We start from the raw sequence: 144,179 nt of genomic DNA, 5'->3' as shown, positions 1-144,179 counted from the left end.
ATGAAATTTCTTTATTCACCCTTTAATTTATCTATCTATATATCTATATTTATTCATTTATTCATTCAAGCATAATTGCCTTAATACCGCGGTTTGAAATATGATATTTTTTTCAAAAAGATGAGCAGTTGGATGGTGGCGAAGTAAAAGGGACCAGTATGCACATGAAGTCCAATATAATCGTTTAATCAATATTCTCTGACTCAAATTACCATACATAACAATTTCACCTGACTGCCACTTTTACACAAGCTGTCCGAGCGTACTGGGCAATGGCGACGGCTTCGGTCGCATGTAAACACCTCATAGATGGTAGGAATCGTTCCTCTCTCTATAATTTTTTCTTCTGGTTGGTGCTAGATGTTATTATTCAGTCAAGTGAGCCCCCCCCCCTGAGACCTTTCATTTATCTGAACCAAGTCGCCTGATTTTAATAAAGATAAATGTATGATACAGTAGTTCCAACCTTTTTCACTCCATTCACCCCCTTCATGAATTCTCAACATTTGTGCGACTACCCTTCATTTGTTTCCCAAATCCCACCCCTCCAAAAAGGAAACTAATAATAATAATGATATAATAATAATGATAAAAGATAATGATAATAATAATAATTATAATAATAATAATTATAATAATGACAATAATAATAATAGTAATAACAACAAGAACAACAACATCAACAATAATAATAATAATAATAATAACAATAATAATGATAATGATAAAATGTTGATAAAGAGAAATCCTTTGTATTTTTATAGACTTGACAATCATATTTATCTTATATTTGTTCTTCCAGGACAGAGTGATGAATTTTTTCAGATTCCCAGTGATATACATAAATGTATGATCTGTAAGAGCAGTCAATGGCCCCTTTACTAAAATTTTGTCGTGGACCCCTGGTATAATACGACGATCTTCGTTGTTGTTGTTGTCGTTCCCTAGACTGTCTGTCCGAGCAGTCCCGTCTCCCCAAGGAAGGCCACAGCCGAAACTGGGTTTTCCCACAAATCCTTTATAGAGTGTATGTTGTGTTGTTTGCGTGCATGATTGTGTATAATGCAGTCTTCCATTATGTGTTGTATGGTATGGGGTGAAGTGTTACATCCTGGGCAGCTGTTCACAACACGGTCGTCCAGCCTCTTCTGGTAGCTTAGAAGTGCTGGGTGGTGACCGCATCGCAGTCTGGCCAAGTGGACTCTGTCCTTTCGTGGGAGAGAGGATTCAGAAGGGTGGATATCAGGGGGTCTGGCATGCAGCAGTGTGTTGTCTTTCAGTGTGTTAATGGAGCGGTGAGTGATATGATTATGAATATGTTTCCGGAGGCTGGTATTTGGTGGTTGTGGAGGAAGAGAAGAGAGTATCTGTGCGTAATAAAGGTCTTTGGGTGTAGTTTTAATGTTTCTTGATGTGTGTGGGTGTTCTGCTATGTAGTGTAGCGGGTGTGATGTGTTTGTGGTGGCTGCAGCAAGTGTTTGTGTGCCTCTCATGTCGAGGTGGTCCTTGACTTTGAGGACTTTTGTTTCATGGTGTAAATGGTCTGTAGGTGATGTATTTGTGCAGCCTGTAATTGTTTTTAGGGCTTTGTTTTGTATGATTTGAAGGGTGTTGTGGTGTGTCTCACTGAGATTAGGAGCCCATGCAGGACTCGCATAATACATCACTGAGCGTATGCATTGTTTGTATATTGTTATATTAGTTTCTTTGTTTTGTCCAAATGTTGTTCCAGTGATTGACTTAAGTGCGTTAAGTCTAGGTGTGCATTTGTTTTTTATGTTTGTGAGGTGTTGTTTGAAAGACATGGATGTATCGTATGTTACACCAAGAATTTTCGGTGTGTTTGTGTGTGGTATTAGAGTGTTGTTGATGTAGAGATGAGGTATGTATTTGTGTTCTTTTGTCCAGTTGGTGAGAAGTGTTGCTGTAGATTTGGTTGGAGCTATTTTGAGTCTGTTTGTGATGAACCATGTGTTGAGTGTGTCAAGGTAAGGCTGGATTATTTCTGCAGCTTTGTCTGTGTTACGATGTGTGCATGTGATTGTTATGTCGTCTGCGTAGGAAGAGATTTGTATTTCTGAGGTGTCTGGTGTGGGTAAGTCATGCATGTATAGATTAAATAATGTGGGGGATAGAACTGAGCCCTGTGGTACTCCGTTCTTAATGTTTCTGATGTGCGATGATTGGCCATTATATGACACATGAGCATTCCTGCCTGCCAGATAATTGGCCAGCCATCTTTTGGTGTTATTGTGCATGTCTGTGTTATATATTTTAGTTGTTAGGTTGTGGCGGGGGATAGCTTTACTAATGTCTAATGTTATAAGAAGTGTTCTGTGGTGGGGCCTATCTGAATTGATGCCATCTAAAATTCTTTGTGTGAGGTTTGTCAGAAGAGTGTTTGTGGAGTGTAGTGGCCTAAAACCGTGTTGTGAGTCAGCAAGGGGAATATATGGTATGACAAGTTTAAGTATTAGGCGTTCAATGACTTTAGAGGGGGTGCAGAGAAGTGTGATTGGGCGGTGCGATGTTGGGATTGTTGGGTCTTTGTTCGGTTTTGGAATGGTGATTATTTTACCATGCTTCCAGATGTCGGGTATAGTGTTGTGTGAATAGCTGTAGTTTGCAATGTTTGTGAGTGCGTGTATACCTTGTGGTCCAATGTGTTTTAGGTGGATGTTGCTTATGTTATCAGGGCCACAGGCAGATGAGTGCTTGAGATTATGCATTATGAGTTTTGTCTGACTGTCTATGACTGTCTATGTCTATCTTCGTTTATGAAGATGACATGCAATTGCATATGATGCACGTTATGGGAGATAAACAAGGGCAAGTGATTTGCACTCTTACTACAATGTATGTTTTATTTTTGTCTATTTATTCACACATTATGTATTTATGAATTCATTTATTTATTCATCTATTTACTTACACATTCATCTATGTATTTTTCTGTTGTTATTGTAAGTTATGTATTTTTTTCGTCAAAAGTCCGATCGGTGATGGTCGTCGTCCATGTATATACATTTTTACTCGTGCTAAAGCTGAAAGGTAAAACGTAGTCTGGTTCAGTTATCTGAACACTACGTCCAGGGGGGTTATGGAGACATTAACCCCCTAAATTAACTTATCATACGCCAAATATGTGTTTAGAGAAATATGATAACTAAAGTAATGATGACAATAAATCAAATATCTATTACAGAAATAACCCACCCCAAAATTTCAAGTACTCTATACGGGCCTATTCTTGGTCCACCTTGAACACCCAAAGCCAATGCAATTAATTCTATGTGCTCCGTTGCCAATGATAACGTTTCTTTGTTGTTCGGGCCGAGACAAGCCGTAGAGTTTAAAAATACCATCAGTGACCCGCTACTCAAGGATTTTGTCTCCGCTGACAATGGATGATTTGATTTGATGGAACTTATTTTTTTAGTCTTGTGAGAATTCTAGCTCTATCGAGATATTCATTAGTCTAAATTTCATCTTTTTAACAGCACGAAATCGTCTGTTCTCAGAACAAGGTTCGCATACTGTCACCGTATTGAAAGATTTGATCAGGTTTGCCAAATCTCGTGAGTGAAGCGACACCAAACTCACCAAAAAATGCTCAGAAGCAAGCGATCGTAATAGAATTCCCCAAAATAATAATGCATCGCAAAATGTGGTGAAATTCTCGTTCATAGTTGAAAACCCAGCCGTAAAAGTTATGGCGTATCACAGGTATTGAATGAGTAAATGTGATGCGTCTAACAGACACCCAGATTCACAAAATTTGAATTTGAGCAAAAACTTAACCCATCTGACATTACATGGATTGTCCCTTGAGTAAATATAACCGCCTTGTGACAGCCGCGATAAAAGTAGGATTCAAATATATACGCTAAATGATAAATTAAAATCGTTATTATCATTAGAAAAAATATATTTTCTACCAGCCCGAATTAATTCATTATCAAGCCGCATTTTACTTGAAAATGGAACTTTGAATGCTCGACTTATAATTTTCTAAAATTTATTGCAATATATACTTTATAGTTAATCAGATTTCTGTAAATAATTTGAATCCCTCGAGCACGTAAGGTATCCCAATTGTAAACTCTCTTTATAGTGTTAGGCAGAACTAAACAATAAATTATCCAATAGGAGTTGATGAGTCTTATCATTCTCAGTATATAGATTGTAACGGCATTTTATTTAATTTGATGTTTAAACACCTCGGTTTGAAATATCATGACGTCGGCCATAACGAGATACAAAATTTCACATTTGAAATAGAAAGCACGGATAAAATATATGAATATCTACGGAACTATTGGTATAATCCACTTGCACTCAGGGTTCCCCTAAGTTGCATAAACTCGTTTGTCGTTAGCTACATCAAAATCTTCAAGTGAAAACATGATAAAGTGAGTCCGAATGTTACAAGTAACGAGAGTTTCGTAGACAGGAAGAAGGTAGTATTGCGACCATAATATATATATTCAAGAATAAGTCTTGTTTTTGTATGACTTATTTCTCTTCTACTTCCTTTCCACCCTACTGTACCCCAAGATGTGAGAGATCTGTTGAAAAGAGTATCAGGAAAAAGTCCAACTATCACCATTCATTGATACTGAGTTTTACCACCCCCATATCACTATTTTCTTGAACCAAATTTATCCCCTTCACTCAGTTATAATCTCGCTTAAATTTAGGTTGCGTGCGGGCTATTCTATATCGTTCTGTAATATATTTTCTGTGAGAAAGGTAGAAAAGACACGATGGAAGTTATTGTGCTAATTGGCAACTCTAGTTCATCCACCCACGGCGCTGGCACAACCTCTCCCGCGCACATGTGCTGAGTCACTCGCCATCAGTTGAGTTCGCGCGGGCCATGAATTGACGATTGACCCTTGCTAAGCATTTTCCCGCGTAAATGGTTCTCTTTTAACCAGCGTCGTCCGACTTAATCTTTTAGATCGGTGGGAGTCCGTGCGAGGCATGACCTTTGGTCGAGTTTCTTTGCGACTGTTAACGACAAAATGATTAGTTCAATTCACAGGAAAAATTCAGGACAATAATTCCTAAATAATCGTATTGAATATTAAGATTAATTATGTAAAGGCCAAGATAAGAGAAAATATAATAATGGCTGCAACTTGTCCTATGTTCCTCAAACTACAACCAAATTATATTTACTCAAATTCTCAGGTATTTCATACATCACGAGTGTGAAAAAATCCTTAGTTTGACCTTACTTGAATTTGAAATGCCTAATTCAAGGTGTCAGATTTTTAGAGCCTTAATTTGTACATTAGAATTATCTTTGCACAACTCTGGACTCGGTGTGATTTTGACCGGTTTTATTGGGGTGGATGGCTCCTAATCAAATATAAATACCTCAATTCAATAAACTTCCTTATTTGAAAAATTATATATAGGATTTATGAATCACAGAATGTGAATGTAGTTTGGAAAATGTTGATCGAACTTTTCTAAGCATGATAGGAGATTTGGTTCAGTTATTTTAGTGAAGGGGGATGCTCTGCAGCAAAAACCACTACTACTGATTATTATTTTTGTTTAAAGAAGAAATTCAAGCATGGGAGAGGGTGGTAGATAGGGCGTTAATGGACTATATAGTGGTAACCAGGATAATAGTAGGAAGAGTTGTATGTACATATTCTAAGGGTAATATAAGATTTTTTTGTTGAGACTGGAGGATAGATGGAGAAACAAGAAAATGACAGAAGGTAGGGAGGTGCTTAAAGTAAACCGCTTAAATGAGAAAGAAAAGGAGAAGGAGTACAAGAAGCTGTGAAAGGAATGGGAGGGAGTGAAGGATAGAGTAGAACTAGGAGTGGAGGAGTGGGGATGGTTCAAGGAGGGAGTCAAGGTGTGCAAAGATGGTGTGTGGAACAAGGAGGACGGGTGGAAATAGAAGGAAGGGTGGTGAGGAAGGGTGATGAGGAAACCAATAAGATTATAGAAAAGAAGAAGTGAGCATTCACAAATTGGTTACAAAAGAGGATGAGAGGTACAAAGAAAATATGAGAGGTACAAAGAAAAGAAAAGAGAAGTAAAGCATAAGACAAAGGAGGTAAAGAGGAAAGCAGATGTGAAACGGGGTAAGAGTATGACAGAAAATTTTGAAAGTGATAAAAAGATGCTTCGGAAAGAAATTAAGAGATGAAGAGAAGGCGAATCAAGTAGAGAAGAAAAAGTAAAAGTTGCAGATGAAGAGATGATAATGGAAGAGACGGCAATAAGAGGAATATGAGCAGAGTATTTTAGGGAGTTGCTAAATGCAAAGGAGGATAGGGAGGAAAAGGTAGTTGCAGTGGGTATCGCTAAGAAAATGAGAGTGATGAGTGAGGAAAATTGAGGAGAAATAAAGGAAAGATGAGGTGAAAGCAGTTGTTAAGACGATGAGAGTAGGTAAGTTACCTGGGTTGGATGGGTGTCATGCAGAATGTCTACAAAAGAGAGGTACAGTGATGGTGGACTGGCTGGTGAGGTTATTAAATGTTTGTTTAAGATGGGGTAAAGTGCTGGAGGACTGGAGGAGTACCTCTATAGTTCCACATTACAAGGGAAAAGGGGACAGGTGTGAGTGTAGTAGTTCATGGGGATCAGTTTGTTAAGTCTAGTTGGGAAGACTTATGAGAGTGTTTTGATTGAGAGGTTTGGGAGAAGAAAAGAGAGAGTAATTGGTGAAGAGCAGTGTGGGTTTAGGACAGGTAGGGGTTGCCTGAATCAGATTTTTGTGGCAAGACAGATATGTGAGAAAGCTTTAGAAAAAGTTAAGGATGTTTTCTGAACCCTTATGGATTTGGAAAAGGCTTATGACAGGGTAGACAGGAAGGTACTTTGGGAGGTATTGCAGATATATGGGATAGGATTAAAGCTGTTAAGAACAGTCAAGAGTTTTTTCGAGAATAGTAGAGCTTGTGTTAGAATCAGAAATGGAGAGAGTGAATGGTTTGAGGTAAAGGTAGGACTTCACCGAGGATGTGTTATGTTGCCTTGTCTGTTCAATTTATACATGGATGGAGTGGTGCGAGAGGTAAACACAGGGGTAATGGGTCAGGGATTGGAGTTAGTTAAAGAAAACGGAAAAAATTGGAGTTAAACCAGTTGTTGATTGAGGAAGCTAGTGACTGAGTTTGGGTAGGTATGCGAAAGAAGGATAAACGTGGATAAAAGTAAGGTGATAAGATGTACAAGGGGAGAAAGTGGCAGCAGACTGGAAGTGAGTATTAAGGGAGAGAGACTGGAGGAAGTGGATAGTTTTAGATACTTGGGTGCGAATGTGGCGGGAAAGGGAGGAGTGGAGGTGGAGGTAGAATGTAGACTGAGAGAAGCAAGTAAATGCCTTGGGGGATTAAAAAGTGTAATGAGAAATAGACATTTGGGAATAGATGCTAAGAGGAGATTGTATGAAGGAGTGGTTGTGCCGACAGCATTGTATGGGTCAGAAACATGGAACATAAGGGAGGAGAGGAGGAGTTTGAGATGAGGTGCCTGAAAAGCATGATAGGGGTTACTAGGCTGGATAGAGTGAGAAACGAGGAGGTGAGGAGGAATGCGGTGATGGAAAGGGAGTTGGGAGATAGGGTTGATGAAAGAGTATTGGGATGGTTTGGACACATGGAAAGAATGAGTGAAAAAAATTAGTAAACGAGGTGTGGAAGGCAGAAGTAGGAGTGAACATGAGGGGGCGACTAAGGATGTGGTGGATGGATGGGGTAAAAGAGGCATTGGGAAAGAGGGAAATGTCTGTTGAGGAAGGACGGGAGAAGACAGAAGATAGGGGTGAATGAAGAATGGTTGTGTATGGATGATGCTGTGATGCACGAAAGGGAGTGGGTGGGGGATGGGGGTGAGGAAATATGTGTGGAAAAAAAATTGACGCAGCTCGAAGGGATTTCTCTCCGTCTTCTCTTTTTCTACATGAGGGGACGGAGAGGGGAGGTCGCCGATTTAATCAAGCGGCCTTGCTGTGGATGTGCTGTGTCCTGCAACACTGCTTCTGACCAAGGGCAGTGGGCGTGATGCAGGGATGACCCGTCATCCAGAATGGGAGATAGGGTTGATGAAAGAGTGTTTGGATGGTTTGGACACAAGGAAAGAATGAGTGAAGAAAGATTGGTAAAAGAGGTGTGGAAGGCAGAAGTGGGAGTGAACATGAGGGGACGACCAAGGATGAGATAGATGGATGTGGTAAAAGTGTAGTAGTATGTTACTACATAAAGGTGAACAGTGCATTGTGTGGTAACATACCACTACAAAAGGAGCATTGGGAAAGAGGGGAATGCCAGTAGAGGGAGGACGGGAGAGGACAGAAGATAGTTGTGAATGGAGAATGGTTGTGTATGGATGGTGCTGTGATGCATGAGGGTGAGTGGGTGAATGAAGAAAGATTAGTTAGATAGGTGTGGAAAGCAGAGGTGGAGGGACTGAACACGAGGGGAAGACCAAGGATGAAGTGGACGGATGGAATAAAAGGGGCGTTGAAAAAGATGGGGATGTCTGTTGAGAAAGGAAGGGAGAAGATAGGGGTCAGTGGAGAATGGTTGTGATGGATGATGCTGTGATGCATGAAGAGTGTGGGTGGGTGATGGAGACGGTGAGGGAGTATATGAATGATATTTTGACGCAGCCCAAAGGGATTTCTCCCTGTCTTCTCTTTTTCTATATGAGGGGACGGAGAGGGGGGATGTTCTGTGTCTTGGTAGATTGCTTCTGACAATGGGCTAAATGCAGGGATGACCCGTCATCCAGGAGGAGCCAAGAAAAGAGGGAGGGAGGGGTGGGGTGGTGAATGGGAGTTCAATATGTGGGGATTAAATGAGTGGGAGTGGAATTATGCCTTTAGTCTTTGACTACCTCCCTTGTAAGGGGGAAATACCCCTTGGTATATGTATGTGCATTATTAATTATTATTATCATTATTATTTTCGTGGTTTGAGGGGCTGGTAGCCGCTTGAACTCAACCTTGCCGGAACTGTTCATCAGGGTTCCAACTTTTGGGGATTTTACCTCTATGTTGGGGTTTTTATACATTTATTGACAATCTGGGGATATTTTGGCTCTTGTGGGGAATTCTGGTCGTCTTTAGTGACAATCTAGGGATTTAGAGCTGTTATAGTGCAATTTTATGGGAAAAAACAGGAATATGATTTTTTCATATTGTGGTGACTGACGAAATCTCAAACTACAGTATCTCAGGATTCTCAATTATTTATTGATTTAAATTTAGTCTGTTAATTTGTTATAGAATATAGAACTTGATGAAAATCATTCTATTCTAGCTCAGCTGCTAAAGAACCTCACTTATTTGAATGATTTTAGCATTCTGTTAAGAACATATGTACTGTATACTAATGTGTAAAGTAGTGACATATGCACTAAGTATGATTTCTAATTATTATTATTATTATTATTATTATTATTATTATTATTATTATTATTATATTTGTTAATAGTGCAATTTATGCTGAAAAATATAAGCATGAACTGTTAGTGTTGTTTCATATTTTGTTGAGTGGAGAAATGTCGCTAATCCTCAGGATCTTTAGTTATTTATTTATTTTACTTGATGGAAATCACTCTAGTCTTTCTCAGTTGCTAAGGACTCTCATCTATTTGTTTCATTCTAACATTTTATTAAGAACACGATGGAAATTTAGTCATCAGAAGAAATATTAAAACACTATGTTACTAGTTCATTTTTATTTCGAGAGAAATCATTGCCAAAAAGGGATCATTTTTAGTAGTTACTGTGGTGTATTATCTATATAATGACAAATGATTAACTTCTGAAATACTCAACAACCAAGCTTTTCCTACTATGTAGTTATCTATTAATTTTGTAATGTAAGTACATCTGTGTCAATTTTTGTAAACAAAAAACTTTTTGTCCAGTCTATGGATTTTTCAGCATCCAAGTGAAGTATCCCAGTGGATTGAAAGAGTGCCTGTGTTTATATATATATATATATATATATATATATATATATATATATATATATATATATATATATATGTGTGTGTGTGTGTGTGTGTGTGTGTGTGTGTGTGTGTGTGTGTGTGTGTGTGTGTGTGTGTGTTCAGTCAGTTATTCATTCATTATTTATTTATCAATGTATGTGCAGTTTCTTCCCTACGATTAGGATAGAGATTGCCTGGGAGGAATATATCTTTCTTATGTACGATAGCCCTTATTTCTCTTTGAGGTTATAAGTATTCTCTCTGCTTTGTAGTGAATTGTGATTGTACCTACGCGTCTACAGCCCTACAGCGACGTGCATAAGTTCTAAGCATCTATAACTACTTCAGAAATAAATTCAGTTTTTGAGCCATCTAGAGACAAAACCGGGTCTCATAATATGTTCCATTTCATCTGCCATTATTTCCAATACTACAAGAAAAGAAATAGTTTTCTATTGTTCAATAGCGATATCTCGAAAGATCAAAAAGATATGCATTTGCTCCAAATTTCAGATAAGTTAGAAAAAGAAGGTAAAACGTGTTTATTACATATTTCGTGTGCCACAGAAACTTGGTCTAGCCTTCAAACCTACCTTACTAAAATTATCAATGAACCCATTTTCTACTTAACTCGAATCTTATGCTTATTCTAACCGTTGGCAGGGAGCTTTCAAATGAAGGAAATGCCTATGCAATTGGGAGGGTTGAGCTCACTGTCATGAACCCTTTGGCGTATTATACGACTGACGTTAAGCATACCACTGTTAGGCAATTTTATTGAGCTGAGGGAAATTCTAACAGGATTCAAACTGTCTATAAAGTTTGTCTGAAATCTTGTGATATAATGTGAACGTCATAACATCTTTGGCCAAGGCTTTATTATGGCAGAACACCGTAGACATAATTAGCGTCAAAGTTCTCGAGAGGATAGTATGTAGACTTACTATATTTCTTCTTCTCCGACTGAGTATGAAAGTATTGCAAATATTAACGAAAATATCAGGTGCAGTGTCATCCAGCAAGTTTTTAGCTCATTTCATCATGAAAATTTTACGAAATCTAAAACTCCACAAGAGGACAACAAAATGAACATGAGGCAAGTGCACAAACTGGAAGAAATAAACAGATGAGTCGTGTATAACATGGCAACAGAATCTTGTCAATCAGTGAAATATTTGTGTCAGAAAAAGCGGCTCAATACACGTGTTAGGAAACACTGAAAAAATCATGAAACCAAGCTAAAAAGTAAAATAATACAAAACAATTGCATGCTGAATTTCAGACTTGAATTGCTCCAACATCGTCAAAGATGTAAGATGTCTTGATGCTGGGGGAGATATCTTCGTCACCGTTGGACATTTATTACAAATTAACTTCTTTGTGGCTTCTGGTCGAGCTAATTATGCATAAAGTACAAAACCTTCCTGCAGCCAACGAGAAGTCTTGCAAACCAACACCTGCAGGGTACAACGAATAAAAGTGTAGGTTACCATTAAATATGCAACAGTGAGCTGGTCTTTGGAGGCTTGCTATACGCCATGCATTCGTTACTGGGTAAATATCATAGACTAGCTGAGCATCTTTCAATTTTTGTTGAATCCAAATGCAATATAATCTTAGTCGATGTTAGGGAAACTCGTTTGACTGGTTGAAGAGGATCACCTATTTATTATGATAAATGGTTATTGCTTTAGCAACAGTCCAACATGTTGCACTGAACATGTCATTGTACCGTAGTGAGGGGATTAATTGAATCCCACGCGCTACAGTGACACACAATAATAATTTAGTTCTGGCTGATACATAACCATATTACTTTAGAGATATCACCATAGTGGAGTATTTAGTAACTTCAGTAATATAATAAAAAATCGATGGTGGGGATATATTACTCTGTGCTATTTATATACATCACGGACACTAAGGAGAAACATAAAAATGTCGATATTTGTCCAACATGTTGCACTGAACATGTCATTGTACCGTAGTGAGGGGATTAATTGAATCCCACGCGCTACAGTGACACACAATAACAATTTAATTCTGGCTGATACATAACATTATTACTTTAGAAATATCACCATAGTGGAGTATTTAGTAACTCCAGTAATATGATAAAAAATCGATGGTGGGGATATATTACTCTGTGCTTTTCATGTATACCATGGATACTAAGGAGAAACATAAAAATGTCGATATTTGTCCCTTGAGGCAAAAACCGTGACGTACTGCGAAGAACTATTTCGTCGACATTAACCAGCGCTTCTATCCTTGAGGACATCACTCCGAAGAGGTGAAGTCGTAGAAGTGGTAAAGGGGAAAATACAATAAAATTGTTTTACGTAGACTGCAGAGGAACGACTATCGTCACTATCGTGTTACAGTGGAGGTACATCGTATTTCTTTAATATACTACAAAGGAGCGACTGTTGTATTGTATTATAATGGATATATTGTAACTTCATTTGGTACATCATGCGAATGACCTCGCAGATAGTTTAATCGTTTTACGAAGGTACACGTTTTGTATTTTGCAAATGCCCTCCGGCGCCGCGCTAACAGGGCGAACGAACAGTATAGACCCCATTATTTATTCATTTACTTATTTATTCATCTGTTTATCTAATCATTTATTAATTTGCTTGTGTATTGATTAGTTTATTTATTTAGTTGCACAGCTGACCACGGCGATAACGCAGCAGTAACCAGGTAGTACAGTTTCAGAAAACTTGCGTCACACAAACTTCATCATCACACTATTTCATTTCATTTTCTTTACAAAAATCTGAGTTAACTTATGAACTATGGAAAATTAATAAAAATAAAAGTGATCTACAAGGTGTTATCGTCTCTTGATGTTATATTTTAAGTTATGTCATGCAATTTGTGTGGTCAAATACGCCTGGGAATCTTGGATCATTTCCATATCCTCAGCACTGCAAGGTTTCATTGGTGTCGTCCAGTATCTAAATGTCCACAATCTATTCCTCTGAGTAGCCATGATTCTCCTTCACAATGACAGAAAAGGGTTTTGAGAAATAACTATATATCAAACAGTAACCAGAATTTATTTTCAGATATAACAATGTCATTATTAATACAGATACTAAGCATAGAAAAAAGTAAGTATCGCCATGTTCCCGAGGAATCTCCCCACCCCTTCCGTTTCCATCAGTGCCTATCACCCAGCCACGGGCGACCCTTTGGTCCCCAGCCATCCCAACAAAGGCGGGAGACGTAAAGGAACACCCGTGCCCACATGACTCGGGTAACATAGGATGCACAGGATTGGCAGATAACTTCTGCGGATCACCACATCCTGGAAGCGTGAGCCCACGGCAGTCTGCATCAAGTCGAGAGCTCGTATTCCACGATTGTGATCCCCATTGCTAAATAACCGGCGATGACCTTTACAGTCTCGTCCATGGTACGTTGTTCCTGAAGGTCATGGTAGACGTGGGAAGTGGAGTACGACCACGGATCCTGTTCGGACATCTTATCTCTCGCAGAGAATATAAGTGGAAGTTCCCCTTGAAATAAGCTTCTGTTTAACCATATCTGGACGTGGTCTTCCACTAAAATGATGACTCTTGGACGTCTTATTGCCATAGTCATTCATAGACATTTATTGTGCATAGGTCCACTGGGCCTGTGTTCTCTTTGCGATCAAAGGATTACAAAGGCAGAGCATGCTGAGAGGAGACCTTTTGGTCCATAACTAGGTCGGCTAACTTTTTCGTCTTTTGCAATACAATGAAAAATCTGACATAGACTATCTTGGCCGCTCCATCTGTTGGGAGATCCCTGAGTTGCCTGCAGGTAGATCAATTGTCCATTATTCCCTTCGTCATTTTGTGCATTTTTAGCAAGTGGCCCGTTACTAAGTAACACCTGTTAAGCTCATTTAATTTGGGCGCATATATTATGGGCTGCTGTTAGTGAGTGGTCAGTGAATATACGTGCTTACATCATGATCACCATTCATTTTCTTATTATTATCATCAACATCATTATTACAATTTCTGTTATCATTATTATTACTATTATTATTATTATTACTATTATTATTATTATCATTATTATTATTATTATTATTATTATTACTATATTATCATTATTATTATTATTATTATTATTATTATTATTATTGTTATTACTATTATTATTATTATTATTACAAAAAGAACGTGAAAAGTAGAAGTGGACAGAAGGAAATTGAAGGGAAGAACAAGAACGAGATGAATGGACGGGGTCATCAAATGGAAGAGGAATATCTGTCGAGGAAGGAAGAGAGTTGGCAGAGAGATTGTAAATGAGGCAATGACGCGGTCCGACGCGCAGTGAAAAGGGCGAGCGCATCTACTCTTCCAGCACAAAATCCTTCACTGAAGTAATAAAAATGTCTAACTTTAGTCAGAAAAAAAACATGGAAAGTGTGTATGTGTATAGGATTCCTGGAAGAAGCCAGCATCCCACATGAAAGTTCTACTTTTATCTATGAATTTATTTATCTATTTATTTCTTCATTTATTTATTTAATAGTTTTTCTACAAAATCGTCTAGCCTCCACGTTCTGCGCAATGCAGTACGGTTTTTAATGAGAGAACGGCAAGTGACAACAGTAATGATAATAGTAGTTGTCGTAGTAGTAATAACATCCATGACAGTGAAAGTAATTATAATATTAATAATAAATATATTACTAGTAATGATAATGCTACTACTAAAAATAATGATAATAGTAATAATGATGATAATGATAATAGTAATAATAATAGTAACAATAATAATAATGATAATAATAATAACACCAATAATAATAATAATAATAATAATAATAATAATAATAATAATAATAATAATAATAATAATACGTACATATACCAAGGGGTTTATCCCCCTTACAAGGGAGGTACCCAAAGTGAAAGGCATAATTCCACTCCCTCCCATTTCATCCCTACCCACTCCACTCCCATTCACCACCCCTCCCTCCCTCCCTCTTTTCTTGGCTCCTCCTGGATGACGGGTCATCCCTGCATCTCGCCCATTGCCCTGGGTCGGAAGCAATGCAGCGAGACACAGCATATCCACAGCTAGGCCGCTTCATTTAATCGGCGACCCCCCCCCCTCTCTCTCTCTCTCCGTCCCCTCATGCAGAAAGAGAGAAGACGGAAAGAAATGCCTTTGGACTGCGTCAGAAAATAATTAGCACATAACCACTCTCCAACTCTCCATCCCCCACCCACTCCCTTCCATGCATCGCAGCACAATCCATACACAACCATTCTCCACTCACCCCTTTTCACACTCTTTTCCTTTCCTTCCTCAACAGACACACCCCTCTTCCGCAATGCCCCTTTTACCCTATCAGTCCATAATGATAATAATATTAATAATAACAGCAATAACAATAATAATAATAATAATAATAATAATAATAATAATAATAATGATAATAATAATAATAATAATAATAATAATAATAATAATGATAATAATAATAATAATAATGATAATAATAATAATAATGATAAATACAAAAATGATCATAATAGATCAATTGTGATGCCTACCAGAAAAAATCCCCTTATAAGGAGGGTGCCTGTTTCAAAGGAACACCCACACTACATCCATCCCACACTCATCCAAAATATATTCGTTGTCACCCTTTTCAGCACCTCATGGTCATGGATGAAGGGTCATCCATTGACCACTGCAAGGATCGACAGCTGATTGGCCCCCGCCAGTTCACTATATAAAAGAGAGGGCCTCGTCATTTCCTCATCCAGTTTCAGTCTCCACCCACATCTGTGTTTTGTCCTGCTTCTTACTCGAAAGGATTCTCTTGCTTCTAAAGCCCCCATCACCTCGTCTGGCCATCTCGTTCTTGTCTTCACCATATGTTCCCTCCATCCACTTCATTTTCCAACACTCTTTCACTACTGCCCTTATACCCAAACCATAATTATGATGATAATAATAATAATAATAATAATACATATATACATATACCAAAGGCTTTTTTTCACGTTACAAGGGAGGTAGTCAAAAAACAAAGGCATTAAACTACTACCACCCATTCCATCCCTATCATATTCCACTCTCCTGCACCCTCTTCCCTCACTCTTATCTTGGCACCTGATGATGATGATGATAATAATAATAATAATAATAATAATAATAATAATAATAATAATAATAATAATAATAATAATAATAATAATAATAATAATAATAATAATAATAATAATAATAATAATAATAATAATAATAATAATAATAATAATAATAATAATAATAATAATAATAATAATAATAATAATAATACGCGCAGAAAGTCACTTCTGAATATATGAAGAAATACAAATAAAAGTGAAGAAACCTATTCTCCATTTAAAAGTCAAAGACGGGTGAGAATGCATGGGGTAGGGTGGAGGGGGGGAGGGGGCTAACGTTCCAGAACCTTCCTTCCAGTATTAGGGGTGATCATAACGACTCATGAAAAATGTGGTAGAACTTATTTTTATACTTTCAGTGCAAAATTTTCTGCTGGGTGAATTATCAAAGCTCATCATTCTTACTTTCTATATAATTCAATTCATCATTCCAGTATGATCCCGTTGTGGTATAGAAATATATCCTATCATCCTGTATTTGTTGATACAGGTATTCTTTTCTCTGTATCCATGGATAACATGCAGGAACATTTTTCCATTTGTCTTCTGTTGAATATATTGAATATTGTATATAAGGTTAATCATTTCTGAATATCGACTACGGAAACAAAAAACTTGTAGAGTACGAATTCCTACATCAACAACGACAAAATGATAAGAACAGTATGAATTTGAAACGCTTAATCATAGTCACGATTACCATAAAGCACAAGTGAAAGTGGCGTTTCGCAGGTACGAAGCTACTATTCGAGAGCACCTGCAGAGGGATTTTACTCAGATACCGAGAACTGAGCAAAGTCGAGGCGTCCTTCCTCGCTAAGGGGTCAAGGAACTTCGTGCGCACGCGCAACAAAGCGCGAACTAAGGGCCCCTCTTGTATACAAAGACCGTTATGCTCAAATGTTAATAATGACGGTGATGCAGATAATGATGATAATGGTAACGATAACATTATTAATGATAGAAATATCAGTAAAGCACGACAACGATAATAACATGGTGGCAGTGTGTATATTCCAAAAAACCTTTCCCTCTTTTAAGGGGTTGGCCAAGCTAAATCACCCACACATATAAATACAAATTCCTTTTATCCACCCTTCTCATCTCAGCAACTCTGTAGTAGTGGCAGTAAAAGCAGTATTAGTAGAAATATCAGAGAGACGAAAAAGAACAATGACAACAACAGCATCAACAAATATTGTGATGATAATAACAATAATTGTGTTCAGAAAATTCCCTTTCACCCTCGGCACCTCCCTAGACGTGTGAGGGTCGCCCATCAACTACCACAAGTCTTCACAAACCCATCAGAGGGGAGGGTAGTAATCATTCCCATTATACAAAGGATTACAAAAGTGGAGCATGCCGACAGGAGACCTTTTGGTCCATATCTAGATCGGATGCGAAAAAAAAAATCATGATAATAATAAATGAATAAATAAAAACTATAATAATGTAAATAACAAATAAAATACATAAATAAATGCATAGGTATAGTTAAATAATAAAAATGTAAATAGTAAAAAATAATAAATTGACATACAACTAATAATAAATGAGAATCAAACAGACAAATGATAACAAAACAAAAACAAATAATTATAATATAAAATAAATCATAATCATTACAGCATCTTGCTTAGGTGTTTATCTAAATGATTCTTAAAGCTTCGAACTGAACTACATTGCACTGCCTCTGGAGGAAGTTTATTCCATTCATTAACTACACGGTTGGCGAAGTTGTTTCTACCCACTTCCAAATTGAATCTATTTCCGGACAGTTTGAGACCATTGTTTCTTGTCTGATTCTCATCATTCAGTGTGAAAATTTTGTCACTTTTTATGTCAATTCCCTTTGGAATTTTAAAGGCCTGTATCAAGTCACCTCTGAGTCTACACTTTTTTAGGGAAAACAGATTCATATGTTTTAGTCGATTTTCGTATGATTTTTTTTTTTAATCAGTTTTGTGGCTCGCCGTTGTACTTTTTCCAGTCTGTCAATGTCTTTAATGAGATTCGGTGACCATACGGAAACAGCATATTCCAAATGTGGACAAACTAACGATTTATATAGCTTGTTAATGAGTGATGGACTTTTGAAGTCAAAAGATCGCGCAATCAGTCCTAGAATCTTATATGCTTTCTCAGAGGCTGAAATACCCTGCTTGGATGATTTGAAATCGTTACTGATAATTACGCCGAGATATTTTTCACTATTCACTTTTGTTAACGAATTTCCAAATAACTTGTGATCGTACTTATTGTTATTTTTACCTATGTGCATTACCTTGCATTTATTTATGTTAAATTTCATTAGCCACTTTTCAGACCATTGCTGTAATTTATCTAAATCTTCTTGAATATCTAATTGGTTTAAATGATGATTTGCCATTCCGCACAGTTGTGTATCATCAGCAAATTTGGAAACAGTAGATTTTAGTCCATGGTCTATATCATTTATATATACTATGAATAGAAGTGGCCCAAGAACGGAAACCTGAGTTTTTCCATTTAAAACAACTGTTTTCGATCATTCAACCAATCACTAGTCCAACTCAATAGGCTACCACTTATTCCGTGTGAAGCTAATTTAGTAAGTAGTCTTTCGTGGGGGACGGTATAAAAAGCTTTTGCAAAGTCTAGATATATTAAATCTATATTGTTTCTTTTGTCATAACTCGAGATAACTGTGTTGTAGAATTCGAGTTAGTCACGCAAGAACGTGAAACCATGCTGGCTATCATTTATCAAACGGTTACTTTCTAAATGATGTTCGATAATATCTCTGATGATAGTTTCCATTATTTTTCCTACGATTGAAGTCAAAATTATAGGCCTATAGTTATTTGGTCTCTTTTTATCATCTTTTTTTGAATATGGGAGTAACGTTAGCTAGTTTCCATTCTCTTGGGATATCTCCGGATATGATGTATTTCTTGAAAATAATTTCTAATGGAACAACAATCTCATTTTTCATTTCCTTTAAAATTCTTGGATGTCAACCGTCAGGGCCTGGTGTTTTTCTATACACCTTTTATTTATTTATTTTTTTCTTTTGTTATATTTGCCGTAGTGAGAAAGTTTACCCTAGACTTTTCACAGGTTTCAGTTTGGAGTTCACTTTAAGGTGTTTCGTTTACAAATACCGAGCTAAAATAATTGTTTAAAATATTACACATTCCTTCATTTGAATATTCAAGTTGACCGTCAGCAGATAATAATGGACCAATGTGATTCCTGACAACCTTTTATCTCTAATGTAACTATAGAATTCTTTGGGATTCTCTTTGGATTTATCAGCGATATTCATTTCGCATTGTCGTTTTCGTTTTTTTTTTATCTCTCTGTATTGATACATAACTTTCATAGTCATTAGATGCACCCGAACACATGTATTTCTTATAAGCCTGTCTCTTTTTAGAAATACTTTTTTCAGTTTCTTTGTCGAGCCACTACCATAATGTGGATATATTTACACATACAAATATATATATATATATATATATATATATATATATATATATTTATATATATATATACATATATATATATGTTACAAACAGATCTTACAAGCAAACGGTATAGAATTACACTTCCAGTCACGATCCTGTTATTCATTTTACTACAAGGTGTATATGTGCATGTACGTATGTATGTATAAGTACACGTACATGGAAAAAGGCACAATCTGAAATCTGAACATCCTGATGCAAACCAACAGTCGTTGACTCAGCCCACAGCTCTACTCGTTTCTGAGCAGTGAGACGAGTAATGTTCAGAGGAGAAGGAAAAGGGCAACAGGAAACATGGCGAGGAAAGGGCAGAGAAAAAAAAAGGTGGCAAGGAAGGTTGGGGGTGGAGAAGGGGGCAGGAAACACGACGCGAGCAGGACGTGAACCATGCAGAGCGGGTGGTTAGGGAAGGCGAGAGAGAGAAAAAAAAAACACGATGAGGAAAGATAAGGAAATGGGAATAGAGAAGGAAGTAATTCTGGGTATGAAATATGGAGATCGTAGGGAAAATAATTGAAAACAAAAGTCGGAAAACTTGGGAATCTGATTATGGTGTGAAATTTGAAGACTAAATGAATCGAAGCAAAAGAAGTGATGTACTGTATACGCAAGGAAAGAGGAAAATGTGCGAAGCGTCGAGTTGAAGAACACGGAAGAGAGAACGAGAACAATGAAACTTTGACACGCAAAGTTGTGCCAGAAAACGGCGGGAACATAGAACAAGTGGAGAGAGAGAAAATGGAGAACAGAGAAGAGAGAGAGAGAATCGTAGAAAGGAGGAAGAGGTGGGGAACTCAAGGAGACAACGCAAAGCGACATATCGGACGACGCCAAAGGTGGGAAAAGGGAGTCAATAAGATGGCCTGTAAATGGGACTTGGTGACAGGTAAATATTCCCTGTTCCCCGCGGAAATTGGAGTACTGGGAAGGGGGAAAGTTAGCTAAAAAATATGGGGGGAGGAGAGGAGGAGGAAGAAGAATAGACAGAGACGATGAAAAGAGTGAGTCTGATCTATACGACGAAGAAAAATTGTAAGTCATGAACGTAATTTGTTAAACACGATACTTAATTAAGTCAAGACATCAAAAACGAGTTAACGAGGCCCGATTTTAAAGGATGAATATATCCGTGTAAGAGGGTGATAACATAAAACCAAAACCAAAAAGAAAAAACAAAAGTAAAGGAAAAATGAATAAGGAGGTATTTTAAAAAAAATCATTTTCTTATATAAATCTTTTCCTTCCAAGGATTTATATAAAATTTATATAAGGAAATATTTTTTAAGAATGTCACCGAAAGAGATTTGTATGGAAAGTAAGAATTACCTGAGTCGACGGATACCAAGGTCACTTGGTGGATGTCTGACTGGATGACGCTGTCCTGCGAATGGTTCAGGGTGACGCACTGGGGGAACTTGGATGATGGTGACAGGGAAGAGATGGATGTCAACATATGCACAGTGGACGTGACCGACAAGCTGGGCAAGTTGAACGTAATGGTGATGGATATTGGGATGATGTGATTGTAAGGGTGACTGACAGCGCACACAGGGAGGTACAATTACGAGTAGCTTATGTACAGGTGTTCTACACAGGATGTGTTGGTGGTGTTGGAGAAAGAGAAAAGAGGGAGGAGGAGTAGAAATATAAATAAGAGGTGAGTGGTGCAGCAGAAGGAGGAAGAGGAGGGGTATGAGAACAAGAGAAGGCGGGAAGGAAAGAAGAGGAAGTAGCTGGTGTTGTGAAAGAGAGCAGTAGTGAGTGAGAAGGAAGTGAGAGGAGAATGGGGAAGAGGAAGAGAAAAGCGAAGGAAAAAGAGGGGAGAAGGGATAAGTAAAAGAGAACATGGAAGAGGGAGTGAGTGAGAGAGAGAAAGAAGAGAATATAGGGAGAGAGGAAGTGTTCTTTATTGGAAGAAGAAAAAGAGAAGGGAGAAATGGCGACGAGTCAGGGTGGATGCACTGGCGGGTTGTAGAGGCGACAAGTGGATTTACAGATCAAATGGATGAGTGGATGACGACTGGTGGTGGGTGGATGAAGAGGCCATAAGTGGTGGTGGGTGCAAGGAGAATTGATTATAAGAGTGGAACGGTTCTTGGTGGATTGGGGGAAGTGGAGGGTGGAGTAATCGAAGGGGTGGATGGGTGGATCAATGGATGGCGATGGTGGATGTCAGGGTGATGCTGGTGGATGCATGGCGACATGGGTTGTGCTTTGAGATGCAATTCTCTATGAGCAAGTGATCTGTGGAATGACTGGTCTCGGTATGAACTGATTGGTAGTCGCTCTTTGATGAGGTGAATGGTGTGATGAGAAGTGGCGACTGATGGGATGGGGGTTGTTGCGATAATAGTGACTGGCATCGATGTTGATTTGGCAAATGATTGGGTGGCAGGTGGTATCAGTGGTAGAACTGTTGGATATGGCGGGTGTGGATACGGAGACTGGTATAAATGTGGAAGGCAGGGCGTATAATGACATAGCTATCCCTCTTCCATTCCTACTGCCGCCAGACGATTTAATTCACATGTGTGCGACAGCTACCGAATGCTTACCAGAAACCACACCATCCGCCACTTGCCTCAGGGCTATCCGAATACATTAGGCAAAGGTGCATTATATGCATAAACGGCTACAATGAACAGGGAGATGCCCGATTCTTAATGCACATAAATAGTTGGTGGAATTGGCGTGGATGTGTAAAGATTGCGTGATCATTGGCACTGTTGGTGGATGTGATCAGTTGATTGGATGGTGGATGTATAAATTGATCAGTAGATGATAAGTTGTGATTGTCGTCAAGCTCACTGTCAATCCATATAATAGTGAATGATGAGGCTGGATGTTGCTTGCCAATGTGGTGCAGCAGCAACTGGCTTGCATCGAAGGAGGAGCGGCTGGTGGCCACGGGGGCGTAAAATGGTGGTTGTGAATTACTGACGGGCTGGATGTCGGCATGTGATCTGTGAACACGATACGCATGCAAGGATAGTTCAACTAAGTACGAATCTAATGGGAGATTACCCGTACAACCATATTCTACTGTCGAAGATTTCCAGATACTCCTAAGGAACCCTAAGAACGTCAAGTTGGATGGCAGCCGGAAATCTACGGGAGGTGGAGGTTCCTGCAAACGCGAGGTGTGGTTGCGTGGGGGTTGGGGGGGGAGCGTAAGGAAGTTGCACGGGGAGGGAAAATCCGGATGCACCAAGTACATGGGGCAATTGGAGAAGTCATTTCAAGAAATGTACGTGGCCCCCTCTAATAGCAAACGCTGCACGGGAATCTACCTTGCCGCTGACTTGAGCAATGAGACCTCTAAGGCAACTTGGTTGCCTCTTGCAATCAGCACCGCCTTGCATTTCCGCTTGGTCCACCATTTCTAGTGTCGCTACAATTGCACTCTATTGATACGACTTAATCTTCTGCTTTATCGAAATAATGTAGGAGATACTTGATTTTAGTGTAAAATTAAGGATATACTTATCATGTATAATTTTTATTTATTTCAATTTATGCTTTAGCTGGAGGTCCAAGAAAACCACGCTAAATTGTGTGGCAGTAAGCAGTGATTTGTCTTGGGAGAGCTGTACCTCCGTCTTAACCACCTTGTTCGCTATAGCGAGGCTAACCTGTGGATCAATAAGCTCTCTGGGTTACTGCTCCCTTCATAACTCATTAGGTATGAAATATTAAAAACAGATAAAATGCATTAAAAATAGGCAATAAAGGTATATATTTGAAGATGAAAAATTTAACATTTCATAGAAACAACTTTCCGCGCGCCTAAAGTTTATAAAAAATGGGAACCTGTGACGTCATATGCCGGGCAACATTCTACATTTGACACTGCATAATTGATGTATCAATTTCAGTTCACTCTGCACAGCCTAATGTCCTTTCGGTAGATATGAACAAAGTCCTTGCCTCTCATTTTAGCGGGGTTTTAAGCCGAAATTACGCCTGCCTTTGTTACCAAAAGCGAAAAAATGCTAGCGCGACTTCTCCCTGATACCACATACTGTATAAGGGTATGAACTGTTGATCAATTCATATTAATGGGAAAGATTTTTCTGGGATAGGAGGATCTTGAGATATAAAAGCAATCCAACACTTTAAATAAAGATTATGAACATTTATTGTAGAACTGAATCTTTCTTCAACCGCTTACCGATTGTCGTGTGTTTTCTTTGCTTCTGCCTCATGCTTATTGGTCGAACTTATACTACCTATAGTGCTCTGTGAAGCTGCAGTACGTAGGAAGATGCCTCGTTCAGGACGAGCTGTAAGTTGTTAATTATTGTGGCCACCTAGCAATTAGCTGATATATAAAGTAACTATACAATGCATGGGAAGTGTTCAAACTGCATATGAACTCCATAAATCCCTAGCACGAAGCACTTTCAACGTAAATTTACTTTGAAAAAAACCCGCCCTGTTCCTTGCATAGACGATCGCGATGTAAACAAAACGCGAGGCACAGACCGCGAGATGTGTGCTAATTACACGTTTTCAGGTTTTTTAGCAAATGTTATAACTATCTTAGAATAGTAACTCGTGGAAATGATACTAATGGAATTTTGCTTTATTCGGAACACAATAATATACAATATTATATAGTACGAGGAGAGGAGTAGCGTTAATGGAAGAAAAACTAGCATAATTTAATTTTTTTCCTGCAAGACTTTGCAATGAAAAATCACAGTTTTATTCAATTTAGTTTACATATTATTTGTTTGATGCGTTTTGCGTGTAAGCAGATGGAATTTTGTCCATATTAGCTCAGTGTAGGAGTAGGATCCTAATATTATGTAAAATGAGCACTGTTCATCCCATCTCTAGTCCCCACATGGTAAATATTTACTACTTGTACTGAACTAGCTTGTTTTCATTGCCTTTAAATAATTAAGAGGTAATTTGCAGTCTGTAAGGAACTGATATAGTTCATATGAGCTTAGTTATAAAGCTAGTGGTACATTATTGACATTGAAGCTTGTAAGAGGAAGTGTTGAATTTTGACAGAAACTTAGAATGATAGTTAACTTTGTAATGTGAAATTAACCTCTTAGATAATAGTTCTTCCCCTAGAGCATAAGTGTAGACATGTAAACATATAATAGGTAACTTCTTGTTTGACAATATATATCAAATAATTGCAGCTGAAAGTAAACTGTACAGAATGAAAATCTTTGTATCATGATAAGCCAGTTTTTTTAACTGTATTATGTTTTGTGTATGTAATAAAAATGGACTTCTGGATATTGTATTCCTAGATACATTAGGGAAAATACCAAGTCTAAAGATATAACTACAAATTTGCAGTTCTATTTTTGACCTTGGAATTACTTTTACATTTATTTATTTTTTATTCTGTTATCATCATTATTATTATTTTCAATTCATTCATATCCCTGTTAATATTTACATAGCTCTGTTCCATCACTACATTTGCTGGCCTTTGGTTCATCTTTCATTATTAGCTGAAGGCATAAGTCTTCCTGTGCAAGATTATCATTGTTCCCCTTTTTTTCAACCGAAATATGACAACCACAAATAGACTTGTGGCACTCAGTTTATTACTGTCTTCCTCATAACATGTAACTACTTACCTCAACATTTGTAAACATTTTGGTAGTTATTCACATAGTCCAACACTTTCTGTATATCATGTTAAATTTCAGATTTCCACCACAATTGTTAAAAGGTCTGTATTTGAACAAGACTTAAATATCTTTCATAGTGTTAATATTTATTTTCTACTCACCAGCAAGGATCAAAATATTCTTAGCCACATCTTTATATTTGTTAATGTTCACCTACCGTCAATCTTGATTTGTAGTTTATATGCTTCTCACCAGTTTTGTGGTACATCATTTAAACATTTATGCTATTGGTGTACCTATTCCATTTTTTATATATCTTACTTAGAATATAATGAAAAGACATATCTGCTGCAGTCTTGTTTGTTTACTTTTTATACATTGATTATATTGTCTTATAGATAGGTTTCCATTGATACACAGATCCCTTGTTTTTTCTTATTTCTTTTCTGATTATTATTTTGTTTCAGATTGATTGAATATTAATCAAAATATGTGTATTTTCATTTTGAAGTTTTGATTTTTGTTTTGTTTCTAGTGCTGCTGGGTAGTTATTTTTTTTATATTTATACTGGACATGTGTTATTCACTCAGTGTTTTGGTTTTAAGAGTAGGTTGTATCCATGCAGTTTGTAGTACTGAGACTTCAATCTAAGGTACTTAAAACATTGAAAATGAAATAAGTGTCATACACTTTATTTCTTCCATATAAGTTGTTTCTGCTGTCATTTTGAATCCTGCTACTTCAAGTGTGTGGTGATTTTAGACCAGTCCACTATTTTCAGTGTGGTGAATTTAGATCAGTCCATTTTCATAATTTAACAGTTATAATCTGTCAGACATTTTTAGGTAGCATTGTCTCTCATTTGTGAATGGGCAACATTTTTTTTATTTTGTTGAACAGTTTAGATGATCAGAATGATGATTGGTATTTTTTAGCCAAAATTTTAGATAACAATAATGCTGTTGTTGTAACAGTTTCTGGCTGAAAATTGAGCAGAAACATAAATAATACAATTTATCTTAGCTGTTAAGCATATACAGTACATATCCAATATGAATGAATTCAGGTATGTTAACAAATGTGTGAAACACATTTTGACAGTGTGAATAAATGACTTACTCCAATAGAATTTGAACCGTAGGTTGTGTACTTATGAGGCTACATTGATACCGCTTGGACACTATATACATTAAAGGAAGCTACTAGGTGTTTGACCTGTGATTTAGCCATGCCATCTGAGCTACCAAGCATGTATATATTCTATTTCAACTAATCCAGGGATATCACTTGACAAGTATTAAACTTGTTTCAGATATTTGAATGAATGAATGACAAACCCTTCTGGGATTCAAAGCATATACTGTTTACTCATGAAGCTACAATTATGTTCCTCAGACCTGTAGCCTCCCTACATCCTCATGAGCTGCTCTATTGTTGTGGTTGTGCAAAGGCACCCCTCCCTTCCCCAGGGGTCTAGCAACATGCCTATTCATTCTCCAGTTCGTGCCAGGGTGCGTGACCTCCTTTGGTTTGGAGAGGTAAATTAGTTCGGTGGCTTACTGGACTTTAAGGATTGAGTCAGATATTCCCTGAGCCAAGCAGGATATTGCCTGGGCTGACACCACAGTATGTGGCTGTCCCGGACAGTCTCAAGGTGGTGGGTATTCCTGTGATTCCTGGGACATCAGCCCCACAGAAAAATCTTCCAATGGGATTTAGGCCTTCAGGACATCTGCCCCAAGGCTATTTAATTGACTTCTCAGAAAGATAAAGGAAAGTAATGATGTTGATACTTTCAAGAAGAAATTGAAAACATAACTATTTAATGATTGTTACACCCAAGACATGCAAATTAGTGACTTTCATAAAGTGTAATAAATTACTACAATGATGATATAAAGTGTGACTCCCAGAAAGATGAACTGGGAGTTGAGAATAAACCCACAAAAGTAAAGTAGTACCTTTCCAATCTGGTCACCTTCCAGCACTAGGCAGTACATACATATACCAAGGCTTTTTCCCCCTTACAAGAGAGGTAGCCAAAAAGGAAAAGGCATAAAATCATTCCCACCCATTCCATCCCTGAATACACTCCACACCCCTCCACCCTCCCTCTTATCTTAGCACCTCCTGGATGATGGGTCATCCCTGCACCTTGTCCACTGCCCTGGGTCAGAAGCAGTGTCACAAGACACAGCACATCCATGGCAAGGCCGCTTCATTAAATCAGCACGCCCCCCCTCATGCCTAAAAGGAGAAGACTGGGAGAAATCCCTTCGGGCTGCGTCAAATTTTGCTCACACATACTACCCCCCCCCCCCCCGTCCATTCCACCTCATGCATCACAACATCATCCGTATACAACCATTCTCCATTCACCCCTATCTTCTGTCCTCTCCTCTCCTTCCTCAACAGACATTCCCCTCTTCCCCAAAGCCCCCTTCACCCCATCCATCCACCTCATCCTAGGACGTCCCCTCATGTTCACTCCCTCCACATCTGCCTTTCATACCTCTTTTACTAGTCTTTCTTCACTCATTCTTTCCATGTGTCCAAACCATCCTAATACTCTTTCATCAACCCTATCTCCCAACTCCCTTTCCACCCCCGTTCTCCTCCTCACCTCCTCATTTCTCACTCTATCTAGCCTAGTAACCCCAACCATACTTCTCAGACACCTCATCTCAAACACATTCAAACTCCTTCTCTCTTCCTCTCTTATGTTCCATGTTTCTGTCCCATACAGTGCTGTTGGCACAATCACTCCTTCATATAGTCTCCTCTTAGCATCCATTCCCAAATGTCTATTCCTCATTACACTCTTTAATCCACCAAGGCATTTACTCGCTTCTCTCAATCTACATTCTACCTCCACCTTCACTCCACCTTTTCCTGCCACAGTTGCACCCAAATATCTAAAACTATCCATCTCCTCCAGTTGCTCTCCTTTAATGCTCACTAACAGTCTACTGCCACTTTCACCCCTTGTACATCTCATCACCTTACTTTTACCCACATTTATCTTTAGCTTTCTTCTATCACATACTCTCCCAAACTCTGTCACCAACTTCCTCAATCCCTCCTCCGATCCTGCCACAAGCGCAGTGTCGTCAGCAAACAACAGCTGGCTCACCTCCCACTTTTCTCCATTTTCTTTAACCATCTCCAATCCCTGACCCATTACCCTTGCATTTACCTCTCGCACCACCCCATCCATGTATAAGTTGAACAGCCAGGGCGACATAACGCATCCTTGACGAAGTCCCACCTATACCTTGAACCACTCACTCTCTCCATTTCTAATCCTGACACAAGCTCTACTACTCTCATAAAAACTCTTGGCAGCTCCTAGAAGCTCTCCTCCTATCCCATATACAGTCAAAGCCCTTGTATCCGGCACCAATGGGGCCGAAGACGTACCGGATACGGGAAGGGATATTAAAAAAAATACATTTATTTACATTGTTCTTTTACTTATTAATAGATATTAATTCGCTTTAATAATAAACACATCCACATATCTATATATTGTAAATTCTATCAGTATAGAGTAAATCCAATCAATATACATCAGTTATAATCATCACAGCATTACCAGTTATCTAATTCATCATCTGATAATTTTACGACGGAGTTGTGAATGGCCGCGTTCAGTGTTGGTGGCTGAGAGGGTGCATTCACCTCTACACTCGAGTTTACTTTCACTAAATTTTGTACCAACTTTCATAAAATATATGATGTCTCTGCTTAGAATTTTTTCCTCCTTGTTTGTGCACTGTTCTGCAAATTTCACAAACACTGCTAGACCCTTCGCTGCATCCTGCCACGACACTTTCATCTCAGGGTCGTCTTCTTCACTATCTGCCTCTGTCGTTTTCGCGTGTTCATCGGGAAGTGATTGTAAAATTTCATCATCACTAAGTGAGAATGTTGCTGCTCGGTCACTGTCCATATCTACACAAACTTGTATCGCTTCGTCACTAATGCAAAGTTTAGCGCGACAACCCATCTTTCAATTCTTTCTTGCCGATGGAAAACCCTCAAATTTCTTATTCCCTTCCTGATCTTCAAACATTATTTGCGAATATGATTTTCTCTAACATCGCATTAGAGTTTGTTGTTTTTCATCCTCCCAAGCTAGCGATTCCATAAAAATAGCATCTTTAACATTAAGCCTACGTTGGAATTCGGAAATGCTACCGCCCTCAAAATAAACTAGTTTGCGCATAGAACTTTTCCGATAATTCTTTTTAAAGTTTTGAATCACTCCTTGATCCGTGGGCTGGATCACACTTGTTACGTTCGGCGGTAAATACACAATAGAAATGTTTCCATTGCTCAGTTCCTCAGCTTTACTGTTGTCGAGTAGGAGAATAAATTTGCTGTCCTCTAGAAGTCTTTTCGTTTTTTCATTTTCTTTCACTGATGGGACAAACACATGCTTGAGCCAGTTCATGAATGTTTCTGAGTCCATCCATGGGTTATTTTGTGGGCGATAATCCACTGGCAAGTTATATTAGATTTTTAAAACAACGTGGCTTCCGGTATTCTTCCTTTAGTATTTTTCTCTTTTTGCCTTTCTTCAATCTTCTACATATATCCACCTCCTTCTGCTTAAGTGAAAGCACCACTGAGAAACCCTGGTGGCGGCGAGAGCAACTACAACCACGCGCAGGGATTTTAAACACATGCGGGGATTTTTTTTTTTTTTTTTTTTTTTTTTTTTATCACAATTTTTTGATTTTCGTGAAAAATATGCCGGTTATTTGAAGTGCCGGATACAAGAAGGCCAGATACCAGGGCTTTTACTGTATCTGCATAACCTCCCACAGTGCCTTTCTGTCTACCCTATCGTAAGCCTTTTCCAGATCCATAAAAGCCCAAAAAACATCCTTCCCCTTTCCTATAGCTTTCTCACATATCTGTCTTACCACAAAGATCTGATCTACACAACCTCTACCCGTCCTAAATCCACACTGTTCCTCACCAATTACTCCCTCTGTTCTTCTAATCCTCTCAATCAAGATCCTTCCATAAGCCTTCCCATCTACACTTATCAAGCTAATCCCTCTGAAACTACTACATTCACACTTGTCCCCCTTTCCCTTGTAAAGTGGAACTATACAGGCACTCCTCCAGTCCTCCGGCACTCTACCCTCTCTCCAGCAAACATTAAATAACCTCACCAGCCAGTCCACCATCACTGTACCTCCTTTTTTTTAGACATTCTGCATGGCATCCATCCAGACCTGGTGCCTTACCTGCTTTCATCATCTTAACAACTGCCTTCACTTCATCCTTCCTTATTTCTCCTCCATTTTCCTCACTCATCACGGTCATTTTCATAGCATTTCCCACTGCAACTATCTCTCCCTATCCTCCTTCACATTTAGCAACTCCCAAAAATATTCTGCCCATCTTCCCCTTACTGCCTTCTCTTCCATTATCATCTCTCCATCTGCACCTTTTACCTTTTCTTCTCTACTTGATTCACCTCCTCTTCCTCTCTTAATTTCTTTCCAAAACATCTTTTTATTACTTTCAAAATTTTCTGTCATACTCTTACCCCACTTCACATCTGCTCTCCTCTTTGCCTCCTTTACCTTTTGCTTTACTTCTCTTTTCTTTGTACCTCTCATATGACTCCCTCGTCCTATTTTGTAACCAATCTGTGAAAGCTCGCTTATTCTCTTCTACAACCTTCTTTGTTTACTCATCCCACCATTGACTACCCTTCCTTCTATTTCCTCCTGTCCTTGTTCCACACACCATCTTTGCACACTTTGTGACTCCCTCCTTGAACCATCCCCATTCCTCCTCCACACCTAGCTCTACTCTATCCTTCACTCCTTCCCACTTCTCCTTCAGCTTCTTCTTATACTCCTTCTCCTTTTCCTTTTCATTTAAGGAGTTCACTCTAAGCACCTCCCTACCTTTTGTCCCTTTCCTCTTTCTCCATCTATCCTCCACTCTCAACTTCCCTTCCACCAAAAAATGATCTGATATTCCCCCACCCTCTCCCCTTAGCACATGCACATCCTTAACTCTTCCTATCCTAATCCTATTTACCACTACATAATCCATCAATGCTCTATCTACCACCCTTCCATCCACAACCCTCTCCCATGTGTACTTATGCTTGACTTTCTTCCGAAACACTGTATTTGCTATCATCAACTCTCTTTCTAGACACATTTCCACCATCAACTCTCCACTACGATTCTTTCCTGGAACTCCACATTTCCCCACCACTCCATCAATTGGACCATTTCCTACCCTAGCATTAAGGTCTCCCAGTACTATTACATTGACAATTCTCCCTAAATCCTCTATGCATTCATTTAAATCTATCCAAAAGGCCTCCCTTTCTTCTATACTCTTCTCACTGGCAGGCCCATATGCACTTACAAAGACCCACATCTCCTTTCCCAGTTTCACCTTCATCCACATTATCCTTGAGGAAACCTCCTTCCACTCCACTACACGTTTACCTATCTCTTCACTTACTAGAATAGCCACCCCTTCCCTCCCTCGCCCTCTCTTCACTCCTGATAACCTCCCACTTACACTCCCAAAATTACACTCACCCTTCCCTTTCAACTTAGTTTCACTCAAAGCCAACACATCCATCTTTCTTCTCATCTGTACCACATCCACGCACATTAAAAGACCCAAACCTTAGGGTGCTGGTCGGAAAACTCCCAGACCCTCTTATGCCTTTACTTTTTCGTTTAGGAATGTCCCCTGTGGGGCTACAAGGAGAAGGATGCCTAGTCCCAATCCCCGTCCTTTTCTTCTCACCTCTTACGATCCAAGTGGAAATACTTGGTAGCAGTGTTCTTTTCCCCCACCACAGGGAATAGCACTAGGCAGTACCAACCTAAAATAGGCCTGGCTAAAGAATTAGACTGTCCCACATTTAACCATTACAGAGAGGACACACCTCAGCTTATCCTACTCCACCTGGCCATACCCAGACAACAACACATATATATATATATATATATTTTTTTTTGTGAATTTGCACTTGTCTCGTGGTTATTGCCAGTTACTTGGGAGCCATGGATTTCTTGGAAGAAAGACCTAGAGCAATGGATTGATTGATTGTTAATTCTCCCCTCATGGTGGATGGGGTAGTGGGAAGGTAAAGCTGTATTTCAGTGTATACATTCAATGTTCCTCTGGTGGAGGTGGGCATGCAACATGCTCCCATCAAATCCACCAAGTAGCAAGGGTGGTGTAAACAATGCATAAGCACTTCAAGCCAAGCCAGAAGTGAAGCTCCAGCAGGTTCTCCATGTAGAGGGTATGAAACACTCCCTCCACAAGGATGACTGACTAACCATTGTTTGAATTGAGAATTAGAATGGCTATAGTAATTCTTGAGGTAAATAGATTGGTTAGTGGTGAAATCTTTGGCAATGATTACACCTACTGGAAAGACCACAGTAATGGGGCCCTCATGGGGGTTAGCTACAGGCATAGCTAACTGACTATAGCCTGCCATTGTATAGGTTACTTTGGTTGATGAATGTATGATACTGGTGATGTCAAAGCAAACTTTAGGCTTCATTTATCTGTATAGTGTGCTCTTACAGAGGCATGTAAACTGAGATTTTTTTTTTTATGTCAAACGACACGTAAGTCATGGTGGATAGTGGATGATAACTACAATAAAAGTGGATGGTACTTTTAACAATAACATTGGATGGGGATAATAAAAATAATGGTATTAGTAAACTGTAACAATAACGATACCAGTGGGCGGTAACAATAATAACAGGCCTAATTAATATTTACAACAATGGAAGGTATGGATAATGATAACAGTGGACGGTAAGAATAATGTTAAAAGTGTGTGATAATAATGATAACATTGGACAGGAATAATAATGTTGACAGTTTATATTAACAGTAGATGGTAACAATAAATACAACAGAGGATGGTTATTATATACAGACACTCCTCAACTTACGTTCATTCGTTCATTCATTTTAGTTTAGCACGCTCTCCGTAGTACGAGACGTTCAAATGATACTTACGTATGACGCCGCGTCCATTGTTTACATGGCACAAACGACAGACTGAACGTGTCGTGCCTCCTCCTCCTCCACCATCTCACTTTATGTTGCTTGAATTTAATTTATTTGAAATTAATGTTATCATTTTACAATGTTATGTTTATAATTAATGATTTAGGGGTGTTTTATAAGATACGGTAATAGAATTTATGGATGTATAGTACAGTATGAATGGTCATACATTACTGGAACGTACAGTAACAACTTACGTTCATTTTCACGTTACGTTCGGCCATTCGGAACGTAAGTTGAGGAGCGTCTGTACACACTTGTTTGGGGTGACCTCAATGTGGTTACTTGCACTGATAAAGCTGTCTATGAAGTGTTTGTTGGTCCCCGTGGCAGTGGAATAAGAGTTCTCTCCTTTTGAATTTCTGCAAAGTTCTAGAGGATTAAGGATTTTTGTCTCTTGGTTCCAGAGACAAGAGCCACACCAATAGACTTCATGGCAATGTCGTAGGTGTGGCAGAAATCAGTGACGTGCTTGTTTATTACTTGCTGGGAAATCCTTCATAACAGCAGGATTTACCAGAGTGCTGACTTTGTTAGAACTAATCATAGACTTGCAGTTGCAACACTGTGGTCAAGTCTAGGACAATCCTGATGTGTAAATGAAGATTTTATCAAGAGAAGATCATGATGTGTATGCTCGGGAGTATATCTTGGCATCTCCATTCCATTTGAATTGTTTGTTGCTCTAGAGGACCCTGAAATTCTTAACTGTAGGATGCTTTCTAATAAGAAGTTGAAAGCTGTCAAGAGTGCATTAATGTCCAAGGTTAAGAAAGGGTCTTGTAGAGGGATAAAGTGTTATGTCAGAAGAGTTGTTGAGAGGTATCTCAATGGAAATGACCTCAGATGTGCTACTGAATAGTTGATAGGCACCTGTTGTTAAATATGGATGGGTGTGGAGCTTGCTGGGGTTGAGCAGTTTTACATGGCTGGCCCTCTGAGTGGCCAAATTTCCCTGGCTGGTGTCTGGGTTGCAATCTTCCAACTGCACATTGCAAGACATCCATACAAAATCACAGAATCATTCAATTAATCATTGCCTGGAGTTTCACTAAATGGAAAACTCACAGCCCCATAGTGGCTGGCAACTCTCCTTGGAACCTTTCCATGTATCAATAATGAGTGAAAAATGAGGAGCTAAAAATGGAAAATATTTTCAATACCAAAAACATGCAAAGCATTGGAAAATGGCAAGAGCTGTAAGATACTATCTTTGAACTATTCCTTGAGAAATAATTTCATTACCAAAGTAAAAGAGGAGAAAGATTTGGGAGTATTGATAAAAGACAGCCTGTCATCTCACAGACATATCAGTAAGATTATGGGAGAGATGTATGGACTACTGCAGAAAGTGAAAGTGACTTTTCACAATATGGATGAACAGGTGATGAAAAGAACTGATAGAAACCTTGATCCATCCAAGATTATATGCATCAGTGGTATGGTCCCCACATAGAGTGAAGAATATAAGAAAGATTGAGAGAATACACAGGGCAGGAACCAAACGGGTTCCCAGCCTAGCAGATAAGCCATTTGAGGAGAGAAATACCTTTGGATCTACTAACATTGAAAGAGTCATGCTAAAGAGGATATACTACATTGGCAGAAGAGATTTCATGATTAAGAGATGGGAGAGCTGGAAGATATGAGAAAAATTGAAAGACTAAATATCCAAAAGATGTGAAGAAATATTTTTCCATACAGATACATATATGCTTGGAATAGCTTTGCAGGTTATTTAGCCAATGTTAGAATGATACGTGAATACAGTAACAATCTCACTAGACAACCCCTTCAACATAACCAACATCCCCTTACATAACATGTGCTCACCGTCCCAAATAAGATAAACATGGGTGAATTTTTAGACAAACCACCCTTCCCAGTACAGATAACCATAGAACTTTAAGAGAAAATACAACTTATATACAAGAGAACACTCATAAATGACAAAAAATCATATTGGGAAGATTGCACTGGAGAGATAGGGAAAATTTTAGATACCAATTCCCATCAATAGATGTAGCACTGGGTGAAATTAGCAACCATCCAGAAGGCAAGCAAAAGATTTCCTAGGATCTACTGGAAAGAACACAGTCCCAATTACAAATAATAGGTAGCCATGCAAAAGAAAAAGAGAAACATGACCTAACTGAACAAGGATAAGAAAAACTACATCGGCTAAACAAAATCATTACTAAGCTGAAAGAAAATTGTGGGGAATACAGTAGATTGGAAACAAGTAATGTAACATTGTGGAAAGTAGTTAAAAACTGTAAATGAACAACTCCCCCACCTACCCATATAGGATTTGGAGTAACTTGGGAAATTGCCATCACCAAAACAGCAGTACATCATCAGTAAGTACATCTCCAAAACAAGTCTATAAAGATGTAGAAGGGACAATAAAAGAAATAAGGAAAGTCCCATGCCAAAAGCCCAGAAAAAACTCATACACTGAAGGCCCAGACAAGATATCCATCAGAAATTCCTTGGCTCAATAGCAATAAAAGCTTTATTTGTATCTTCAACCACTCATGGTTGCACACTAATTTTTCAACTATCTGGAAAAGAGTTAGCATAATACCCATATTAAAAGCAAACAAACCACCAGAAAAGTATATCATTCAAACCCATTTCATTACCACTCATGGTTGCACAGTAATATTTCAACCATCTGGAAAAGAGTTAGCATAATATCCATATTAAAAGCAAACAAACCACCAGAAAACTATATAATTCAAACCCATTTCATTACCTTTTCTTTTTGATTTAGGAATTTGCCCCTTGGGGCTACAGGGAGAAGGATGCCTAGTCCCTCTCCCCGTCCCTTTCTTCTCGCCTCTTACGATCCAAGTGGGAAAACTTGGTGGCAGTATTCTTTTCCCCCACCACAGGGAATTCCCCCAATCAGAAAGAGAATACTCAGAGAAATGGTACAGGACAGCAACAAGGGGTTGGGGGACAGCATAACGGAGAAAGGAGATGTGGGTCTTTGTAAGTGCATATGGGCCGGGCAGTGAGAAGAGCATGGAAGAAAGGGAGGCCTTTTGGATAGATTTAAATGAGTGCATAGAGGGTTTAGGAAGAAATGTCAATGTAATAGTACTGGGAGACCTTAATGCTAGAGTGGGAAATGGTCCAATCGATGGAGTGGTTGGGAAGTGTGGAGTTCCAGGAAAGAATCGTAGTGGAGAGTTGATGGTGGAAATGTGTCTAGAAAGAGAGTTGATGATAGCAAATACAGTGTTTCGGAAGAAAGTCAAGCATAAGTACACATGGGAGAGGGTGGTGGAGGGAAGGGTGGTAGATAGAGCGCTAATGGATTATGTAGTGGTAAATAGGATTATGATAGGAAGAGTTAAGGATGTACATGTGCTAAGGGGAGAGGGTGGGGGAATATCAGATCATTTTTTGGTGGAAGGTAAGTTGAGAGTGGAGGATAGATGGAGAAGGAGGAAAGGGACAAAAGGTAGGGAGGTTCTTAGAGTGAACTCCTTGAATGAAAAGGAAAAGGAGAAGGAGTATGAAAAGAAGCTGAAGGAGGAGTGGGAGGGAGTAAAGGATAGAGCAGAGATGGGTGTGGAGGAGGAATGGGGATGGTTCAAGGAGGGAGTCTTAAAGTGTGCAAGGATGGTGTGTGGAACAAGAAGGACAGGGGGAAATAGAAGAAAGGGTAGTGAATGGTGGGATGAGGAAACAAAGAAGGTTGTAGAAGAGAAGAAGCGAGCATTCACATATTGGTTACAAAAGAGGACAGGGGAGTCATATGAGACGTACAAAGAAAAGAAAAGAGAAGTAAAGCAAAAGGTAAAGGAGGCAAAGAGGAGAGCAGATGTGAAATGGGGTAGGAGTATGACAGAAAATTTTGAAAGTAATAAAAAGATGTTTTGGAAAGAAATTAAGAGAGGAAGAGGAGGCGAATCAAGTAGGGAAGAAAAGGTAAAAGGTACAGATGGAGAGTTGATAATGGAAGAGATGGCAGTGAGGGGAAGATGGGCAGAATATTTTAGGGAGTTGCTGAATGTGAAGGAGGATAGGGAAGGAAAGATAGCTGCAGTGGGAAATACGAAGAAAATGAGAGTGATGAGTGAGGAGAATGGAGGAGAAATAAGGAAGGATGAGGTGAAGGCAGTTGTAAAGATGATGAAAGCAGGTAAGGCACCTGGTCTGGATGGATGTCATGCAGAATGTCTGAAAAAGGGAGGTTCAGTGATGGTGGACTGGTTGGTGAGATTATTTAATGTTTGCTGGAGAGAGGGTAGAGTACCGGAGGACTGGAGTATTGCCTGTATAGTTCCTCTTTACAAGGGAAAAGGGGACAAGTGTGAATGTAGTAATTTCAGAGGGATTAGCCTGTTGAGTGTAGTAGGGAAGGCTTATGGGAGAATCTTAATTGAGAGGATTAGGAGAGGAACAGAAGGAGTAATTGGTGAGGAACAGTGTGGATTTAGGACGGGTAGAGGTTGTGTAGATCAGATCTTTGTGGTAAGACAGATATGTGAGAAAGCTATAGGAAAGGGGAAGGATGTTTTTTGGGCTTTTATGGATCTGGAAAAGGCTTATGATAGGGTAGACAGAAAGGCACTGTGGGAGGTTATGCAGATTTATGGGATAGGAGGAAAGCTTTTGGGAGCTGTCAAGAGTTTTTATGAGAGTAGTAGAGCATGTGTTAGGATTGGAAATGGAGAGAGTGAGTGGTTTGAAGTAAAGGTGGGACTTCGTCAAGGATGCGTTATGTCGCCCTGGCTGTTCAACTTATACATGGATGGGGTGGTGCGAGAGGTGAATGCTAGGGTAGTGAGTCAGGGATTGGAGATGGTTAAAGAAAATGGAGAAAAGTGGGAGGTGAGCCAGCTGTTGTTTGCGGACGACACTGCGCTTGTGGCAGGGTCAGAGGAGGGATTGAGGAAGCTGGTGGCAGAGTTTGGGAGAGTATGTGATAGAAGAAAGCTAAAGATAAATGTGGGTAAAAGTAAGGTGATGAGATGTACAAGGGGTGAAAGTGGCAGTAGACTGGAAGTGAACATTAAGGGAGAGCGACTGGAGGAAGTGGATAGTTTTAGATACTTGGGTGCAAGTGTAGCAGGAAAAGGTGGAGTGAAGGTGGAGGTAGAATGTAGATTGAGAGAAGCGAGTAAATGCCTTGGTGGTTTAAAGAGTGTAATGAGAAATAGACATTTGGGAATGGATGCGAAGAGGAGACTGTATGAAGGAGTGATTGTGCCAACAGCACTGTATGGGGCAGAAACGTGGAACATAAGAGAAGAAGAGAGAAGGAGTTTGAATGTGTTTGAGATGAGGTGTCTGAGAAGTATGGTGGGGGTTACTAGGCTAGATAGAGTGAGAAATGAGGAGGTGAGGAGGAGAACAGGGGTGAAAAAGGATTTGGGAGAGAGGGTTGATGAAAGAATATTAGGATGGTTTGGACACATGGAAAGAATGAGTGAAGAAAGACTAGTAAAAGAGGTATGGAAGGCAGATGTGGAGGGAGTGAACATGAGGGGACGTCCTAGGATGAGGTGGATGGATGGGGTGAAGGGGGCTTTGGGGAAGAGGGGAATGTCTGTTGAGGAAGGAAGGGAGAGGACGGAAGACAGAGGTGAGTGGAGAATGGTTGTATATGGATGATGTTGTGACTGCATGGGGAGAAATGGGCGGGGGGTGGGGTAGTGTGTGTGAGTGAGTTTTGACGCAGCATGAAGGGATTTCTCCCCGTCCTCTCTTTATATGCAAGGGGGGACGGAGAGGGGGGGTCGCCGATTAAATGAAGCGGCCTTGCTGTGGATGTGCTGTGTCCTGCGACACTGCTTCTGACCCAGGGCGGTGGGCAGGGTGCAGGGATGACCCGTCATCCAGGAGGTGCTCAGATGAGAGGAAGGGTGGGAGGGGTGTGGAGTGTATTTAGGGATGAAATGGGTGGGAGTGTTTTTATGCCTTTCCCTTTTTGGCTACCTCCCTTGGAAGGGGGAAAAAGCCTTGGTATATGTATGTATGTATGTATTTCATTACCATCCATCGTAGACAAGCTGATGGAAAGATCAATAGCAGGAAGATATGTAACAAAATTTCCCACCTCCCCTAATCAATTAGGATTCAGAGAGACATGCACAAATTGCTCAGAAGCATCATCCAAGAAATACTGGTGGGATTCAACAAGAAATCTCCACCAGAAGGAATGATCATGGTAACATAAAGAAAGTACTATATTTGACAAAGTTCCCAGACACATGCTGTCAAAGAACATCTTGGTAGGGAGATGATGCAGAATAACCCAAAAATAACCAAATATCTTGGACAAAATTACTGTACTGTGGAATTCCTCAAGGAATAATGCTATTCAATCCCTTCACAAGTAATCTCTCAACCCCAGATCCAGAACTTAATATTGAATATTAATGCATTCACACAGATAATTTAACAGGTATAACTCAGGATAGAAACTACAAAATAGATGCCAAGAACACCCAAGCCTAACACAAACTAGAGCAATGGCTCAGAATTAATAGAATTGAAGCCTCACCCCAGAAATTCATAACATTGCTCACTCCAGACAACTATGAATTAAAAACATACCCAGTAGTGAAATTAAATGGCCAAATCCTCCCATTGGAAAATACCGGTAATCCTAAAATTCCAGGCCTCATTTATGATATTTCTATGACCTTCAGTCCACATGTCAAAGGTCTGATAGTGAAAAGAAACCCAATTCATTGCAAATACAGGCTTCTGACAACAGAAGGAAACTGTAATTAATATCTTTCAACCATTCATAACAACCACCTTCAGCTACACTTCCACAGCATGGCTCTTCCCTTAAAAGAGAGAACAAATCATCACACTCACTACGTGACCAATATTTCCAGATGTCAGCCTCATAGAAAAATCTCTTGAAAAGTATGAACCATATAGTCACACTTGTGTTCCGAACACCATCCTGCTCTAAGACAGTATCACCACAGAATAGGCTTACCCACAATATCACACTGACTTAGATGGCACCACCACACTGACAACACTGAACATCTTGTACAATACTTCACACTAACAATCCCTACTCGACAAATTGTTTCTACCTTGATTGACCTGTTGTTGGTTACCTGGCAGTGATGGATCTCATGCAAAAAAGATCAGGGTGAAGAGATTGATTGATCATAGTTTCTGGTGTTTCTTTGATATGTGATGTGAGGGGTCAGTGAATTCAAAGGTTCTTGCATAGAGTTTTGTACCAATTATTCTTGTTCTGCTCCATGAGGAGGATTTTGATCTCTTGGGTGTAGATATAGAATTGGTGGTTTAATGCAGTCAGTTGTTATTCTTTAGGCTTTAGTTTGTATTGTTTATAGATTGACTTTGTTATTTAACTGTTGGATACCATGCTTTGGATGCATAGTTGAATGTTGTTCGTACACAAAGTGACAAGTGTTTCTACTGTCCTGTGTTTGCTACTGTAGTAAGTTTTTTTCAGCTTTCATCATAAGGTCTTTTGTCCAAAGGGTGATCATTTGTGTCAGATGTGAGGCCAATTATTTATTTATTTGTTTATTTTTTGTCAAGTCAGAAGGTACTTATAGCACGCCAACGGAGAACTTTTGGTTGATAATTAGGTCATGCTAGGAATAGGTTCATGATAAAGTTGATAACATTATTATGATAAGAAAAATAAATATGAGAGGAACAATAATTTTCTAAAAAGTAAGTGTGTACTTCATTTCTCATCTTGACAGATTTAAATCTGTGTATGTTGAAAATCAGTGAATGCAATTATGTATTCATGCAATACAGTTGCAAAGCAACAGTTGTGTCTGGTGTGTATTTGTTTTAAATGAATTTTGTTTCTTTCTGTCCAGCAGTCGACCAAGGTTAAGGATAAAGATGTAAGTTCTGTATTGCCCATATTCTATTTCAGTATAATTTACAGTGTTTCATTCTGTTGGAACTTTTTTCAAATGTATATAGTGTATTCATGCATGATATAAGCAAGCTTATGCCTGTGCAGATATGTTGAGTGTTTTACTTTTGGTTTCTTAATCATAAAATAATTTTTATTTATTTGTTTATTTTTATTTATTGATTTATTAATTGTAAATTATAGTTGCAATTGAGTAGTAATGAGCACCACTAATGTTTTAATCATTAGTGGTGGTCTTGTCATTCAATGTTCATCAAAAATGTAATTTGGTGCAATGCTGGTAATTGTAAATGATGTCATCAACATGTTCTCGTGCTGTAGTAGTTAAGCAGTTGGTGGATCCAAGTGGGCCTGAGGGGCCTGAAACCCCCCACTTGTTCTTAAACTACCTCATTGTAGAGGTTGAGAAACCTGGTTCGTGTACACCAGTATATGTCAGAAAGCTGTAATGGTGGCGGACTTGTATCCCAGCATTTCATAAAACACTTCATTGAGAATAATTGGAAGTATATTCAACACATTATTGAGGGTAAATCATTAAAGTTGTAAGGTAGTATTACTTTTGTCCAGTATTTTGAAAGAAACTAAAGTGAAAACACATACTTAAATTTATATTAAAAATCACCATATTTGTGCTACAGAGTACATCTCTTAAAGAGTGTCATCAATATTTACAAAACTCAGGTCAGCCCCCCTCCCCCCACACAAAGCGTCATCCATGTGCAAAATTCAAGTTAGCAACACCCCCCCCCCCCCATTTTGATCAAGAATCTGCCACTGGCAGTTAAAGTATTGTATAGGTCATGCTTGCCACCTAGAGGCAATACAATTATGGTATGTAATTAGCAATTATATTGTTATTGCTAAATTAGTTTTTCCTCCCTTGTGTCTCCTGATTCTATGTACCTCAAATGCTAATAGATATTTCTGTTTATTTTCATATTATTTTGGAAGCTGATTTGGTATACTTATACATAAGTGTATTCATTATTCTGTTGTAGTGTTGAACATATTGATAAATGATTCCTATTTTCATGCACCTTCTGTAAATATTTTTTGTTTCCAATTAACACAAGTTTCATATGTGGTTTTATAACCAGTTTCATATTGAAGAGGATTTATTTGGTGACCCCCCGCTCTTTTGTGTCCCTTACTAGCTATTTCAGTCTTCCTCATTCATATGTATCTGTGTTTATATTTCAGTTTATCACATATATTGTAAGTTTTGTTGTCAAAAGCCATAGCATCCCACTTTGCTGCCTTTGACTATAGTATGCTCATTTAAAACATGTATGCAATCATTTTACTGTTGTGGTAGTGTTTTTGTTTTTCAAGGCATGTGTTTATTTATATAATGAAGTTTGATAGCTTATTGAATGCATATTTGCAGAGTGGGCGCAACCCAAAATACAAGGATGAAAGTAGTAGTGACTCAGATGAATGGGATGATGAAGAAGATCCAGACAACATGAATGTACCTGGTAAGATTTTGTTATCTATACCTTTTTATTACCATTGAATTTTTAATTCGGCATATATTCCTCCACCCAAGTGCACATCCAGTCATTGATGATTTCCCATGTGGGGTACTGACTGCATATTTTATATAGAGTAAACACTGTTTGAGGAGGGGCCCTTCGTTAAATGTACAAAGTTTTGCATGTTGACGATTTTTCAAGTACAGAGATGAAGAATAGACTACAAAAGCCTCAGAATGGGTTGGGAGGGGTTGGTAGGGGACAGGGCAGGTATGGGGGAAGGGTCATTGATGACTCTCCAAAACATTTTTCATCATGGAAGCAAATAAATTACTGAGATTGCAATGTTGAACATTGTCTTATTTTCTTCTATAGTATTTGACCTCTGAATAGCCATGTTTTCTGACATTTACTCCTTATCCTGTATATTTCATGCATAATTAACTCAGCCTTATTCCAATCCATTAGAGTGGTTGTTGTTATCCAGGTGCTGTTGCCTGGTATTTTTTAGTAGGTAAGACATTATAGCACATTTTGATGAGCTGCTTCTATTCTGGTTGGCACTTTTATTTTTATTTTGACTGCTGCAATGCTACATTCATCTCTTGTGGCACCAGTACCAAAAGGGTTATTGATACTTTTTGAACTTTGAGGTTAAATGAAAATAATTATATTTCCAGGTGGTGGTACAACACTAAATGTACTGAAGGGTGAGGGTGGCAAGTCGGAAACTCCCTTATCGTCGGCGGGAGGAAGTGGTGGTAGTGGCAGTAGCCTTGGCTTGCCAAACAGCATGGGTCCAACTTCTACTGCCAACATTAGTTTGGCCAACTTGTTGGCATCCTCTCCACAACCATTACTTGATGTGAAACCAAAGCCACAGGACCTCTTAAGTGCTGCCTTAACAACATCAGGTTAGTTTGTAATCTTACATTTTGTGTAAATGTGCTTGAGAGAGGGAGTGGTTCGAGGTAAAGGTGGTACCTTGTCAGGGATGTGTTATGTCGCCCTGGCTGTACAATTTATACATGGCTGGGGTGGTGCAAGAGGTAAATGCAAGGGTAGTGGGTCAGGGATTGGAGATGTTTAAAGAAAATGGAGAAAAGGAGCCAGCTGTTGTTTGGGGACGACACTGCGCTTGTAGCAGGATCAGAGGAGGGATTGAGGAAGTTGGTGACAGTTTGGGAGAGTGTGTAAAAGAAGAAAGGTTAAGATGAATATGGGTAAAAGTAAGGTGATAAGATGTACAAGGGGTGAAAGTGGAAGCAGACTGGAAGTGAGCAGTAAGGGAGAGCAACTGGAGGAAGTGGATATTTTTAGATACTTGGATGCAAATGTAGCGGGAAAGGGTGGAGTCAAGGTGGAGGTAGAACGTAGATTGAGAGAAGCGAGTAAATGCCTTGGTGGATTAAAAAGTGTAATGAGGAATAGACATTTGGGAATGGATGCTAAGAGTAGATTGTATGAAGGAGTGATTGTGCCAACAGCACTATATGGGGCAGAAACATGGAACATAAGAGAGAAGGAGTTTGAATGTGTTTGAGATGAGTATGATGGGGGTTACTAGGCTAGATAGAGTGAGAAATGAGGAGATGAGGAGGAGAACAAGAGTGGTAAGGGAGTTGGGAGATAGGGTGGATGAAAGACTATTGGGATGGTTTGGACACATGGAAAGAATGAGTGAAGAAAGACTAGTAAAAGAGGTATGGAAGGCAGATGTGGAGGGAGTGAACATGAGAGGGTGACCTAGGATGAGATGGATGTATGGGGTGAGAGGGGCTTTGGGGAAGAGGGGAATGTCTGTTGAGGAAGGATGGGAGAGAACAGAAGACGGGTGAATGGAGAATGGTTGTATATGGATGATGTGATGCATGAGGTGGGATGGGGGGTGAGAAAAATTTGATGCAGCCCAAAGGGATTTCTCCCCGTCTTTTTTTCTGCATGAGGGGACAGAGAGGGGTGGGTCGCCAATTTCATGAAGCGGCCTTGCCGTGGATGTGCTGTGTCTTATGACACTGCCTCTGACCCAGGGCAGTGGACAAGATAATCTCTCTCCCTCCCCCATCTCTCTCTATCCCCCCCTCTCTCTATCCCCCCCCTCTCTCTATCCCCCCCTCTCTCTATCCCCCTCTCTCTCTCTATCCCCCCTCTCTCTCTATCCCCCCTCTCTCTCTATCCCCCCTCTCTCTCTATCCTCTCTCTCTCTCTCTCTCTCTCTCTCTCTCTCTCTCTCTCTCTCTCTCTCTTTTCTCTCTCTTTTCTCTCTCTTCTCTAGTTTAACCCCTTCCATACGGTGCCGCACACGTAGGCGTCATGGACTTAGATCTCGGTGGCAGCAGCCAATGCCAGCCGTACGACGTGTCGTAATAATACTCGCATCATAAAATATAGTCACCGCTTATATCGATCGTTCTCTCTTCACCCGTGAATTTTGATAACCATAGAAAATGCGATTACAAAAGAATTAGAAAGAATGTCATTATGGAGGGGCGACTACAATAAATATAATCAAGACGCCGATATGGCAGCCTCGCGAATACACTCGCTCCCCATGACGCCTACGTGTGCGGCACCGTATGGAAGGGGTTAAACAAGTTTCATCTCCAAGTTATAGTTATATGACATGATACCACATTGCCTCTTTTAACAGGGTTGGAGGGTATGGCTGCAGGTGGCTTACAGAGTAGGGCAGCAATGCAGCAACGTCTTCTGCAACAGGGTCTCGTCACAAAAGCTGCCTACTCACCTGGGTATCAGGTTATTAAGCCAGAACCCCCAACACAACCACAACTAGGAAGAGGTTTGTTGTTGAGATTGTATTTGTTAGTATGAGAGGGATGATTTATGTTTGGACTAGGCTTAAGATTTTACTTTGTCATCTTTGAATCTCTTCCACACACAAGGAGAGCTGACAACTGGTGACTGCTCCCTTCCTAGTATGTTTAGTTGGTGACAACACAAATAGAATGCAGACACCAATCCAAGGTTTCATCCCAGAGAAATCTAAAGGAGAGCCCAAAAACTGTTGCCAGCTGTTGAAGGGCAATGGGTTTCTAATCAGCAAAACTTGAGCCAACAGTTGATCAATTGATACGGCTTGGTGCAGAATTGTGCATGAAATTGTTAAGCCAGTGGGAGTGAAAAGATACAAGAAATATTGAAAAATGAAGTCTGGAAAAGGACCTGGATTAGACAGTTGTCATGTGGAGTCTGAGAAATAGTGGAGGATTAATGATTGTTTAGATTGTTCATTGTGTCTCAGAAAGGAATATCCAAGTGGGATGAAAAGTGTTAAAGTTGTTTTAATGTGATCAAATTTGTTAACCCCTACAGCGTCAGCAGCATACATTGTATGCCACAAATTCAAAAATTCACCAGAAATAGGCATTATGTTGAGGGTCATATCTGTGGTAATGACCATTGGCTATAAAAGACACCCAAATTTTTTTTATTAATTGACAAAACTGGCAACCCCAGCAGCAATTTTAGGGGATAACTTGGGGTATAAAATCGGCCTTTAGGATGTAATTTAGGTGACTGGTGTACGAAATGAAGTATGGGTAAGTGAAGTTGTACTTTGACAGTTAGGCAGGTGCTATTTAATACATATTCAGACATATAGAACTGGCAATTTCCCAATGCCAATTTTCATAATAAATGTATAATACAAAATGTTGCTAAGATGAATCAAAATAAGCAAGATTTGTTGGTTTTACATAATTTTGAGTTGATTTAAGCAATAGAAATAATCAATTTTGGCTCTGATGCTGTACGGGTTAAGTCTAGTTGGTAAGGTGTATGTGGTGTTAATTGAGAGGATTAAGAGGGAAATGGGAAGTAATTGGGGAAGTGCATTGTGGTCTTAGGAAGGTGAATTGATCAATTCTTTATAGTCTTCTGCAACAGACTAGGAGCAATAGATTGATTTGTAGTAAGACGTGAAAGGTTTTGGCAAAGGGACAGGATATATCTTGGGCTTTGATGGATATGAATGTTTATGATAATGTTGACAGAAAAGCATTATTGAATGTATTGCAGATGTTAGGCAAAAGATAGATTGGTTGAGGGCAGTCATAGTTTTGACATGGGTAGTAGAGATTGTGTGTGGGAAGGAATGGAAAGAGAGTGGTTTGAGGTGAAGCTTGGTGTGTCACAGGGTTGTATAATGTCTGTGATTGTTCAGTGTTTACAGGGAGGGGGTGGTGAGAGGTAAATATAAGGGTGCTAGGTAGGAGTTTGGAATTAGCAAGTAAGAGTGGAGAGAATAGGGAAGTGATCTGTTGGATAGAGTAGATCAAAGAATGCTAAGGTGAGTTGGGCATATGGAAAATATGAGTAAGGAAAGTCCGGCAAAAAATGAGTGTAGAAAGCAGAAGTGGATGGAGTGAACTTGAGGGGAAGACTAAGAATAGGTGGGTGGGGGGGGGTTAGAAATTTCACATCAAGAGACTGGTAATTCTTTCTATTTTACAGAACAAATTGCAGGTCTGAACCTAGGTTTCAACCCAGCATCACTGACAGGTATGAGAGAATGTTCTTAAATGCTTTTCTTTCACCAGGCCTTATAAAAAACATATTTCACCAACCCACATGAAAAAATATATAAATTCATATGTGTGTGTGTGTATACATATATATATATATACATACATACATATACCAAGGCTTTTTCCCCCTTCCAAGGGAGGTAGCCACAAAGGGAAAGGCATAAAAACACTCCCACCCATTTCATCCCTAAATACACTCCACACCCCTCCCACCCTTCCTCTCATCTGAGCACCTCCTGGATGACGGGTCATCCCTGAACCCTGCCCACCGCCCTGGGTCAGAAGCAGTGTCGCAAGACACAGTACATCCACAGCAAGGCCGCTTCATTTAATCGGCGACCCTCCCTCTCCGTCCCCCTTTGCATATAAGGAGAGGACGGGGAGAAATCCCTTCGGGCTGCGTCAAAATTTACTCACACATACTACCCCCCCCCACCCCCCGCCCATTCCTCCTCATGCAGTCACAACATCATCCATATACAACCATTCTCCACTCACCTCTGTCTTCCGTCCTCTCCCTTCCTTCCTCAACAGACATTCCCCTCTTCCCCAAAGCCCCCTTCACCCCATCCATCCACCTCATCCTAGGACGTCCCCTCATGTTCACTCCCTCCACATCTGCCTTCCATACCTCTTTTACTAGTCTTTCTTCACTCATTCTTTCCATGTGTCCAAACCATCCTAATATTCTTTCATCAACCCTCTCTCCCAAATCCTTTTTCACCCCTGTTCTCCTCCTCACCTCCTCATTTCTCACTCTATCTAGCCTAGTAACCCCCACCATACTTCTCAGACACCTCATCTCAAACACATTCAAACTCCTTCTCTCTTCTTCTCTTATGTTCCACGTTTCTGCCCCATACAGTGCTGTTGGCACAATCACTCCTTCATACAGTCTCCTCTTCGCATCCATTCCCAAATGTCTATTTCTCATTACACTCTTTAAACCACCAAGGCATTTATATATATATATATATAATATATACACTAGCCAAATTACCAGCGTGTTGCTGCGAGTTTGTGAATCATCCCTAACCTAACCATATCCCACCTAACTTTAACCCTTAACCTTAACCAAAATATATTTTTTTAAATGAAACATAGTTATCCAAGTACCTGGAGTGATAGGATATCAGAATATATATAGTTATGGGGGTCTATCTGCAAAACCCTAGGAGGAGTTTGTGATCAAACAAACAAACAAACAGACAGGCTACTACTTTATTATAGTATATATATATATATATATGTATATATGTATATATATATATATATATATATATATGTATATATGTATATATATATGTATGTATATATATATATATATATATATATGAGAGAAATACGCTAATGGCAGCGACATTAAACCGATAATTTTTTTTATGACAGTTGCATGCAGGGTTCGAACCCGCTGTACTCGGCTATCCGTAAATTATATATATATATATATATATATATATATATTGTGACATCATGACAGGTTTATGAATGGTAAGAATGGAAAGACACGATTGAGAACAAGAGACTTTATTCCTGACTGGTTTCGCCTTTGAGGCTTCTTCAGAGGTAATATTTACAGAGAATGAATGCATAGGTATTTGTAGGGCAGTTGTAGTTTATGAGGGATGCGGGGTGGGATTCCGTGTGTTGCTAGGCTAGGTGGTCATGTGGGGTCAGGTGTGAGGCGGGCGGATGTATTTGTTTGTTTGTTATGTGTGGACATTTGTCTCGTGGCGTATTTGGCGGCATGTTTTGCAATCTTGATGTCTCCTGTTTTGTTGTTAATGCAATTGTTGGTGTTTATGTATATTGCTTCAAGAGTCTTTCTTTGTGGTTTGTTTAGATTTTCATGTAAAATGTTTGCTTGGTTTTACATGAAAATCTAAACAAACCACAAAGAAAGACTCTTGAAGCAATATACATATACACCAACGATTGCATCAACAACAGAAATGAGACATCAAGATTGCAAAACATGCCGCCAAATATGCCATGAGACAAATGTCCACACATAACAAACAAACAAATACATCCGCCCGCCTCACACCTGACCCCACATGACCACCTAGCCTAGCAACACACGGAATCCCACCCCGCGTCCCTCATAAACCACAGCAACTGCCCTACAAATACCTATGCATTCATTCTCTGTAAATATTACCTCTGAAGAAGCCTCAAAGGCAAAACCGGTCAGGAATAAAGTCTCTTGTTCTCAATCGTGTCTTTCCATTCTTACCATTCATATATATATATATATATATATATATATATATATACATATATACATATACATATATATACAGGTATATTTACATATTTATACATGCATGCATACATACATATACAAAAGTCTTTTTCCCCTTACAAGGGAGGTAGCCAAAAAACAAAGGCATAAAATTCGCTCCCACCCATTCCATCCCCACATACTCCACACCCATTTGCCCCCCCTCCCTCCCTCTTATCTTGGCTCCTCTTGGATGATGGGTCATCTATGCATCTTGCACACTGTCTTGGGTCAGGAACAGTGTTGCAAGATACAGCACATTCACAGCAAGGCTGCTTCATTAAATCAATGAACCCCCCACCCTCTTTTTTCACACATACTACCTCACCCCCCATCCCCCACCCACTCCCTTTTATGCATCACAGTATCATACAACCATTCTTTATTCACCCCCTCTTCTGTTTTTTCCCATCCTTCCTCAACAGACATTTCCCTCTTTTCCAATGCCTCTTTTACCCCATCCATCCATCTCATCCTTGGTTACCCCCCGTCATGTCCACTACTCCCTCTGCCTTCCACACCTCTTTTACTAATCTTTCCTCACTCATTCTTTCCATGTGTCCAAACCATCCCAATACTCTTTCATCCACCCTATCTCCCTTTCCACCCCTGTTCTCCTCCTTACCTCCTTGTTTCTCACTCTATCCAGCCTAGTAACCCCTATTATGCTTCTCAGGCACCTCATCACAAACACATTCAAACTCCTCTCTTCCTCTCCTATGTTCCATGTTTCTGCCCCCACACAGTTCTGTTGGTATAATCACCTCATACAATCTCTTAACATCTATTCCCAAATGTCTATTTCTCATTACACTTTTTAATTCCCCAAGGCATTTAGTTGGTTCTCTCAAGATACATTTTACCTTCACCTCCACTCCTCCCTTTCCTGCCACATTTGCACTCAAGTATCTAAAACTGTCCGCTTCCTCCATTCTCTCTCTCTTAATACTCACTTCTAGTCTGCTGCCACTTTCTCCCCTTGTACATTACGTCACTTTTTTTTTTTTTCTTTTTTTTTTATCCATATTTATCTTCAATTTCCTTTTTTTGCATACCTTCCCAAACTGTCACTAACTTCCTTAATCCTCCATGCATATATAAATTGATCAGCCATAGTGACATAACACATCCCTAGTGAAGCCCCACCTTCACCTCAAACCACTCACTCTCTCCATTTCTAATTCTAACACAGGCTCTACTACATACATATACCAATGGCTTTTTTCCCCCTTACACGGTAGGTAGCCAAAAGAAAAAGGCATAAGAACTATTCCCACCCATTCCATCCCCTACATACTCCACTCCCCTCTACCCTCTTCCCTCCCTCTTATCTTGGAACCTCCTAGATGATGGACCATCCCTGCATCTTGTCCACTGCCCTGTGCCAGCAGCAGTTTTGCAAGACATCGCACCTCCACAGCAAGGCTGCTTCATTTATTTGGCGACCCCCCTCTCTGAATTTATTTATTTATTTTTGTACCTCTCATGTGATTCGTTCATCCTATTTTATAACCCATCTGTGAATGCTCACTTCTCTTCTACAACCTTTACTTCATCCCACCATTCACTACCCACCCATTTCCTCTCATCCTCCTTGGTCTACACACCATCTTTGCACACTTTGTGACTCCCTCCTTGAACCATCCCCATTCCTCCTCCACTCCTAATTCTACTCTATCCTTCACACCCTCCCACCCCTCTCTCAGCTTCTTATATTCCTTCGTTTCTTTTTAATTTAATGGGTGGGAATGTTTTTGTGCCTTAGTCATTTTTGGCTACCCTCCTGATAAGGGGGAAAAAAGCCTTGGTATATGTATGTACTTTAAGTACCTCCTTATCTTTTGTCCTTTTCCTCTTTCTCCATCTATCCTCCACTCTCAACTTACCCTCCACCAAAAAATGATCTGATATTCCCCCACTCTCTCTCCTTAGAACATGTACATCCAAAACTCTTCCTATTCTTCTCCTGGTTACTACTATGTAGTCCATTAAAGCCCTATCCATCACTCTTCTATCCACCACCCTCTCCCATGTACACTTATGCTTGACTCTCTTCCTAAACACTGTATTTGCTATGATCAACTCTCTTTCTAGACACACATCTCCACCATCATCTTTCCACTTCAATTTTTTCCTGGAATTCCATATTTTCCAACCACTCCATCTATTGGTTCATTTCTTATCTTAGCATTGATATCTCCCAATACCACTACATTGGCATTTCTCCCTAAATCCTCTCTATGCACTCAGTTAAATCTGTTAAAAGAACCTCCCTTTCCTCTACTCTCATCTCACTATCAGGCCCATATGCATACACACACACACACACACACTTTTGTCGGATTCATGGCGTGGATTGGAACTCAGGAAAAAAACAAATTTTTTGTGGATCTCAACTACTAGGAAATACCTTATTGTATTTGTAGGGAAGGGGAAATCTCGTGGTGTAGTAAAAAGGTAATGAAAGGGGAGAAGGGGAGGGATTACTGAGGGAAATGGAAGAAAATGAGGAGGGAGACGAACGGGCTCCCCCTGACAGCAGAAAAAATGTAAACAAAAGATCAGCTGACGACACTGGGGAAATCGAAAATATCAGTAAAAGCATTAACCTCTTCAGTACAGGCCAAAATCTCGCGGGCAGCATTAGCTGCCAGACGTACGATGTGTTGTAATAATACTCATCGTTCTCTCTTTCACCCGTGAATTTTGATAACCATAGAAAATGTGATGAAGACAGTTTAGAGAGTATGTCATTACGCAGGGGCAACTACAATAAATATAATCAAGACGCCGATATGGCAGCCTCGCGTATCCACTTGCTCCTCATGCTGCCTACGTATGCGGCACCGTATGGAAGGGGTTAAGATTAGAAATATAGATAAGAGCAGCACAATGGAAGGTGAAGAAAATAATTTCCAGGGATTTTAATGAGGGGGGGGGAGGATACCAACCTCCCCCGATTGGCAAGACTAGAGGAAAAACTTGAACAAATGACCGAACATTGGGAGAAGAGGTTCGGTAACATAGCAAAGATTGCGCAAAGAGTTGAAAAACTGGAAGAACTTGAGAAGGTGAACAAAAACTTAACTAAAGAAATAGAAGATTTAAAAAGGCAGTTAAAAGAAGTAAAATAGGAGAACGAGGAATTAAAGAGGAATAATAAAGACAAAAAAGAGGCCATAACAAAGGAAGCACAGGGTTGGAAAAAAGATCCAAGAAAACAGTAGAGTTGCATTTACTGACATAATTGAACAGCAAATGAAAGAACAAACTGAAGACTCAGTCATTAAAGTGATGAGACAGAAGGAGAATATAGTTAGGGACTTAGCAGATACAAAGAAATGTATAATTATATTAGGAATGGAAGAGCAATATAACCCAAATAGAACCACAAGAATGAATGAGGAAAAAGAAAAAGCAGTTTACTAGAATTAGTTCAGGAAGATGAACCTGAAATCATGAAACAAATTGAAGAGATGTATAGTCTCGGGAAGTATAGTACAGATAAGTCCAGACCAATTAAGATTAAATTCAGGTCACAAACGACGGCAGAGAATATCTTAGCAAAAACAGGGAAACTAGCAGCAAGTGAACAATATAAAAAGGTATGGATAAAAAGAGAAATGATTAAAGAGGAAAGAGAGGAGGAAATAAAGACAAAACATGAAGTTATTGAAAAAAACGAGAACAGAACAGAGTCAGAAAAAGAGAAATTCTATTGGAGAGTAGTGAATATGAAAATAATGAAATCGACATACTAGAGAAAAACAAAAGGGAAACAGAGAATACAATGGAAGTGGCAGAAAACTAAAAGTGTCTTACACAAATATAGATGGATTAATAACAGGACTGAATGAGCTGAATGAATATCTGAAGGACAAAGAACCAGACATAATGGGAATTGTAGAAACGAAATTAAAAGGTCCACTACCACCCAACAGTGTAGGACATGATGCATATAATTATTGGATTAGAAACAGAGAGACAAAACAAGGGGGTGGAGTTATGTTCCTGACTAAGAAGGATATAAATGTGAGGTGTGTCACATATGGAAAGAATACAGTAGAGATGATTCTGATCGAAGTGGAAGACAGAGATAAGAAGAGCAGAAAGTTTGTGATAAATTATGTGCCTCCAAAAACAGCCTTGTGGGAAGAGAGTGAAGATAAAAGTATGTTAGAAGACACAAGGATAACATTAAATAAGATAATGGAAGATGGAGGAAGAATAGTTATGATGGGCGACTTTAATTGCAAAGAAGTCTGCTGGGAAGAGATGACAGTAAAGGGTGGAGACGGCTCATGGGGAAATGTTCTACTCGATATGATTATTGACCATACAATGACACAGTGGATACAGGAGAACACTAGGTATAGAAATGAAGAAGAACCATCGAGACTAGACCTAATAATCACATGTGAACCTAGAATAGTGGAAAAGATTGAATATAAAACACCAATAAGTAAAAGTGACCACATATTGATTGAACTGGAACTAAATGAGGAAAAATACATGAAAAGAAATGAACAATATAGAAAAGGAAGAATGATGTATGAAAAAACAAACTTTGATAAAATAAGAGAATTCTTTCAAAAAGAAAACTGGGAAGGAATATACAAAGAAGAAACAACAGTGGAAGAGAAATGGAATATTTTGACAAAAATTTATAAAAAAGGAGTGGAAAAGTATGTCCCAAGACAAAAACAAGAAAAAGAATATGTAAAGTGCTGGTACAACAAAAGTTGTAGAGAATTAAAAGACAAAAGAGATAAAGCTTGGACCAGATGGAAGAAAGACAAAAGACCTGAAAAATGGAAAATATATACTTGTTATAGAAATGAATATGTACAAGGGTGCAGAGAGGAAAAGAGAAAATATGAAAAAGATGTCATAGAAAAATGTAAAGATCAACCAAAATTATTTTACAGATTTGTAAACAAACTGAAAAACAAACAAGATTTGGAGAAATTAAGACAAGGAGTTGAATACACAGAGGAAATAGAAATGGCAGAAATTATGAACAAGTATTTTAAATCAGTGTTTACAAGGGAGAACATACAACCTGAAGAGATTAAATGGAAAGAGAAAGTCCCCCCTATGAAAGAAATAGAAGTAACAAAGAATGAAATAATGAAACACTTGAGTAATCTGGATGTCAGAAAATCGCATGGACCAGATGAAATAGCAAACTGGATTTTGAAAGAATGCAGGAATGAACTGGCAGACAAATCACATAGCATAACAAACAGTTCCTTGAAAGAAGGAAAAGTTTCAGAAGATTGGAAAAAAGCAAATATAGTACCTATATATAAAGGGGGAAATAAAGAAGACCCTAGCAACTATAGACCAGTCTCTCTAACAAGTACAATAGCAAAAATTTGTGAAAGAATTGTCAAAAGTAGATGGGTAAAATATTTAGAAAACAACGTGCTAAATCCAAGGCAATTTGGATTCAGACAAGGATGATCATGCGTCACCAATTTAATATGTTTCTATTCAAGGCTAATAGATATAATACAAGAAAGAGATGGATGGGCTGATTGTGCATTTCTAGACCTAAAAAAAGCTTTTGACAAAGTACCACATAAGAAGTTGCTTAAGAAATTAGAAACTGAAGGAAGAATACATGGCAAACTGCTTAAATGGATGGAAGACTTTTTGCAAGAAAGAAAAATAAGAGTAGTGATAAGAGACAAACACTCAAAATGGGATGAAGTAATTAGTGGTGTTCCACAAGGAACAGTTCTGGCCCCAATAATGTTTGCTATATATATTAATGATATGGATGAAGAAATTGAAAGTTATATGAGCTTCTTTGCAGATGATGCAAAACTTAAAAATAGTGAACACGGAAGAAGATTGTGAATCACTACAGAGTAATCTAAATAAAGTATGGGAATGAAGTAGGAAGTGGGAGATGGAGTTCAACACTAAAAAATGTAGTATAATGGAATTTGGAAAAAGCAAAAACAGAATAACAGGATCATATAAATTGGGAGAAGAAGGAATAAAAAAAGTAGAAAATGAGAAGGACCTGGGAGTCATTGTTATGAATAATATGTCACCTGAGAAACATATAAATAAAATTTTTGGAGAAACTTATAATTTGATAAGAATCAAAGTGGCATTTACATACCTGGATCAAGAAATGGTGAAGAAAATTCTAATCTTTGTGATAAGACCAAGATTGGAATATGCAGCAACGATGTGGTCACCAAGTACAAAAAAATGTATAAAAAAAATTTGAAAGAATACAAAGAGCAATTACAAAATTGGCACCAACACTCTCAAAACTATCATATGAAGAGAGGCTAGCAAAACTTGAGCTACAGACACTAGAGCAAAGAAGAGAGAGAGGAGATTTGATAGCTATTTACAGAATCATGAAAGGCATAGAAATTATTGATAGAGAGAATCTAATAAAATGGGATGATAGAGATACAAGAGGACACGGAAAGAAAATCAAGAAAGACAGCTATAGAAGAGATCTGAAAAATAACAGCTTTCCTCATAGAGTAATAGATAGTTGGAACAAGTTAGATGAGAAAGTGGTGTGTGTGCAAAAACAATACATGAATTTAAAGATAGTTGAGATAAAATGAGATATAAAGACGGGACACCACGAGCATAGCTCCTCTTCCTGTAAAATACAACTAGGTAAATACACACACACACACACACACACACACACACATATATATATATATATTGAAGCAGCCTTGCTGTGGATGTGTTTTGTCTTGCTACATTGCTTCTGACCCAGGGCAGTGGGCAAGATTTAGGGATGACCTGTCATCCAGGAGAAGCCAAGAAAAGAGGGAGGGATGGGTGGTGAATGGAAGTGGAGTATGTGTGGATGAAATGGATGGGAGTGGATTATGCCTTTGACTTTGACTACCTCCCTTGTATATATATATATATATATATATATATATATATATATATATATATATATATAGTATTATAACCCAGACAGTAATGAAGAAGAGTACTATCTTTTAAGTATGTAATGGGGCTTCTCTCAAGGTTGATGGTCATTTCCTTGCCTTGGTCAGTCAGGAAGATGTTGAAGGGCAGGAAACACTGTACCAACTTAAAAAATCATTCCATTCCTTCATGCAAACTATGAAGATGAGGCCAGAAGAATTTGACTAGTTTGAATTTTTAAATGTGTTATTGAAGGGTATGCTGAAAGATCCACATTAAGAGTTGGTATGTTTGCACTGTATGGGGCAGAAACATGAAACATAAGAGAGGAAGAGAGAAGGAGTTTGAATGTGTTTGAGATGCGGTGCCTGAGAAGTATGATGGGGGTTACTAGGCTGGATAGAGTGAGAAATGAGGAGGTGAGGAGGAGAACGGGTGGAAAGGGGGTTGGGAGATAGGGTTGATGAAAGAGTATTAGGATGGTTTGGACACATGGAAAGAATGAGTGAAGAAAGACTAGTAAAAGAGGTATGGAAGGCAGATGTGGAGGGAGTGAACATGAAGGGACATCCTAGGATGAGGTGGATGGATGGGGTGAAGGGGGCTTTGGGGAGGAGGGGAATGTCTGTTGAGGAAGGACAGGAGAGGACAGAAGACAGGGGTGAATGGAGAATGGTTGTATATGGATGATGTTGTGATGCATGTGGTGGAATGGGTGGGGGGATGGGGGGTGAGGTAGTATGTGTGAGCAAATTTTGACGCAGCCCGAAGGGATTTCTCCCCGTCTTCTCCTTTATGCATGGGGGGACGGAGAGGGGGGGGTCGCCGATTTAATGAAGCGGCCTTGCTGTGGATGTGCTGTGTCTTGCGACACTGCTTCTGACCCAGGGCAGTGGACAAGATGCAGGGATGACTCGTCATCCAGGAGGTGCTAAGATGAGAGGGAGGGTGGAGGGGTGTGGAGTGTATTCAGGGATGGAATGGGTGGGAATGATTTTATGTCTTTACCTTTTTAGCTACCTCCCTTGTAAGGGGGAAATAGCCTTGGTATATGTATGTATGTATGTGTTTGCATATGTATATACGTTTTGACTGCAACAAATCATTAATGACAATTTCTTTACAGCAATGGGCATGCCTGGTGGAGGACTGGCAGGCATGGCGGGACTGGGCATGATGGGTGCCGCAGGAATACCCCAAATGCCTGGAGCAGGTCAAGGGTATATGCAGTCTTTGATGGCGGGTATGCGACCAGGTCTAGACACCAACAACCCTTTCCTAGCACAGCTTATGATACAGCAGGTATGTATTTCTAACTTTATGAATAGTTTGTTGCAGTCTGTCACCCTACACTGCGGGTATCCCTACATTGGTGGGGAATCTAAGGAGACATCCGAAGGAGAGGTGTACTGTGACATCCTGTACCCTGCCCATACTTATGGAAAAGAGAGAGAGGGAGAGAGAAACACCCACCCTAACTGCAATCTCTCTCTCTCTCTCTCTCTCTCTCTCTCTCTCTCTCTCTCTCTCTCTCTCTCTCTCTCTCTCTCTCTCTCTCTCTCTATTTCACTCCCTCTCTCTCTATTTCACTCCCTCTCTCTTTCTCCCTCCCTCTCTCCCACTCCCTCTATCCCTCTCTCCCACTCCCTCTCTCTCTCTCTCTCTCTATCTATCTCTCTCTATCTCTCTCTCTCTCTCTCTCTCTCTCTCTCTCTCTCTATTTCACTCCCTCTCTCTCTCTTTCACTCCCTCTCTCTCTATTTCACTCCCTCTCTCTCTATTTCACTCCCTCTCTCTCTATTTTACTCCCTCTCTCTCTTTCTCCCTCCCTCTCTCCCACTCCCTCTCTCCCACACTCCCACTCTCTCTCTCTCTCTCTCTCACTCCCTCTCTCCCACTCCCTCTCTCCCACTCCCTCCCACTCTCTCTCCCTCCCTCCCTCTCTCTCTCCCTCCCTCCCTCCCTCCCTCTCTCTCTCTCTCTCCCTCCCTCCCTCCCTCTCTCCCTCCCTCCCTCCCTCTCTCTCTCTCTCTCTCTCTCTCTCTCTCTCTCTCTCTCTCTCTCTCTCTTTCTCTCTCTCTTCCAAACTTTTGTTGAATAATTCTGTTTATGTATAAACACAAAATTGTGGATGACACCACTTATAACGGAGTCAGAGGACAGACTGAAGAAGTTGGTGGAACTTGGAAGTGTATGTGAGAGAAAGAAACTAAAAGTATATATGGGGAAAGGTAATATGATGAGACATACAATGGGAGAGGGTGGTAATTGGTTGAATGAAGGAAGAAAATTGTCATGGAAAATGAGTACCTGGTGGTGAAAGCAGAGGGAATTATTGTGTCCATGGCACTGTATGGAGTAGATTTAGAAATTGAAGGAGACAAAGGTAGACTCCAAACATCTTTATTTAAGGTAGGCAACCAACCAACAAATTTCAGACATTAGCACTACAGAAGTATCCCTGTGAAGAGAAATAAGAACCACAGTAGCATACTTGCATTTAGGGCACTATCCAGCATTAAAACAGTATCAACACAGAATAGGCCTAGCCACAGAATCAAGCTGCTATAGATTCAACCATCAAACAGAAGACACAGAGCACCTTATTCTACAATACCCCACACTAACAATCCTTAGACAATAACACAATATTTCTTTTCTGGGTGACTTATGTCCCTGTATGATGGTTGTTACCAGTTACCTAGGAGCTGTAGCTCTCCTGCAAGAAAAATCTGGGGCAACCAGTTGATTGATTGATTATAATCAATCACTCAGCTATGTAAATGATTATTTACATAGTGGTCATACATACCAAAGGCTGTCTCCCCCTTATAAGGGGAATGATCAAGCACCCAGCCACCAGACATGAATCCAGCAGCACTCTTTATCAGTTTGAGCTGGTTCACCCCAACTGCTTCTTTTTAGTGACCCCCCTCACCCCTACTCCCCTTCATTCTCTCTAGGGAAGATTTTTTTTTATTCTTTGTGTTGCATTACAGTGGGACTCTTTCTGTGTTACCAGTTTATAGTAGTAGGACGAGGGACTCATTAAAGACATTGACAGATTGGAAAAAGTACAATGGCGAGCCATAAAACTGATGGACCCAAAGGTCTCCTGTTGGCATGCTCCTCCTTTGTAATCCTTTGGAACAGCCATTACTTGTAAGCTCTCCTTGTGTGAAAAGGTGGATGAAGAACAGTTGAAGTTCATAAAGCCTTGGCTTGGTCCAGGTAGAGGTAAAGGGGTTGTTAGGTTTTGAAAATGGGTTATAGGGAGATAATTGTCTGACATCCATTTGACAGGACCACCACTAGGAAGTGCTCTTCATTGATTTTAATAATAATGATAGAAGAGTGTTATGTGATACCATTTGTACATGTTCTAAATGAGATTACAATGTGTATTTTTATAATGAAGATTTAAAACATGGTTATGGGGCATATGTGCTTCCTTGCAGTCATATGCCAATAATATTAACCTTTTCCCTAATTTTGATATATATTTTTTACAAAGTAAGATTTTTGTTTTCATTTATGTTCAGACTATAAGTACATGAAGTTTATATTTTACGGATGTTTTTATTGAATTAACTTTCAATGAAGACCATGCAACTTGGATGGTACCTATAATTACATGGAAACCTTTTTAGGCAATGAAGCTGTCAGCCACAGGAGCACCCCAGATGCAGAAGCTGATGGGCCTTTATCCTGGGGTGAGTTCAGAAAACTTTTGCATTATAGTGATCATGCTGTTTGAATGCTGGAAATAGCTTTTGTGCAGTCAGGGTGAGGTGGTTGGATGTGTGTTGCTCATGCATTTGCAATCATTGCATGCAAATGTAGTATGGTATGAAGTGAGTATTTATTATATTGTAAATGTTATTTCTAGGTGAATGTTGTGTAGTGCTTGCTGTGTTCTCAGTACAGTATCTGGTATGTATGTTGGTAAATATTTATTTTCAGTAATAGACCAGTGCTATGGGTATTAGATCTTGTCATAAAGGTCATTCTTGTCTTTCTAATGAAGCTTCATAACAGTTTTACAATAGATTATGATTCTTTGCATGTTTCTGGTGTGTGGTTAATAATTTTTGTGGGTACATATGTGTATATACATGCAAACAATACATACACCAAAATGTATTTTTATCCTTATAAGGGAGTGGCCCAGCCAAGGCATACACTCACCCTTCACCCATTCCATATCCATCCAACAACCATTGTAGTGTCTTGTACCTTAGCTCCTTGTAGATGAAGGATCATACCTGTTCCTACTGCCTGGGTCACAAGCAATACAACAAGGTACAGCACTTCCATAGTAAAGCCCAAAAGCCAAAGCTGGTCTATCCCCACTGCTTCATTACATTATGACACCCTCCTACCCCTCATTCTTGCAAGAATTTACATAGCAAACAAAAAGAAATACCTCCATAACTACTCTCCACACATACATATCTCTTGCTTTCTCCCTTCCCTGTTTGACAGACAATCCCATTGTAGCCAAGGCCCCCTTCACCCCATCCATCCATCCCATTCTTGGTCTTCCCCTGAAGTTCAATCCACTCATCTTTGCCTTCCACATTTTTTGCTAGTTCAAATGTACATACATACATACATACCAAGGGTTTTTTTTTCCCTTACCAAGGAGGTTGCCAAAACAAAAAAGCATAAATTCCACTCACACTCATTTCATCCTCACCCATTTTACCCCTATTTACCACCACTCCTTCTCTTTCTCATCTTGGCTCCTGGATGACAGGTCATCTCTGCATCTCACTCATTGCCCTGGGTCAGAAGCAATCCAGCAAGACACAGCACATCCACAGCAAGGCTGCTTCATTTAATCAGCAACCCCCCCCCCCCCTCATCCCACTCCCTATCTCTCCATATCCCCACCCACTCTCTTCCATGCATCACAGTATCATCCATACACAGCCATTCTTCACTCACCCCATCTGCCTTCTCCCTTCCTTCCTCAACAGACATCCCCCTCATAATACATCTCAATGCTCAATGTACATACACTTAAGACCTCTGTTTCCCTAATAAAGGGTGTGTGTTTGTGTGGCCAAGTCAAAGCATACACCCACCCAATACCAATCCCGCACCTGTCCATAAACCCAGTCATTGTCCCTCTCATCTTATCACCTTCTGGTTGGAAGGTCATTCATGTCTCTACCTTACTGCTTGGGTCAAAGACAGTGCAGATAGTGCTTCCACAGCAGGGCCCAACAGCTGGAAGTGTTGTGTCTGTCTGCATTGCCTTTGACCCAAGCAGTATAGTCAATTACAAGGATGACCCTTTAACCATGAGGTGCTAAAATGGGAGGGTAAAAGCATATAGGTTTTGATTGGTGTTTCAAATTGTGTGCATGCATGTCAGTGTGATACAATAATGTGCTTATATATATGCTATCTCATTAGTTTTCAATGTGTGTCAGATTTTGATTTTGTATGGTATGATTTATAGTGTAAAAAGGGTATTAGGAATAATTATATTGTGGGATTGTATGGCATTTGTTTGCAATGTCAAATACAGTTACCTCTTAATTTATGAAAAAATTATGTTTCATGAAACTACACATAGTTAAGATATTACATAAGTATATTAGAAATCAGATATTGCATAAATTAAAGTTGGTTAATGATAGGTAAGTGTGGGGGAGAAAAGTGTCATTGAAGATCTTGGTAAAGATGAAACTGTGATGGGAATTATGGGTACAAGTTCATATGAACCTCAGTGAGAAAAACGAGAATGAGGGAAGTGTTTTGGTTTAAACAAGTGAAGAATGTTGATGGGAATGTAAATATACTGGTGTTGGAGGATCTTAACCCCTTCCATACGGTGACGCCTACATAGGCGTCATGAGGAGCAAGTGGGTACGCGAGGATGCCGATGTCGGCGTCTTGATTATGATTATTCTAGTTGTACCTGCGTGACCCCCATACTCTGTAAACTGGCTTCATCATATTTTCTATGGTTATCAAAATTCACGGGTGAAAGAGAAAACGATTAATACAGCGGTGACTTTATTTTTTATAATGCGAGTATTATGATGCAACATCGCATGTCTGGCAGCTAATGCTGCCCGCGAGATTTTGGCCCATATTGAAGGGGTTAAGTTAGAGTAGAAGGTGGGCTGATGGAATAATGGGGAAGAATGAAGTGCCAGGAGGAAGGGATAATAGCTGAGGGATGTATATTGAAAAGGAATTGATGATAGCATTTTAAGATGAAAGACAAACATAAATCTACATAGACCATGGTGGTGAGTGGGAAGATAATTGAGAGGGCGATAATGGCCTATGTAGTGGTACCCAAGAAGAGGAGTAGAAGAGTTCTGGATTTAATGTATTCAAGGGGAGAGCAAGGGATGGTCAAATCGTTGTCTTAATAGTAGAGAAATTGAGGTTAAGTGAGGGGGAGGTTAAAGGTGTGGGGAGTGAGCAAATTGAGTGAGAAGGAAAAAAAAAAGGAAAACAGAAACTGAAAGAAGTATGCAATGTAGTGAAGGATAAAGTAAAACATGTAGGGGAACAATAGATGTTTCAAGGAGGAAGTGCTAAAGTACACGAGATGGCATGTAGGTTCAGGAGAATGGGTAGGAACAGAAGGAGAGGCAGCAAATAGTGGAATAAAGAGGTGGGGCAGTTGTGACAAAAGAGAATTGAACATATGAAGATAATTTGCTAAGAAGAAATGGAAAACATGTGAGAAGTTCAGAATAATCTTCCCCCTCACAAGGGAAGTAGTCAGCCAAGGCATGTCAACCAGCCAGTAATGATTATTGCATCATGTTTTATTAAGTGGAAAAACCTGCTGGACCACAGTGGCTAGCAGGCAGTTGCCAGGTCCTCCATGCATTTCTTTGAGAAGAAATTTTGAACTGATGTCTGTGTTGTATTGGTGTGGGACTTATTTCTGTCACCAGTTGTTAGTTTTCCTTGTGTGAAAAATTGAGGGGTTTTGAAAATGCACTATCCATTTTGCAGGACCATCACACATGGTACCCACCATTGGTCCCCAATTAAAAGGATTAGAAGGGGAACAGAAGGGGTATTTGGGGGAAAAGTAGTGTACTATTATGGAAGGAAGAGGAAACATAGACCAGATTTTTGTTGTAGGTGTGCATTTTTTTTTTTTTTTTTTTTTTTTTTTTTTGGGGGGGGGGGGGGCAAAGTGTAAGAATGTCTCGGGCTTTTGTGGATTTAGAAAATGGATGTAACATTGTCAACATAGAGAGAGGTATTGTGGGATTTGTAAACGTAATATTTGTGTGAGGGTAGGAAATAGAGTGAGTGTTTCGAGTTGAATGTGGAGCCTAGGTTTTTTAGTCAGCATCGTTGTTCAGTTTGTGTATAGATGGGGTGGTACATGGCTTTTTCCCCCTTTCAAGGGAGGTAGCTAAAGTCAAAGGCATAAATACACTCCCACCCAATGAAGATGGGGTGGTGAGGGTGGTAAATGCAAAGAAGCAAGACAACAGTTCAAAGTTAGAGAGGGTGGGTGGAGGGAAATGGGAGACGAGCCAGTTTGTTCATAACACTGCACTTATCACTGGATCAGAGAGACACTGAAGCAGTGCTAGAGTTGAAGAGGGTATGTGAGAGGAGATAGCTGAAATTAATTTAGGCAAAAGAAAGGTGGTCAAATGTACAAAGAATGATTATTGTGGTGAGTGGGTGAAAGGCTGGAGGAAATGGAGAGATTATGTTGTGAAGGAAACAATAAAGGTGTGGGGGAAATGAAAAATATGAGAAATAGTTATTCGATGATGGTGTGTGTAATTTACTTGTCTATTTTTCACTTGAAATTTTGTGTTATTTCAAAGACGTGTTAACCAAATGGTTAAATTAAGAGGTATCTGTAATCACGTAGATGTGGATACAGTTACAGCTGTAAATATATAGGCAGATAATTTTGTGCAGAACTAAAAACGTATAGAATTATCCATAAATCCATTTACAGTATATAAACAGCTCATAAGAACTACACTTAATTGTGCATACACATGGCTATACGATGAAAGAAAATGGACATTCTATAGACAGTAAAAAACAAAATATGAAAATAACTTGCTGCACTGAAAATAACTAATAGAACATCAATACACACACACACACATCCACACATAGTGTATGCAAAAACCATACACAAATTTAAGAACAATTTAGATACTGCAAGACGCACAGATGGGACACCACGAGCATAGCTCCCCTTCCCATAAGATACAATTAGGTAAATACATCCTGATATCTGAGAGGTAAACTAAAAATGCACCCTAGATGATAGGGTCTAGACTATCAAGATATTTGCCAGACAATGTGGGTATAATCTGGACAAAATTTGCTAAAAATCTGTCAGTGGTATGGGGCCCAAACGAGGTCAGACTTTTGCAATCCCTGGACTTTTGGTAATCCTGGACCAAATTTTCTCCCATTTAGCCTGGTAAATAGAGGAGTGAGTGTGCATGCATACAAACCCAATTTTTTCACTAATTACACCCCTCCTCTAGAACAGCATATGAATATGATAGGTATACTGTTTCGTAAGATAGCCCTTGAACCAACCCATCCCTCACACCATATCACACATAGTCATATGTAGCATGAAAGTTATTTTAGTCACATGTTAATCAAATATTTTCAAGTGCTTGTCCTCAGTATCCCAGAACAACACCTCCATATAGGAACACATACACATAGATCACAAAATAAAACTCCTTTATAGGCTTCCAAATTCTATATATGACACCAGAGATCAGCCCAGTTTGCTGTCAAGATAATCAGGAATAGCACTGACTTATGTATGTTTTAAGTCCCCATATTACACTGAAACAGTAACATCACAGAATTGGCTTTGCAGTAGACTCTAAATGCTGTAGATGCTACCACCACACTGAAGACATAAGCAATTTTTACTACAGTTTTACTCTTGATTATGCCAGACAATGCCGCGAAATGTTTTAATGACTGGGATTCAACCAGTGACTCACCTGTTTCCTTAGGGCCATGGGTGAGAGAAGCAGGTCAACAGATTGATTGATTTATTTTCTGTTTTTCTCATAGTCTTTGTGTTGTCTGCAAACATAATTGTAGCTTGTCATTCCATCCATCATGTAAATTGAGAGCATTAGGAGTGCCAATACTTACCGTTGTGGAAATCCTTCAGTTTTTCCCCTTCATCCTGATATCTTTTTCTGCTATTGTTGTGTATTGGTCTTTCAGGAAGTCTTTCATTCATTCCAGTGAATGTGTTTTGGGTGGATGCAGGATGAATTTATGCTTTGACTGCCCCCATTTAAAGGGAAAAGTCTTTTTGATATATGTATGTACACACACTGTCTTAATCAATCTGTTTGCCTAGGATCTCCTGCAGTAGACCCACAGGTTCTAGGTTGGCTGAAGTGGGTGTGTTGGTAGTGTAAGATATGTTGGGTGTCTTCTGTGGTAATTCAGTACAAACAAAAACTATAAAAAAAAAAAGTCAATGATTCAAAGATTTGGTTTAAAATCACAAACTAAACCCCCCCCCCCAAGAGGTTTAGGACGGTGCCACCTAACAGGTCTTTTTGAAGCAATAAATTTCATGTAATATGCCCTTCCTACGAATTTGTTTTCTGCCACCAGGATTCTTATCTGCCTCCATTTTGACCTCGCATCCAAGTAGTGATACTTTAAACTGTTTGACCAGTGAGCATCACAGAATGATAAGAATGATAATTGTAATAATAATGATATGGTTTAACGTCACAAACTCCCCCTATCGAAAGGCTAGGACGGTGCCCCTCATAGAGGACTTTGTAGCGTGGAATTTAATGAACCATGCCCTTGGTTCAACTTCACCAGTGGCAGAATTCGAACTGCCATCCCCTCAACTTTTGCTGCAAGTAACGATGCCCGAACCTGCTCGGCCGGTTGTTGTTGCCTTGAGTTTCACTGACTAGAAATCCACAGCCCCACAATAGCTGGCATCTTTGGGCCCATTCGTAAATCTCTCTGGGAAGAAACATTGGACTGTTGTCTCTGTTGTATAAGTGTGGGAAGTGTATCACAGTTATTAGCTTGTAGGAGTAGGAGGAGAACAGTTGCCAGTTATCAGCTCTTGATATGTGGGAAGGTGGAGAAAATACAGTTGATAAAGTCTTCATGTTAGTTTGGAGACCAGGTGTCAGCTCTCCAGATAGAGGTGAAGGTGTTTGTGGATTTAGAAGACTGGGAGACAATTCTCCTTGATGTCTGACTTGGAAGACCACCATTTGTGGGTATCCATCATTGGTCCTTCATAAAAAATTGGATTTCAGTGTCTATTGTTATTTATTACATTGGTAAGTGTGGTTACTGAAGACTATTTTTATGCATATTCTTGTGTGTATGACAGTGGTAAAATAATTGTCTCATTTATGCAAATGGAGATATGTAAAATAATTTTTGGTTTTAAACATTATTTAGTTGTGATACCCAGAAGGAACTATTTAAAGTCTCCTATAAGAAGGATTCTACTATATACAAGCTGAGAATGAACACTAATGTCTTTATATGCTGATGTTGGTGAATATACACACTGAAGCTTCTGCACTCAAATGTTGATAGAATGAATATAGATACGTCACATTAGTGATCAAAAGCTACGTTATTATAAAAGTTACATATTCATGATATTAACATGTTATTGTCAATTTATGTCATCCTGGTATGATATTTACATATGTGCTGAAGATTATTTGAAGTCTTGTTGTTCAAGTTGGATATTGTAGGATTGGCACTATTGGTCTGTTTTGTTTGCATGTGAGCATCAAGTGGTCATTTTGCATGTGCAGCAGTCCTGTTAACCATGGTTGATAGATGTACAGTACAGGGATCCCTGTAAATAGCATACGTTTGAATGTGGAGTTCTTTGTTGCTGTCTGTCAAAGTCGTAAATGATATCTGTCAGTTGCTGTGTATTTGTCAAGTGTATATTTTTCAAGGGTAAAAGTTGTGATTATACCTACGTGCTCTTGAGCTTGCCATGGAATGATGATAGGGTCACCAGGTTTATTACTGATGGATTCTAATATGGATTCCTCCTCCCCATGTTGTAGCTGGCTAACTTCATGGAATTGATGAATTACTATGCTCCCCCACCACCACCCCCTCAACCCCATATGGTAAGTCCCACACCCCACACACCTGCATGCCATGCTGCCCTTCTCTAAACTCAATGCTGCACTCCCCACTGCTCCTGCTGTAGCTGCTGCTGCTACTTATGGTATTGACTGTAATTGTGATCGGCCTTCAGTATGTCGTGATGACAAAGATGGGTATTGATAGGATGGATTTAGAATGGAGTGGACATGTCTTTTTTTATTATTATTATTACATCAGGTTTTGGTTTGCTGTTAATTAAAGTGTTAACCCAATTTATGTGAAGATAGATACTAGAAAGGATGAAAAGGAATCCTGTTATTTCAGTATTGTGTATATAAGGAATGTGCCTGAACTGTGTCTAGTAGTTATTTATAAGTGAGGAATCAAATTTAGAGGCAAAAAAAAAAAAAAAAAAAAAAAAGAAAAAAAAAAAAAAAAAAATCCCAAGGGGGTCACTTCTTATTCTGCTTGGGTCAAGCCTGTTAGGTGGTTCCGTTTTTTGAAGGGAACTCTTAAGAGTGTGTGTCATACATTGGGGTAACTCTTTACTTCACAAGATTGCTTGAGACATTCTGTTCCCATTGCTAACCAGACTGAACTGGGCCTTCTTTGTCTCTCACTCTTCCTGTCTGTCTCCCTCCTTATTATCACTTTCCCTTCTCCCTTTTTATCACCCCCTCCTCTTCCACCTTCTCTCCCCCTCCCCTTCCATTCCCCTTTCTACCCTTCCACACTCCTCTTCCATTTCCCTCTCTTCCCTTCCATCCTCATCTCTTTTCATTCTCTTCTCTCTGTTAGTCTTTTCATCTCTCTCATTTCTCTTCTCTGTCACTCCTCTCCTCCCATTTCTTTTCTCTTATCTTCTTACTTTCATCATCTTTGTCCCAGACTCTCCCCCCTTCAACTCTCACCCTCTCACCTTTTTTCACCCTTCCTTTCCCCTTCCTTCTCCTTCCTTCTCCTTCTCCTTCCTTCCTCTTCCTTCTCCTTCCTTCCTCTTCCTTCCCCCTTTCTCTCTCCCTCCCCCTCTCCTACCTCTCTCCTACCTCTCTCCTCCCTCTCTGCTCTCTCTCTCTCTCTCTCTCTCTCTCTCTCTCTCTCTCTCTCTCTTTCTCTCTCTCTCTCCTCACACTCTCCTTTTCTCTCTCACTCCACCCCCTCTCTCTGTCTCTCTCTCCCTCTCTTCATTTCTCTCCTTCCCTCCCCTCCCCCCCTCTCTCTCTCTCTCTCTCTCTCTCTCTCTCTCTCTCTCTCTCTCTCTTCCTCTCTTCCTTCTTTCCACCATACCCCTCTCTTCCTCCCTTCCCCTCTTCACCTCTCTCTCTTCTTCTCTCTCATCTCTCTTCTCCTATCTCTTATTTCCCTCCTCTTTTTTCTCTCTGTCTCTCTTTTCTTCTCCTTTCTCTATACTTTTCTCTATCTCTCTTTTCTCTATCTCTCTTTTCTCTATCTCTTCTCTCTCTCTCTCTCTCTCTCTCTCTCTCTCTCTCTCTCTCTGTCAGTCTGTGATGTGACTTTTTTGTTGGATTTTATACATGTGCCATATTCTTTTGGTTGTAAGAAAACCTATGTTGGCTGTATTAGCTGATGGGTGGTTTAGTGTGCCAGCATGGATGGCAATCACTATTGTGCACAATTCTTGTTATAGATAACACGAGCTTTATTATTGTAAACTTAATGTTGCTGAAATTTAATAGTGAATGTCTGCTAAGGCTTTCCATGTTTAAATTAAATGTTAGTTTTTATTTGTCAGTGTAGTAGGTGTTAAGATAGGTGCATTATTGTTGACATTTGATACCTCAGATTATTGCCATTTTAGTAACTGAAGTGGTTTTATGTTTTTGTTATTTTACTTATGAATTTATTGTGTCTTACGTTTGATTGTCCTGCTTTTTGTTTATTTATTTATTTATTTTTTTTGTTAAGTTTTGACATTCAATTCGACTGTAAATGGTTTTGTTTTGAGAATAATGAGGAGCAAATAAAAAATTATTGAAGAAATGCCTGGAAGCAAGAACTGACTTGGGAAAGGAATATATTTGATTAGAATTGATTTGTAGCCTCAGGGTTTCCATAATTGTTATGGCAATATAAATATGAATGTTGAACAGTGATGTGTGCGTGTTTGTGTATGTGACTTGCATTGAGGAAGTGAGAACATACTAGTATGTTTAAATTTTGTTTGCTTTGCAGTGTGGACTATATTTTTTTTTAAATTTCCAAGAATTCTTTAACACAACTCAGAACTTGCATGTATGATATTCTGCACATTTATGTCATTCATTGACAAATGGTTTGACACAGTTGCTGTAATCTTTGACCGAGTTTTCTAAGTATTTGCTTTGGTTTGCAGATGGGGATGCAAATGAATCCGCTAATGTTGGCTCAACCAGCTCAAGAGGAGGTAGAGGAGGAAGATGATGCCATGGGTGTTGCAGAAACATATGCAGACTACATGCCATCGAAATGTAAGTTTGATGAAAACCATTTTAAAGGCTATTATTTATAATTGGCTACCTCCCTTATAAGGGGGAAGAAGCCTATTGGTATATACATACATATACCAAGGGTTCCCCCCTCCCCATACAAGGGAGGTAACCAAAGTCAAAGGCAATCCACTCCCTCCCATTCCATTCCCAAATACGCCACTCCCATTCACCCCCCTCCCTCCCTCCCTCCCTCTTTTATTGGTTACTCCTGGATGATGGGTCATCCCTGTATCTCATCCACTGTCCTGGGTCAGAAGCAGTGTAGGAAGACACAGCACATCCACAGCAAGGCTGCTTCATTTAATCCACAACCCCCCTCTCTGTCCCCTCATGCAGAAAAAGAGAAGACGGGGAGAAATCCCTTCAGGCTGCATCAAAATATCAAACATACTCCCTCCCTCTCCATTCCTCACCCACTCCCTTCCATGTATCACAGCATCATCCATACACAACCATTCTCCACTCACCCCTAACTTCTGTCTTCTCCCTTCCATCTATCATCTGCTCTCAACTTATCTTCCACCAAAAAAGGATCAGGTATTCCCTCACTCTTTCCCCATAGAACATGTACATCCAAAAATCTTCCCATTCTTCTGGGTATCACTACATAGTCCATTAAAGACCTATCTATCACCTGAACATCCATCATTCTCCCCCATGTGTACTTATGCTTGACTTTCTTCCTAAACATTGTATTTGTTATCATCAACTCTCCCTTGTAAAGTGGAACTATACAGGCAGTCCTCCAGCACTCTGCCCTCTCTTAACATACATATACCAAAGGCTTTTTCCCCCTACATGGAGGGAAGCCACAAAGAAAAAGGCATAGAAACCACTCCCACCCATTCCATTTCCTATATATTCCACTCTCCTCCACCCTCCTCCCTCCCTCTTATCTTGGCACCTCCTGGATGATGGGTCATCCCTGCATCCTGTCCACTGCCCTAGGTCAGAAGCAGTGTCGCAACACACAGTGCATCCACAGCAAGGCCGCCTCATAAATTCAGCGACCCCCCCCCCCCCCTCTCTGTCCCCTCATGCAGAAAAGGAGAAGATGGGGAGAAATCCCTTTGGGCTGCGTCAATTTTCTTCTCACACATACCTCCCCCCACCCACTCCCCCTCATGCATCATAACATCATCTATACACAACCCCTCTCCATTCACCCCTATCTTCTGTCCTCTCCCGTCCTTCCTCTACAGACATTCCTCTCTTTTGTAATGCCCCTTTCACCCCATCCATCCATCTCATCCTAGGACGCCCCCTCATATTCACTCCTTCCACCTCTGCCTTCCATACTTATTTTACTAATCTTTCTTCACTCATTCTTTCCATGTGTCCAAACCATCCTAATACCCTTTCATCAACCCTATCTCCCAGTTCCCTTTCCACCCCTGTTCTCCTCCTCACCTCCTCATTTCTTACTCTATCTAGTCTAGTAACCCCTATCATACTTCTCAGACATTTCATCTCAAACACATTCAAACTCCTCTCTTCCTCTCTCATGTTCCATGTTTCTGCCCTGTACAATGCTGTTGGCACAATCACTCCTTCATATAACCTCCTCTTAGCATCCATTCCCAGATGTCTATTTCTCATTACACTTTTCAATCCACGAAGGCATTTAATCACTTCTCTCAATCTACATTCTACTTCCACCCCCACTCCTCCCTTTCCTGCCACATTCGCACCCAAATATCTAAAACTATCCACTTTCTCCAGTCTTTCACCCTTAATGCTCACCTCCAGCCTGCTGTCACTCTCTCCCCTTGTACATCTCATCACCTTACTTTTACCCACATTTATCTTCAGCTTCCTTCTTTCACACACCTTCTCAAACTCTGTCACTAACTTCCTCAATCCCTCCTCTGATCCTGCTACAAGTGCAGTGTCGTCAGCAAACAACAGCTGGCTCACCTCCCACTTTTCTCCATTTTCTTTAATCATCTCCAACCCCTGACCCACTACCCTTGCATTCACCTCTTGCACCACCCCATCCATGTAAAGATTGAACAGCCAGGGTGACATAACACATCCCTGACGAAGTCCCACCTTTACCTCAAACCATTCACTCTCTCCATTTCTAATCCTAACACAAGCTCTACTACTCTCGTAAAAACTCTTGACTGCTCTTAACAGCTTTCCTCCTATCCCATATATCTGCAGTACCTCCCACAGTGCCTTCCTATCTACCCTGTCATAAGCCTTTTCCAGATCCATAAAAGCCCAAAAAACATCCTTACCTTTTCCTATAGCTTTCTCACATATCTGTCTTACCACAAAGATCTGATCTACACAACCCCTACCTGTCCTAAACCCGCACTGTTCCTCACCAATTACTCCCTCTGTTCCTCTCCTAATCCTCTCAATCAAGACCCTCCCATATGCCTTCCCAACTACACTCAACAAACTGATCCCTCTGAAACTACACTCACACTTGTTCCCCTTTCCCTTGTAAAGCGGAACTATACAGGCACTCCTCCAGTCCTCCGTCACTCTACCCTCTCTCAAACAAACATTAAACAACCTCATCAGCCAGTCCACCATCACTGTACCTCCTTTCTTCAGACATTCTGCATGGCATCCATCCAAACCAGGTGCCTTACCTGCTCTCATCATCTTAACAGTTGCTTTCACTTCATCCTTCCCTATTTCTCCTCCATTTTCCTCACTCATCACTCTCATTTTCTTAGCATTTCCCACTGCAACTGCCTTTCCCTCCCTATCCTTCACATTTAGCAACTCCCTAAAATACTCTGCCCACCTTCCTCTCACTGCCTTCTCTTCCATTATCATCTCTCCATCTGCACCTTTTACCTTTTCCTCTCTACTTGATTCGCCTCCTTTTTCTTTTTTAATTTCCTTCCAAAACATCTTTTTATTGCTTTCAAAATTTTCTGTCATACTCTTACCCCATTTCACATCTGGTCTCCACTTTGCTTCCTTTATCTTTACTTTGTACCTCTCATACTATTCCCTCGTCCTAATTTGCAGCCAATCTATGAATGCCTGCTTCTTTTCTTCACATTTCTTTGCTTCCTCATCCCACCACTCACTACCCTTCCTTCTTTTCCTCCCGCCCTCCTTGTTCCACACACCATCTTTGTACACCTTATGACTCCCTCCTTGAACCATCCCCATTCCTCCTCCACTCCTAGTTCTACTCTATCCTTTACTCCCTCCCACTCCTCTTTCAGTTTCTTAAACTCACTCTCCTTTTTTTCCTCATTTAAGTAGTTCACTCTAAGTACCTCCCTACCTTCTGTCCTTTTCCTCTTTCTCCACCTATTCTCCACTCTCATTTTACCTTCCACCAGAAAATGATCTGATATTCCCCCGCTCTCTCCCCTTAGAACATGTACATCCTTAACTCTTCCTACCATACTCCTGGTCACCACTATATAGTCCATTAATGCTCTATCTGCCACCCTTCCATCCACCACTCTCTCCCATGTGTACATATGCTTGACTTTCTTCTTAAATACTGTATTAGCTATCATCAACTCTCTTTCAAGACACATCTCCACTATGATTTTTACCGGGAACTCCATACTTCCCAATCACTCCCTCTATTGGTTCGTTTCCAATACAACTACATTGACATTTCTCCCTAATCCCTCTATACACTCATTTATATCTACCCAAAAAGCCTCCCTTTCCTCTACGCTCTTCTCACTACCAGGTCCATACGCACTTACAAAAACCCACATCTCCCTTCCCAGCTTCACCTTCATCCACATCAACCTTGATGAAACCTCCTTCCACTCCACTACCCGCTTACTTATCTCTTCACTTACTAGTATAGCCACCCCTTCTCTTCCTCGTCCCCTCTTCACTCCTGAGTACCTCCCAGCTACACTCCCAAACTCACAGTTGCCCTTTCCTTTCATTTTAGTTTCACTCAAAGCTAGCACATCCATCTTTCTTTTCACAAACATACTGCCAATCTCTTCCCCTCTTACTCTCATCTGTACCACATCCACGCACATTAAAAGACCCAAACCTTAGGGTACTGGTTGGAAAACTCCCAGACCCTCTTATGCATTTTCTTTTGTTTTTAGGAATGTCCCCTTTCGGGGCTACAGGTAGTAGAACTCCTAATCCCATCCCCCGTCCCTTTTTTGTCGCCTTTTTCGACTCAAGTGGGAAAACTTGGTGGTAGCATTCTCTTCCCCCACCACAGGGTCGGCGAAAACAGAAAATGAATACTCAGAGAAATGGTACAGGACAGCAACAAGGGGGGACAGTTGTAGTATAAAAGTGTCATCATTTCTCTATGAACAGAGTTTTCCTCTTATCATAGACAAAATGATGTGTGACTTTGGTCCGTAGGGGCGCCCCATATAGACCCTAAAGTATCAACTGCATGCTACTTTGCCACAATAACATGCAGCCAATACCCCAGACATTAAATAATCTCACCAGCCAGTCCACCATCAATGTACCTCCTTTTTTCAGACATTCTGCATGACATCCATCCAGACCAGGTGCCTTATCTGCTCTCAGTCATCTTAACAACTGCCTTCACTTTATCATCACAGCCATTTTCTTAGCACTTCCCACTACCTACATTTCCCTCCCTATCCTCCCTCACATTTAGGTGATAGGTTGTTATAAATGTTTGAGTATTATCCCCCCATTCTGTTGGTGTTGCTTGAGAGATGTAGTGTGATGTGTGCTGCAGTGCCCAGGTTTCAAGGAGATGCTCTGAGTTTCATAACAGAGAAGAGAGGATGGCACTACTCAAAGAAGACTGATGACAGTTATCCAAATTCCACTACTGACCAAATGGACATGAACATCCCCAGCACCTCAATTACTTAGAAGACAGAATGTACTGTCATACACTGTTCTACATACAGGCAGACATAAATACATATAAATATATATACCTAGGGCTCTTTCCCCCTTACCAGGGAGGTAGCCAAAGTCAAAAGATATAATTCCACTCCCACCCATTTCATCCACCACACCTTCCTCTCATCTTGGCTCATAATAAATGACAGATTATCCCTACATTTCACCTATCACTCTGGGTCAGGAACAATGTAACAAGACACAGCAAGGCTGCTTCATTTTCCTGAAGAACCTGGGGACTGTAGCTTGCTGTATTAGGGCTGTAGGTTTTTGATTGGGAGACCAAGGGAATTGAGGGAAGGCAAGCAACAGGGAGCTGTCAGATATGTCAGCACAATTCTGAGATGCAGAGAGTGATTTTGGAAACTTGTATGCATTAATGGCCTTTGAGCAAGAGGGGAATGTTGAGCATGGAAGGGAGAAGGCAGCGGATAGGGTTGAGTGGAGGATGGTTGTGTATGAATGATATTTTGATGCAGCCTGAAGGGACTTCTCCCATTCTTCTCTATTTTCTGCTCAAGGGGATGGGAAGGGGGGTCACTGTCTAAATGAAGTGGCCCTGCTGTGGATGTGCTGTGTCTTGCTGCATTGTTTCTGACCCAGGCAGTGGGCAGGAGACAGGTACTGACCCAGGCAGTGGGCAGGAGACAGGGATGATCCTTATCCATAAGGAGCTCTAAGATAAGTGGGAGGGTAATGGGTGGGAATAGATGCATACCTTTGACTTGGTTACCTTTCTTATAAGGGGGAAGAAGTCCTTCATATATAGATAGATATGTGTTATTGAACTCCATTGACAAGACATTACATTTCTAGCTAAAATGGAAGAGACTGCATTTTGGCTAATCTGGTTCAGTCTTTCATTCTCTGTTTTTATTTTATTTACAGTAAAGTTGGGGATCAAACATCCAGACCAGGTGGTTGAAACTGCTTCAATGTCTTCAGTGGAGCCTCCTGATGTCTGGTATACTGTATCCATTCCAAAAGACACAGTTGATACTGGGAAGCTGTCTGCCTTACAGTTAGAGAGTATTGTGTATGCTTCACAACAGCATGACCATTTTCTTCCTGATGGTAGCAGGGCCGGCTTTCTTGTTGGTGAGTCTTGCATCGAAAAATCTGTTACATTACAAATTCTTTGATTTGTTAATTTCTGAGTAAACTAGTACTTTTGTACTGAGGAAAGTGCCCATGCCTTTATTTTGGATTTTGGTTTACAGGGGATGGTGCTGGTGTTGGAAAGGGAAGAACTATAGCAGGTATTATTTATGAAAACTACTTGAAGGCACGCAAGAAGGCTATATGGGTGTCTGTTTCCAATGACCTAAAGTATGATGCAGAGCGAGACTTATCTGATATTGGATCAAATCATATACAGGTCTGATCTCTTCATATGTTAGCCCTATTTTGATATGAGAATAGGTATATGTTGTGTATATGAATGTTTTAAGGATGAGGTAAATTAAACTTGTATATGTTTATTAATTATACTTACTGATTTTTATAGGTGCATTTTTTGAGCAAACTAAAATATGCAAAGATCAACTCGGACATCAATGGTAACGTAAAGAAAGGGGTGATTTTCTCCACTTACTCGGCTCTTATTGGTGAATCTGCCAGTGGTCAGGGCAAGTACAAGACAAGACTTAAGCAGTTGCTTAATTGGTGTGGTGAAGACTTCGATGGATGTGTGAGTAGTAATGGCTAATGTTGATTAAGATTAGAATCCAGAAATAGAAGAAATGAGAAGGTAATATCACAAGGTAGAGACATTGATCATTTGCTGTTTTCATTTTGATTATAGTTCTACTTTGATAAACTAAAGCGAGTCCCAGATATTTAATTTTATGTTTATTTTGGTAACTGCAGATTGTGTTTGATGAATGTCATCGGGCAAAGAACCTCTGTCCTGTTGGATCTGGAAAGCCCACCAAAACTGGTCTCACGGTACTTGAACTACAGAACAGGCTTCCGAAAGCGAGGGTTGTTTATGCCTCAGCGACGGGAGCTTCTGAGCCTAAAAACATGGCATATATGGTGCGCCTAGGGATGTGGGGCAAAGGCACTCCCTTTCCAGAGTTTAGTGAATTTGTTACTGCAGTTGAAAAGCGGTAAGGAAGATTTTAAGTTTATTTCATTCTCCACATTTTTTTTATGAAGGCTAGTTCTTGGCTTTGACCCTCCAATTCCACTCATGAGTAGGGAAAGCTCTTGACACCCACAGGAACACACACACACACACACACGTGCGCATGCGCAAGCGTGATGAGTAAGCTATGGTACTTGAAGTGACTCATAAAGTTTTCCAGTTCTTGAAGTGGGTATAGTTTTGGCATAATGGAGAAAGAGAAAGAAGAAAGATTAACAAATGAACCAACAAAGAGAGGACTAGATGTAAGTATAGTGGAAAGTCCGAGAGGTGTCATCTCCAAAAGACATTGTCTTATAGACACATACATACATATACCAAGGCTTTTGCCCCCTTTCAAGGGAGGTAGCCAAAAAGAAAAAGGCATAAAATCATTCCCACCCATTCCATCCCTAAATACACTCCACTCCCCTCCACCCTCCCTCCCATCTTAGCACCTCCTGGATGATGGGTCATCCCTGCACCTTGTCCACTGCCCTGGGTCAGAGGCAGTGTCACAAGGCACAGCACATCCACAGCAAGGCCGCTTCATTAAATTGGCGAGCCCCCCCTCTCCGTTCCTCCATGCATAAAAGGAGATGGGGAGAAATCCCTTCGGGCTGCGTCCATTTAGCAACTCCCAAAAATACTCTGCCCATCTTCCTCTTACTGCCTTCTCTTCCATTATCATCTCTCCATCTGTACCTTTTACCTATTCTTCTCTTCCTTCCGTAATTTCTTTCCAAAAGATCTTTTTATTACTTTCAAAATTTTCTGTCATACTCTTACCCCACGTCACATCTGCTCTCCTCTTTGCCTCATTTATCATATGATTTACTTCTCATCTCATTTCTTTGTACCTCTCATATGTTTCCCTTGTCCTGTTTTGCAACCAGTCTGTGAAAGCTTGCTTATTCTCTTGTACAGCCTTCTTTGTTTCCTCATCCCACCACTCACTACCCTTCCTTCTATTTGCTCCCATCCTCCTTGTTCCACACACCATCATTGCACACTTTGTGACTCCCTCCTTGAACCCTTCCCATTCCTCCTCCACTCCTAGTTCTACTCTATCTTTCACTCTCTCCCACTCCTCTCTCAGCTTCTTCTTGTACTCCTCCTCCTTTTCTTTCTCATTTAAGCAGTTCATTCTTAGCACCTCCCTACTTTTTGTCCTTTTCCTCTTTCTCTCTCCTCCACTCTCAACTTACCTTCCACCTGAAAGTGATCTGATATTCCCCCACTCTCTCCCCTTAGAACATGTGCATTCTTAACTCTTCCTATTATACTCCTATCTACCACTACATAGTCCATTAACACCCTCTCCCATGTGTAATTGTGCTTGACTCTCTTCCTGAATACTGTATTTGCTATCATCAACTCTCTTTCTAGACACATCTCCACCATCAACTCTCCGCTACAATTCTTTCCTGGAACTCCACATTTCCCAACCATTCTCTTGGTTCATTTCCTACCCTAGCATTAAGGTCTCCCAATACTACTACATTGACGTTTCTCCCTAATCCCTCTATGCACTCATTTAAGTCTATCCAAAAAGCCTCCCTTTCTCCTACACTACCAGGTCCATATGCACTTACAAAAACATAAGAACATAAGAATAAAGGAGACTGCAAGAGACCATAAGGCCTACACTAGGCAGCTCTCCATCTGTACCTTTCCCAGTTTCACCTTCATCCACATTAACCTTGAAGAAACCTCCTTCCACTACACACACACACACACACACACACACTTTCAACGAACGGACGGCTTGAAGAACGTTCTGAAGAAAAGTGCAGATTGTGGATCCCAACGCAAAGAGAAGTGCCTTTTTGTATTTACAGGGTGGGGGGGAAATTGCTCGTGGGGTAGTGGGAAAGTAAGGAAAGAGGAGAAGGGGAGGGATTGCTGGGGAAATGGAAGGAAATGAGGAAGTAGAGGACTTGGCCCAAACAGACCGCCGAAAAGTAAACAAGCGACCGCAAGACCAGCTGGAAGACGACGAAATGTCTAATAAGAATGTAAAGATTAGAAGTATAGATAGGAGCAATACAGTAGAAAGTGATGAGAATATTTTCAAGGGATTTAAAGAGGGTGGGGGGGACACAAACCCCCCCCCCCCGACTGACAAGACTAGAGGAGAAGGTTGATAAGGTGATCGAGGACTTGGAGCGTAGGTTCGGTAATGTTGACAGTATGATACGAAGAATTGAAAAATTGGAAGAACTAGAGAGGGCGAACAAAAACTTAACTAAGGAAATTGAAGAATTAAAACAACAGTTAAAAGAAGTAAAAGATGAGAATAAAGTCTTAAAGGAGAATAATATGGAGAACAAGGAGGGTTGGAAAAAAATTCATGAAAATAGCAAGGTTGCATTCACTGACATAATCAGACAGCAAATGAATGAACAAACTGAAAACTCAGTTATTAAAGTGATGAGACAGAAGGAGAATATAGTAAGAGACTTAGCAGACAAAAAGAAATGTATAATTATATTAGGAATGGAAGAGAAACATAACCCAGATAGAACCACAAGAATCAAAGAGGAAAATGAAAAAGTAAGAAATTTACTAGAATTAGTTCAGGAAGATGAACCAGAAATAATGAAACAAATCGAAGAGAAATTCAGACTAGGGAAATATAGTACAGACAAGACCAGACCAATCAAGATTAAATTCAGGTCACAAACTACGGCTGAGAATATCTTATCCAAAACAGGGAAACTAGCAACAAGTGAACAATATAAAAAGGTATGGATAAAAAGGGAAATGAATAAAGAGGAAAGAGAGGAAGAAAAACAGAAAAGACTTGAAGCAAAGGAAAAAAACGAGATAAGAACGGAGTCAGAAAAAGAGAGATTCTATTGGAGAGTAGTGAATATGAAACTGAAGAAAGTCGACATAAAAGAGAAAAACAAAAGGGGAAACAGAGAACACAATGGAAGTGACAGAAAACTAAGAGTGTCTTACACAAATATAGATGGATTAATAACAGGATTGAATGAACCGAATGATTATTTGAAAGAAAAAGAACCAGACATAATGGGAATTGTAGAAACAAAATTAAAAGGTCCACTACCACCCAACAGTGTAGGACATGATGCATATAATTATTGGATTAGAAACAGAGTGAAAAAGGAAGGGGGTGGAGTTATGTTCCTGACTAAGAAGGATATAAACGTGAAGGGTGTCACATATGGAAAGAATACAGTAGAAATGATAATGATGGAAGTAGAAGACAGAGATAAGAAGAACAGAAAGTTTGTGATAAATTATGTGCCCCCAAAAACAGCCTCATGGGAAGAGAGTGAACATAAAAGTATGTTAGAAGACACAAAGATAACATTAAACAAGATAATGGAAGAGGGAGGAAGAATAGTTATAATGGGCGACTTTAATTGCAAAGAAATCTGCTGGGAAGAAATGACAGTAAAGGGTGGAGACGGCTCATGGGGAAACGCTCTACTCGAGATGGTTACTGACCATACAATGACACAATGGATACAGGAGAACACTAGGTATAGAAATGAAGAAGAGCCATCGAAACTAGACCTAGTAATTACATCCGAACCTAGAATAGTGGACAAAATTGAATATAAAACACCAATAAGTAAAAGTGACCACGTATTGATTGAACTGGAACTTAATGAAGAAAAATATATGAAAAGAAATGAACAATACAGAAAAGGAAGAATGATGTATGAAAAAACAAACTTTGATAAAATAAGAGAATTCTTTCAACAAGAAAACTGGGAAGAAATATACAAAGAAGAAACAACAGTAGAAGAGAAATGGAATATTTTGACAAAAATTTACAAAAAAGGAGTGGAAAAGTATGTCCCAAGACAAAAACAAGAAAAAGAATATGTAAAATGCTGGTACAACAAAAGTTGTAGGGAGTTAAAAGACAAAAGAGACAAAGCCTGGACCAGATGGAAAAAAGACAGAAGACCTGAAAAATGGAAAATATATACCTGCTATAGAAATGAATATGTACAAATGTGCAGAGAGGAAAAGAGAAAATATGAAAAAGATATCATAGAAAAGTGTAAAGATCAACCGAAACTATTCTACAGATTTGTAAACAATAAACTGAAAAACAAACAAGACTTGGAGAAATTAAGACAGGAGGGAGTTGAATACACTGAGGAAATGGAAATGGCGGAAATTATGAACAAACATTTTAAATCAGTGTTTACAAGGGAGAACATACAACCTGAAGAGAACGAATGGAAAGAGAAAGTCCCCCCTATGGAAGAAATAAAAGTAACAAAGAATGAAATATTAACACACTTGAGTAATCTTGATGTCAGAAAATCGCATGGACCAGATGAAATAGCAAACTGGATACTAAAAGAATGCAGGAATGAACTGGCAGACAAAATACATAGCATACTAAATAGTTCCTTGAAAGAAGGAAAAGTTCCAGAAGATTGGAAAAAAGCAAACATAGTACCTATATACAAAGGAGGAAATAAAGAAGAACCTACCAACTATAGACCAGTCTCTCTAACAAGTACAATAGCAAAAATTTGTGAAAGAATTATCAAAAGTAGATGGGTAAAATATTTAGAAAAAAACAAAGTGTTAAATCCAAGGCAATTTGGATTCAGACAAGGACGATCATGCGTCACCAATTTAATATGTTTCTATTCAAGACTAATAGATATAATACAGGAAAGAGATGGATGGGCGGACTGTGCATTTTTAGATCTAAAGAAAGCTTTTGACAAAGTACCACATAAGAAGTTGCTTAAGAAATTAGAAACTGAAGGAGGAATACAGGGCAAACTACTAAATTGGATGGAGGACTTTTTGCAAGAAAGAAAAATGAGAGTAGTGATAAGAAACCAGCACTCAAAATGGGATGAAGTAATAAGCGGTGTTCCGCAGGGAACAGTTCTGGCCCCAATAATGTTTGCTATATATATTAATGATATGGATGAAGGAATAGAAAGCTATATGAGCTTCTTTGCAGATGATGCAAAACTACTGAAAAGAGTGAAAACTGAAGAGGATTGTGAATCACTACAGAGAGATCTAAATAAAGTACAAGAATGGAGTAGGAAATGGGAGATGGAGTTCAATACAAAAAAGTGTAGTATAATGGAATTTGGAAAAAGCAAAAACAGAATAACAGGAGCATATAAATTGGGAGAAGAAGGAATAAAAAAAGTAGAAAATGAGAAGGACCTGGGAGTCATTGTTATGAATAATATGTCACCTGAGAAACATATAAATAAGATTTTCGGAGAGACTTATAATCTAATAAGAACAATCAAAGTTGCATTTACATACCTGGATGAAGAAATGGTGAAGAAAATCCTAATCACCCTGATAAGACCAAGATTGGAATATGCAGCAACGATATGGTCACCAAGTACAAAAAAATGTATAAAAAAACTTGAAAGAATACAAAGAGCAATTACAAAACTGGCACCAACACTCTCAAAACTATCATATGAAGAGAGACTAGAAAAACTTGAACTACAGACACTAGAGCAAAGAAGAGAGAGAGGAGATTTGATAGCTATTTACAGAATCATGAAAGGCATAGAAATTACTGATAGAAAGAATCTGATAAAATGGGATGACAGAAATACAAGAGGACACGGAAAGAAAATAAAAAAAGACAGCTATAGAAGAGATTTGAAAAAGAACAGCTTTCCTCACAGAGTAATAGACAGTTGGAACAAGTTAGATGAGAAAGTGGTGTGTGCAAAAACAATACATGAATTTAAAAATAGTTTAGATAAAATGAGATATGAAGACGGGACCCCACGAGCATAGCTCCCCTTCCCGTAAAATACTAGGTAAATACACACACACACACACACACAAACACACTATATTTGCTATCAACTCTCTAGACACATCTCCACCATCAACTCTCCACTACTATTTTTCCCTGGAACTCCACACTTTTCAACCACTCTGTTGGTTCCTTTCCTCCCCTAGCATTAAGGTTTCCCAATACCACTACATTGACATTTCTCCCTAGACCTTTTATGCACACATTTAAATCTATCCAAAAAGCCTCCCTTTCATCTACATTCTGATCACTACCAGACCCATATGCACCCACATCTCCCTTCCTAGTTTCACCTTCATCCACATTAACATTGAAGAAACCTTCCACTCCACTAAATACGTACCTATCTCTTCACTTACTAATATAGCCACTCCTTCTCTCCCTTATCCTCTCTTCACTCCTGACATCCTCCCAACTACACTTCCAAACTCGCACTCACCCCTCCCTTTCAACTTAATTTCACTCAATACCAGCACATCCATCTTTCTTCTCACAGACATACTGCCTATCTCTTCCCTTTTACTCTCATCTGTACCACATCCATGCACATTAAAGTACCCAAACATTAAAGTACATACATACATACATACATATACCAAGGCTTTTTCCCCCTTCCAAGGGAGGTAGCCAAAAAGGGGAAGGCAGACATACTGCCTATCTCTTCCCTTTTACTCTCATCTGTACCACATCCATGCACATTAAAGTACCCAAACATTAAAGTACATACATACATACATATACCAAGGCTTTTTCCCCCTTCCAAGGGAGGTAGCCAAAAAGGGGAAGGCATAAAAACACTCCCACCCATTTCATCCCTAAATACACTCCACACCCCTCCCACCCTTCCTCTCATCTGAGCACCTCCTGGATGACGGGTCATCCCTGCACCCTGCCCACCGCCCTGGGTCAGAAGCAGTGTCGCAAGACACAGTACATCCACAGCAAGGCCGCTTCATTTAATCGGCGACCCCCCCTCTCCGTCCCCCTTTGCATATAAGGCGAGGACGGGGAGAAATCCCTTCGGGCTGCGTCAAAATTTACTCACACATACTACCCCACCCCCCACTTCCCCGCCCATTCCTCCTCATGCAGTCAGAACATCATCCATATACAACCATTCTCCACTCACCTCTGTCTTCCGTCCTCTCCCTTCCTTCCTCAACAGACATTCCCCTCTTCCCCAAAGCCCCCTTCACATTAAAGTACTGGTTGTAAAACTCCTCTCAGACCCTCTTATACCTTTATTTTACTTATATATATATATATATATATATATGTATATGTGTATAGAAATGTCCCCTGTGGGGCTACAGGGAGAAGGATGCCTAGTCCTATCCCAATCCTGTTTTTGTCGCCTCATACAACTCAAGTGGAAAGACTTTGTGGCAGTATTCTTTTCCCCCACCACAGGGTTCAGCAAAATGAGAAAATGAATATTCAGAGAAATGGTACAGGACAGTAACAAGAGTGGGAGGACAGGATAATGGAGGGACAGTTGCAGTATAATAAAGTATCATTATTTCTCTATGAATAGAGATTTCTATCAGACAAAATGATGTGTGGCTCTAGTCCGTAAGGGTGCTCCATATAGACCCAAAAGTATCAGCTGCATGCTACCTAGTAGCTTTTAACCCCACAGTAACATGTAGCCAATACCCCAGACGGAGCATTATTATGACTGAGAGTAAAAGAGAACAAGTAATACAGTAGTGACTTTATATTCTGTAATGCGAGTAGTGTGATGTATCATACATATGGTAGCCTATGTTATGAGGTGTGAGTGGGTATACGAGAATGCTGGCATAGCCATCTTGATTATATTTAATTTGTAGTTGTGTATGGATGATACATAAAAAGGCATAAAATCAATCCCACCCATTAGAGGGAGTGGGTGGGTGATGGGGGGTGAGAGAGTATGTGTGAGAAATAAATTGATGCAGCCTGAAGGGATTTCTCCCCATCTCCTTGTCTGTATGAGGGGATGGAGAGGGAGGTAGTGCCGATTGGTATATGTATGTATGTGTATATATAAATACCAATGGTTTTTTCTCCCATACAAGGGAGGTAGCCAAAGTCAAAAGGCATAATTCGACTCCCACCCATTTCATCCCCACCCTTTCCCATTCATCACCCCCATACTGATTATGCAAACAGTACTTAAAACCTTTGACTTAGATTAAATGAAGTAAAGGAAACAAAACAAGATATATGAATTGACCTTTTTACTTTTGTGATTTTGCAGTGGCGTTGGAGCAATGGAAATTGTCGCAATGGACATGAAGTTGCGAGGAATGTATATTGCAAGGCAACTCAGCTTCCATGGAGTAGCCTTCCGAATTGAGGAAGTCCCTTTAGATGAGGACTTTAAATATATGTATGATGAATCTGTTAAGTTGGTGAGTAATTGATATAATTTTAACAGGTTGAGCACATATGGCACTAGACAATCTTTAGATATCATGGATATGTTTTGCTAGGGTATTCCAGACATCAAATTACATTTTTTATACAGCAAGGCTTGGATGGGAGGGTTTGTTAAATTGCTCGTAATGTGTATGAAGAGGGTGTGTACCTTAACTTGGCCAGCCCCATCTTAAGGGAGGTCTTTGGTGTATATGGAAACATAGTTAAGTGAAGTCCCTTTTAGTCGTTTATGCTCAGTGAGGTGTGGATCTGTTGTCCAATAGTATATACAGATACTCCTCGTTTAACGACCTACTCGGTTAGCGACAACGCGGAGTTAGGACAGGCTTTATGACAGACGTTTAACATAAATCTCCCGAAGTTACGACGTCGTGTACGATAATTAAGTTGGCTGAGGAAAATTTGTATGATGTTATAATTGAACTTGTACGGTGGATATTATCTGTGAGGTAAAATGTTCTGAAGCTTAGGTCTACATTACCATCCTGCAAGCTGCAAAAACTACCTGGGGTACAGTATATACCGGTAGTGGTAAATTTTTAGTTTCGACCATGGGCGCAATATAGCAATAGAAAATTAATTATTAATTTTGTAAATTATGTATCAAAGTAATATGCAATTTTGTGAGCGGGAAAAAAAAGGTGCTAAAACAAATTTCGTAAGTAACGAAGTCATGTCGGACGAATGGTACACTATGTTTGTTATGATAGATGCCGATGTCGAAGAAATAAAAGGATGATGAATTCGTCTAACCTAAACTAAACTAACCTGACCTGTGTTTGATAAATCATTACCTGCAAATTAAATGTCATCCGGCTCGTCCTCGTTGTCGTCGCCGTGAGAGACGTTGGCAGACGACAAGATGGCGTCCCAATCCTATGCTACCGACTTCGTTCATTAGCATATTTTCTTGTAGCATGGTATTTTTTACTTTCATTTCCGCCCACAAAATTGCATATTACGTTGATATATTTTAATTTACAAAATTAATAATTAATTTTCTATTGCTATATTGCGCCCATGGTCGAAACTAAAAAAAATACCCCGGTATTCAATATGGAATGTCAGCATACGCGGATTTGGTCATATACGGTAATTTCAGGAACCTAACCACCGTAAATAAAGCTTTAATGTACTGTATAAAAGAGGGAAAATACATGAAAATAAAGATACATGTATTGCTGGACATTGTACATACAGTACATGTACATATAGTATACACTTTCGCTTAACGACGGTGAAGCCGGTCCCAATTGTCGTCGTTAAACGAGGAGTGCCTGTATTTTATTTGATATGTGTAGGCCTTCTGCTTGAAATTTCATCAAGTGGGGTAAGAATGCCACCACTATTTCCCATGTGTACAATAAAAGGCATCCAAATTTGTTGTAATTAAGGAACTAGAGATCATCTGTTCTATACATCTCTACTGCACAAGGTGTGCAGAGATGGTGTATGGAACAAGGAGGACAGGAGGAAATAGAAGGAAGGGTAGTGAGTAGTGGGATGAGAAGCAAAGAAGGTTATAGAAGAGAAGCAGCAAGCATTCGCAAATTGGTTACAAAAGATGATGAGAGAATCATATGAGAGGTACAAAGAAAAGAAAAGAGAAGTAAAGCATAAGATAAAGGAGGCAAAGAGGAGACCAGATGTGAAATGGGGTAAGAGTATGACAGAAAATATGGAATGTAATAAGATGTTTTGGAAAGAAATTAAGAGAGGAAGAGGAGGCAAATCAAGTAGAGAAGAAAAGGTAAAAGGTGTAGATGGAGAAAATGACATGATGAGTGAGGAAAATGGAGGAGAATTAAGGAAAGATGAGGTGAAGGCTGTTGTTAAGATGATAAGAGCAGGTAAACCTGGGTTGGATGGATGTCATACAGAATGTCTGAAAAAGGGAGGTACAGTGATGGTGAACTGGCTGATGAGCTTATTTAGTGTTTGTTTAAAAGAGGGTAGAGTGCTGGAAGACTGGAGGAGTGCCAGTATAGTTCCACTTTACAAGGGAATGGAGGACAAGTGTAAGTGTAGCAGTTTCAGAGGGATCAGTTTGTTGAGTGTTATTGGGAAGGTTTATGGGAGTGTTTTGATTGAGAGGATTAGGAGAGGAACAGAGGGAGCAATTGGTGAGGAACAATGTGGGTTTAGGATCAGATTTTTGTAGTAAGACAGACATGTGACAAAGTTTTAGGAAAAGGTTAGGATGTTTTTTGGGCCTTTTATGGATTTGGAAAATGCTTATGACAGGGTAGACAGGAAAGCACTGTGGGAGGTATTGCAGATATATGGGATAGGAGGAATGCTGTTAAGAGCTGTCTAGAGTTTTTACGAGAGTAGTAGAACTTGTGTTAGGATTAGAAATGGAGAGAGTGAGTGGTTTGAGGTAAAGATGGGACTTTGTCAGGGATGTGTTCTGTCACCTTGTTCAATTTATACATGGATAGTGTGGTGTGAGGGGTAACTGCAAAGGTAATGGGTCAGGGATTGTAGATGGTTAAAGTAAATGGAGAGTAGTGGGAGATAAGCAGGATCAGAGGAGGGATTGAGGAAGTTAATGACAGAGTTTAGGAAGGTGTTTGAAAAAAGGAAGTTGAAGATAAATGTAAGGTGATGAGATGTTTAAGGAGAGAAAGTGGCAGTAAACTGGAAATGAGTATTAAGGGAGAGAGACTGGAGAAAGTGGATAGTTTTGGATACTTGGGTGTAAGTGTGGTGGGAAAGGGAGTAGTGGAGGTGAAGGTAGAATGTAGATTGAGAGAAACAAGTAAATGCCTTGGTGGTTTAAAAGATGTAATGAGAAATAGACATCTGGGAATGGATGCTAAGAGGAGATTGTATGAAGGAGTGATTGTGTTGACAAAACTATGGGGCAGAAACATGGATAGAGATAGAGAGGAGTTTGAATGTATTTGAGATGAGGTGCCTGTGAAGTATAATAGGGGTTACTAGGTTGGGTAGAGTGATAAACGAGGAGGTGAGGATGAGAATGGGAGGTGGAAAGGGAGTTGGGAGATAGGGTTGATGAAAGAGTATTGGGATGGTTTGGACACATGAAAAGAATGAGTAAAGGAAGATTAGTAAAAGGTGTGGAAGGCAGAGGTAGAAGGAGTGAACATGAGAGGGTGATTAAGGATGAAATGGGTGTGGTAAAAAGGGACATTGGGAAAGAGGGGTATGTCTTTTGAGGAAGGATGAAAAGACAGAAGATATGGGTGAATGGAGAATGGTTGTGCATGGATAAAGCTATGATGCATGAAAGGGAGTGGGGGGTAGGTGGGTGAGGGAGTATCTGTGAAAAATAAATTGATGCAGCCTGAAGGGATTTCTCCCCATCTCCTTTTCTGCATGAGGGGATGGAGAGGGGGGTATTGCCAATTAAATAAAACGGCCTTGCTGTGGATGTGGTGACTTGCAACACTGCTTCTGGCCCAGGGTGATAGCAAGATGCAGGAATGACCCATCATCCAGGAGGTGCTAAGATGGGAGGGAAGAGGGGTGGGTAAGTGGGAGTGGAGGATGTGGGGATGAAATGGGTGGGAGTTGATTTTATTCTTTTGTTTTTTGGCTACCTCCCTTGTAAAGGGGGAAAAGGCTTTGGGATACATATGTATGTGTATGTTAAGAGTCAAGGCTTCCTTTGACTTGGCCAATCCCATATCAAGAAGAAAAATCCCAATTTTAAGTAACAGAATTTTAAAGCCATCCACTTCCACAGGGTAAAAAAAAAAAGTGGAATTCTTCTTTAGGGTGCTACATTGTTGAGGTGTTGGGGATTTTGAGAGTCTAATGTATGTCTCTCTTATTTACAGTGGGTTGAAGCCCGTCAAAAGTTCCAAGAAGCTTCCGAATTAATAAATGCAGAAAAGGGCATGAAAAAGTCCATGTGGGGACAGTTTTGGTCATCACATCAACGTTTTTTCAAATATCTCTGTATTGGTTCAAAGGTAAGTTGTTAAAGGAATTGAGACAGTAGCGTTGTGGGAATGACAAATTACAGATTATAACCCTACAAATAATAGTAACCAAATGATTTATCCAATTTTTTCTTTTTTATATGTATATAATACCTACATAGGTATTTTTACATGTGTGCACATGTGCATGTATATAAACGCTCTCCTCGTACTCCCATCTCTCTCAGTCTATGTCTCTCCTCTTCTCTTTCTCTCACCCACACACTTAAAGTTGTTACCTCGCTTTCTTTCACTTGACCTTGACCATTACCTCGTCATTTCACACAGAAAATAAAAGAAGCATAACTTTGGAGTGTGTGCATATATGATTTTATATACATAAACTTTTGAACGTAAATAGGCATTTGTTTAAACTATATTAAAATGCAGACTTGATTGTAAGATACAGACTAGAACTTGTTTTGTTTAGGTGGATCATGCAGTGCGTGTGTCCCGTGATGCTGTCAAGACAAATCGTTGTGTTGTCATTGGTCTTCAGTCCACCGGGGAAGCACGAACACTTGAACAGCTCGAGAAGGATGATGGCGAGCTGTCCGACTTTGTTTCTACAGCAAAGGGTCAGTTTGTGTGTACTACTCACTCATTTGATTACTAAATAAATCTACTTGTAAATCATATCATCACCATTACTATAATTTGGGACTAGCACTGGGCACTGTATAAGGTTTTTTGGAATGAATGATAATTATTGTCTCAACTTTCATTTACTCGAAACACAGCCCCATAGAGTCCTCAGGCTTGCCTGTAGATGTCAAGATTAAAACATTAGATTATTGTTTGTGTTATATTAGTGTGTGACTATTTCTTTTCTTTGGATTGTTTTTTGTGTTGTATTTGTTTGTGACTCATATCAATAGTTTGAAAAAAGGAGCAATTCCTATTTGTAAGCTCTATGTCTGAAGATGGAGAATGTGGAGTCAAATTTAGTGATAAAGTACCATGGTCCTGGTCCAGGAAATAAGTATCACTCCTAAGGAGCCAACACCTCCAGACATAGGTAAAGGGGTTAGGTTTTGAAGAGAGGTAGAAGGGAAGTGATCCTCTCTAATGTCTTTCTGATAGGACCACCATATGCAGTTACATGTTGGATCCCTTGGGATGGATATTGCGGAAGATCATTTGTTCACTACACATCTACAGCACCTATCCGCATCCTTGTCTTCACTTTAAGATTTAGATCTGTTGACTAGGCTCAAGATATACGTACAAATGCACATGTATACATACAATCATACTAACATTTGTATGTACATACTACCACCACCCATCACTTCTCTTTGATTACTCACCCACAACATTTTCTCTCCTTTCATTCCTCACTGGTATGCCACACTTCCCAATTGTTCCTTCCATTAGCTCGTTTACTCTTGACCTTTAAATCCCCAAGACAACTACATTCACTTTCAATCCAAAATACTGCACACTCGTTTATTTTATTCCAAAACTTTTCTGTCTTCCCTACTTTTTTTACAACCAGGGTCATATACACTCACAACATTCATACTTCCATGCTCATACTCATTTTACCCACACTATCCTTGATGGAATGAACCAGCTTCAGTTGTTGGACCCTGCTGTGAGATGCATTGCTTCTGTCCCAAAGAGTGGGTGGGGAACGGATGGCCCATTATCCACAAGGAGTGTGAGATGGGTGGAATGTGTTTGCATGCCTAGACTGGTTACCTCCTTTATGAAGAAAGAAAGAAAGAAAAAAATATTTGGTATATGGATAGATCCTTGATGGACACTTTCTCCCATTTAACTGTACGCATACATCTCATCACCTACCAACAGAATCACTCCTTCCCTTCTTGGCTTGTTTTCCACTCCTGATGCCCTACCCTTCGAACTCACCTATCCCTTTTAGTATAATTTAACTCATTGCCAACATGTCCATCTTTCCTCTCAGAAACATAACACCAATCTCCTTTATGCCCTTACATGTTCATATCACTTCACATTCAGAGACCTAATTACTAAGGTTTGGGTCGGAGTGTTCATTGAAGACCCTCATTTCCCTAGACATTTGTAGGAGAAAATTGCATGGGAATAAGTAGAAACTTAGATTTGGTAATTGGGAAATTAGTGATAGTAAAAACAGGCACAGCAGAAGCTAGGTCATTTAACCCATGTAAGTTTTCCATTGTTATCAAATTTCTATTTTCTTCCAGGTGTGTTGGAGTGTCTAGTAGAGAAACACTTCCCAGCTCCAGATCGTAATCGTATCAACAAGATTTTAGGAATCAATGAAACTAGTAAAGAATTCCAAGAAATAATGAATGAAGTCACAGGTGGTAACAAAAGAAAACCAGGTAAGGATAATTAAACACTACATGAAAATATAGGAATAATTCATACTTTTATATATATCAATGGCTTTTTCCCCCCCCTTAAAAGGGAGGTAGCCAAAAAACAAAGGCATAAAAACCACTCTCACCCATTCCATCCCCACATAATCCACTCCCATTCACCCTCTCCCTCCCTTTTGTCTTGGCTCTACCTGGATGACGGTTCATCCCTGCATCTCACCCACTGCCCTGAGTCATAGGCAATGTAGCAAGACACGCACATTGACAGCAAGTCCATTTCATTTAATCAGCAACCCCCCTCTCCATCTCATGCAGAAAAAGAGAAGATGGGGAGAAATCCCATCAGGCTGCATCAAAATATCATTCACACATACTCTCCTCCCCCTCCTCATATATTGGTGTTTGGAACAGGGTGTACCTTCATCCCTGATGGGCAGAGATGGGAGTAATTGAATGAGTAAGATGTGTACATGATGTGAATGAATGAAAGGGTGACATGGGTCAAAGGGGTTTTTCTACTCATTTGATCCATCAATTACTTGAAGAAATTGAGGAAATTGGCCACCATATAATGAAACGGTAGGGGTTAATGAACTTGTTGTGGGACCCCTTTTGTGAAAGTGCTGTACCTGCAGTGTAGCAGGAGACCAAGTTAGCTCTTCATCACTGTAGGTGCTGAGATAGAAGGGATATTGAATTGGTTTTAATGTGTATGAAATGGCCTTTAGTGTATCTGTATGATACCTACTGTATTGATTTCCATTAATTATCCTCTTATATTTTTGGTATTTCCTTTATTGATCATAGAAACGATTTTGATTATCCTGAAGTAAGGCTGATTTTAGATGGTCTTGTTTCCCTTACAGTAAGACAAGCAGCTCAGCGTGCCAAGAAGAGATATCAGGAGACACATTCAGACAATGAAGGAGATTCAGATTACGAAATGACCAGTAAGTATTGGAAGTAATTGTTTTTAAAATGAAAGACATAGGACATCTTTATTGTGGTGACATCATTTATTACTTGATTATGATGTTAGGCATAAACTTAACTACCCTTAACATTCTGAGGCTTTATTTTAAACATCATTGTTGTGGATGTATGTTTAAACTTAGTCGGGCTTAAGGGGTAAATTGTAAAGGAGTTCTAAAATTGGGGCTAGTCATATATGGCAAAATTGTAATTTCTTTAATGAGTATTTTTACTAATCAGAAAGAGTGATCAGATTTCATCTAATTCAACATTTTGATTTTTCAAGCTGGTCATGGACTAGGTAAATTGCAGCATTCTTAGCTTTAGTGTGCCCAATGTTGCTTAAAATGTTACAGGGAAGTTCAGAAACTGTATTTACATATAGTTTTGTTAATGTATAAGTCCTAAATAACATAATTTCAAAAGAAAAGATTTTTGGCATGGCACCTGTGGGTCACAATTGCATGATTCTGCTCTGTGCCCCATGTAGTATTAATCAATGCTGGTGTCAGCTCCCTAAGTAACACCAGATAGCCTAAATACTTATAGAAAACACTGAATTCATTCTTTGTTGCCCATAATGGAACACAATACAGACAACAGTATAATGTACCTTCAATTGGAGAGTCTCTGGGAAAGACTAATGGTTGGGGCCAGTTACTTGAGTCCAGTAAAATGGAGTAGGATGAATCTATGATGTTTATGTCCTTGATGCTTTAGGTTTAGCTTGTCTCGTTGGTTTTTCTGAATAGGCATTCTGTTTGTATTTGAAGGGGTGATAAGAAATTTTATTCCATCATATTGTAGTGGGTGAAAAGTCATCTCTTTCATCCCTTGGCAGTGGGCAGTGAACAAGGATGCTTGCTTTGGCTGGCTGGCTACCTCCCTTATAAGGGGGAAGAAGCCTATTTCTGTATAGATAGGTATTGTAGAATGTAAGGTTGATATATCGAGAAAGGATACATAGGTGTGTAAACAAATGAAGGTCCTTGGATTCCATGTCTGACAAGCTAGCCACACTCAAATGACAAGCTTAACCATTTTGTGGCAGTCTGCATCATGGCTTCTCAAAACTGTGTCTAGGGCTGTTTGTGAATAATGTCACACACAATGAAAATTAGTAGTAGATGATTGCCAAAGAAATGTCATGATTTCAAACCTTTTTGTATGTGGAATTTATGCGCTGAACTGGTAGCTGTAGCTGGTTTCTCAGGAACCGTGGGTTTGATGCAGATGTGAACTGGGGTGACAGGTGGATTGATTGATATGATTAGATTTAGCTTTGTTACAGAGAGGGTGGAGGAAGAAGTGTGCCCATACGATTGAAGAGGGCTGGAAGGGATGAAAATCTGCCTCAAAAAAAGTAATTGGAGTGCCATGAACAGTTGAAACTGTTATTAGAAAACTATAAGTCTTGGTGCTTTGGTGGAATACTTTGTGCAGTGCAGTTGAGTCCATTGACACCCATCCCAGTTTAACCCACTGACATTAACCCACTATCATTGACATATGTATATGTATGGCCTGGGATTCATCTTTGCTGAGTACCAAATACTTAGATGTCTTAAGCATATAAAGTGAGCAGCACTATTTACTCTGGTATTACTAGTGCTTTCCAGATTGGTAGCTCTGTCATTGCCCTTGCCTTTGATGCATTGCAGTACTTTGGTTACTTGTCTGGGTGTGTATGTGCTTCTGTGTGGATGTTTTGTATGGTAAAGAAGGTAGGTCGTCAGCTAATTTTTTGGCCATAGGAAAATTGAAAATAGAAGACAAAGGAGGGAAGTATGGAAGTACTGAAAATAAAATTGAATGACAAGGACAAAGAATATGAAAAGCTGAGGAGTGTGGGAGGTTGTGAGGGATAAAAGGTAAATAGGATTGGAAGAATAATGGGCATGTTTCAAGTGATAAAGTGCACAAAATATGGTATGTTAGATATGGAGGGAACAGAAGGAGGCAGCAGATGAGGAGATGAAGAAGTGAAGGCAGTGGTGGAAGAGAAAAAATGAATGCATGAGGAGAAGATGCAACTTAGAACTAGGGAAGCAGAGAGGCACAAGAAGCAAAATGCAAAGTGAGGGGGTAAAGAGAAAGGCAGATGTAAACTGGTGTAGGAGTTTGACAGGGAATATTAAAAAGAATGAGATGTTTTGGAAGAAAGTGAAGAGAGGTAGCAAGGAAAAACTAAACAGATGGACAGATATAAGTAATAAATGGAAGTAAAATCAATGAGGGGGAGAAGGTAGAGTATTTCAGGGAATTGTTGAATGTAGTTGTTAGGTAAGGATTGATTGTGGCAGTAGGCAATGCTAAGAAATTAACTGATCAATCTTATCTATCTATATACCAAGGGCTTCTTCCCCATTATAAGGGAGGTAGCTAAGTCAAAGCATGCACTCATTACACTCCCATCCACCACCCTTGTTTCCCTCTTATCTTAGGTCCTCATGGATGAATGGCCATTCCTGTCTCCTGCCCATTGCCTTGGTCAGAAGCAGTGCAGTAAGACACTGCACATCCACAACAGTGTTGCTTCACGTACATGGCAACTCTCACTCCTCATCTCCGAATGTGGAAAATATCATCCATGCACAACCATGCCCCCATCCTCCCCCTCCCTGTTCAACAGGCATCCCATGCTCAAAGCCCCTTTCACCCCGTCCATTCATTTCATCTTTGGTCGTCATCCCCCCAGTAACTGATGGGAGAAGAAAAAGACTAGGCTATAGGAATAAATGAGGTACAAAGAGCATGGAAAGTAATGAAAGCTGGTAAGACACCTGGGTTGAATGGGTGTCATGTGGAATATCTCACAAAGGGAGGAACTGATATAGTGGAATGGCTAGTGAGGTTGTGTGTGCTTAAGGGAGCTAAAATAAAAGTGAAAACAAATAGGTATGGAATGTGTGAAGGGTGGATTGCCTTGACTAGGCACCTCCCATATAAGGGGAAAAAGGCCTTTTTACATACATATGCCAAAGGCCTTTTCCACTTTACAAGGGAGAGGTAGTAAAAAAACAAAGGCATAAAATTCATTCCCACCCATTTCATCCCCACATACTCCACTCCTGTTTGCCCCCCTCCGTCCCTCTTATCTTGGCTTCTCCTGGATGAAGGGTCATCCCTGCATCTCTCCCACTGCCCTGGGTCAGAAGCAGTGTTGCAAGACACAACACATCCAAAGCAAGGCCGCTTCATTTAATTGATGATCCCCCCTCACCGTCCCCTCATGCAGAAAAAGAGAAGACAGGGAGAAATCCCTTCAGGCTGCATCAAATTATTTTTCACACATACTTCCTCTCACCCATTCCCCACCCACTCCCATCCATGCATCACCATCATCCATACACAACCACTCTCCATTCACCCCCATCTTCTGTCTTCTCCTGACCTTCCTCAAAAGACATTCCCCTCTTTCCCAATGCCCTTTTTACCACATCCATCCATCTCATCCTTGGTCGTCCCCTTATGTTCACTCCTTCCAACTCTGCCTCCCACACCTCTTTTACTAATTTTTTGTCACTCATTCCTTCCATGTGTCCAAACCATCCCAATACTCTTTCATCAACCCTATCTCCCAACTCCCTTTCCACTCCCGTTCTCCTCCTCACCTCCTCATTTCTCACTCTATCCAGCCTAGTAACCTCTATCATACTTCTCAGACACCTCATGTGAAACACATTCAAACTCTCTTATGTGTTTCTGCCCCATACAGTGCTGTCGGCATAATCACTCCATACAATCTTCTCTTAGCATCTATTCCCAAATATCTCTTTCTTATTACACTTTTTAATCCCCCAAGGCATTTACATGCTTCTCTCAATCAATGCAAGGGTAATGGGTCAGGATTGGAGATTGGAAATGAAAAAAAGTGGGAGATAAGCCAGTTGTTGTTTGTTGATGACACTGTGCTTGTGGTAGGATCAGAGAAGATTTAGAAAGTTAGTGACAGTTTGGGAATGTGTGCAAAAGAAGGAAGTTGATAAATGTGGGTAAAAGTAAGGTGATGATGAGACGCACAAGGAGAGAAAGTGGCAGCAGACTGGAAGTGATTATTAAGGGAGAAAGATTAGAGGAAGTGGATAGTTTTAGATACTTGGGTGCAAATGTGGCAGGAAAAGGAGAAGTGGAGGTAGAATGTAGATTGAGAGAAGCAAATAAATGCCTTGGTGGATTAAAAAGTATAATGAGAAATAGACATTTGGGAATGGATGCTAAGATGAGATTGTATGAAGGAGTGATTGTGCCAACAGCACTGTATGGGGCAGAAACATGGAACGTAAGAGATGAAAAGAGGAGTTTGAATGTGTTTGAGATAAGGTGCCTGAGAAGTATGATAGGGGTTACTAGGCTGGATAAAGTGAGAAACGAGGAGGGGAGTAGGAGAATGGGGGTGGAAAGGGAGTTGGGAGATAGGGTTGATGAAAGAGTATTGGGATGGTTTGGACACATGGAAGGAATGAGTGAAGAGAGATTAGTAAAAGAGGTGTGGAAAGCAAAGGTGGAAGGAGTGAACATGAGGGGGCAATCAAGGATGAGATGGATGGATAGGATAAAGGGTCATTGGGAAAGAGGGAAATGTCTGTTAAGGAAGGATGGGAGAAGACAGAAGATGGGTGAATAGAGAACGGTAGTGTATGGATGATACTGTGATGCACAAAAGGGAGTGAGTGGGTATGGTGGGAGGGGGGGTTGAAGGAGTAAACATGAAATAATAATTTGATGCAGCCCGAAGGGATTTCTCCCCATCTACATTTCTGCATGAGGGGAGGGAAAGGGGGGGGGGGTAGCCAATTTATGAAGCAGCCTTGCTGTGGACATGCTGTGTCTTTTGACACTGACTCTGACCCAGGGCAATGAGCAAGATGTAGGGATTACCTGTTATCCACGAAGAGCCAAGAGAAGAGGAAGGGAGGGGTGTAAATGGGAGTGGAGTATATGGAAATGGAATGGATGGGAGTGGATTTCATGCCTGTTTTTTTTGCCACCTCCCTTGTAATGGGGAAAAAGCCTTTGGTATATGTATATACTCTTACCCATTTCTTATCTGCTCTCCTCTTTGCCTCCTTAATGTTTTACTTCTCTTTTATTTGTACCTCACATATGATTCTCTTGTAATTTGTAATCTGTGAATGCTTGTTTCTTCTTTTGTACAACCTTTGCTTCCTCATCTCACCACTCATTACCCTTCCTTCTATTTCCTCCTGTCTTTTTCCCACACACCATCTATTACCTTGTGACTCCTTCTTTGAACCATCCCCATTCCTCCACTCTTAGTTATACTCTATCCTTAACTTCCACTCCTCTCTCAGCTATTTGTACTCTTTTTTTTCACATTTAAGCAGTTTACTCTAAGTATCTCCCTACCTTCTGTCCTTTTCCTCTATCTCCATCTATCCTCCACTCTCAGCTTACCTTCCACCAAAAATAATCTGATATTCCCTCACTCTCTCCCCTTAGAACATGTGCATCATTAACTCTTCCTACTATTCTCCTGTTTACCACTATATAGCCCATTAACACCCTATCTATCACTCATCCACCACCCTCTTTCATGTGTACTTATGCTTGAGTTTCTTCCTGAGCAATGTATTTGGTATCATCAGCTCTCTTTCTAGACACATCTCCACCATCATCTCTCCACAATTTTTTCCTGGAACTCCACACTTCCCAGACACTCTGTCTATTGGTTCATTTCCTACCCTAGCATTAAGGTCTCTGAATACCACTATATTGACATTTCTTCCTAAACCCTCAATGCACTCATTTAAATCTATTCAAAAAGTCTCCGTTTCTTCTATACTCTTCTCACTACCAGGCCCATATGCACTCACAAAAACCCATATCTCCCTTCCCAGTTTCATCTTTATCCATATTAACCTTGAAGAAACCTTCCACTTGTCCACATATTTGCTTCTCTCTTCGTTTACTAGTATAGCTGCCCCTTCCCTCCCTCATCCTCTCTTCATTCCTGAGACCCTCCCAACTACACTCCCAAATGCAAAATTGCCCCTCCCTTTCAACTTAGTTTCACTCATTGCCAACACATCTATCTTTCATCCATGCACATTAAAAGACCCAAACCTTAAGTTTTGGATTGGAAAACTCCCAGACCCTTGTATGCATTTGCTTTTTTTAGGAATGTCCCCTTTGGGGCTACAGGAAGAAGGATGCCTAGTCCTATCCCCATCCTATTTTTGTTGCTTTTTACAACTGAAGTGGGAATACTTAGTGGCAATATTCTTTTCCTCCATCACAGGGTTTGGCTGTATCATCTTTTAAACTATTCCAGGATTTGATGTATCTTCTTCCATTTGTTCCCATTACCCTGTGACACTTCCATCCCAAACCAAGAAATCTCTCAGTTTTATCCACTGACATGAACACTACCATTGGGTTCTCTTTTTCTTCTTTATTTCAATGATGGCAGGTTCGGTATGTTTTATCTGCAAGATTGGGAACCAATTTGGTCTCTTCTCTTTGAATTATGTTGATCTTGAGAGAGGGAGAGAATGTGTGTGTGTGTGTGTGCTTTGTTATTACAAGTGAGTTTTGTAACTAGTGCTAGTTTTCTTATCCAGTTATATAATTTTGCATCATGCATTGTTTTGTGACTGCCATGCATAGTAGATTTGTATGGGAAACCGAAGTATTGGAGTCTTGTTTTATGTCTTAAAGTAGTGTAATATGAGTAGCCCCCATTTAAAAAGAAATCTCTTGGAATGCATTGAGGCATGTTAGCTGGCAGTGGGCATGTGAAAACTTTGAAACTAGTTTCACTGTCGACCTGGGGTGGGTGGGTGGGGGTGAGGAACTTTGGTTCAGTTGGGGAGGGTGGGTTGTTAATGCCATTGCTAGTCCACATAGACACCCAAGAAGAGTTCTGGCTAAAATTGGACACATCCTTTATTACCCTCAGGAGAGCAGGGACATCATGCATAGGCAACTCCAGTTGTCACCACATAGATGAAATTATGAATGAACTATCAAAACAAAGAGGATAGAAAACGTGAGAGTAATGGGAAGTTAGATAATGAACTATAGTAGAAGTAGATCATGTTTTGATAGGAGGTAGTTAAGAGTTGGTGAACAATTTTTGGAATTAAAAGAAAAAATAAATATAAATAAGATTAAGATTATCCATGAGATAGGAAAAAGTGAAGGAGGTACCTTGATAATTTAATTCAATAATGATTAGATATATATGGATGCACATGAAAATAGGTAAATTAACATATCGGGAAGTAATACACAGGCTTAAATACAAGAAATATGGCTGGAGTGAAAGGAAATAATTGTTTCCTCAAGCTTTACTGATTGGGAACCCACAGCCTCATCAATCATCAAGCCCTCCAACAGATCTCTGGAAAGAAACATTAAGCTGTTGTTTGTATTGTATTAGTGTGGGACATTTCTTATGCCACAGGCTTACAGTAGTAGTAGGAGGAGGACAAGGAGAGCAGCTACTAGTTGTCACCCATTTTTGTGGAAAGGTTGAGGAAATAAGAATTGATCCTGGGCCCAGTAAAGAGACCAAATGTCAGCCCTTCAGGGCTGCACCTCTATATAGAAGTGAAGGTGTTGACAGGTTTTGAAGACAGTTTGGAGGGAGACCATTTTCTCTTTTACCATCCCCAAGACCACCTGTTATAGGTGTCATGTAGGGTAGAAATTTGGATAGTGTATAGTGGAGCTAGTCCTTATGGGAGCTACATTTTCAGTTCATTAGAGTGATAGAGAGTACCTTCTGCAAAGGAGGAAAATGTTGTATTAAGAAAATAGTTGGGAAGGAAAGGGGAGGAAAGTGGAAGAGAGACATTATGGGATGAAATAGAATTCTTATTCATGAAAGGAAAAGTTTTGAAAAGAGGAAGCAGAGGGGAGAGATTGATGTTCAAAGTGGTAGTATGTAGAGCTAGTCATGTATCATTTTCATCTCATTTGTCATGACTACTGCTATGAGCTGGTGAATGCTTTGCTTGAAGTGCATGGTAACATGGTCAGTGGTTGTAGAGAATCTGTATTCGTGAAAATTCTTTATTTATTTTATTTATTTATTTATTTTTATTATTATTTATTTATTTATTTATTTTAAGTTGATCAGTAGTTGATCTTTCCAGTAGTGGATTTTTGTGTAACCCATATTTTGGCAATGGAATATTTTAAGAATTATTGCAGGATGCACCAGTTCTTTGCTATATCCAAATTCATGTGTGACAAATCTATTTGACCAAATCCTCATTTTGTGCATAAAAATTCACAATTATGCAAGTTGTGTGCAGTTATTATTTTGTATATTATTATTAATGGTGTTACTCAATTGTATAAAAATATGAAAGTAGCACAGTACAAATTTTATGAAATACAATATGGAACACATCTCCTGCATATATGGAGGGACATTACTGTTACGTGTTTCAAAATATGGGAAGTAGCTGAATCATGCGATACATTTGTAGCATAAGAATAGGAAATTTTTATTTTCTCAGTATACATTTATTTTTGTTTATGTTTTTATTAATATTTATATTTATTTTATTAACATATTATTTACAAATATAAACATCAGAAACAAATCAGTGTTAACATATTGTTGGAAGGTTAAATGAAGTGAATGCATAAATGGTTTAATAGATTAATAAGAGCCGACATTTCGTCAAATAGCCTTTGCAGAAACTTTTAATGTGTATGTGTTGTTCCCAGACCTCTCATGTCAACTTAAGTCAGTATAGTTAAATTTGAATGAGTTATGGACTAAGTTGCACCAGAAATATTGGATTTGCCCTTTTACATATGTAGAAATCACTAATACAATATACTAAGTCAAATCTTGACACTATTAAAGGATTTTGTGTGAATAGATGCAGATGTCCAATTTTTCCCACTTGATTGTTACTGTTGATTATAAGGGGTGGAAAACAGAATTTTCACCCGTGCATGCTAATAGAATGGAATCAAGTTACTAGACATATTTATTACAAATTAGTATTTATTGTCATGTAGCTTTTCACAGTAGGTCTCAAAGTGTATTTCATTGTTACAGTCAAATTTTGGAGGAAAAAAAAGTACTAGTACTTTGTTTTACTTTGGCTTGGAAAAGTTTTGTGTAGTAGGTTTCCATTACCTTGGTAAGAATACCTATTCAGCAAAGGCAGGAAAGATTATTAATAATTTAGTTATTGTATGCATTTTCATGTTTGAATACAAATTTGCAAATATTTCAAGTAAGCACTGATTTGTTTCCTTGCCTGGCAGATGACAGCAATGAGGAAGAGGAGGAAGATTTTAGCTCTGATGTTTCGTCAAATTTCTCTGTTAGTGATTTTGAAGATGAAGGTAAGTGACATTATTTTCTTTTTATGCCAGTCTTCTATGTGTGTAAAGCCACCCATTAAGAACACACAGTGGCCTGTTTGAAGAAAGCTAGACAGAGAACTATCAGACAGATCTCTGGCAAAATTCATGTTCTTCAAGGAACACTGCATACCTCTTAAGCTATGCACACGTGTCTTGTATCTGTCTCTTTGTATGTACGTGTAAGTGTAACTATTAATGTTAAGCATGTCCCCATTTCACATCACTTGTGCTTGCATTGTTCCACCTTCTGCCTTGTTTTATTCCTACATCTCATTAACTCCTATCATCTTTGTTCCATTTTACTTTCCATCTGTAGCTCAGGTTTCCTTATTTTTTCTTCTGCTTGCGTTACAATTCCTTGTCCACATTTGGTTCCTCTTCTCCATCCAACCCTTTTCATACCACAACCATCCTGAATTGCCTTTCTTGTTGTAACTTTTAACTTCCACTCTTCTTCCACCTCTTCCTTGTCACTGCCTCTCAGTTGATTTCACCTCTCCCTCATATGTCTTTTGTATTCTTTCTCCTCATTTTTTCTTACTTTCCTACATTTAATCCATGTTTTCCTGCTCATTCACACCAAAACTCTCTTTGGCACTCGCTTCCATTGGTCATGGATAATGGATTCAGCATGACCCTTCCTGTCCATTGTAATAATGTCACATACACTATCTCTCATTAACTTTCAGCTCATAATTACATGATTAATCTTACTTCTCAGATCATGACTCATGTTTCCATTTCTTGTGAATTCATTTCTTCTTGAAACAGTTACCACTAGCTCTATCTCAGGAGGGTTAGTGGGGCTGTTGTCTTATTGTATATTTATACAAAAAATGTGAGGTCTCAGTGTGGCCCACACACACATACCAAAATCCTGTAGAAAGGAGAAAGGTTTTGAAAGATGGCTTTAAGTTGTTTGCATAACAATACCCATCTCCTCTCAGCCTCAACCCTCAGAGATCACATGTTTTTTTAAATAGATGCTTAGATCATGTCTCCAAGGCAGTGAGGCTCTTTAGGCCCTTTTGATATTGGAATGTCTGGAGTATGATATGGATTGGATAAAGCAATCATGAATCTCATCACTTGAATAGAATTAGGTCAAAATATATCTCTACAAATATGGATATGGATACAGTATGCTGACACTGCCTAATTCTGCATTTATATTTCCTAACATTATCAATTTCAACTGGATGCCCTCTCCTCATTTTATGCCTGTGGTGAATACACGAACCCACCAATTTGATACCTCTATTCTAATCTTGACATACATTATACATACCTGCATGCATATCAGAAGGCCTGTTCTCCTTTATAATTGGGTGGCCAAGTCAAAGCATACATACTTTCCTCACCAATCCCATATCCATGCAAAACCCATTTGTCACCATTCATTTAACCCCCCCCCCCCCCCCCCACTCCTTTGTTATATGACAGCCCCTTTCTCTTCCATCCACTCAAAAAATTACAAAACATGTTCTTTTGGGCAGTATCATTCATCTATTTACAGCCACTCTCCATTTACTTTTATCTTTTGCATTCTTCCTTGCATCTAATGCTTTCATCACATCCATCTCATTCTTGGTTCACCTCTCAGGTTCACTTCATATACTTCCTCTTTTCCTTGTTCATTGGTATTCTTTCCCCACTCCTTCATTCCATATACCCAAACCACCTCACCAATTTTTGGTCCACTTTATTTGACCATTATTTCTGCTTCTACTTTCTTTTTCACCACATTTCTCACTATCCATCCTTGTAACACTTGTCATACTTCTCAAACACTTCATCTTAAACATGCTTAGGTTCTTTCTTTCTAACTCCTTCCATTCTTTCTTATTCTGTGTCCCCATACAGTGGTGTGGTTACAATTATTCCCTCATAGAACCTTTTTGTGTACATCCTAGACACTTTTTCTTATAATACTGTTTATTCCCCCCCCCCCTCCCAACACTTACTTGACTTCTTTATTCTATAATTCACCTCATCCTTTAATCCTTTCACTACCACGTGTAACCCCAAATACTTCAAGCTTTTAATTTCCACAAGCCTCTCAGTGTACTTCCTTATTTTCTTGTCTTTATGGATCCACTTAAACTCTTTGCTTCCATGTCCCACTCACCCCAATATTATGCTTCTACTTCACTCATGGCCAGGATATCCGATGTACTCTCGTGCATCATTTACACCATCTCTTCTTACATACTTTGTTACATCCATTTACGTTCATGTAACCAATTCTCAAGGTTGAGGCTCCTTTGGTAGCTGGACACACTGCCAACAACCCTTTTGGTCTTTCCCCCAATACCTTTCTCTAAGCAGATTGTGTTTTGAGAAATAAAGTTTTTAACTTTCAACAGTTCTTACCCCTTCTAGTGTGCCTATTATGACATGCAATTAATATGTGGATGGTATATTTACTGACCCCTCCACATGCTTACTCTGGTGATTAAGGGATAGTGAAGAGGTAGAATTGTAGGGGTAGTAAAGGAGAAATTGAAGAAGGTAGCAGAAAAGAGGGTACCAATACAAATTTAAAGTAACTAAGTATTCCACAGTGACTGGAAATTGATCTCTAATCATAAGAGAATGCCATTTAATTGTGGTATACAATCAGTACCCATGTCTTCATGAAATTATTTTTCCAAGATTTGATATATCCTTTACCAATCGCTTTTCCCTAAAAATAGCTTTACTTGGTATTAGCAAGTGAGTTCATTGTAAGGGCATACTACATTGAATTGTGGTATTGGCAAGCGAGTTCATATTCCCTGCTTTTGAAAGTCTCGTGTTGAGGTACCATCCTAGCCTCCTCTTACAGGGGGCATTCATGACATTAAACTGAATCAATCATGAAGGGTAGTGAATGATGGAATGAAGAGTTGAGTATGGTAGTGATAGAAAAGAGGTATGTACATAAGAAATTGTTGTAAAGAAGAGATGAGGAAACGTGGGGAGTATAGAGGAAAGAGGGTACAAATGAAATGCGAGATGAAGTAGACCAAGAGAACAGACAGAAGGTGGCATAGGTGAGCTAAGATAGAAGGGAAGCAAATGGATGATGGATGGGAGTAGGATGGGTGGGGATGAAAGCAAGCCTTGGTTGGTTACTTGAGGGGATGACCAGAAATGAGATGGATGGGAAGTGGGGGCAGTTCTTGAGGAGGGAAGTGAGAAGATAAAGGATAGCTGTTAGTTGAGAAAGGTTGTGTATGGGTGATATTTCGATGCAGCCTGAAGGGATTTCTATTATTTGCATGAGGGGATGAGGAGGGAGTGTTGCTGTCTCTTGCAGCATTGCTTCTGACTTAGACATTGGGTAGGAGACAGGGATGCCCCTTGATCCATTAGGAGCTAAGATGAGAAGGAAACAAATGGGTGGTGGGTGGGAGTGGGTGTGTGTGCCATGGCTGGCTACCTCCCTTATGAGGGGGAAGATACTCTTGGTATAGATAGATATATTCAATGTATAAATGATAAGTTTTATGTCTCTTCCTTAAGTGACTTATGGGCCCACCTGGAAACCATAGCTGGTTATGTGGAATCTCTTGCAAGAGAGGGTTGGGGCAAGGGATTGATTGTTTGGTTGATTGTAGAAAGCTTTTCACAGGAGACCTATGGTTCCCAGATAACTGGCAACAGCATTTGTTTTAAAGATTATGCCTGTATATGGGTATGAGAGTAATGATAGTGATTGCTTTTAGTGTTATGAACTGGAAACTGCAGTCATACAGCAACTGGCAATGGTCCTGTAGATATCTTTTAGAAGAAACTTAGGACTGTTGTCTGTCTTGTATTAGTGTTGGATTATATCTTAAGTCACTGGTTCATAGTAGTAAAGAAGAAAGGAGTAGTTCCCAGTTAAGAACAGTCTTTGAGTGGAAAAATGGAGGAAACACTGTTGATTGTAAATCCATGTGAACAAGTTGCATAAACACGGCAAAGGAAACATGGACTGGAAGTGAAGCGTTTCACTTCCAGTCCATGTTTCCTTTGCTGTGTTTATGCAACAGTTGATTGTGATAGAAGTCTTGTGCCTTGCACAGAGACACTATACCTCCAGGTGGAGGTGAGGGTGTTTACAGTTCTTGAAGACACAGTTAAGGGATGATTCTCTCAGATGTCTGTGTCCAGTACTTGCTTGTACCCATCATTGGTTGCAAGAAAATAAGAATATGCAATGAATTAAATATGATTGTAATTGTATTGATACTTTTCTCACAGATGACTGGGGTAGACCAAAGAAGCGTGGACGTCCACCAAAGAAACACAAAAAGAAAAATGGTAAAACAGGACGTGCAGAAAATGGAAACAAATTGCCACCACCGCCTAAGGTTTGTTGCTTATAATTTCCTTTCTTTTTCTCCTCTTGTGTTCTGATGGCATCTCACATCTTCCCTAGTTGCACTTCTCTCTGATTTCCAGCAGTCCAAGTCCAAGTCCATAGTGGAAAGGAGACAGCTTGTTTCCTCCATAAAGGTCTCAAATGGATGAAAGGGAGGCATGTAAGGGAGGTTATGAGGATAGAATGAGAAATGTGGAGCTAAGGTGGAGAATGGGTTCTGGAGAACTGGCATATAGGATTGATATGCTTAGATGTTTTGGGGATATGAAAAGACTCAAAAAGGGAGCGGAAGACAGAGAGAGAAATGATAGAGGATTTTTCTTCTTTTATGCCTAACCACCTTGCTTTGTGGATGCTTACTGGCTGAGCAGGTCAGAGCATCATTACTAGCAATGGAGGTCAAGGTGACAGTGGTTTGAACCCTGCCATGAATGAGTTGGACCATTGTAAGGGGCACTGTCATAGCTTCCTGATAGGAGTTTGTGTTGTTTAACTGAATCATTATGATGTGTCACTTTGCCTTGTTGGTGCTACTTGGTGAGGAAGTTAGTACAGTTGTGGTAAATTCTTGACCTTAGTATGAAAGCTAATAAAGATTTATAATCAGTGCCTTGATTTTTTTCTGGACATTTTATAATTCTGTTCCCTTTGTTGCATTACAATTGCTGGTTGTCACCTCTCTTTGTACAAAAAAGTTTATAGAGAACTTGAAGCCCAGTCCTTTTACTGAGTATTCCTTGAAGTAGCACTTTCAGATGGAGTTGAGGGTATTGGTGCATTTTGAACATGGGTAGTAGGGGGATTTGTTGTCACAGGGCCACCACTAATAAGTACCCATCATTGTTCTTAGTTGTTTCTTAGCTGATTACATATACATATACATTACATATATATATATAACAAAGTATTTTTCCCCCTTACAAAGGGGCTTTGGGGAAGAGGGGAATGTCTGTTGAGGAAGGAAGGGAGAGGACGGAAGACAGAGGTGAGTGGAGAATGGTTGTATATGGATGATGTTGTGACGACATGAGGAGGAATAGGCGGGGGGGGGGGTGGGGGGGGTAGTATGTGTGAGTAAATTTTGACGCAGCCCGAAGGGATTTCTCCCCGTCCTCTCCTTATATGCAAAGGGGGACGGAGGGGGGGGGTCGCCGATTAAATGAAGCGGCCTTGCTGTGGATGTACTGTGTCTTGCGACACTGCTTCTGACCCAGGGCGGTGGGCAGGGTTCAGGGATGACCCGTCATCCAGGAGGTGCTCAGATGAGAGGAAGGGTGGGAGGGGTGTGGAGTGTATTTAGGGATGAAATGGGTGGGAGTGTTTTTATGCCTTTCCTTTTGTGGCTACCTCCCTTGGAAGGGGGAAAAAGCCTTGGTATATGTATGTATGTATGTACAAAGGAGGTAGCCAAAAAAAGTAAAAAAAAAAAAATCCACTCCCAACCATTCCATCACCGCATACTCCACTCCCATTCACCCCCCTCCCTCCCTCCCTCCCTCCCTCCCTCTTCTCATCTTGGCTCCTCTTGGATGACAGGTCATCCCTGCATCTTGCCCATTGCCCTGGGTCAGTAGCAATACAGCAAAACACCGCAAATCCATAGGAAGGCCATTTTATTTAATCGGCAACCCCCCCTCTCCATCCCCTCATACAGAAAAAGAGAAGATAGGGAGAAATTCCTTCTGACTGTGTCAAATTATTTTTCACATGTACAACCCCCCCTCCCCAATCCTCCACCCTCTCCCTTTCATGCATCACAGCATCATCCATACACAACCACTCTCCATTCACCCCTATCCTCTGTCTTCTCTCGTCCTTCCTCATCACACATTCCCCTCTTTCCCAGTGCCCCATTTACCCCATCCATCCATCTCATCCTTGGTTACCCCCTTATGTTCACTCCTTCCACCTCTGCTTCCCACACCTCTTTTATTAATCTTTCTTCACTCATTCTTTCCATGTGTCCAAACCATCCCAATACTCTTTCATCAACCCTATCTCCCAACTCCCTTTCCACCCCTGTTCTCCTCCTCACCTCCTTGTTTCTCACTCTATCCATCCTAGTAACCCCTATCATACTTCTCAGGCACCTTATCTCAAACACATTCAAACTCCTCTCTTCCTCTCTTATGTTCCATGTTTCTGCCCCATACAGTGCTGTCGGTACAATCACTCCTTCATACAATCTCCTCTTAGCATCCATTCCCAAATGTCTATTTCTCATTACACTTTTTAATCCCCCAAGGCATTTACTACCTTCTCTCAATCTACATTCTACCTCCACTCATCCCTTTCCTGTCACATTTGCACCCAAATATCTAAAACTATCCACTTCCAGTCTCTATCCCTTAATACTCCCAGTCTGCTGCCACTTTCTTCCCATGTACATCTCATCACCTTACTTTTACCCACATTTATCTTCAAATTTCCTTCTTTTGCACACTTTCCCAAACTGTCACTAATTTCCTCCTCTGATCCTCCCACAAGTATAATGTTGTCAACAAACAACTAGCTTATTTCCCACTTTTCTCCATTTTCTTTAACCATCTCCAATCCTTGACCCATTACCCTTCGGTTTACCTCTCACACCACCCCATCCATGTATAAATTGAACAGCCAAGGTGACATAACACATCCCTGGCCAAGTCCCACCTTTACCTCAAACCACTTGCTTTCCCCATTTTTTTTTTTTTTTTTTTTTCTCTTCTATTCTAACACACGCTCTACTACTCTTGTAAAAACTTTTGACTGCTCTTAACAGCTTTCCTCCTATTCCATATATCTGCAATACCTCCCACAGTGCCTTCCTGTCTACCCTGTCATAAGCATTTTCCAGATCCATAAAAGCCCAAAAAACATCCTTACCTTTTCCTATAGCTTTCTCACATATCTGTCTTACAAAAAAAAAATATTATCTACAAAACCCCTACCTGTCCTAAACCCACACTGTTCCTCACCAACTGCTCCCTCTGTTCCTCTCCTAATCCTCTCAATCAAAACCCTCCCATAAACCTTCCCAACTACTTTTAATAAATGAATCCCTTTGAAACTACTACACTCACACTTATCCCCCTCTCCCTTGTAAAGCAGAACTATGCAGGCACTGCTCCAGTCCTCCTGTACTCCACCCTCCCCTAAACAAACACCAAACAACCTCACCAGCCAGCCCACCATCAGACACTCCATATGACACCCATCCAACCCAGGTGCCCCACCTACTCCCATCACCCCAACAACCACCCCTACCCCATCCCTCCCCATCTTTCCCATATAATGTGATATTAAGGAATTAATTTATATACTTTTTCTTGTTTAAAGGACCATGTGGAGAAAGCATGTGCTATGAAAGCAGATTTGCTCAAGAAAATTGTTGACCTAGGTAGAAAACTTCCACCAAATACTTTAGACCAGTTAATTGATGAGTTGGGTGGTCCAGAAAATGTAGCAGAAATGACTGGTCGAAAGGGTAGAGTGGTTCAGAATGATGATGGCAGCATCGCCTATGAATCTCGTTCAGAACATGATGTGCCTCTGGAAATACTCAATATTAAAGGTAATTAGTTTATTTTAGTTCCCTAGATGATGTAATAGTTATATTCTTCTTTCTCTTTCACCTTTTCCTTTTTCTCTGTATGGTTGGCATATGAAATTGTTTATTATGAAATTATGAAAAAATTATTATAGTACCTTTTGTTCAGTTTGTATTGAGAAAAATTATCAGTATAGGTATACATTGATTTATGCAGGGGATATGCATTTTGAGAAGTTTTGTTAGAAGAAAAGGGGGGAAAGGGCCAAAATTTAATGGATTTTTCAAACAGAAATGGGCTAAGGAGTGAGGCATCCCAACTGGTTTCTTTTTGCGTTCAAGGGCATATAGTTTTGTGATGTGGGTGAGATGCAGAGATGACCCATCATCCGGGAGGAGCCAAGAAAAGAGGGAGGGAGGGAGGGTAGGGTGGTGAATGGGAGTGGAGTGGGTGGGGATGAAATGGGTGGAAGTGGAATTACGCCTTTTGACTTTGGCTATCTCCCTTGTAAAGGGAAAAAGCCCTTGGTATGTGTATGTATGTAATAATTACAATTAATATTGATAATGAAAATTGGCATTAATCAACAAGTAGTTAGTTTTTTGTTGATGTACAGCACTTCTATCCTTGGGATATCATGCCTAAGATGTAGATATGATAGTAGTAATGGTGAGATTGGAAGATCACAGAAAGAAAGGATAGTAGAAGTTAAGAGTGATAAGCCATTGACCAACTAGAGTCCAGTGTCAAAGTATTTATACTAACACGTGTACTTAGAACTATGTGATTGGGAACTATGTGATTGGCTGAATATGGAAACAAAAGCTGTACAGTCCAAGAAGATTAAAGAATCTTAATTGGGAATGGAAATACATTGGATGAGCATTTAGAAATAGTATGTGATCAATGTAAAGAAATAATGAAATATAGTTGTTAAGATACAAAATATTGTGTTTAGAAAATCATAAAACAAATGAGCATATGACAGGGAGTCTGCACTATTAATCAAGTACAATAGGGGAGTGATCATGAGGGGACGCCCTAGGATGAGGTGGATGGATGGGGTGAAGGGGGCTTTGGGGAAGAGGGAAATGTCTGTTGAGGAAGGACGGGAGAGGACAGAAGACGGGTGAATGGAGAATGGTTGTATATGGATGATGTTGTGATGCATGAGGTGGAATGGGCGGGGGAATAGGGGGTGAGGTAGTATGTGTGAGCAAAATTTGACGCAGCCCGAAGGGATTTCTCCCCGTCTTCTCCTTTTATGCATGGGGGGGACGGAGAGTGGGGGTCACCGATTTAATGAAGCGGCCTTGCTGTGGATGTGCTGTGTCTTGCGACACTGCTTCTGACCCAGGGCAGTGGACAAGGTGCAGGGATGATCCGTCATCCAGGAGGTGCTAAGATAAGAGGGAGGGTGGAGGGGTGTGGAGTGTATTCAGGGATGGAATGGGTGGGAATGATTTCATGCCTTTTCCTTTTTGGCTACCTCCCTTGTAAGGGGGAAAAAGCCTTGGTATATGTATGTATGTACAATAGGGGCAAATGTGGTGGGAAAGGGAGGAGCTAGAATGTAGAATGAGAGAATCAAGTAAATGTCTTGGGGGATTAAAAAGTGTAGTGAGAAATAGTCATTTGGGAATGGATGCTAAGAGGAGATTGTATGAAGGGGTGATTGTGCTGACAGCACTGTATGGGACAGAAACATGGAACATAAGAGAGGAAGAGTTTAAATGTGTTTGAGATGAAATGCCTGTGAAGTATAGTAGGGGTTACGAGGCAGGAGGAAGTGGGTGGTTTTAAATATTTTGGGGCGAATGTGGCAGGAAAGGGAGGAGTGGAGGTGGAGGTAGAATGTAGAATGAGAGAAGCAAATAAATGTTTTGGGAATGAATGCTAAAAGGAGATTGTATGAAGGGGTGATTATGCCAACAGCACTCTATGGGGCAGAAACAGGGAACATAAGAGACAAAGAGAAAGAGTTAAATGTGTTTGAGGAGATGCCTGAGAAGTATGATAGGGGTTACTAGGTTAGAGTGAGAAACAAGGTGAGGTGGAGAGCGGAAGTGGAAAGGGAGTTGGGAGATAGGGTTGATGAATGAGTATTGGGGTGGTTTGGATACATGGAAAGAATGAGTGAAGAAAGATTAGTAAGAGAGGTGTGGAAGGAGTGAATATGAGGGGGTGACCAAGGATGAGGTGAATAGATGGGTTAAAAGGGGCATCAGGAAAGAGGGGAATGTCTGTTGAGGAAGGAAGGGAGAAGACAGAAGATAGGGGTGTATGGAGAATGTTTGTGTATGGATCATGCTGTGATGCCTGAAAGGGTGTGGATGGGGGATGAAGGAATATGTCTTGTCATCGGAGTTTAAAGGGTAGGGATTTCTCACTGTCTTTTCTTTTTCTGGATGAGGGGATGGAGAGAGGGGGTTGCTGTGGCTATGCTGTGTCTTGCTGCATTGCTTCTGACTCAGGGTAGTAGGCGAGATGCAAGCATGACACATCATCCAGGAGGAGCCAAGAAAAGAGGAAGGGAGGGAGGGGTGGTGAATGGGAGTGAAGTTTGTGGGAATGAAATGGGTGGGAATGGATTTATGGCTTTAACTTTGGCTACCTCCCTTGTAAGAGGAAAAAACCCTTGGTGTATGTGTGTGTGTGTGTATATATATATATATATGTACAATGTTTTCATTTGTTATCTGTACTTTTTCTTATTATTATTATTATTCTATGTGGAATGATGTTCATCCAGCCATGAAGATCATTGTAATCATGTTTCTCATCCCAGGGTTTTATTTTCTTTGATTTTGCAGAAAAGGAGCGCTTCATGGCAGGTTCCAAAGACATAGCAATTATTTCAGAAGCAGCAAGTTCAGGTATATCTTTGCAAAGTGATCGAAGAGTAAAGAATCAGAGGCGAAGAGTTCACATTACCTTGGAATTGCCTTGGTCTGCTGATCGTGCTATTCAGCAGTTTGGTACGTACTTGTTTGAGTTTTGGTGATTATTGTAAAAACCTTTCATTTTTCTTTTGTACCACATAACATGAATACAAAATTTTGTCTTGTACAGTTTTGGTGGATTTCCCCAATAGATAGATAGCCTTGTGCAGTCTATTTGCGTGTGCATGTGTACCAAGTTTGGTTATGTTAGGAAGCATGGACATACAAGACGCTACAAACTATATACATAGAAATGTATACAAACACAAACTAAAGACCACTTTCCCCTTATTGTGGGGGAAGGTGAGCCAAAGCACCCACTTCATACATATTAAAAACCCACTCCTATCTCAACACTTCATGGATGAAGGGTCAGCCTTATCCACTGTCTCACTGCTTGGGTTAAAAATAATGCAGGAAGACACAGCACATCCACTAGCAGAGCTTGACAGCCAGAATTGGCTGCTTCATCATATGGTATCCTCCTTATCCTCTGTAATTTTTGGAACGGTTGAGAAAAATATCCCATTCAGATGTCATCCCCATCATCCATTCACAATCTTCCGTTATTGTGATATATATTCAGATTTTGCATCTGGCATTATACTTGTCAACTTGAAGACTATCACCATTGATTTTAATTTATTTACTTTGAACTTTCAAATTGAATATTATATTTGAACCTATTTTGAGAATTTTCTTGTGCAGATGACTCAGCACATTTTGCAAGTCTTCTGTTGAACCTTTCCCTTCCCAACTTTACTTTCTTAAAATCTCCAGGCAAGCTGTAAATAGATTAGGTAGAATTGTATCACTTTGTCAAACACCTTTCTTGATCTTCAATTTTTCTATATTTTTATGTAGTCCAATTACAGCATCATGAATGTTCTTTAGAACCCTTGCAATGTGATATGCACCCATTTGTGTTTAAAGTTTAGTAGTCATTTGTTCTACCAACTCAGGCATTTTAGTAAGCTACAAAAGCTAAACAGAAGTTTCTTGTATTCTGTAATTTTCTTCTCCTCACTCATCACTCTCATTTTCTTCGCATTTCTCACTGCAGCAATCTTTCCTTCCCTATCCTCCTTCACATTTAGCAACTCTCTAAAATATTCTGCCCATCTTCCCCTTACTGCCTTCTCTTCCATTATCATCTCTCCATCTGCACCTTTTACCTTTTCTTCCCTACTTGATTCGCCTCCTCTTCCTCTCTTAATTTCTTTCCAAAACATCTTTTTATTACTTTCAAAATTTTCTGTCATACTCTTACCCCATTTCACATCTGCTCTCCTCTTTGCCTCCTTTACCTTTTGCTTTACTTCTCTTTTCTTTTCTTTGTACCTCTCATATGACTCCCCTGTCCTCTTTTGTAACCAATCTGTGAATGCTCGCTTCTTCTCTTCTACAACCTTCTTTGTTTCCTCATCCCACCATTCACTACCCTTTCTTCTATTTCCCCCTGTCCTTCTTGTTCCACACACCATCCTTGCACACTTTGTGACTCCCTCCTCCACACCCATCTCTGCTCCATCCTTTACTCCCTCCCACTCCTTCAGCTTCTTTTCGTACTCCTTCTCCTTTTCCTTTTCATTCAAGGAGTTCACTCTAAGAACCTCCCTACCTTTTGTCCCTTTCCTCTTTCTCCATCTATCCTCCACTCTCAGCTTACCTTCCACCAAAAAATGATCTGATATTCCCCCACCCTCTCCCCTTAGCACATGTACATCCTTAACTCTTCCTATCATAATCCTATTTACCACTACATAATCCATTAGCGCTCTATCTACCACCACCCTCTCCCATGTGTACTTATGCTTGACTTTCTTCCGACTTTCTAGACACATTTCCACCATCAACTCTCCACTACGATTCTTTCCTGGAACTCCACACTTCCCAACCACTCCATCGATTGGACCATTTCCCACCCTAGCATTAAGGTCTCCCAGTACTATTACATTGACATTTCTTCCTAAACCCTCTATGCACTCATTTAAATCTATCCAAAAGGCCTCCCTTTCTTCCATGCTCTTCTCACTGCCAGGCCCATATGCACTTACAAAGACCCACATCTCCTTTCCCAGTTTCACCTTCATCCACATTATCCTTGAGGAAACCTCCTTCCACTCCACTACCTGTTTACCTATCTCCTCACTTACTAGAATAGCCACCCCTTCCCTCCCTCACCCTCTCTTCACTCCTGATAACCTCCCACTTACACTCCCAAACTTACACTCACCCTTCCCTTTCAACTTAGTTTCACTCAAAGCCAACACATCCATCTTTCTTCTCACAAACATACTACCTATCTCTTCCCTTTTACTCTCATCTGTACCACATCCACGCACATTAAAAGACCCAAACCTTAGGGTGCTGGTCCAAGGCCCTCCAGCACCCCTTATGCCTTCACTTTTGTTTTTAGGATATATGCCCCGTGGGGCTACAGGGAGAAGGATGCCTAGTCCCACTCCCTGTCCCTTTCTTCTCGCCTCTTACGATCCAAGTGGAAATACTTGGTGGCAGTATTCTTTTCCCCCACCACAGGGAATTCCCCCATCACAGAAAGAGAATACTCAGAGAAATAGTACAGGACAGCAACAAGGGGTTGGGGGACAGCATGACGGAGGGACAGTCGTAGTATAAAAGTGAGAAATGAGGAGGTGAGGAGGAGAACAGGGTTGAAAAAGGAGCTGGGAGATAGGGTTGATGAAAGAATATTAGGATGGTTTGGACACATGGAAAGAATGAGTGAAGAAAGACTAGTAAAAGAGGTATGGAAGGCAGATGTGGAGGGAGTGAACATGAGGGGACGTCCAAGGATGAGGTGGATGGATGGGGTGAAGGGGGCTTTGGGGAAGAGGGGAATGTCTGTTGATTGATTGGTTTATTGTCTACAAATGATATGTAATTGAGTATCCATTTCTTGTGGCTGGTTTTCCTCCAAAACATTATTTAGTTAAATAGCAAGAATAATGGAAAATATTTTGTATATATTTGACAACAAATTAATTAGTCAGGAATTACTAAGGTCTTTTGGGTCTACTTTCTTTGAAGTAAAATCTAGCATTGCAGATGTGACCTGTGGAACTAAACAGGCACTCCTCCAGTCCTCTGGCACTACCCACTTTTAGACATACATTAACCCCTTCCATACGGTGCCGCACACGTAGGCGTCATGGACTTAGATCTCGGTGGCAGCAGCCAATGCCAGCCGTACGACGTGTCGTAATAATACTCGCATCATAAAATATAGTCACCGCTTATATCAATCGTTCTCTCTTCACCCGTGAATTTTTATAACCATAGAAAATGCGATTACAAAAGAATTAGAAAGAATGTCATTATGGAGGGGCGACTACAATAAATATAATCAAGACGCCGATATGGCAGCCTCGCGAATACACTCGCTCCCCATGACACCTACGTGTGCGGCACCGTATGGAAGGGGTTAAACAACCTCACCAGCCAGTCCACTATCAGTGTACCTCCCTTTTTTAGACACTCTGCACAACACCCATCTAACCCAAGTGCCTTTCCTGCTCTCATCATTTTAATGAATTCTTTCACCTCATTTTTTCTTATTTCTCCTTCATTTTCCTCATTCATCATTGTCATTTTCTTAGTGCTTCCCACTGCAACTACCTTTCCCTCCTTCACATTTAGCAACTCCCTAAAATATTCTGCCTATCTTCCTCTTACTGTATCTCTTCCATTATTATCTCTCCATCTGCAACTTTTACCTTTTCTCTTTTTGATTTGCCCCTTCATCCTCTTAATTTCCTTCCAAAATATCTTATATTACTTTAAAAAATTTCTGTCATACTCTTACCCCATTTCACATCAGCTCTCCCCTTTGCCTTCTTTATATAATCCTTTACTTCTCTTCTCTTTCCTTTGTACCTCTCATATAACTCGACCTATTTTGTAACCAATCTGTGAATGCTCATATTTTCTCCTCTACTACTTTCTTTGCTTCTGTGGCTGGTGCATAGGGACACCACAGACCCTAAAGTATCAGCTCCAAGCTACTGAGTAGCTTTTAACCCCACGGTAACATGCAGCCAATACCCCAGAATGGTTGTGAATGATGATAAATTGACATGGCCTAAAGGGATTTCTTGTGTTCTCTATTTATGCATGAGGGGATGAGGAATGAGGATTGCCAACCGTGTAGTTAATGAATGGAATAAACTTCCTGCACAGGTAGTGCAATGTAGTTCAGTTCGAAGCTTTAAGAATCATTTAGATAAATACCTAAGATGCTGTAATGATTATAATTTATCTTATATTATTTGTTTTTGTTTTGTTATCATTTGTCTGTCTGATTTTCATTTATTATTAGTTATATGTCAGTAGTTTATTATTTAACTATACCTATGCATTTATTTATGTATTTTATTTGTTATTTACATTATTATAGTTCTTATTTATCAATTTATTATTATTATTATGGCTGTTCAACTTATACATGGATGGGGTGGTGCAAGAGGTGAATGCTAGGGTAGTGAGTCAGGGATTGGAGATGGTTAAAGAAAATGGAGAAAAGTGGGAGGTGAGCCAGCTGTTGTTTGCGGACGACACTGCGCTTGTGGCAGGGTCAGAGGAGGGATTGAGGAAGCTGGTGGCAGAGTTTGGGAGAGTATGTGATAGAAGAAAGCTAAAGATAAATGTGGGTAAAAGTAAGGTGATGAGATGTACAAGGGGTGAAAGTGGCAGTAGACTGGAAGTGAACATTAAGGGAGAGCGACTGGAGGAAGTGGATAGTTTTAGATACTTGGGTGCAAGTGTAGCAGGAAAAGGTGGAGTGAAGGTGGAGGTAGAATGTAGATTGAGAGAAGCGAGTAAATGCCTTGGTGGTTTAAAGAGTGTAATGAGAAATAGACATTTGGGAATGGATGCGAAGAGGAGACTGTATGAAGGAGTGATTGTGCCAACAACACTGTATGGGGCAGAAACGTGGAACATAAGAGAAGAAGAGAGAAGGAGTTTGAATGTGTTTGAGATGAGGTGTCTGAGAAGTATGGCGGGGGTTACTAGGCTAGATAGAGTGAGAAATGAGGAGGTGAGGAGGAGAACAGGGGTGAAAAAGGATTTGGGAGAGAGGGTTGATGAAAGAATATTAGGATGGTTTGGACACATGGAAAGAATGAGTGAAGAAAGACTAGTAAAAGAGGTATGGAAGGCAGATGTGGAGGGAGTGAACATGAGGGGACGTCCTAGGATGAGGTGGATGGATGGGGTGAAGGGGGCTTTGGGGAAGAGGGGAATGTCTGTTGAGGAAGGAAGGGAGAGGACGGAAGACAGAGGTGAGTGGAGAATGGTTGTATATGGATGATGTTGTGACTGCATGAGGAGGAATGGGCAGGGGGGTGGGGGGTGGGGTAGTATGTGTGAGTAAATTTTGACGCAGCCCGAAGGGATTTCTCCCTGTCCTCTCCTTATATGCAAAGGGGGACGGAGAGGGGGGGTCGCCGATTAAATGAAGCGGCCTTGCTGTGGATGTACTGTGTCTTGCGACACTGCTTCTGACCCAGGGCGGTGGGCGGGGTGCAGGGATGACCCGTCATCCAGGAGGTGCTCAGATGAGAGGAAGGGTGGGAGGGGTGTGGAGTGTATTTAGGGATGAAATGGGTGGGAGTGTTTTTATGCCTTTCCCTTTTTGGCTACCTCCCTTGGAAGGGGGAAAAGCCTTGGTATATGTATATGATTTTTTTTTTCGCATCCGACCTAGATATGGATCAAAAGGTCTCCTGTCGGCATGCTCCGCCTTTGTAATCCTTTGTAAAGTACATACATACATACATATACCAAAGGCTTTCTTTCCCCTTACACGGGAGGTAGCCAAAAAACAAAGGCATAGAAACCACTCCCACCCATTCCATCCCCTACATACTCCACTCCCCTCTACCTTCTTCCCTCCCTCTTATCTTGGCACCTCCTGGATGACGGGTCATCCCTGCATCTTGTCCACTGCCCTGGGTCAGAAGTGGTGAGGCTAAATCAGCTTCAACTGCAACTTCAACTTGCAGATGATGTTCTGTGCCTCTTCTTGCTGCATTGTTTTTGACCCTGGCAGTGGGCACAGGGCAGGGATGGTCCTTCATCCATATGGAGCCAAGATGAAAAGGGAAACAAATGGGTGTGGGATGGGTGGAGGGTGGATGCATGCCATGGCCGGCTACCTCACTTATAAGGGGGAAGAAGCCTTTTGGTATGTAAATAGACAGAGGTTATCAATTTATTTATTTTCTTCTTGCAGGTCGTACACATCGGAGTAACCAGGTTAATGCTCCAGAATACATATTCCTCATATCAGAACTGGCGGGTGAACGGAGATTTGCTTCTATTGTTGCCAAAAGACTTGAAAGTTTGGTAAGCATGATTTCTTTGGATTCTTTATTTTATTTTATTTATTTATTTATTATTATTTATTTATTTATTTATTTAATGGGGTAAGAGTATGACAAAATTTTGAAAGTAATAAAAAAGAATTTTGGAAAGAAATTAAGAGAGGAAGAGGAGGCAAATAAAATAGAGAAGAAAAAGTAAAAGGTGCAGATGGAGAGATGATAATGGAAGAGAAGGCAGTAAAAAGAATATGGTCAGAGTATTTGAAGGAGGATAGGGAGGCAAAGGTAGTTGCAGTGGGAAGCACTAAAAAAAAATAACCATGATTGAGGTAAATGGAGGAGAAATAAGGAAAGATGAAATGAAGGCAGATCTTAAGATGATGAGAGCAGGTAAGGCACCTAGGTTGGGTGGATGTCATGCGGAATGTCTGAAAAAAAGGAGGTACAGTGATGGTGGACTGTGGTGAGGTTATTTAATGTTTGTTTAAGAGAGGGTAGAGTGCCAGAGGACTGGAGGAGTGCCTGTATAGTTCCACTTTATAAGGGAAAATGGGAGAAGTGTGAGTGTAGTAGTTTCAGAAGAATTAGTTTATTAAGTGTAGTTGGGAAGGCTTATGGGAGGGTCTTGATTGAAAGGATTAAGAGAGGAACAGTGGGAGCAGTTGGTGAGGAACAGTATTGGTTTAGGACAGGTATGGGTTTTGTAGATCATATTTTTGTGTTAAGACAGATATGTGAGAAAGCTATAGGAAAAGGTAAGGATTTTATTTGGGCTTTTATGGATCTGGAAAATGCTTATGACAGGGTAGATAGGAAGGCACTGTGGGAGGTATTGCAGATATATGGGATAGGAGGAATGGTGTTAAGAGCTGTCAGGAGTTTTTATGAGAGTAGTAAAGAGTGTGTTAGAATTAAAAATGGAGAGAGAGTGGTTTGAGGTAAAGGTGGGACTTTGTCAGGGATGTGTTATGTTGCCCTGGCTATTCAATTTATATATGGACAGGGTGGGGTGGGGTGAGAGGTAAATGCAAGGGTAGTGGGTCAGGGTTTGGAGATGGTTAAAGAAAATGGAGAAAAGTGGAAGATAAGCCAGCTGTTGTTTACTGACAACACTGCACTTGTAGTAGGATCAGAGGAGGGATTATTGAGGAAGTTACTGACAGTTTGGGAAGGTGTGCAAAAGAAGGAAGTTAAAAATAAATGTAGGTAAAAGTAAGATTGCATGAGGTGGAATGGGCGGGGATGGGGGGTAAGGTAGTATGTGTGAGCAAATTTTGATGCAGCCCAAAGGGATTTCTCCCCATCCTCTCCTTTTTGCAATGGGGGGACGGAGAGGGGGGGTCGCCGATTTAATGAAGCGGCCTTGCTGTGGATGTGTTGTGTCTTGCGACACTGCTTCTGACCCAGGTCAGTGGACAAGGTGCAGGGATGACCCGTCATTCAGGAGGTGCTCAGATAAGAGGGAGGGTGGAGGGGTGTGGAGTGTATTCAGGGATGGAATGGGTGGGAATTATTTTATGCCTTTTTCTTTTTGGCTACCTCCCTTGTAAGGGGGAAAAAGCCTTGGTATATGTATGTATGTATGTAAAAGTAAGGTGATGAGATGTACAAGAGGAGAAAGTGGTAGCATACTAGAAGTGAGTATAAAGGGAGAGAGACTGGAGAAATTGGATAGTTTTAGATACTTGGGTGCGAATGTGGTGGGAAAGGGAGGAGTGGAGGTGGAAGTAGAATGTAGATTGAGAGAAGCAAGTAAATGCTTTGGTGGATTAAAAAGTATAATGAGAAATAGCCATTTGGGAATGGATGCTAAAAGGAGATAGTATGAAGGAGTGATTGTGCCAACAGCACTGTACAGGGCAGAAACATGGAACATAAGAGAGGAAGAATTTGAATGTGTTTGAGATGAGATGCCTGAGAAGTATGATAGTGGTTACTAGGCTAGATAGAGTTAGAAATTAGGAGGTGAGTATGAGAATGGGGGTGTAAAGGGAGTTGGGAGTTAGGGTTGATGAAAGAGAATTGGGATGGTTTGGACACAGAAAGAATGAGTGAAGAAAGACTAGTAAAAGAGGTGGAAGGAGTGAACATCAGGGGTCAGCCTAATATGAGATGGATGGATGGGGTAAAAGGGGCATTGGGAAAGAGGGAACTGTCTGTTGAGGAAGGACAGAAGATAGGAGTGAATGGAGAATGGTTGTGTATAGATGATGCTGTGATGCATGTGTGGGAGTGGGTGGTGATGGGGGGTGAGGGAGTACGTGTGAGGAATAAATTGACGCAGCCCAAAGGGATTTCTCCCTGTCTTCTCCTTTTCTGCGTGAGGGGATGGAGAGGGGAGGGGTTGCTGATTTAATGAAGTGGCCTTGTTGTGGATGTGCTGTTTCTTGCAACACTGTTTCTGACCCAGGGCAGTGGACGAGATGCAGGGATGACACATCATCCAGTAGGTACCAAGATAAGAAGGAGGGAAGAGGGTGGAGGGGAGTGGATTATGTTAGGTGATGGAATGGGTGGGAGTGGTTTTTATGCCTTTGTTTTTTGGCTACCTCCCTTTTAAGGGGGAAAAAGGCTTTGGTATATGTATGTATGTATGTAGTGTGGTAACATATGCTTACCCACAAGCAGTATTCCCTGCACAGGGCTTTGCATACCTCTTGCTTACTTCCACTTATTGATTTCCACATCTTGCAATTAAAATGTCAACGAAGAGGAATAGGGTTACTTCTGAAAGATCAGCCAAGGAGAGGAAAACTTGATTTAGAGCTGAAGGTGAAAGTGATCAGACATTTTCAAAGAGGCCTGATGAAAGAGTATTGGGATGGTTTGGACACATAGAAAGAAAGAGTGAAGAAAGAATAGTAAAAGAAGTGTGGAAGGCAGAGGTGGATGGAGTGAACATGAGGAAACAACCATGGACAAAATGGATGGATGGTAAAAGGGACATTGAGAAAGAGGGGATGTCAGTTGAGGAAGGAAGGGAAAAGACAGAAGATAGGGGTGAGTGGAGAATGGTTATATATGGGTGATGCCATGATGCATAGAAGGGAGTGGGTGGGGGATGGGGGGTGAGGGAGTATGCAGAAATGATATGTTGGTGCAGCCCAAAGAGATTTCTCCATGTCTTCTCTTTTTCTGCATGAGGGGACAGAGAGGGGAGTTGCCAATTAAATGAAGTGGCCTTGCTGTGGATGTGCTGTGTCTTGCTTCATTGTCTCTAACCAAGGGCAGTGGGTGAGATGCAGGGATATCCTGTCATCCAGGAGCCAAGAAAAGAGGGAAGGAGGGATGGCAAATGGGAGTGGAGTATGTGGGAATGAAATGGGTGCGAGTGGATTTATACCTTTGACTTTGGCTACCTCCCATGTTAGGGGGAAAAAGCCCTTGGTATATGTATGTATGTATTAACCAAACATAGGTCTGAAAAGTGCATCACCATAGTGAAGAGTTTTATGCCAGACCATTTTATTCAGCTCAACACCTAGGCTGAAAGGATTAAGAGTCTTCACAGACATGACAAAGGGTTATGGAGGTAAAGCGTGCTACAAAAGATCCACAGGTCCATGAGAAGATCAGGCATATAGATTTTGACAAACCTAAGTTACCCACTATTTCACCTCTTGCAGGGTGCATTGACCCATGGTGACCGAAGAGCCACTGAATCCCGGGACCTGTCGAGCTTCAACATAGACAACAAATATGGCCGTATGGCGTTAGAATCCACAATGAAGACTATGATGGGCTATGAACACCCCATTGTTCCGCCGCCTGACGACTACAAGGGTGACTTCTTCGCAGACATCCAGAATGCTCTTGTGGGCGTTGGACTTATTATCAAAGAAGACAGTGTCTATCAATTAGATAAGGATTATAATAATATGAGCAAATTTTTAAACAGGTAACTATTGTTATTGTTTTGTTATAATTTTTTTAAATGTATAATGAAGGAGTTGTAACATGAAGTCAATCAATCCATGCTCACAGGTCTCTTACAAAAGACCCTTAGTTCCCAGATAACCAGCAACAGCCACAGGGTTTTCCCATAAATCATTGAAGGAAGAGAAAATGTTATTGGGTACAGCTAGAGTAGGGCAGTGTGTGATGAGTTATTGTGTCCTCCAAGTAGTATTTGCATCTCGTACAATGATTCTATGGCCCGGGGGACAGGGATCTACTGTGTTAATAATATTTCAAAAGTAGGTGTTAGCCAGAATAGTTGTGTCAGTGTAGCTCTTGCATGTTGTGATAGGGATTTTTCATTTGGGATCCCATCTGGTTGAGTTAGGTGGAGTATGATATTTGGGGGGTCGATTTTGGAGTATCGGTTTTGTAATCTGTGGGATGTGTATCACCCAATACCCTTCATCCACAAAGAGCTAAGATAAGAAGGAAACAATGGGAGTGGAATGGGTGCATGCCTTGACTGGCTACCTCTTTTATAAGGGGGAAAGAGATCCTTGGTATATAGATAGGGTGTGGTGGAAGGTATTTGGCAGGACATTGTAAATCTTTGAGTCTAAAGCTGCTGATGTAGTTTTATATTGTATTTATTTGGTTATACTTGTGTGAATAGATGGATGGGATTGAGGACTCATGGATAGTTATTCTGTAGGGGTTGTTTTAGTGGATTCAATTTATTTTCCATGTTTTGTTTTGTATAGTTTATAGGTTCTGATTTCTTGATTGTAGGGAACCATACTGTGGAGACATTATTGAGCGTAATTCTTGAGCTGTTTGTATATTGGCCTTAGTGTTTTTTGTTGACCAAACCTATGCTTGTTACCGATCTTAATATGTCTTATCTTTTTATTGGATAGATATTCTGTAGGGGTTGTTTTAGTGCATTCAATTTATTCTTCATGTTTTGTTTTGTGTATTCTATAGGTTCTGATTTCTTGATTGTAGGGAACCATACTGTGGAGACATCAATGAGTGTGATTCTTCAGCTGTTTGTTTATTGTCATCAGTGTTTTTTATTGACCAAAACCAATGCTTGTTACTGATCTTAATATGTCTTATCTTTATATTGGTTTTCACTGTTAGTTCTGTGATATATAAGCTGAAGAATATATAAAAAGTAAGGACAATGAAGGATTTTGTGTAGTGGAAGAAGTTGTCCCTTCAATTTTGCTTTTGGGTGTTTCTTTTATTCATGGTTGTCTGGAGTGAACAATGTCACTGATGATTTCTTAGGGAAGACTACCAATCTTTTTTGTTCAGCCATTGATGCAGTGTCTCCATTTGTGGGTGTTCTTGGCAGCTGTTTTGTAGTTGCTGTGTAAAGCTATTATTGTTAGGACACCAGCATAGGTGAAAGGTTTGATGCCTTGCTTTGAACTAAGAATAAGGTGGTCATTCATACATAACATATACCAAAGGCTTTTTCCCCCATACAAGGGAGGCAGCCAAAAAACAGTCATAAAAACCACTCCCACCCATTCCATCCCCAACATACTCCACTCCCCTCCACCCTTTTCCCTCCCTTTTATCTTGGCACCTGGATGTGCATTACCTTGCATTTCCTTGTGTTAAATTTTATTAGCCACTTTTCAGACCATTGCTGTAATTTATCTAAATCTTCTTGGTGGCAATATTCTTTTTCCCACCACAGGATTCATGCATCACAATACTTGCATTATAAAATTTAAAGTTAAGGCTGTACTACTCATTCTCTTTTACTCTGAATATTAATAACCACATAAAGTATGATCAAGACAATTCACAGAATATGGGGGGTCACTCAGCTACAACTACAAAATAAATGTAATCAAGATGCCAATACTGGCATCCGCATTTACCCACTTTTCCCTACATAGGAAGGGGTTAAGAAGCGAGACATGCAAAACTTACATGGGTCAGAGTGGTGGATGGTAGTCAAGAGGATGTTGATGGTAATTGTACTTCAAAGGAGGACTGGAAGAGTTCTGGGTATAAATGTCATCAAGGGTGAAAGGAGGATTGGTCAAAGAGTTCTGGGATGATTTTTTCACACGGAAAGAATGAAAAAAATTTGAAAAAGAAGAGAGAATACAGAAGTGGATGGAGGTAAATTTGAGGGGAAGACTTAGAATGAGGTGAATAGATTGGCTGCAAGAGGGCAGGAGATGGGTTGTGAATGGATGAGAAATTAATGTTGTCCTAAGGGATGTCTTGTTTGCTCTTTGAATTATCAGTAGGATAGGTGGGAGGGTTGTATAATGAGGCAGTGGGGGTAAACCATCTTTGGATGTTAGGCCCTGCTGTAGAGGTGGTGTGTTTTATTGTATTACCAAAGAGAAATGATGACACTTTTATACTATGACTGTCCCTCCGTTATGCTGTCCCCCAACCCCTTGCTGCTGTCCTGTACCATTTCTCTGAGTATTCACTTTCTGCTGTGGGGGAATTCCCTGTGGTGGGGGAAAAGAATACTGCCACCAAGTATTTCCACTTGGATCGTAAGAGGCGAAAAGAAAGGGACGGGGAGTGGGACTAGGCATCCTTCTCCTTGTAGCCCCACAGGGGACATTCCTAAACGAAAAAGTAAAGGCATAAGAGGGTCTGGGAGTTTTCGGACCAACACCTTAAGGTTTGGGTCTTTTAATGTGCATGGATGTGGTACAGATGAGAGTAAAAGGGAAGAGATAGGTAGTATGTTTGTGAGAAGAAAGATGGATGTGTTGGCTTTGAGTGAAACTAAGTTGAAAGGGAAGGGTGAGTAAGTTTGGGAGGTTATCAGGAGTGAAGAGAGGGCAAGGGAGGGAAGGGGTGGCTTTTCTAGTAAGTGAAGAGATAGGTAAACGTGTAGTGGAGTGGAAGGAGGTTTCCTCAAGGATAATGTGGATGAAGGTGAAACTGGGAAAGGAGATGTGGGTCTTTGTAAGTGCATATGGGCCTGGCAGTGAGAAGAGTGTAGAAGAAAGGGAGGTCTTTTGGATAGATTTAAATGAGTGCATAGAGGATTTAGGGAGAAATGTCAACGTAATTGTACTGGGAGACCTTAATGCTAGGGTAGGAAATGGTCCAATTGATAGAGTGGTTGGTAAATGTGGAGAGTTGATGGTGGAAATGTGTCTAGAAAGAGAGTTGGTGATACCAAATACAGTGTTTCAGAAAAAAGTCAAGCATAAGTACACATGGGAGAGGGTGGTGGATGGAAGGGTGGTAGATAGAGCGTTGATGGATTATGTAGTGGTAAATAGGACTATGATAGGAAGAGTTAAGGATGTACATGTGCTAAGGGGAGAGGGTGGGGGAATATCAGATCATTTTTTGGTGGAAGGTAAGTTGAGAGTGGAGGATAGATGGAGAAAGAGGAAAGGGACAAAAGGTAGGGAGGTGCTTAGAGTGAACTCTTTAAATGAAAAGGAAAAGGAGAAGGAGTACAAGAAGAAGCTGAAGGAGGAGTGGGAGGGTGTGAAGGATAGAGTAGAGCTAGGTGTGGAGGAGGAATGGGGATGGTTCAAGGAGGGAGTCACAAAGTGTGCAAGGATGGTGTGTGGAACAAGAAGGACAGGAGGAAATAGAAGGAAGGGTAGTGAATGGTGGGATGAGGAAACAAAGAAGGTTGTAGAAGAGAAGAAGCGAGCTTTCACAGATTGGTTACAAAATAGGACAAGGGAGTCATATGAGACGTACAAAGAAAAGAAAAGAGAAGTAAAGCAAAAGGTAAAGGAGGCAAAGAGGAGAGCAGATGTGAAGTGGGGTAAACGTATTACAGAAAATTTTGAAAGTAATAAAAAGATGTTTTGGAAAGAAATTAAGAGAGGAAGAGGAGGCAAATCAAGTAGAGAAGAAAAGGTAAAAGGCGCAGATGGAGAGATGATAATGGAAGAGAAGGCAGTAAGAGGAAGATGGGCAGAATATTTTAGGGAGTTGCTAAATGTGAAGGAGGATAGGGAGAGAAAGATAGTTGCAGTGGGAAATGCTATGAAAATGACCGTGATGAATGAGGAAAATGGAGGAGAAATAAGGAAGGATGAAGTGAAGGCAGTTGTTAAGATGATGAAAGCAGGTAAGGCATCTGGTCTGGATGGATGCCATGCAGAATGTCTAAAAAAAGGAGGTACAGTGATGGTGGACTGGCTGGTGAGGTTATTTAATGTTTGCTGGAGAGAGGGTAGAGTGCCGGAGTACTGGAGGAGTGCTTGTATAGTTCCACTTTACAAGGGAAAAGGGGACAAGTGTGAATGTAGTAGTTTCAGAGGGATTAGCTTGTTAAATGTAGTTGGGAAGGCTTATGGGAGGATCTTGATTGAGAGGATTAGGAGAGGAACAGAGGGAGTAATTGGTGAGGAACAGCATGGATTTAGGATGGGTAGAGGTTGTGTAGATCAGATCTTTGTGGTAAGACAAATATGTGAGAAAGCTATAGGAAAGGGGAAGGATGTTTTTTGGGCTTTTATGGATCTGGAAAAGGCTTACGATAGGGTAGACAGAAAGTCACTGTGGGAGGTTATGCAGATATATGGGATAGAAGGAAAGCTTCTAGGAGCTGTCAAGAGTTTTTATGAGAGTAGTAGAGCTTCTCTTATTCTTTTAGGAATTTCCCCTGTGGGGCACTTGGTGGCAGTATTCTTTTCCCCCACCACAGGGAATTCCCCCATCACAGAAAAGGAATACTCAGAGAAATGGTACAGGACAGCAACAAGGGGTTGGAGGACAGCATAACGGAGGGACAGTCGTAGTATAAAAGTGTCATAATTTCTCTATGAACAGAGTTTTCCTCTATCATAGACAAAATGATGTGTGGCTCTGGTCCCCAGGAGGTGCTAAGATAAGAGGGAGGGTGGAGTGTTTTCAGGGATGGAATGGGTGGGAATGAATTTGTGCCTTTGTCTTTTTGGCTACCCCCATTGTAAGGGGGAAAAAGCCTTGGTATATGTATGTATGTATGTAGTAGAGCTTGTTTCAGGATTAGAAATGGAGAGAGTGAGTGGTTCGAAGTAAAGGTGGGACTTCGTCAAGGATGGGGTAGTGCGAGAGGTAAATGCAAGGGTAGTGGTTCAGGGATTGGAGATGGTTAAAGAAAATGGAGAAAAGTGGGAGGTGAGCCAGCTGTTGTTTGCTGACGACACTGCGCTTGTGGCAGGATCGGAGGAGGGACTGAGGAAGTTGGTGACAGAGTTTGGGAGAGTATGTGATAGAAGAAAGCTAAAGATAAATGTGGGTAAAAGTAAGGTGATGAGATGTACAAGGGGTGAAAATGGCAGTAGACTGGAAGTGAGCATTAAGGGAGAGCGACTGGAGGAAGTGGATAGTTTTAGATACTTGAGTGCAAATGTGGCAGGAAAAGGTGGAGTGAAGGTGGAGGTAGAATGTAGATTGAGAGAAGTGAGTAAATGCCTTTGTGGATTGAAGAGTGTAATGAGGAATAGACATTTGGGAATGGATGCTAAGAGAAGACTGTATGAAGGAGTGATTGTGCCAACAGCACTGTATGGGGCAGAAACATGGAACATAAGAGAGGAAGAGAGAAGGCGTTTGAATGTGTTTGAGATGAGGTGTCTGAGAAGTATGATGGGGGTTACTAGGCTGGATAGAGTGAGAAATGAGGAGGTGAGGAGAAGAATGGGGGTGGAAAAGGAGTTGGGAGATAGGGTTGATGAAAGAGTATTAGGATGGTTTGGACACATGGAAAGAATGAGTGAAGAAAGACTAGTAAAAGAGGTATGGAAAGCAGATGTGGAGGGAGTGAACATGAGGGGACGTCCTAGGATGAGGTGGATGGATGGGGTGAAGGGGCCTTTGGGGAAGAGGGGAATGTCTGTTGAGGAAGGACAGGAGAGGACAGAATATGGGTGAATGGAGAATGGTTGTATATGGATGATTTAATGCAGCCCGAAGAGATTTCTCCCTGTCTTCTCCTTTTATGCATGGGGGGACGGAGAGGGGGGGTCGCCGATTTAATGAAGCGGCCTTGCTGTGGATGTGCTGTGTCTTGCGACACTGCTTCTGACCCAGGGCAGTGGACAAGGTGCAGGGATAACTCGTCATCCAGGAGGTGCTAAGATAAGAGGGAGGGTGGAGGGGTGTGGAGTGTATTCAGGGATGGAATGGGCGGGAATGATTCTATGCCTTTTCCTTTTTGGCTACCTCCCTTGTAAGGTGGAAAAAGCCTTGGTATATGTATGTATGTACCAAGCAGTGGGAAGGGGGGCAAGTCTGACCCTTCATCCACAAGGAGGTAATATAGAAGGTAAAACAAATGGGTTTTGGATGGATGTATTATGGTTGTATGCTTTGATTTGGCTATCCCCATATATAAGGTGGAAAGGGCCTTTTGGTATGTATATATATATATATATATATATATATATCTTGTTATTCAACAAGTTTATAGATAAATCTATAAAGGGTTTACTAAATATGCATATTATCAACAGGATACTTGGGATGCCCGTAGAACTACAGAATCGCCTCTTCAAATACTTTACTGATACATTGGCAGCAATCATCACACAAGCTAAGAGAACTGGCAAATATGATCTCGGCATCCTAGGTAATAAGAGCATATTGAATTATTAAGAATTTGTCAGTTGCATGTAACTTTTGATGTGAAAGTAAAAGTATCATTATAGGTTATTTTATCCAGGAAGCTTAGTGTACCAGCATAATTTGATTTGTTCAGACCCAGAGTATTAACTAAAACAGAATCCTTGAATACCCAGTATTCTAACTATGGGTCTCAGCAGCATATCGTTATTAATTTAGCCTTTTCTTTCTTTTGGAATGTTGTTTTTGTGTTGAACCAGAACAAACCTTTATTTCTGTGTATATCCATTTGATAGATTATCTTAGTATTTTGTAAGAAGTAAAATTAGTTCCTAATGATGCATTACATAATTTTTCTTATTGGCAGATGTGGGCATTGGAGGTGACGGATGCCGGAAAACCAAAACTAAAACTTGGGTTGGTCGACATGCTACAGGCACAGCTAAGACAGAACTACATACGGTCTTAGTTGAGCGGGGTATGTCATGGGCTGATGCACAGGAAAAATGGGCAGAATTGGCAGGAGATTTAGAAGGCTTCTACCTTTCTCACCAGGTGAATTGATATTGTTTAATAATAATTATTTTTGCCTCGAGTTTCATTGACTGGAAACCTGCTGCCCCAATGGATATATATATTTTTATATGTGTGTGTGTGTTTGTTTGTTTGTTACTGTGGTCTGGTAGTGGCTTTGCTGTGAATGTACTATGTCTTGCAACACTGCTTCTGACCCAGGGCAGTGGACAAGATGCAGGGATGACTCGTCATCCAGGTGCCATGATAAGGTGGAGGGGAGTGGAGTGTATTAGGGATGGAATAGGTGGGAATGGTTTTTTTGCCTTTGTTTTTTGGCTACCTCCCTTGTAAGGGGAAAAAAGCCTCTGTATGTGTTGTATTGGTGTGGGACAATTTCTATGCCACTAGCTTATAGAAGGTCTCCCAAAAATCACTTGAGGGGTTTTGATATTCAATACCTTATTGTTACAAACAGTATTTGTAACATTAAGGTAGTTATTAAAAATTAAAACCCCTTGGTGACTTTTGGGTCACCCTGTAGTAGTAGGAGGAGGAGGAGGCGAGCAGTCACCAGTTGTCTGCTGTCCTGTGAAAATGTCGGGAAATACAATTGAAGCTGATTAAAAGGTCTCTTGGACCCAGTCCAGCAACTTGAATATTAGCCCCTGGGAACAGTACCTCCAGATGGAGTTGTTCACAAGTCTGTAGATGGGTGGCAAGGAGATGATTCTCTCTTGACTCTGATTTTGTTGGACCAACCCTAGCAGGTTCCTGTCATTTGTTTTGTATTCTATGTTTCATTACATTGATAGACTTACCCTGCTCTTTACATACATAGGCTACATACATGTATCAAGGGCTTTTTCCCCCTTACAAGGGAGGTAGCTAAAGTCAAAAGGCATAATTCCACAAAGACAAAGGCATAAATCACTCCCATCCATTTTGTCCCATTCACCCCCCCCTCCCTCTTTTCTTGGCTCCCCCTGGATGACAGGTCATCCCTGCATCTTATCCACCGCCCTGGGTCAGAAGCAGTGTAGCAAGACACAGCACATCCACAGCAAGGCCACTTCATTTAATCAGTGACATGCCCCTCTCCATCCCCTCATGCAGAAAAAGAGAAGATGAGGGAGAAATCCCTTCAGGCAGCGTCAAAATATTCATACATACTCCCTAACCCCTGCCACCCACTCCATTCCATGCTTCACAGCATCACCCATTCTCAACTCTCCCGTCTTCTCCCTTCCCCAACAGACATCCCCTCTTTCCCAACACCCCTGTTATCCCATCTATCCATCTTTGCCCCCTCATGTTCACTTCATCCACCTCTGCCTTCCACATTTCTTTTACTAATCTTTCCTCACTCATTTTTTCCATGTGTCCAAACCATCCCAATATTCTTTCATCCACCCTATCTCCCAACTCCTTTTCCACCCCCACTCTCCTCATCACCTCATTTCTCACTCTATCCAGCCTAATAACCCCTACCATACTTCTCAGACATTTCATCTCAAACACATTTAAACTTTTTCTCTCGTCCTCTCTTATGTTCCATGTTTGTGCCCCATACAGTGGTAACTTTAGTTTATGTACATATACCAAAATATACATATACTTCTCTTTTTCTGAGTGAGAGGAAAGAGAGGGGGGGTTGCTGACTGAGGGGGGCACCTTTGCTGTGGATGTGCTGTATTGTTTCTGACATGGCAATGGGCAACATGAGGAAAGGGTCGTGGATGGGAGATGAATGGGTGTAAGTAGGTATGTGTCTTTGACTTGGTTACCTCCCTTGTAAGGGGGAAAAAGTTCTTGGTATATAGATAGATAAACGTACCAAAAAGCCCTTTCTTCCATATAAGGGGGTGGCTGAACCAAAGCATACACTCACCCATTGCACAATCCACACCCATTCAGAACTCTGTATGTTGTCTCTATCTTAGCTTCTTGATGATAAGAGTCGTCTTTCCCCCCACCTATTGCTTGGGTCAGTCAATGCAGCAAGACCCATCACCTCCACAGCAAGGCTTGCCAGTTTATGCAACAAAGCATTACAAGAATAAGAAAATTCAGTTCAGTGACCCTGTAAACCGACTGTTTCCATCAATTATGGATGTGTAAATTGTCCAATTTGGTTGAATTGTCTTCATTCGTTGCTAGTTAACATATACAGTCTTGACAGTTAAGTTAAGTGGAAGTGGGTCTGCCTTACTTTGCGAGTCAGTAAGGCAAATTCGCCTAAGTCTGAATTATACCTCAGAATCTTCATGGTTACCTTCTTTGCTGGTATATACTATAGCTAGGAACCTCCTATTAAAGAGGTAATAGAATTTATGCCTGACCTGTACTGATTTGGACTGTAATATCATGCAATGGAATGTAGATTTGTACCACTAAGCTTTACTTGCCCCATGTTTTACCAGGTCCGCAATAATAAGAAGACAGCTGTGTTGGCAGTGTTGGAGCCTTCACAAAGCAATAAGAAGAAGGATAAAAATCAGCGTATGTTCATTCTGTATCGACCCAACACTGGCATGCAGATGAAGCAAGAACCTTACACAGACCTCAAGAAGAAGTACAAAAAAGTCACTCCCGATGAAGCTCAGGAACACTGGGAGGAACAGTTCAAGGCCTCGAGTCACACTTGCTCACATGCCTATTGGTAAGATCACTTGAGAACTTATCATTGAAGTATACCTCTCCACAGCGGCTTCACATTGTATGTAGACTGTATAACCCCACCCACCTCCCACTTGCACACACGTGCATGCACACGTACACACATACAAGTGCACACAGACACACACACAAAACAAGAAGTGACTAGAAGAGTGACATCTTTCCCCACACACTTTATCAAATCTCTGATGTATTTGCAGGCAAGGCAACTGCCGAAGAGTTAACAGTGGGTTTGACTGCGAGATTGGACTGCGACGTAGGACCTACCATGTGTTGTGCGGGTCTGTACTAAATGTATGGGCACGAGTAGAAGAAGTTTTCTCTGCAGGGCCACACTCTCCTACCTCCAAGATGCAGGTGGTCAGACTGAAGACTCAAGATGGATCCAAACTTGTTGGTAAGTACAGCCTTTGGTACCTCACAAATGTAGACGTGAACTATTAATTCTGTTTATCCAAGTTGTTGAAGCTTACTCAGTTGTAAGTATCTTGATGACTGACTGCAGTAAAAGATTTATTGTTATCTCAGAATCTGTTGGAGTATCATCAAGTTGAGATTTTTTATATTTGTTTTCCAGGCACCTTGATTCCAAATACACTGGTGGGACGGTTGTGTGTAGTAATGGAAGAAGGTTCCACTGATACCTATGAGGAAAGTTTTAAAGAAGAAGAGGAAGATGAAGCTGAAGACGAAGATGAAAAGACGAGTGTCGATGAAGAAAAAGTCGAAGTCAAATCTGAGAAGAAGGAGTGAAGTGTAGTGGAGACAGTCTGACTAATGTATCCTAAAAGCCCTGCCGCAGGAGCAGCAGCACAGCATTTCTTTCCTGTATTGTACAAAGCAGCACACACCAGCTGAGCAGGACCATAGGACAAGTGGTGCCTGTATGGCGAGGCACTACATTGTGGCTCTGTGATGGTGAGAGCAGAGGACTACAGTGTGACTTTGTTGACCCAAGTGCAGCTGTAAGAGAGCTGGTCATAGCCATGAGCCGCAAGCTGCCACAGCCCAAGTGTTTAGTGTAGCTTGGCTATGGATCCTATGAGGAACAATTCAATGTGCTTCGTCAGTTATGTTGTGCATTCCCATATATGTAGCACAAAGTTTCCTTTATAAAAAGTGATTTAAGATTTTCCTGATTTAATGGATATAAGTGTTGCAGTAAGGAAGAGAGCTGCTTATGTGCGTGACTGTACGTACGACTGTTTGGTGGAGGCTGTAGCCAAGTGTTTCGTGTTAGCCATTGCCTTCATAGATGGGTGGTGCATCTCATTGCTAGTCTTCACTGTCCACCAACACATCCCACCTGCACAAGGGCATTCATCATTTCACATCTCAACATTTTCTCATGCCAATTTTTACCACTGAAAGGGTAAGGAAGGCATTTCAGGAAGAACTCCTGTGGAAGAGAAGTAACCAAGGAGTTCACAGCTACAGAGTGCATCTTGGCTTCACTGTTGAACCGGGGTCAGGGAGAAAAGGGGCAAGTTCCTCATTTTTAACTGTTTTATATATATATTTGTGCAGTGCAGTTTCATCAGTAACATAGAAAGAACAAAGGCACAATGGTCTTTAAATTTAACCATGAAATTACCTCAGCTCTGAAAATAATCCAATGCAAAGTTAAATATTTTAGTACATTATTATGTTGGGCTTACAGTATCCACCGTAAGCTTGGTTGCATTATGTAATATTCATGGTTCTCAAGCTTCCTTCAACTCTATATTTTATTATTTACAAAAGCAAAGAGGATGTTCAAGGTTTGCAGCAGCCATGCTTGTTCAATGTATTTCGGTGCCAAGGTGCAGCTATCACGTTTCATGTCTGCACCAGGTATCTAATTTCACTGAACAACCTGACGTGGCTGCATAAGCCGGTAATCAGTGTGGTGAGCAAGTTGATGTCAGCTTTGACTTGTATTTTGGTTTGGCTGGTCTAGTGAGTTGATAGTGTCATGTACCAGATCTCATGGTTGTATAATAATTAGTTTGTCGTGTCCTCCAAAGCGTATACGAGAAGGCCACACACATCTGCTCGCCCACCACCCAGTCTACCTCTGCACCAGCAGCAATTGAAGTCTACAGGTTTCTGTTTGAAATTTAAATACCAATATGCCATACACTTATTCATTGTCAGGCCAAGTCTAGACCAGTGCTGGAGTACAAAAATGGAATGTATGAGTCAGCATGGGGGGAAAGTGTTGTGTATGATGTAAGTATTGTCTGTAGAAACTGTGATGGATTGTGTTGGAATTGGAGGAGGGGGGGGGTTGCAAGATTATAGAAGGGCAATGAATACAGGACAGGTTAAAAAAAAAAAAAAAGCTTTATAAATACTAGGTGTAATGAATTGGTTGGGAATGGGGTGTTAAGGATAATAGAAATTGGAGTTAATCTGGTCTGTTGAAGTACCCAGTTCCTCCAGGACTGGGCTGTGCAGTTGGGGGACTGGGCAGCTGTAGACAACACAGGCAGAGCTGCAGTTCTCACTTTGGGACAAGAGGAAGGAGGAGGAATGGGCCTTTCCTCTACTATTTGTCAGTTCTGTACTTATATTATACCAAACTATTAGTGATCTAGAAGTAAACTATTACATGGATACAGTATTTGTTAAAAAGTCTTTTATTCATTCCTATAAAAATTACAAATGTATACATTTTATATATGACCAAAGATTGAATGATATTCATGGAACCTTAACAATTTACATGTTTGTACATTCCTTCAGTGAAATAAGACATAAGTTAACAAAGTCTTTGGCAATTTAACCATTTGGGTACATTACATTTTGTACATACATATACCAAAAGCTTGTTCTCCCTTACAAGGGAGGTAGCCAAAAAAAAAAAAAAAAAAAGGGGGGGGGGGGGCATAAAATCCACTCCCACCCATTCCATTCTGTAAATAATTTAAACAATGAAATTGAAACAAAATCCTTATTCTTACATTGCTTATTTGGGATGAACTTAGGCAGCAGCCTGAACTGGCAATCTGTTTTCTCCCCAACTATATTTTCATTAAAAAAAATCCCTCCCGATAGAAATGAGAACTGCATTAACCACTTCGGTACGATGATGCCTATGTAGGCGTCATGAGGCATGAGTGGGTACACAAGGATGCCAGTGTTGGCATCTTGATTATATATATATTTTTGCAGTTGTACATGAGTTAACCCCGGATTCTGTGAACTGGTTTGATCATGTTTTGTGTGTTTATTATTACTCAGAGTAAAAGAGAATGAGTAATATAGCAGTGACCATTTTATAATGTAAGTACTGTGATGCATCATACATATGGCAGCTGATGCTGCACACGAGAATTTGACTCGTACTGAAGTGGTTAACACGACTGCATTCAAGTTGCCATTCAGCACTAAAACGGTACAAATATAGAAAATGCTTGACCACAAAAACAAACTGCCCCAGATGCAACCATTACAGACAACACCAAACAGCTCATCCTGTACCACCCCAACCTTGCCTTAACCAGACAATATTTCTTCTTTTGAGCAACTTGAGGGCCAATCAGTGGGAGCCATAGGTCTTTTGCATAAGAGATTGGAGCAATGGATTGAGCAACTAGTGTCATAAATCACTTAATACTGTGGACAACCCAACACCACTGCCATGCAGCAACTATTATGTTCTTGTGATTCCCCTGCTAAAATTTGTCAGCTGTATTACATACATATACACCAGAAGGCCCTTCCCCCCTTAAAAATGGATGGCAGAGTCAAATCGAACACCCATCTGAAACTCACTCACTGCCCCTCACATCTTGGCACCTAGAATTTTTGTACAACTCAAATTCTATACAACAGGTAGTTAGTGTCTACTATAAAGGGGCAGGCACTATTTTTTTTTTTTTCCCACATTCCCCATACCTAGAGGACAACACAATATTTCTCCCTTAAGTGACTTGTGAGCCAGTCCAGTGGCTGTTGCCAGTTACCTGGAAATTCTGGATCTCTTCCAAGAGAGATCTGGGACAACTGACAAATGAATTCCTCCACTCATTCTTGTTCATATTTTACTTACTTCCAATCACACAGTCAATAACATGTGTAATTTGGTCAGTGGTTTTGGTAAGGTTTAGAGGATTACTGTGTGGAAAGCTAAAGAAGACGGAGTGAGCTCAAAAGAAGGACTGAGAACGAGAGGAGGGATGGGGTAAACACTCTGGATACACCTAAAATGCCTGTTAAGCAAGGAAGAGATAAGTTCAAAACATATGACAGAATGAAGGAAGCTCATGCATAAAAGAATGATTTGGGCTGAAGGGACGTTTTCATTTGCTTCATATTCATTTTGAGTGGATAAGGAGGGGCAACTGTCATTCAGTAAAGTAGTGGGGGTAAGCCAGTTCTGGCTGCTGGTCCCTGAGCTGTGCCTCATTGCATTGCTTTTGATACAAATTGGCAGAGGACAGGACAGCCCATGATTCATTAAATTCCACACTACAAAGTCCTCCAATAGGGGGAGTTTGTGACGTTAAACCATCATCATATGTACTTTCACTTATCGATCCCCCTCACAAGGGGAAAAGGCCTTTGGTTATATAGATGTACATGCACTGAATGAATAGTGTTATGAGAAACAAGTGTTCCATGACGAATGCACAGGGAAGGTTGTATGAAGGAATGAATATACCCATGGCATTGTAAGGAATAGAAACTTTGATTTTACAGGAGGCAGAATAGAAGAAATAGGTGTTACAAGAATTTATAGATGTGGAAACAAGGCAAAGGATTGGGATAAAAAGAGCTGCTGGATAGGGTAGTTCAAAATGTGCTGAAAAGTGACCTGGATATTTGGAAAGAATTAGCGAAGAAAGACTGCCTCCTAGTTCAAAGACTGCCCAATACAATGCTTTAGGGACAATTACCTCTTCATTTAGTCTTCTCTTGCCATCCATTTCTTAATATCTATTTCTCATGTCACTCTTTTTATTCATTAAAGACATTTACTTGCTTCCCTCACTCTACAAGTTACCTCCACCCCAACTCCTTCATCCCGTTACATGTGACCTTAAATACTTAAAACTCTCCACTTCTTTTAGCATCTCTCCTATTTAAGACTTACCTGTTATTGCCACCCTCCCCACTTGTACATCTCATCAACCTTACTTTTGCCCATTTTTATCAAATTTTTACTCTCACCCTCCTGAACTTTGCCATTAGCTGCCTCAGACCCTCCTCTAACCCAACCACAAGTGCAGTGTCATCAGCAAATATCAATTGGCTCACCTTTGACCTCACTCCACTCTATCTCTAAACCCCTGTCGATCACCTTTGCATTTACCTCCTGTACCACCCCATCCATGTCCACATTGAACAACCAAGGTGACATTACACAGCCCTGGCACAGCACCACCACCTCAAATTATTCACTCTCACCATTTCCAACCCTAAAACAAGCTCTACTATCTATATACCAAAAGGGTTCTTCCCCCCCTTATTAGGGAGGAATCCAACTATCACACATTTTTTTCCCCTTTCAAAATCTCAAAATACCTTGTGGATGAAGAACCATCCCTGGCCACTGCCCAGGTCAGAGGCAATGTAGTAAAATTACATCCACAGAAGGCCTGACTGATGAAGCTGGTTTACTCCCACTGCTTCAGTTATATGGTGATCCTCCCTCCTCATCCCCCTCATGCATAAATAGAGAAGACAAGGAGAAATCCCTTTGGACCACATCAGTTTATCACCTATTCAAAACAATTCTTTTCTCACATATACCTCTTGCCTCTCTCTTCCCTTCTCAACAGACATTTCCCTTTTATTCAGGGCCTCCTTCACCTTATCCATCCATCCTATTCTCAGTCTTCCCTTCAAGTTTACTCCATCTACCTCTGCCTTCCACACTCTTTTTGTTTGTTTTTCTTCACTCATTCTTTCCATATGCCCAAACCATCTCAGTATTTTTTTTATCAAGCCTGTTTGCTAGCTTCCTTTCCACCCCTGCTCTTTGCCTCATTTCATTTCTTACTATCCTTGTAACCCCTACCATACTTCTAAAACATGTTTAAATTTCTCCTTTCTGTCTCCCTCACATTCCTAGTCTCTGCCACATAGTGTCATAGCCACAATCACCCCTGCCAACATGTTTGTAGATGACACAAAAATCATGAGAAGAGCAAAAATTGAGGAGGATGGTAGACTGTTGCAAAAAGATCTAGACACTATTTTTGCATGGAGCCAACAATAGGAAATCAAGTTCAATACCAAAAATTGCAAAGTTCCGGAAATGGTCAATAGTGGCAAAAGACCATCCTTAAAATATTCCTTGGAAAGTGAACCCATTATAAAACCAAGAGGAGAAAAATTTGGGAGTGTTGATAAAAGACAACTTGTCACCTGACGGATATATCAGCAGGATTATGGAGGAGACATACAGACTGCTGCAGAAGATCAATGTGTCATTTCACTATGTGAATAAAGAGATGATGAAAAAACTCATCAAAACCCTGATCTGTCCAAGATCAGTAGTATGGTCCCCACACAGTGAAGGATATAAGCATGATCAAGAAAATATAAAGGGCAGCAACCAAACTGGTCCCCAGCCGGGCAGATTAACCATATGAGGAAAGATAAATAGCATTGGGTCTACCAACTTTGAAAGAGTGAAGAAAAAGGCAACATTATTACAGTACTCAGGTCACTAAAGGGGATAGATTCCATAGACAGAAGAGATCTGATTAAAGATAGTAGGGCTTTACGAGGTCATGGGAACAAGTTAAGAAAGACCACAAGACTAACAGATGTGAAGAAATAGTTTTCCAAATACATACATATACCCTTACAAGGGAGGTAGCCAAATACATACATATACCCTTACAAGGGAGGTAGCCAAAAAGGAAAAGGCATAAAATCATTCCCACCCATTCCATCCCAGATGCATAAATACTTGGAATAACTTAGGAAGTGATAGAATCCATGCTCAATCAGTACATCAGTTCAAATCTAAATATGATAATTGCAAATCAAGGATATAGATTAAGTTGGAACTGTACGTGAATTTGAGTCTAGGTATGATAGAGAAAAAAATTAGAGAATAGGAGATGGGACCCACCTCCACACATTTCTTTTTCCATGCAATAAAAAGTTGCTTCCATGTTCATCAGCAATCTGTATGTCTTACCCACAACTTTACTAATGTGTTTGTTGGGTGACATGTTATCTCTGAGGCTCTCAGAGCCAGCTGCCTACAACTGCCAATATTTTTATCAGAGCACAGCACCTGAACTTATACACAGGATGGGTACATACTCAAAAGAAAAGAATCACAGACCAATGAAAATCAAATTAAGAGCACAAATGATAGCAGAAGTACTATCAAAAGTGGCAAAACTAGCAAACAGTGAAAAATACAAAAATGTATGGATAAAAAAGGAATGCTGAGGAATTGGGAAAAGATAGGGAACTGAGAAGTGAGGCTAAGGAAAAAAAGAGAAAAGAACGGTGATGGAAAAAACCAAGTTTTTTTGGAGTGTGCTAGATCAGAGACAGAAAATGGTACATCAGAAAAATGGAAACTTAAACCAAAAATGAGAAGAGAAGAAAAAATTAAAAGTTGCATATACAAATATGGATGGTATATCAGGATTAAATGAATTGAATGACTATCTGTCAAGAGAGAAGCCTGACATAATGGGAATTGTAGCGACAAAACTGAAAGGTCCTATACAATCAAGTATGGTGGGACAAGGATTATACACTTGGTCGAAAAATAGGACAAACAGGGGGGAGGAGTCATGATATTGACTAGAAAGGACCTAAATGTAATAAAGGTAACAGAAGGAAAAGATAATGTGGAATTAATCGCAGTTAAAGTCGAAAACAGCAGTATGAAAAGTAGAGGGTTTATAGTTGTTTATGTGCCACCAAAAACTAAGACCTGGACTGACAGCAAACACTCAAAATTACTAGAAGATACAAAGATGGTGTGTGGAACAATAAGGACAGGGGGAAATAGAAGGAAGGGTAGTGAATGGTGGGATGAGGAAATGAAGAAGGTTGTAGAAGAGAAGAAGCGAGCTTACACAGATTGGTTACAAAATAGGATGAGGGAGTCATATGAGACGTATAAAGAAAAGAAAAGAAGTAAAGAAAAAGGTAAAGGAGGCAAAGAGGAGAGCAGATGTAAAATGGGGTAAGAGTATGACAGAAAATTTTGAAAGTAATAAAAAGATGTTTTGGAAAGAAATTAAGAGAGGAAGAGGAGGCGAATCAAGTAGAGAAGAAAAGGTAAAAGGTGCAGATGGAGAGATGATAATGGAAGAGAAGGCAGTAAGGGGAAGATGGGCAGAATATTTTAGAGAGTTGCTAAATGTGAAGGAGGATAGGGAGGGAAAGATAGTTGCAGTGGGAAATGCTAAGAAAATGACCATGATGAGTGAGGAAAATGGAGGAGAAATAAGGAAGGATGAAGTGAAGGCAGCAGTTAAGATGATGAAAGCAGGTAAGGCACCTGGTCTGGATGGATGCCATGCAGAATGTCTTAAAAAAGGAGGTATAGTGATGGTGGACTGGCTGATGAGGTTATTTAATGTTTGTTAGAGAGAGGGTAGAGTGCTGGAGGACTGGAGGAGTGCTTGTACAGTTCCCCTTTACAAGGGAAAGGGGGACAAGTGTGAATGTAGTGGTTTCAGAGGGATTAGCTTGTTAAGTGTAGTTGGGAAGGCTTATGGGAGGATCTTGATTGAGAGGATTAGGAGAGGAACAGAGGGAGTAATTGGTGAGGAACAGTGTGGATTTAGGACAGGTAGAGGTTGTGTAGATCAGATTTTTGTGGTAAGACATATATGTGAGAAAGCTATAGGAAAGGGGAAGGATGTTTTTTGGGCCTTTATGGATCTGGAAAAGGCTTATGACAGGGTAGACAGAAAGGCACTGTGGGAGGTTATGCGGATATACGGGATAGGAGGAAAGCTTCTCGGAGCTGTCAAGAGTTTTTATGAGAGTAGTAGAGCTTGTGTCAGGATTAGAAATGGAGAGAGTGAGTGGTTTGAGGTAAAGGTGGGACTTTGTCAAGGATGCGTTATGTCACCATGGCTGTTCAACTTATACATGGATGGGGTAGTGCGAGAGATAAATGCAAGGGTAGTGGGTCAGGGATTGGAGATGGTTAAAGAAAATGGAGAAAAGTGGGAGGTGAGCCAGCTGTTGTTTGCGGACGACACTGTGCTTGTGGCAGGATCGGAGGAGGGATTGAGGAAGCTGGTGACAGAGTTTGGGAGAGTATGTGATAGAAGAAAGCTGAAGATAAATGTGGGTAAAAGTAAGGTGATGAGATGTACAAGGGGTGAAAGTGGCAGTAATCTGGAAGTGAGCATTAAGGGAGAGCGACTGGAGGAAGTGGATAGTTTTAGATACTTGGGTGCAAATGTGGCAGGAAAAGGTGGAGTAAAGGTGGAGGTAGAATGTAGATTGAGAGAAGCGAGTAAATGCCTTGGTGGATTAAAAAGTGTAATGAGGAATAGAAATTTGGGAATGGATGCTAAGAGGAGACTGTATGAAGGAGTGATTGTGCCAACAGTGATGCATGAGGTGGAATGGACGGGGGGATGGGGGGTGAGGTAGTGTGTGTGAGCAAAATTTTGATGCAGCCCAAAGGGATTTCTCCCTGTCTTCTCCTTTATATGGGGGGACGGAGAGGGGGGGTCGCCGATTTAATGAAGCGGCCTTGCTGTGGATGTGCTGTGTCTTGCGACACTGCTTCTGACCCAGGGCAATGGACAAGGTGCAGGGATGACCCGTCATCTAGGAGATGCTAAGATGGGAGGGAGGGTGGAGGGGTGCAGAGTGTTTTCAGGGATGGAATGGGTGGGAATGCTTTTATGCCTTTTCCTTTTTGGCTACCTCCCTAGTAAGGGGGAAAAAGCCTTGGTATATGTATGTATGTACAAAGAATGAATTAACCGAGACACTGAAATATGGAGAAAATATAGTAATTATGGGTGACTTTAATGCAAAGGAAATAAATTGGGAAGAATTGACAATGGGAGGTGGAGATGAACTCTGGGGAAATGTCCTACTGAATATGACCATAGATTACACATTGATGCAATGGGTTAATGAAAATACTAGATTTAGACAAAACAAAGAACCAGCGAGTCTAGATTTGATATTCACCTCTGAACCAGAAATAGTGGAAGAAATAAATTATAAAACACCAATTGGGAAGAGTGACCACATACTAACAGAGATCAAACTTAAGGAACAAAATGTGGTAAGAAGGAATGAGAAACATAGAGATGGAAGACTGATGTACAACAAAACTGATTTTGTAAAACTTAGACAAATTTTGTTGCAAATGATGAAACAAAGACGGAAGAGAAATAGAACATTTTCAAAGACATATATAAAGAGGGAACAGATAAATATGTGCCTAAGCGGAAACAGAAAAGGGAGTAAATAAAGTGCTGGTATAATAAAAAGTGTAGTGATGCTAAAGATAGAAGAGACAAAGCTTGGAAAAGATGGAAAAGAGACAAAAAAAGAGACTAAATGGCAAACAAACATTAAACTGAGAAATGAATACATATAATATAATGATATAATAGCAAAATGCAAAGATCAACTTAAACTGTTCTACAGATATGTAAACGACAAACTAAAAGACAAACACAAAATAATAAAACTGCGTGAAGGAAATCAAGAAAACACAGGAAATGTAGAAATGGCCTAAGTAATGACCAGACACTTTAAGTCTGTTTTTACAATTGAAAGCTCACAATTGTGGGATGATAGTCACCAGGAAGGATCCCCTAAAACGGAAGAAATAATGGTGACACAGAAAGAAATAAGGGACCAAATAAAGAAACTCGATGTCAGAAAGTCACATGGACCAGACGGAATAGCGAACTGGATATTAAAAGAATGCATAGACGAACTCACAGACAAAATACACAAGATAATTGACTTCTCACTCAAAGAAGGAAAAGTACCACAAGACTGGAAGAATGCTAATATTGTACCAATATATAAGGGAGGAAATAAAGAAAATCCAACAAATTATAGACCAGTATCCCTTACAAGCACAATTGCAAAAATATGCGAAAGAGTTATTAAAAACTGGAAAAGAACAAAATATTAAACCCTAACCAATTTGGATTTAGAAGTGGAAGATCATGTACTACAAACTTAATATGCTTTTACTCAAGATTGCTAGACATAATACAAGAAAGAGATGGCTGGGCAGATTGTGCCTTCCTGGACCTACAAAAGGCTTTCGACAAAGTACCACACAAAAAACTACTAAGAAAAATTTAATACACTCCACACCCCTCCACCCTCCCTCTTATCTTAGCACCTCCTGGATGGCGGGTCATCCCTGCACTTTGTCCACTGCCCTGAACTAATAGGTGGAATACAAGGAAAA

General features: G+C 40.2%; 1 protein-coding gene across 4 annotated transcripts; it reads left to right on the top strand.

The window, feature by feature from the left end:
• The first annotated feature begins 23,829 nt into the window (after positions 1–23,829).
• Positions 23,830–135,412, top strand: sno (Protein strawberry notch). Of its 4 annotated transcripts, XM_076184092.1 has the most exons (30): positions 23,906–23,951; positions 41,215–41,241; positions 42,667–42,757; positions 43,435–43,668; positions 45,405–45,554; positions 47,228–47,275; positions 57,639–57,814; positions 60,163–60,225; positions 67,597–67,662; positions 69,996–70,110; positions 75,877–76,086; positions 76,209–76,366; positions 76,496–76,678; positions 76,858–77,099; positions 85,168–85,321; positions 89,156–89,290; positions 89,730–89,877; positions 91,492–91,632; positions 92,496–92,579; positions 101,860–101,940; positions 106,192–106,301; positions 109,631–109,865; positions 112,656–112,820; positions 119,041–119,153; positions 122,758–123,029; positions 129,496–129,611; positions 129,972–130,159; positions 132,541–132,779; positions 132,997–133,193; positions 133,374–135,412. In XM_076184092.1, exons 1-30 carry the CDS (start codon positions 23,931–23,933, stop codon positions 133,547–133,549), a joined length of 4,338 nt encoding a protein of 1,445 aa, XP_076040207.1. In that variant the 5' UTR covers positions 23,906–23,930; the 3' UTR covers positions 133,550–135,412. The 4 variants fall into 4 exon arrangements, with proteins under 4 accessions (XP_076040208.1, XP_076040207.1, XP_076040210.1 ...); XM_076184093.1 differs by lacking the exon at positions 41,215–41,241 and having other exon boundaries at positions 23,830–23,951; XM_076184095.1 differs by lacking the exon at positions 67,597–67,662.
• Positions 135,413–144,179: the final 8,767 nt, after the last annotated feature.

The sequence above is a fragment of the Oratosquilla oratoria genome, chromosome 4, assembly GCF_046742065.1.
Source record: "Oratosquilla oratoria isolate Oo_2021 chromosome 4, ASM4674206v1, whole genome shotgun sequence".
Lineage (NCBI taxonomy): Eukaryota > Metazoa > Arthropoda > Malacostraca > Stomatopoda > Squillidae > Oratosquilla > Oratosquilla oratoria.
The sequence above is the reverse complement of the archived record's forward strand: the minus strand, read 5'-3'. Positions and strand labels throughout refer to the sequence as shown.

What these genes read in the sequence shown, in the direction of transcription:
- sno (XM_076184092.1), top strand. Translation starts at nt 23,931, where the DNA reads ATGCCTCGTTCAGGACGAGCT. An exon ending in TAGTGATTTTGAAGATGAAG is followed by an intron (nt 101,941 to 106,191) that starts GTAAGTGACATT and finishes CTTTTCTCACAG; the next exon opens with ATGACTGGGGTAGACCAAAG. An exon ending in ATGAGCAAATTTTTAAACAG is followed by an intron (nt 123,030 to 129,495) that starts GTAACTATTGTT and finishes TATTATCAACAG; the next exon opens with GATACTTGGGATGCCCGTAG.